This window comes from Schistocerca piceifrons, chromosome 2, assembly GCF_021461385.2.
Source record: "Schistocerca piceifrons isolate TAMUIC-IGC-003096 chromosome 2, iqSchPice1.1, whole genome shotgun sequence".
In the NCBI taxonomy this organism is placed as follows: domain Eukaryota; kingdom Metazoa; phylum Arthropoda; class Insecta; order Orthoptera; family Acrididae; genus Schistocerca; species Schistocerca piceifrons.
Window position 1 is genome coordinate 542,304,241 of NC_060139.1, and position 128,690 is coordinate 542,432,930.

The following is a 128,690-nucleotide window of genomic DNA, read 5'->3' on the forward strand; positions in this document are numbered from 1 at the left end:
CTAGAAGTCTTGTTTAAAAAGTGCAGCCAAAATTCTAATGGAATGTTTTTGCCCAATAATTCAGTTAATGTCTGCAAACTACTTAACATGGTAAGTGCTGTGAGGCCAACACCAGCCACAGCAGAGCCATCTGCCATGCTTGCTGGCATCTTTGTGACATTTCAGGGATAATATACAAAAGTGGGCTGTGGGCTGGTTAAAGCAATTGATATCAAACTTGTGAAGCATATTAAAAATCACATACTCCTCACCATAATTTAAATGTTTACATTGAAATGGTTCTGACATGTGCATAACATATGGAAATGTTATATTTTCTTGAAACCTTAAGAACCAAACCTGTTGGTTGAATTAACATGTGAGTAAAACCATCACAATAGCACTATGTTATACATCAATTAGCTGTAGTTACAGGACAAGTAAACATGTACAGAAAACTTTTCATATAAATTTTATTATAAAGCTTGCAAAAGTTTTAGAAAAGATGGACAATAAGATAAACTTGTGTAGGCATAATTTTAAATACATTTTTACTTTAAGAAAGCTGAATAGGATAATAATCTCAAGATGCCTTAAATTGCATGACACATAACACCAATCAGGTATTTTCTGTTGGAGAAATAGTCTGGTTTTTCAGAATTTTTTTATTTGTTCTTGTGAAAAACCTTGTATCAAACAGCTGTTTTTTTACGATCAGTCCATTATTAGATGCATGTAGTTTCGGTGCCCCAATGGCAGCCATCTTAAGGCTGTATGCAAACCACAAGATAAACATGTCTACATAGTTGGTCTGCATTGTGCAGGTCCCAGCAGGTTTTTTATTAGATTCTGTGAATGTCTCCTTCAGTTCCACGTAGATGACTCTGACATGAAATTATTATGATAATTTTATTAAATGCTTTCTCGCTGTGTTGACCTATATCAATGGAGACACAAGAAAATTTTTACTGGATCGGGATTTGAACCCGTGTCTCTTGCTCTCAAGGCAGTTTGCACTGACTACTTCACTACCCAGACACAGTGCCCATCACGACTATGTGGATTACCTCAGCAAGTCTCCCATCCGATCCAAAATTCCATATGTCACTACTACTGCAGTAGTACCCTCACTACAGCAGTCCACCTCGCTCGTCATATCCATGAGATATTCCTGCACATGGCTCTGAGTGTATGAGTGCATCTGAACTGAAGAAAGTTCCCCAATGCCAAGCTAGGCTATGTATAGATACAATTGTATGCACGGTGATTGTTCTTTCGGATGTCTGAAAGAATGGATACCATGCACATAATTGTAGAAATATAACTAGTTGTCTTATGACTGAGGTGTCAATGTCAGTCAGAAAGAAGTGCGTGGAATCTAGTAAAAAAACTGGTGGCACCTGCACAATGCAGACCAACTATGCTTATACATTTATCTGGTGGTTTATGTATAGCCTTCAGATTAATGGGAAACTAGTTGCATATAGTAAAGGATTTATGAAAAGAAAAACAGCTGTTTGGTACAAGGTTTTTCACAAGAATTTGAAGCCACCTGCAGTGCTATATCCCACCTCTGATGGATTCACAAAAAGAAGAAAATATCATTATTGCCCTAAGATTTTCTCTGAAAATATTACCTGTTACACGGGATGACCAGATGCTGCATTCAGAACAAGAATTTTGGAGACCTATGCAGGACCAATGCCTGATAAGTGCTAGATCAAAATATGACCTCTTCCAACACCTCTTCATTTTCTACCTCGTTTTCATTTTCTTCTTCTTCACCTAACTCTGAATTACTGTCATGGCTGCTATATAATCCGGATAAAGGCCTGACTCGGCATTGTAACTGGTTACTTTCTGTAGAAGAGGGCAAAAGGAAGGCAGAAGTTCTAAATTTCGCATTTGAGAACTCGTTCACACAGGGTGATAATACAGACATACTCGATTTTGCCCATCATACAGACCGGCATGTGATTGAACTTTAACCTGGCATCAGAGCTCACTCCCCAGAATTTACAAGAACTAGGTGATTTGGGTGTGCAGATGTCTTGCCAACTCCCTCCAGCGACCTATTAAGGCTTCGTTGGTTCCGTGCAAAAACGCATCGTCACTATTATCCGTGCTGAAGATAGACATACCGGCTATTAGGTAGGTGGTCAAAATGGCCTGGTTAATCAGTGTGGGTAGCTGTACTTAGTCAAGGATAGACTGTAGCCATTCATGGAGTTGATCACATATTTTCATTTCTGTACGAGAACATAACATTGTGTCAATCTATAGTTCGTTAGAGAAATCCCACAAGCAGTATGGTGGGGTCAGTCTGGCTCCAAACTTACCTGCTCTAAACACAACCACTTGGTTTTACAGTTCAGAGTGCAGAGTATGCAGACCTACAGCACTACAATTATACAACCATTCAATCTAAACATAAACAAAATTCCTTGGCATCCGTGTGACCCACCACACTGGTTATGGGTTAGATAGGCTACGCGTGATGACTTGGCAGACATTTGTAAAAGAATGAAATGAAGGTAGTTAACAGAGGTGATGGAAAAAAAGAGGCAAGTGAAAGTAAAGAGTAAGTATCACTCAAGTAAAGATGCACTTGAAAATTGCATACAGGAAGTAAATTGTGTGAATTAATTGGAATATATTTCAAAATCTTGCAGCGCACAGAAACAACTAACTTTCAGTTTATTTAAATAATATTACTATTTGCTTAAATAAACACTTGCATAATATTGTACATACATTTTCAATAAAAACGTTTTGGTTGCCAGCAGCTTTTCAAGAAGTAATGTACCTTACACAAATTCATCCCACCAAATACGGTAATAAATTGTAAAGTGAAAGAGTTAAAATGATTGTTTCGATAGTATTCTGTAAAGTGATCGGAATAATGGTGTTCACTCATTCTACAGAAATTCTGGAAGTGCTTCTTAGTATTTCAGCAGGCTATATGATTCATGTTTTATGTACTTTCTAGCGTTAAAAGGTTTGGCTTTTCACATTTAACCAAATATAACATTGATGATGATTATTTATGGCAATGTTTGCCGACAAGATAAAGAATGCAACCTTTAACACTATATTGCGTACTCATGGCAGTTCTCCTTGGCCGTTTTTTGGTACGACTTGGAAAGACAGAAAAATTAATGAATGATCGCCGATGCATCGGTTCTCGATTGTGTTCAGGAGACGTACAGATTGATTGCGCGAAAATAGTTTCTCAAATTACGTCTTAACCCGGATTGATTTCACGCAATCAGACTCTTCAATGAAATCAGCTAAGGGACCTATTAGAATAATAAAAAAAATTGGAAATGAATGCAAAACAGTGAAATTTTGTAAAAAAAGTTGTCAGATCGGAAATTGAACACATTAATGGTCTCCCAAATACAATCGAGACACCGCGATAAAGAGCGAACCTGTAACAAAGTTCATTTAAACATAAACATTATTTGTGGTTAATTTAAAGAAAAGAATAAGCATAGATTTTCTGTGCAGTGAAGCATCAATATATCCACAAAGAACAAAGGCGTTGAACTATAAACATTAACAAATTTACAATGAATACAAAACTTACATTTTTATATTTTTCTCATACATGGAGCAGTCCAACAATCGCTGCTTTTGTATGTGTGATATTTTGTAAAAATTAAATGTCCTGGCGTGCGCGTAAGTATTTTTTATCGTCACAAGGTTTACAAAAGCGTTTTTTTTTCTTTGGTGATAACGTGGTTTTTCACACTAAATGAAATATAACTTGTAGCGGTGCTACACAACACGTCTTAACAAGTCGGCGACCAAACATCAAAGGTAATGAAGTGTATGTTAACATATCGGCGACCAGAAGTACAACTGACTATAAAGACTCTAGAATTTTCCTAACAAATGATAAATTGTTCTTTCTTATGTTTCGTAGCTTCTTGCTATCAAGCGCTGCGGCAATGATTTTAAATATCTGCGCCCAGCGAGTCATAGTGTTTAAAAGTACCTTTTAAACGCTGGCCGCGCGTCTTGGTATAGGCACAGTCTAACATAACAGTCGCGACACTCACTGCTGTAAAAGTTGTTGCCGTTTGACAGATGGAGCGACACTAGCGCTCCAAGCGGCAGGTAGGTGAACGTCAGACGCGTTGTAAGCATAATGTTTGTTTACATCCATTTCCTACGTAATTTCCGAATTATTCGAGTTATTTTCTTGCCTCCAAGAGTTTGTTTAGTATCGGAAGGCATATATGTTTCTATTAATGATTCTAAAATAAGCGCAAGTATGGACAAAAACCATTAATAGAGTGGCAAGCTACAACACATTCGTGAAGAAACACTTGTGACATTGGACAGAATTGCAGCTTACCACGTTGATATCAAAAGAATATAAACACACAGATTCACATGTAAGAAGCACAGACATGTAGCTCTACATGCAAAAGCGATCGACAGCTCGTTTATCGTTCTGTAGGCCTACTGTGTTTGTCATTGTCGCCTGTTGCCACAAGTACGACCTTCATCTTTATATTATTCTAAGTGCGACAAGCAACTGCCAAATAGTGGGAGAAATGTACTGAAAACATTATAATGAGCTGATTACATTACATTTCACGAAAAACCAAATATTTTAATAATTTTCAAACAATCTGTCTGTAGGCATTTTCCTTGTCCCATAATAGTTTCACTCGAAGTCTAGCGATCTGCACATTCTGACACTTCACACGCTTTTGTAAGACACGAACAGCTGCACTTAATCTAACCACTTCATCGTCAAAGCAGGTCTGTGTTGATGATTCACACGAATCTGGCACTGATACATGGAGAGTTGAACTGGCTGCTTCTGTGTCATAGGACGGTTTTACAGCTTTAGATTGACTGTAGAATTTTTGTGGCAGTTTCCTCTTCATCGTCAGCTGAGGTGGCTTATTTGGAATGTCAAACTCTGTGGGTACTGCATTCCACACGAGTTCGTTATTGTCTGCGTTCATGAACTGGTTTTGTTCGAAATTATTATACAGGTAAACTGGGTCTTCCTTCATAAGGTCTTCTCGTCTGCTATTAACTAGCCATTTTCTGCTCCTAAAACGATACATTCATCATTTATACACATATAGTTTGCAAGTGAATCCTGACGATACAGTGTAGTAACATGATGGTATATACCTCTCAGGATCCTTAGGAAACCTAAAAAGAGACAGCTGTGGTGTCTTCTTCCTGTTGTTGCTGCAATTTATTGGGCTACAAACGCTCCCGATGGTATAAACCATTGTATAAATCAAAATAATCAATCACTATTCGCTTTCACGATCGCGCCGAACTCACAGTTCAACCTACCAGCCGCTTGGGGCGCTGCTGGCGCTGTAGGCAACAAAATCAAGGCGAAGTGTCGCGACTGTTATGTTAGACTGTGGTATAGGCGCACGTTATAAGCAGATTTCTTTATTTATTTATTTATTTATTTGTCCAAATAAATCTCTTTTTAAGTACATATATTGTACACAGGATATTGGACAGAAAACATTTTTTGGCTATTGGATTTTCAAATATCAAACATAAATTTTATAAATTTATATGACAAATTGGATCTATACAGTTAATAATTACAAATTTTTGAAATACTGTATATTTATAATTTATTTCTACAATTAAAGATACAAATTACATTTTTTCTTGCATAAGATACTGTGAGACTGAATAGTAGCAGTTTTTCAGAAGGTAGGATGTCACAGACTTTTTAAAGCTTTGTAGTTCAGTAAGAGATTTTATATGTCTTGGTAATCTGTTGTAAAGTTTTGTTCCTGCATGATATACACCTTTTTGGCATAATGTGGTGTTACAATGATTGACGTGTATGTCACTGTCTGACCTGGTACTGTAATCATGGACACTTTTGTTTTGAGGAAAAAGGTTTTCTGTTCTCAGTATGCTTTTTTTGACATGCGTGACTATTTCCAGTATATAAATGCAGGGAAGGGGTAGGATCTTTAGATCCTTAAAGAAAGGTTTGCATGATTTTCTGCTGCTCACTTGTTTCATTATTCTTATAATTGCCTTTTGTTTCCTGAAAACTGTTATGGCCTGATGTACATTTCCCCAGAAAATGATACCGTACTTCAGTATTGAATGTACACGAGCAAAGTATACAGCCCTAACTGTTTCTGCACTAGTACTGTTGCAGAGAATTGTTACCACATAGCTCATTTTTGCTAGTTTTGAATTTAGGGCTGTGATATGAGTGTTCCATTTAAGATTTCCCTGGATATGAATCCCAAGAAATTTAGTTTCATTGACAGAACTAATGTTTTGGTTATCTATACATATTACAGGTTGTGCCGGATTTTTATTTTGATCAGTGTGGAAATTCATTAGTACAGTTTTTTGGGGATTAACTATTAGCCTGTTTCTGGTAAACCATTCAGACACTCCTTTTGTAATATCTTTTGCAGATGCAGTAAGATTTTCTTCATTATTCCCTTCAATCAATAGACTGGTGTCATCTGCAAACAGTACTGGTTCAGAATCCCTAACGTGTGATGGGAAATCATTAATGTAGACCAAAAAAAGAAAGGGATCTAAAATGGAGCCCTGTGGAACACCATGAGTTAGTCCACATGGTTCTGAAACGTGTACCTGGAGTTCATTTCCTTCTGTGTACTTAATTTCAGTTACCTGAGAACGATATTCCAAATATGATTTGATCCACTGATTTGGCACACCTCTTACACCATACCAAGGTCCAAGAATAAACCTGAGATATTTCTGTGGTTGTCCACTGCATTTACGACATGGTTTATCAGATTGAAAGTGGCAGTTTCAATTGATCTCTGTGGTCTGAAGCCATGTTGACACCCAGAAATAATATTATTCTTGTGGAAGAATGTAATTAGTTTTGAAAGGAACACTTTTTCAATAATTTTCGAAAACCCTGACAATAGAGACACAGGCCTATAGTTACCCATACATTGATGATCACCTTTTTTTATATAGGGGTATTACTTTTGCCATTTTCAGTTGCTGAGGGAAGACACTACATGATAAGGATGAATTGCATATGTCCAATAAAGGTGAAAGTATTTGTCTTGCTGTTATTTTTATAATATAATCTGGAATATCATCAATACCAGCTGAGTACTTACTCTTCAGTGAATTAATGGTATTTAGGAGCTCTGTTGGGCTTACTGGACTGAGGAACATGGATATATTATTTATTTCAATAGATGAAAGTTCTTTCCATGTTGTATTAGGTGGATTTCCAAATTTTTCCTTCACTAATTTCCCAGCAGCAATTGCATAGTAAGAATTGAAACTATTTGCAACTTCCCTAGGGTCAGTGACATTCTTGCCATCATGTGATATCACAATATTTTTGTGAGTTGTCTTCTTCCCAGTAAGATCCTGCACAGCTTTCCACATGGACTTAGTTTTATTGGATGACTTCATAATATATTTGTCATTTTCCTTAATTTTTGCCTCCTTTATGATGTGTTTCAAAACTAGCTTGTATTTTTTGAAATAATTAATAAATTCTGGACTGCTGTTAGTTTTTGACTGCAGAAAAAGTTCCCGCTTCCTTTTACAAGATACTCTGATGCCTGATGTAATCCAGTTTCTGAATCTATCTGTGCTCTTGGAAATAACTTTCCTTTGTGGAAAAGCTATGTCAAAGTTATGCTTGAATATGTTCAAAAAATGTTCCATCTTTTCGTTAGTATTAGAGGTATCATATACTTCTCTCCAAGATTGTTCACTGATTAGGTACTGGAAGCATTCAATATTTTTCCCACTATAAATCCTTTTATGGATAACATTTTCTATACTGGTCGAAGTGTGATTTACAGGTATGGTCAGTAATTGTGAAAGGTGGTCACTATAGCCGGTATCAAAGTTTTCTGATGCACACTTGTCCGTGTTTACACATACCTGATCAAGGAGAGTGACACTAGTTTTAGTTACATGTGTTGGAGAGCTAACAGTAAGACAAAGATTGTAGGCTTTTATAATATTTAAAAACGTTTCCCTGTGAGGGCTATGGCTCAGAAAGTCAATATTAAAGTCACCACATAGTACCACTGTTTTCCCAGTTGTCTTAAGTTTGCCTAAAGCAAGGTCCAATTTTTTGAAAAAAACACTTATGTTGCTAACAGGAGATCTATACACACATAAAATAATAGTGTTTTCAGACATTAACTCTACAGCTGAGATTTCAAAGTCTCTTTCACAACCAAGTTTGCAAACAGATGTTATACTCTTATAATCTACATTTTCTTTTACATATATACAAGTTCCCCCATGTTTTGATTCCATTCTACAAAAGCAGTTTGTAAGGTTAAAATGTAATATTTTTAAGTACTGAAAATACTCATTTTGTAACCAATGCTCACAAAAACATAACACTGAAACATCTTTCCATTCACTATTGGGGAGTATATTTATTTCATCAACTTTGTTTGTTAATGACTGTACATTCTGGTGTACAATCTTCAGTCTATATTTGCAATTTAATTCTGCATCACATTTATTTGTGATACAGTCTACTTCCTAAAAAATGCCTTTCGCCCTTTTTATAAGACATTGCATCTTTCTTTATGACCCATTTGTCCAAAGTACTTTGGACTGCTTCTATATTAGGCCTACTGTGATTCCAATTTGCTAGACGACAGATTTCTTCAACCAAAAATTGTTTCCCAATGTGATTTAAATGAAGGCCATGGCTGGTGTGCATGGACCTGTCTAACGTGCTTACATTTATGAAGTTCACGTACAGAAACTTTTTGCATACAGTATCTCTCTCATTGTTTACTCTTTCTATTAACTTATTTACACATGACCAAGGAGGAAGGTCGTATCTGTGTGGTTGATTTATAACAGCTACATTTGTGTTGCCTAATTTGGGTAGCACACTTTCAAGAACAGTGATGAGTTCACTACCTTTATCTCTGGCAACATCATTCGCACCTGCAAAAATTACGACACAGTCTTTTGGGTTAAGGTTTTCACACGATTTTACCACTGCTTTTGTCACTTCTGCAATGCCTGCTCCTGGTTTGACAAAGGCTTGGACACTTGCGTTAGTTTGTGTATCTGCTACCTTTTCTGCTATCTGACGTCCATGATTATCGGCAAAAATCAACACTTTTTGTTCTTTTTTGCACACTTGAGGCCAGTCGACTGATTTTTTAATCACATTTCTTTGTTTAGGATGCAACATACGCGAAAAATTTACAGTGCACGGCTGTTGTTGTTTGTAATTATTATCTGGACTCATATGTTCCTGATTGACATTGTTTGTGGAATCACGTTTGTCATTATAACTATTTGATGCAGTTACTTTATTATTTCCAAGTTTTGTACTGGTTTCCACAGTAGTTCTTCCTTTGATTACATCACTCGTAGCTGATATTTCTTCCAGGTTCAGACCATGCTCTGTTTGTTGAGTTTTACAGCCAAGATGTTGCAGCTGTTTCTCCAATAAGGCTACAGTCCTTTTAAGTTCTCTGATTTCACTGTTTTTTGCAGTTAAAACGAGACGAAAATCATCGCAATGTTTACATGTCGGTGTCACTGAATTTGCATTTGCTACGGTTTTTTCACTTGATTTTGATCTTGTAATGATTTCGTTTGCGTTTTTTGCTTTAACTTCGCAGCAGTAACATTTTCCAGGTCGAACAACGATACTTTTTTTGCACTGAATACATAAAGACTCATTCTTTTTTACGTTTTTCGCGGAACTCGATTTTCGTGAACCTTTTTTCACCGCCATCTTTGCTTTAACTCTCGCGTTGTCATGCTTAGTATCATTACGAACTACAACTCGATGGCTGTCCTTTTCTCATATGCAAAATGTCTGAAATCCAATAATATGACATAGCTTCCCGCGTGAGGAGCGATGACTCCGTCAGGATCATCGCGACTCACACGTAGTCGGGGTATTATTGCTTTCGTGAAACAAGTTAGTATTACTTGCAAAAATTCTTTACAATAGATTTTACACACTACATCAGGCAAAGTGGTTAACATACAGAGTATCAGGTAAGTATATTCGTACGACTGAAATTGATAGTAATTTGTCCATAGGGTAACTACATGACAATTGAACTGTGCTCTTTCTAATGTATTGTACAAGGATAACAAATGTTCATTTCTCGGTAAAAGATGATAAAGATACACATACATAGATACATTATACAGCGCTGTTGTCCCGATGTTCCTGTTCTTCTTGCTTCCTCTTTAGATGAGAGGGTGATTTCATTAACCCCTTTTTCACGGCGCGTGCGGTCTGAAACTGGGCATAGCCATCTATTTACAACCACTGTTTTTCCCCTGATAATACCTACTTGCCAACTTCCTGATTTAGATGGGAGACGCCTGATTTTCAGCTTTTTCCCCCGCTTCCCGATTATTCCATTATTTATCCCGATTCTTAACTAATATCCGTCTCGCAGGAGAGTTTCTGTAAAGTTTGAATGTAGGAGACGAGGTACTGGCAGAAGTAAAGCTGTGAGGACGGGGCGTGAGTCGTGCTTGGCTGCCTCAGTTGGTAGAGCACTTGCCCGCGAAAGGCAAAGGTCCCGAGTTCGAGTCTCGGTCCGGCACACAGTTTTAATCTGCCAGAAAGTTTCATATCAGCGCACACTCCGCTGTAGAGTGAAAATTTCATTCTTAAAATATTTCTGCATTCAGAAGAGAAAGTTGGTGATCGAAATTTTGTAAGTAGCTCTTGTCGCAACAAAAAACGACGTTGTTCTAATGATTACCACATCAAAACGAAAAACGCCGTTGTTCTAATGATTGCCACATCAACTCATGTATCATTTCACTGACAGACTGACCCCCCCCCCCCCGCCACGCCGCTATATCGCGACAGTACAAAACGAGCTGCCATTCTTTGGACTTTTTCGATTTTCTCTGTCAATCCCATGTCATGCATCATAATTCTAGCAGAGGGCGGGCAAGTGTAGTGTAGGCAGTCTCTCTAATGGATTTGCAGCATTTTTAAGTGTTCTGCCAACAAAGCGCAGTCTTTCGTTTGCCTTCCCCACATGTTATTTATATGGTCTTTCCAATTAAAGTTGTTCTTTATTGTAATTCCTGCATTTGTAGTTGAATTGACAGCCTTGAAATCCGCGCGACTTATCTTCTAACCGAAATTTGACGCATTTCTTTTAGTACTCAAGTGAATGACCTCACACTTTTGTTTATTTACGGTCAGTTGCCACTTTTCGCATCTTAGATATTTTGTCTTTGCGGATGTAACATTTGTATATCACATGGTGGAAAACGCGATATTTCAAATCACCGAGGAAATGTTAAGTTTGTGACTGGGAATTCGGTGTTAGAATTATTTGCATCCTTATTTACATCATTTACAATTTGCCAAATATTTGCACTGACCATGCATGTGACCTGTCCAGGAAAATGTTACCGGACAGCAATACAGCAAAAAAATATAGCTCTACAAGAACAAAAAACGCCTCAACCTAGTAACGCAGTTGTACTGTGTTACAGATAACGAGTAAGGAATTGACACTTCGGTTAGTTCTAGTGTTTGTATTTGTATTGCCATTATATAGTTTTTTGGCATCACATGCAAAGACTCTCATCATTTGTCTCGGGACTACATTGAAAATGAGCTGCGATTTTTGATCATTTCTGCTTTCTGGTTTTTATAAACTGAATCTTCAGATTTTTGAATCTTAAAGGTTGGCAGTATGTAGTATCACAACTTTCACAAGGATCATGTCATCGCCTTATGTGGATGTTTGATTGTGCTCAGGATCACGCTGCTTGTCGTCTGACAAGATAACTGGGCGTAATGAAGATGCTCCGTTGACGCTTGATAGGATGGTAGTGACTGGTGAATCGGGAAGCATACAGTTGACGGCCGGTTCGTTGACCTCCGAGCTATTGCAGCCTGGCGTCACCTCCACCACTGCCACTAAAGCTGCATCAACTAACAGTCGTATTTCAAATTACCTGATTCAGGATTATGTTAAAAGGGTGGAAATATTATGGACTTAGCAGGCTGTCGAAAATCATGGGTCCTTTTCTACTAGAGGAAAGCAGACTGCTTTGTTTTCGATTGTGTTCCCTAACGATAATGTAGCTAGTAAAATCCAGTCCGTGTAGACCAAGTATTGTTCATGGGTAGCTGCGTGCTTTAGGAAAAATATTCTCGAAGAACTTGAAGGAGACGTACCTTTTATAGTCTTATTTGATGAGAACATGATCAAGGAGGCTGAGTTCCAGCAAATGGATATTCTTCTCAGATATTGGCATAAAGTTAACAGACAAGTTGAAATGCACTATTTTTCATCTGCATTTTTAGGCTACACCACTGCTGTCGATATGGTGGATGTTTTTAAGATAGAAACTTCTGATGAATCTTAACAACATGCTTCGAGTACCAAGGAATGTGCCTAATGTCAACTGGGCATTATTGAAGGGTTTGCGTCTTCATCTGAAGAGTATTCATGGGGACAGCGCATAAACTTATGATAGGGGATCTTGTGGCCTTCATACGATTTATCAGGGTTGAAAGAATGCAGCTTTAAAGACTTAACTGTGGCGTTGTGACTTTTTTGAGATCGATGTATAATTTGTTGACGAATGTAGGTCTACCTGCAAGAAGAGCTGATTGTAAAAGGTTTAATAAGCCCGAAAACCCACGCTTCTCCAAAATATTTTTTCCCGTGCGCTGGCTGGAAAACGAGAATGAGGCCGACTGGGGTATAAAAATCATCCCCTTTCTTAAGACTTCAAACTAAAGGAGCAAAAGATACTTAAAGCAGGCAAACAATGTTGAAGTGCGTCGAAGATCATCTGCTGCTGGCGAAAATATCTTTTTTTTTTAGCTATGTTTCGGGGCAGGTCACGCCATTTTTGGAGGAATTCCAATTATTCCAGCGTGTAGCTCCCTTTACACCTTTCCTGTTTAGTGCTTTGTCATCTCTACTTGCCGATATGATGACCTAATTTGTTAAGGCTGAAGTATTGTCTGCCGCAAAAACAGCATGTGATAAAAATTGATAATAGAGCTGGTCTTATTCCTGCAATAAACATGAACTTAGGTCATCCTGTAGAGTCTGAGCTCGGAAAAGTAAAATTGCCTGCAAAAGGGCTTTTTGATCGAGATGTGCTCAAACCTCCTTCTAAAGTCACATGTGAACTACAACATTTGTAGATACATAAGCTTTTGTGATCCAGTTGTGATAAATAGCAGCTCAAGAACAAGCAAGGCTAGAATCTTGAATGCCTTGCAGAAATTCTCTTCACAGAATTGGATTAATACTTAAGGACTGTGATAAAGTTAAGAAAGAATTCGCGCAACTTTGTGGTATGGAGCTATTTTTGTATCTCTGTGCAGACTACAGGTGGTTTGAGACGAGAATCGATCACTTTTGGAGAGGCTTATTGGATGGTGATGCCACCTGTCAGCATTTGTACAGCTTTCTTCAAAAGGTTCTCATTCTGAGCCATGGTCAAGCCGTTGTAGAGAAAGGTTTATCCATTAATAAAGAATTTATTATAGTAAACCAAATCATTGGTAGCCTTACGACAAGTATATGGTGACCTGAAATCAGCTGGCGGTGTCCTAAAGATTGATGCTAACAAGAGAATGATTCTGGACTATTGCAATAGTTGAGATCGGTATGTTGAGACCTTAAAGCAGAAGCAATGTGAAGAAGAAGAAGGAGCTGAGAGAGCTAGAGGGAAGAGGTCCATTGTCCAACAAGTTAAAGAGCTGGAGTCTAAAAAGTCATGGATACTGGCCGAAAGGGCCGCTGAACTGAGTGGAATTGATGAAAAGATCGCTTCTCTCACAAAGGTTTTTGACTGGTTTTCATTGATTGATTGGGATTGTTTGACAAAATACATACTGTAGTATTATTATTTGGCAGAGAAAAGTCAATAAATGTACCCCAGTGCTGTTCTTATTTTTTAAATTAATGTTATATATTTCTTTTGTAGTTGTCTGGCCTGATGCATTTTCTTGCCTGGAAGTTCACAAATCCTACATGGTAAGATGAAGGTGTTACCAGATATGAAACCTAATGAAAAAGGTGGCTGAAAAGATGTCTATTTTACAATTTGATGTTCAGTGTGCCAGGCTTGTCATGATATGAATATGTTTTTTATACATTCTAATTTGTGTCAATTTTTTCCAAACTCCCATGTAATATTTGGTGCCAGAATCTTGAGCATGACAGACAGCCCATAACAATCCATGGTAATTTAGTGAAATAATGTCCACGCAGCTTATGTGTCAGGTGTAGACTGCACATGAAGAAAAAAAGATTAATAAGAAATTAGTTACACAATGTGTGTGACAAACTGATGCTAAAAAGTATTTCGAGCCATGTCTCTTACAACATTTGTTACTACATTCCGATCAGTTGTGAAGGAGCCTCACAACCATTTAGTGGATGAACATGTTATTTCACAGTCTGTCAGTACCTACCTCAAAGTTCCAAACTCAATAAGAGTTCTAAGCAAGAGTGTCGGTTTGTGTCCTAACTAACAGACACTTTTAATCTGTCAGGTGACTGCATGACAACTGATAATCCTCTGTGGAAAGAAATATGTACTCTACAGAATAGTTTTTGATGTCATCTCTGCTGCAATATTTGTCCTCAGCCCATCATTTGAAAAATGACTTTTATGGTATAAGAGAAAACTTAAAAATGAGATAGTAATAAATCAATATTGTTAATGCATAGGTGAATTGCCATTTCCAACAATGTGGTACAAGGATGTGTACTATAATTATGATGTGAATTGTTGTTAAAAATTCTTATTTTCGCCCTTAACAACTTTTCAGATACATTGTGTATGATGTTGGGCAGGTAAACATTCAGTATTTGTTGAAAGTTAATTTCAAGTACAAATTTTAAATTTGCTATGCATGCACCTTACAAAAAGTGTGGTAACACTTGTACACAAAGTATAAAGAAATGTACTGTTATTATTTTTATAAGTATGTCTTGTTACATTACAGTAGCACTTTTAGTGTCCTGGGCGACTGGAAAAAAGCGTGGATGACGCCTGTATATAAGAAGGGTAGAAGGACGGATCCTCAAAATTACAGACCAATATCCCTAATGTTGGTTTGTTGCAGGATTCTTGAACATATTCTCAGTTCAAATATAATGAATTTCCTTGAGACAGAGAAGTTGCTGTCCATGCATCAGCATGGCTTTAGAAAGCATCGCTCCTGCGAAACACAACTCGCCCTTTTTTCACATGATATCTTACGAACCATGGATGAAGGGTATCAGACGGATGCCATATTCCTTGACTTCCGGAAAGCGTTTGACTCGGTGCCCCACTGCAGACTCCTAACTAAGGTACGAGCATATGGGACTGGTTCCCAAATATGTGAGTGGCTCGAAGACTTCTTAAGTAATAGAACCCAGTACGTTGTCCTCGATGGTGAGTGTTCATCAGAGGTGAGGATATCATCTGGAGTGCTCCAGCAAAGTGTGGTAGGTCCGCTGTTGTTTTCTATCTACATAAATGATCTTTTGGATAGGGTGGATAGCAATGTGCAGCTGTTTGCTGATGATGCTGTGGTGTATGGGAAGGTGTTGTTGTTGAGTGACTGTAGGAGGATACAAGATGATTTGGACAGGATTTGTGATTGGTGTAAAGAATGGCAGCCAACTCTAAATATAAATAAATGTAAATTAATGCAGATGAATAGGGAAAAGAGTCCCATAATGTTTGAATACTCCATTAGTAATGTAGCGCTTGACACAGCCATGCCGATTAAATATTTGGGCATAACATTGCAGAGCGATATGAAGTGGGACAAGCATGTAATGGCAGTTGTGGGAAAGGCAGATAGTGATTGTCGGTACATTGTTAGATTTTTGGGAAGATGTGGTTCATCTGTAAAGGAGACCGCTTATAAAACACTAATACGACCTATTCTTGAGTACTGCTCTAGCATTTGGGATCCCTATCAGGTCAGATTGAGGGAGGACACAGAAGCAGTTCAGAGGCGGGTTGCTAGATTCGTTACTGGTAGGTTTGATCATCACGCGAGTGTTACAGAAATGCTTCAGGAACTCGGGTGGGAGTCTCTGGAGGAAAGGAGGCGTTCTTTTCGTGAATCGCTACACAGGAAATTTACAGAACCAGCATTTGAGGCTGACTGCAGTACAATTTTAGTGCCACCAACTTATATTTTGCGGAAAGACCACAAAGATAAGAGAAGACAGATTAGGGCTCGTACAGAGGCATATAGGCAGTCATTTTTCCCTCGTTCTGTTTGGGAGTGGAACAGGGAGAGAAGATGCTAGTTGTGGTACGAGGTACCCTCTGCCACGCACCGTATGGTGGATTGCAGAGTATGTATGTAGATGTAGATGTAGAATACAATTGTTACATCACATAGTTCTCCAGTCCCAGATGGTAATTATTGGGACTGCTGGTAATTGTGACTGAAGCTATATAAAAATACACTATCTATCATTTAAGACTGAATGTAATGCCTGAATGCTTTGATGGCTCATTTTATACATGCAGTGCATTTTCTGGCAGCTTAAAATTTGTTTGAATTTTACATGGAAGGATTGAATGTGACACCTAATTTGCTGAAAATTATTGAATGTTCACATATTGTAACATCTAATGAAAAGGTAAGACTTCTGTTTAGTTTTCATTGAAGCATAAAATTGTCAGCTCTTTGAATATAAAAGTAGCTTTGACAAACTTAAAATTTGTTACCAATTTTAACTTCGTGAACAGTTTTTGTTCATATTACATTCTTGCACTGTGATTCAAACAATTTGTATGATGATTTGATGCCATCACATATGTTTGATTTCATGAAAAATATTATCTTTAAAAGCATTGATGGAAACTATGATACTTCTTAGTATACACACCTTAAAATTGAAGTAGTCAACATGATGTATGACATTTTGGAGTGATGAAATGCAATTAAATATTGGATTGTGCCATAAAAGTTTCTTTTAAATTATGATTTCACAATATGTCACTATCACAGCTATTAGATGAAAAACAATTTTAACCAAGTAAAATTTTCTGTATTCACTTTAATTCTTTGCTGTCTGCCCCCGGTAGTTTAGTGGTCAGCATGACAGAATGTCAATCCTAGGGACCCGGTTCGATTCCCGGCTGGGTTGGAGATTTTTCTCTGCTCAGGGACAGGGTGTTGTGTTTTTCTGATCATCATCATTTCATCCCCATCAACGCGCAAGTCGCCGAAGTGGCATCAAATCAAAAGACTTGCACTCGGCGAATGGTCTACCCAACAGGAGGCCCTAGTCACACAACATCTATCTAATTCTTTGCTTTGATAAATTTGTGTTTTTAAAGATACACCATAAAATACAGATGCATGTCAATATTTGTTCTGCATTTGAAGAGGACTGATATTTTTGTAGCATTGCTACCTGAGTGTTTTAATATGTAATGTTCACCATTTGTGTATTTAAAAATTGAATAAAGTGACTAAAAAGTAAGCTAATAGGAACAGAAGAAAAGCTCTAGAATAAAATGTTTTTGCCTCAGTTTTTTCTGATTTGGTGTTAGAAATTCTGGGATTGCTGTCAATTCAAAGTTAGAGTTAACTCAGTAAAAACAGAAATTCTTCATCTAAAAATGGCTTTCACTTACACAATTTACTTACCCTTGAGATCATAAATCCTGTAAAGGAGACAGCTTGCTGTTCATTCATAATTAGAGGATTAATAACACATTTGGAAATACAGAAGTCCTTACATTTTTTTGTCAACTTACATCTTTATTTAACCTTGAGATCTCAAAGACTGTCAGGAAAAAATGCTAAAACTTGGCTGGAAATCAAGGAAATATCAGGGAATTTCACCTTGGGAAACTTGTGGCAACCCTGCATATTTAAATAAAGTCCATGGAATCACAGATGTGACGAGTGCATTTACCCACGTAAGGGCTGAATATGTCTGTAAGTGTTTTACCAGCAAATATTTAACAGTCCTGATGTCACTGACAATAGGGCATAGTGGCATCCCATCTTTATGAACCTTGGAGAATCTGTAAAGTCTTGGCAGTACAGGTCCTTGTGCTAATAATTACTTCATAACCTCTTTGGGTAAATCCTGCTCTTTGAGAAGTGTCTTGGCCTTGTTCTCTACCATGTTGGTAGGGTCATTGTTGACCTTCTGGTAAGAGTCATCGTCTAGCACATCTTGCATCTTCTCAGAGTCCTGTTGGGTAAGCACAGCTGTTGCCCTAACTTTGTCAGCTGCTGCTAAAACAACAGTATCATGACATTTTCTCAGGTCCCAAATGGATGGCTTCTCTGTTTAATAGATGTTCAACATCACAGATTTAGTTCTTTTTAGAGATGATGAGAAGACACTTAGCAAACACTACAAGCTTTGGGCTGAAGTAGATGGAGCACCTATATCCACACTGTCGCATCCATGGCATCACTGGCCACAGTCACTGATCCAACAACTTCTTTGGCTGTTTGGCTGATGGCATGTGTGCCCTCAGGTGTGGACAGTGTAAGGAGCAGCCCACGGGTGGCGGGGGAGGGGGGGGGGCAGTCACCCAGGCGCTCCTAGGAAGGCAGTTTGAGAGCGCACCTGATGATTGCGTCATTTGTGATCACTGAAATATTGTTCCCACTGGACAGTATTAACTGGCAGTATACCCACGGGCTGTTCAATCTGTTTGTTTCAGTATTCACTTCTTGTGTTAGTGTCTGAAGAAATAGGATATTTCAGTTTATTGAATCTAATCAACAGAACTTGTACCATCTGTTTATTCTGCACATGAAATGCTTCTTCAGAATGTTGTATTGTATTCTCCAATTAAGTGGTCTGTTTTTTTAACCTGTTCAGCAGAAATTTAGGGAGGATTTTGTAGCTGCTGTAGTTGATTATATGATGTATTGGCTTTTTTGTGAAGCAGGTGAATTACTGTCGTCACCTATTCTTTTGAAGTAGTCTCAGTGTACCAGATATCCTCTAATTTTTATTGAAAAGTCTGGACTTGTTTTTTGGCAGCAATATTTTTGCAATTACTCTTCATCTCCCAGCATGGGCAGTGTTGAGGCCTGGTTTAGGATAGGTTTCAGTAACTGGCTGTGTGCTATGGAGGACAGTCCTCAGAGCAATTGATGACATTGCTGATCACTGAAATATTGTACCTATCCCACACTATGAACTGGAAGTACATCTGTAGACTGTTCGATCATCTAATACAACTGGAGAAATTCAGGACTTTCTTATACTTACCTTATAAGAGTTCAATGCTGTAGATATTTAGTATCCTACGTGTCACCAGTTATCAGTAGTGTGAAGACTTAATAGAGAATGATGTGTGAAATAAAAGCTTAAGTTACCTGCAAACTGAAGAGTCTACTACTTACTGCTGAAAGTTGTTTGCCAGTGTCCACACACACATTTGTCAGTTTACAAAATAGACACATAAATCATATTTCTTTCATATATCTGAGACTTTTATTGCATTTGTTGGCAATACAGAGAAATTTGTTAACATTGAGTATAGATTAAAGTGCCAGGAAGTGCTCTCTGAAAGTATCTGTGTGGAGTGTAGCCATATAAGGAAGTGAAACAAGGACGATAAATAGTTCAGACTAGAAGAGAATAGAAGCTTTTGAAATGTGGTGCTACAGAAGAATGCTGAAGATTAGATGGGTAGATCACGTAACTAATGATAAGGTACTGAACAGAATTGGGGAGAAGAGGAATTTGTGGCACAACTTGACAATAAGAAGGTATAGGTTAGTAGGACACACTCTGAGACATCAAGGCATCACCAATTTAGTATTGGAGGGAAACACGGAGGGTAAAAATCGCAGAGGGAGACCAAGCGATGAATACACTAAGCAGATTCAGAAGGATGTAGGTTGCAGTAGTTAGTCAGAGATGAAGAACCTTGCACAGGATAGGGTAGCATGGAGAGCTGCATCAAACCAGTCCCTGGACTGAAGACCATAACAACAAAAACAACAACAACATGCAATACAGCAACCCAGTTTGACTAGTGTTAGTATAGGCCCTTTACTAGTATTTATTATTATCATTCATCAAAATTTACTAGTTGGACTGACTGACTAGTAGCCGGGCTCACATCCATTGACCATATTCATCTACATCTACATACAAGTCCTTGTACGATGCTTGGTGGAAGTACTTTGGACCATTACTAGCCATTTCCTTTCCAGTTCCACTTGCAAGAGTGAGGAAAAAACAACTGTATATCTCCATACAGACCCTAAGTTCTCTTATCTTATCTTACCTTTGGGCGGCCCATAAGAAATTATTTGGCAGCAGCAGAATCGTTATGCAGTCAGCTTCAAATGCTGGTTCTCAAAATTTTCTCAGTAGTATTTTACAAAAAGAATGCCTAGTCTTCGCTTTAGGGATTCTCATTTGAGTTCACGAAGCATCTCCATAACACCCACATGTTGATGGAACTTACTTCTAGCAAATCTAGGAGTCTCTTTCTGAATAGCTTCATTTTCTTCCTTTAATCTAACCTGGTGGGGATCCCAAACACTTGAGCAGTACTCAAGAATGAGTGACACTAGTGTTCTATATGTGGTCTCCGGTACAGATAAACTAAACTTTCCTAAAAGTCTCCCAATAAACTAAAGTCAACCACTTGCCTTCCCTACCACTGTTTTTATGTGCCATTCCATTTCATATTGCTATGCAACATCACATCTAGATATTTAATCGATGTAACTCTGTCAACCATTAATCAATGTAACTCCGTCAACCAGCACAACGCTAAAGCTGTTGTTTAAACATTACTGGATTGCTTTTCCTACTTGTCTGCATTAATTTACTTTTTTAAATTTAGAAAAGCTGCCAATCATTGAACCCACTAGAAATCTTGTCTAAGTCATCTAGTACTCTCCAACAGTCACTGAGCGATGACAGCCTCCCTAACACCTCAGCATCATTAGCAAATAACTGCAGATTGCTACTCAGCTTGTCCACCAAATCATTTGTTTATATAGAGAATAAGAGTGGCTCTATCACATTTCCCCTTGGGCACTCCTGACGATACCCTTGTCTCTGAAAAACACTCACTGTCAAGGACAACATGCTGGGTTATATTACTTAAGATGCCTTTGAGACACTCACATATCTGGGAACCTGTCCCATATTGTTTGTTAACAGTCTGCAGTTAGGCACTGTGTCATATGTTTTCCAGAAATCTGGGAATATGGAATCTACCTGTTGCCCTTCAATCAAGGTTAGCAGGATGTTGAGTGAGAAAAGCAGACTGTGAGTTTTTTTCACAAGTGATGCTTTCTAAATCCATGCAGGTTTGCTGACAGAAGCTGTCTCATCTCCAAGATATTTCTTATACTCAGACGGAGAATATGTTCAATAATTCTGCAGTAAACTGATTTTTATCTTGTGGGTCCCTTGTGTTATTCTTATATACAGGAATCACCTGCATTTTTCTTGTCCCTTGGGACTTCCCACTGGGAGAGAAATTCACAATAAACACAAGCTAAAGGCCCAATGCTGTAGAGTACTCTCTATAAAACCAAACTGGGATCTCGTCTGGATATGACAACTTATTTGTTTATAACACTTCCACATGCTTCTTCTACTGTAGGGAAGCCTATCACTACTCACTCCACATGGGAGTCTGTGCAATGGTTGAATGGCGGTATCCTGGCAATGAATATGTGCCATAACAAATTCAACCACAGTTAAGTTTTCAAATTATATAGTATTAGTGAGAGAAAAATTTGAAATTCAAACTGTTTCAGAGTTAAGTTTCAGTATCCTGTTGAATTTATTGGATAACACCAGATAACTGTTCCTAACAAAGTCACACACACATTCATTTTAGAAATCAGAATCCTGTGTTTTCGTGTGGTTAAATCCACTTTCAGTTACATGAGATTATTAGCTCTGTCAACAGCTAAAATAAAGGTGAAACTATAGCCATTATTTTTCCCAAGGGCATACAGCTTTACCATATGGTTAACAATGATGGCATCATCTTGGGTAAAGTATTGTGGAGGTAAAATAGTCCTCATTCCAGTCCTCAGTGAACAAAAGTGTATGAGACATTTTCTTAAGAGAAAATTGATATGTATCATTCAAGTCCCAGTTATGTATTTTCCTTAAAGCCCCCTGAAATTGGCACTCAACCATGCACCAGAGTAGAGAGCAGTAATACAGTGTACTGTGACCGTGGGTCCCACAGCGGTCCTGATACTAATGATGGCAGTGGCAGAGAGTGTTGCATTTAGAACGAATCCCTGAGGGCCCCAGTTTCCCATAGATATTGGTAGCTGCGGGTCAGACCTATCAAGACCCAGAATCATTGGAGGGATAGGAAATTCTGGATAAAAATGGATAAAATAGCCCCTGTAAGCCCCATTAGCACAATATAGGCAGGATGTGATGCTGCGGGGCAACTGGTATTATACACCATCTGTAGGTCAGAGAACATAGCAATCAGATGTTGGCAATGCAGGAAAGCAATGTGGACTGTAGATGCCAGAAGAATCAGTTGGTCTGTGGTGGACCAGAATGTCTGAAAGTCACTTTACTGTATCCTTTTCCTTGGTGCAGTGCTGATGTTTTAATCAGTTTTGCATAGAGGTTTTGGCAGGAAGGGCTTACAGCTGCGTGGGTCAATATCCAAGGAAGGTAAAACGACTTTAATCTGTGGACTCCAGGGTTGATTCTTACTGTTCTGTTTGTTTTCATTTTATGATTTGTTAAGCTGAAACTTTAATTTACTAAACTTAGACAATTAAAGTCTGTAATTCGTGTATCTACAATAGCATTTGTGATTCCTTTTTGATTATGCTTGCTGACTGTCAAATGATCAATTTTGAATTTAACATTTTCTGCATTGACAATAATTTTAGTGTAAAGGTTTGCCCATAGTCAATTAATCTTTCATTATCCTTGTATGTTCTTTCATTTGCTCAGTGCAAACCAACTGTTCTAAATTTCTTCTTTGTGCCAATTTGTGCATTAAAGTTTGACATGGTCTGCTGGAATTTGAATTCTCTGAGTCATCAGCTGTTTGTGGCTGTTTTCAGTTATTGTTCTTTGTGGAGATGAGTGAAATAATTAATGAGTATGTCTTATTTATTTATTTGATCAGTGGAAATGAAATCCATTCAGAATGACATGTGAAATTTAGCACTTAATTGACAATATATTTACTAACTGCAAGTGCTATGCCAAATTGGTGGTGATTCATTGCAATCTGTTATTTAACCTACATTATTTGATCAAAAGTATTCAGACACCCTACATAATGCATAATTGACCACTGTGCGGCACAAGAAGCATACCCACCGATATAAAAGGAGGCAGGGAGTAATTGTGTTGCCAGTGGACAAACAGTAACAGCATAATGGGTCAGACAGAAGAGCTCAGTGACTTTGAATGAGAGCTGGTCATTGGATGTAAGAAACCTGTCAGGGAAATTTTAGCAGAGATGACATCCTCATAAACACATACCCAATATTAATGTTCACTAATATGTTTCTGGATACTTTAGTGTATAATTTCCATACCCAAAATAAATTGTACCTCTATATTGGGTTTTTGGCAGGGCTAGAATTTGATTATTAAATTTATCATTGTATCTACATCTAGATATAAATACATGCACACTTTGCAAGCCACCACATGCTGCCTTCTACCATGGCTAGTCATTCCTTTTTCTGCTACACTCACAAATGGAGGGACAAAAAACTACTGTGTATATTCCTCTGGATCAGTTCTAATTTCCTTACCTTGTCTTTGCAGTCGTTATGTGAGATATACGAGGGGGCATTCTATAATTAGAGAGACAGACTTATGTATAAATGAAACAATTTGTAAGAGGAGTTTTGTACTTTCATGACTAATTTGGAACGATTGGGATGAGTTGAGAACAGTTGCAGATGAAAGAAAATTGTTTTGTTTACAACCTCAAGCTGCATTTAATGACAGTGTGCCTGCTTGAAGTTTACACAACATTAAGTGATCCATTTTTTTTTTTTGCTTTCTGAAGCTGAAAAACTGGCTTAAATCTATTCTTGAATGTTTGTACAGTTTGGTGAAAGTTGTATGAACCACAGAAATTTTTATAAGTGGTTAGAATAGTTCAAAAATTGTCAAACCTCAGTGAATGGTGAGCAGCATCCTGGCTGTCCAGTTGAAGTGTCAATTACTTTGCATGCAACCTGCATTTGGCAAGATTGAAATGTTACAGTTGAATATATAGCAAAAGCAGTTGCAGTAAGTTTTAGCACAGTTCATAATACTATCAGTAACAAGCTCAAGTTCGGTAAAACAAATGGAAGGTGAATCCTGAAAGAGTTAACGCAACAGCACAATGAAACAAGACTGCAGACTTGAAAGAAGACTATGAAAGGAAAGGTGACACTTTTCTAAACAAGAATTTAATATGTGACAATAATTTGGTTAATCATTTTGAATAAGAATCCAAGCGACAAAGCATGAAATGAAAGTGGCTCAAACAACAAGACAATGACTTCTTTTGCCCCAGAACAAGTGTATTAATATTGATGGTGATTATGTTGAAATATAGTAAAAGTATACTTTTGTAAAAATACACAGTTTTTTTTCTAAATCAATTTGTCTCTTTATTTATTAAATTCCTCTCATACACTGGTGGCAGAAGAATTGCTCTGTAGCCAGTTGCAAAAGCTGATCCTCTAAACTTTCTGAAAACAATGTCACCTTCACTCCAGGTGTTATCATTTGAGTCCATGGACCATTTCCTTAATATTAGCATATTGATTCACCTTATCAGTAACAAATTTATCAACACACCTCTGAATTGCTTCAATGTTTTCCTTTAACCTGATCTTTTGGGGGTCTCAAACACTTAGAAGTATTCAGTGATGGATCACACTACTGTTCTATATGCAGTCTTCTTTACACTCAATCTATACTTTTGTAGAATGCTTCCGATACACTAAAGATGGCCACTATCCCTACAACCAATCTTATGTGTTTGTTACATTTCATATTGTTTTGCAAACTTGCACATAGATATTTGATCTCATTGTGTTAAACAGCACACGACTAACATTGTATTCAAATGTTACAGGATTGTTTTTCCCACTAATCTGCATTAACTTATGGTTTTCTACATTCACAGCAAGCTGCTATTCATGACACCAAATAAAAATTCTGCAGTGTACTACAATCACTCAGTGACAACACATTCCCATACACTAGCAAACAGTTGCAGGCTGCTGATTACCCTATTTATCAGATTGTATCTGTGTATAGAGAACAAGAGCTGTGTATAGAGAACAAGAGTCGTCTTGTCACACTCCCCGGGGACACTCCTGATGACACCCTGGTCACTGATGAAAACTTGCCTTCCAAGGCAACATGTTGGGTTCTGTTAATTAAAAAGTCTTTGGGCCACTCATGTATCTGAGAACCTATCCCGTATGCTTGTACCCTCATTAAGACTCTGAAAATCTAGAAATACTAAATCTGACTGTTGCCCTTTGTTCGTGGCTTGCAGAATGTCATACAAGAAAGGGCAATCTGAGTTTTGCGCAAGTGATGCTTTCTAGATCAGTACTGATTTGTGGACAGAATCTTTTCTGTCCCAAGAAAATTTATTATATTTGAACTTAAAATATGCTCAAGAATTCTGAAGCAAACAAACATTAAAGATATTGTTCTGTAATTTTTCAGGTCTGTTCTTCTGCCCTTCTCATATACAGGTGTCGCCTAATATTTTATCCAGTCATTTGGGACTTTGAACTAAGCAAGAGATCCATGATCAATGCAAGCTAAGTAAGGGGCCTATGCCTAAGAATATTCTCTATAAAACTGAATTGGTGATCAATCCAGATCTGGCAACTTACTTGCTTTCAACTTTTACAGTTGGTTCTCAGTGCCAATGATGTCTGTTTCTGTGTGCTTTACATTCGAGTAGTGTGGCAATCAGATGATTGTATATCTTTATGATCTGCCTGCATAAATGATTTTTTAAACATGGATTTTAAAACTTCAGCTTATCTTTTGTGTTTTCTATTGCCATACCAGACTGATTGATGAGTGACTCAATAGAAGCCTCCAACATGCTTAGCGATTTGAAGTAGGAGTACGATGTTTCATAGATTCTCATCCAGATCTTTCACTAATGTCTTTCACTAATGTATGATGGTGGAAGTAGTTGTATGCTTCACCCATTAACGTTTTTATAGATGGCCAATTTTCTACTAACTTTTGCTGTTGATATTTCTCCATTCTTTTATGAATTGAGAATACAACAGTTTTCTTTCCTCAGCATTTTCTCAGTTTCCTTATTAAACCAGTGTGAGTCATTTATGTCCTTAATCCACTCACTGGGTACATACTCCTCCAGAGTGTGATTTACAATCACTTTAAACTTTGCCCATAATTCCTCTATGTCCATCATACTGGAACTAAATTATGTACATTTATTGTATAATCAGCATGTTAACAATTGCATATCTACTCTTTCTAAAACTCTCCTTGCATTCTCAGTGGATTCATTAATGTTAGTACCCATAATTTCTACGACAACATCATGACCCTATTCTTGTCTCTGCAGTAAGACTGTCAGTAAGGTAAAGCCTGTTTGTAATTACAAGTTCTAAAATATTTCCATTGTGTCTTTGAACTACCTGTTCATAGAAGCTTTTAGAGAATATGTTCAGAACTGCTTCATGAGACTATCTATTCATACCACCTGCAATGAATCCATAGATGTTTTAGTCTATGCTTGGTAGGTTAAAGCTGCTTGGTAGGTTAAAGCTGTCTCCAATTAGTATTGCATGATTGACATACTTCTGCACTATTGAGCATAGACTTTCTTTGAATGGTTCTACTACTACTGTTACAGTGGAATTGGGTGGCTGGTAAAAAACCTCATGATTAACTTGAGGCCAGGTAAGCCAGTTACTCATATCCAGACAACTTTCCACTCATACTTAATTTTGACATCAGCAGACACAATATTTTTATTGATAGCAATGAACACCTCCATCCCTATGATGTCTCTCTTCTCAGTAAGCGTTCCATGTCTCTTCTTTATAATGCGTCCAGTTCTTTGTTCCTACTACCTTAAGAGGGTGGCAGATTTCCAGGAAGGTGGTAAATTCAGGGACTTTGTTATGAATACTTCAGCAATTAGTGTTAAAATATTAACATCTGAAATGTCTTTACTTTGTACACAGTCTGATTTTGTTCTCTTCATATCAACGGGAAAGCATTCCTCAAAAGGCCTCAGACTATCGCTTAGCCTAAAAACATTTGCACTCTACATGAACTTTGCCTGCCAATGTTGTTTAGTGTTTTGATATTTAAATTTCCTTTGAAGTCTTTGCATTTTGCTTGGAGAGCTTCAGGGAACACTGATACATTCTCACATGATGCTCTTGATCACCCAAATTCTGATGATCAAGGTAACCTAGCATACTTATTAGGCCCTGGGGTAACTGTATTTTGTAGACATTGCTGTCTTGCTAATAAGTCACAGGTAATGAGAAGAGCTAACTTAATCTTACTATCCTAACTTAAGTACTGAGCCTTAGAGATTGCCTTCCACCTTTCTCCTGATTTGGAATAGAAAACAGCAACTACTGAGCTACTCAGTTCACCCAGACTGATTTAGAAGATTACTTTATTTTCTTACAAACTCAATACAATATTTCAGACAATGGTCTACATAAAGTAGTTGAAAATTTCCTCTGAACATGTTTTTGATAAACATAAAAAATTCAAATATCTATCATATCTTAAACTTTTTCTGTCTGCATGGGTGTAGGTTCATTATCATTTATTTTGTCTGCAACCACCACAGTTTCAGTGACCTAAAAGAACAAAATAAATGTAAATTCTAATAAGGCTACTGCAAATGAAAAATACAGGTATGTAAATATCAGTATGCAGCTTACAGTCACTACCCAAAGAAACCAAAGCAAGAGGGGTGTGACCAACACAGCTACTAATTGTTTACTACTTAACTAGTTCTAGGTTATTATATTTATTTTGCTGGCCTTTGCATAGCTGTTGCCAAATTCCATTGTTATCTTCTATATTTCATGTAATTGATTAATAATATCTTCTTTGTGTTGCTGCTACATCTACTATCACTTTCTCACCTGCACCTGGTGAGGAAATTCTCTCTCTCTCTCTCTCTCTCTCTCTCTCTCTCTCTCTCTCTCACACACACACACACACACACACACACACACACACACACACACACACTCACAAGGGGTCCATAACTATTAAAGTTCTAGTGTAGGAAGAGAATCACTGCTCAGATTGATATCAAATTTGAGCAGCATGCTATTGATGCAGGGTGAAACATCATGGAATGAAAAAACAATTAACAAAAATTTGACCAATATGTGACACTGAATGTGTCAAAATATGCATATCAAGAGATGTGTGGCACATGGCTGTTCACCAGTTTGTGTCTGAGATGCCCAACATAACTGTCTCCATGAAGGAATCCTACACTGTTGGTAAAGCTCTTTTACGAGAAAGGTGACTGTTGGCCATTGGCCCTCCAGAAGCTCCAGGTGCTCAAGGGTATGAAAAAAAAAGGCATTGATCCAATGTCTGCTAAGGGTTTGGGGAAAATGATTACAAAATTTGAGAAGACAGGTTCCTTTGAAGTGCAATGTGGCAGAGGGAGGAAGCCAATTGATCCAACACTTGTCAAAGATGTTGCCACATCATTACAGGAGGGGCTGAGCGATGATGTGCAAACATGCAATGCACAGGACATTGCCTGAACTTTAGACATACCTGCGAGCACAGTATATAAAGTGCTGTGAAACATGCCGCTTTGCTATCCATACAAAATCACCCATGTTCAGGGATTGCTTCCTGCTGACCTGCCACCAAGACAAACATTCACTGTGGAATATCTTTTTTGGGTGGCAGTGGACGATGAATGGCCATTGAACATTCTGTGGAAATAGCCCATTTCCATCTCCAAGGACACATCAGTACACAGAATTGCAGAATATGGGCAACCGAAAATTTCCGCACACATTAACCAGTTTCATTACACTCTGCAAAGGTGACTATGTGGTGTGAGTTGATGGCATCATTTATAATAGGGCTCGATTTTTTTTTTGAGGAGATAAGTCCTGTGGGTCCTCTTACCCATGCCATCACTGGTAAATGTTATGAGAGACTTTTGCATTCGACTGTCATTCCAACACTGAATGTGTGTGTAGGATCATTTTTATGCAAGATGGCACTTCTCTGCTCATTGCACAGCCATTGAAGTGGCTGCTGCATTTCAGAAATGCAGCTATCATTTCCCTGTAGCCTCACTGTCCAGATTCCTGATCTTAATCCACGTGACTTCTGACTGTGGGGTTACCTGAAAGATATTGTGTTCAGTGTTCCAATTACAAACATATCTGAACTGAAGGCATGCAGTCTGACATGCATTCTAAACATGGCCCGCTCAAGACTCATAAATGTTTGCAGTTTCTTGATCTCAACTTAGTGGCAGAAAACGGTGGACAGCATATTGGATATGTCTTGCACTAGTCTCATGACAATTAGAAAGCAATGGCATTTTGGCCCCAGTATAATTAAAAACTACTGTCACTTTGCTTTTTATGTGGTTTTCAGCCTCAGGACAATTAAAAACCAATTTTTCCCGTCCCATGTGGATCAGTCTTAGTGTGGTGGACAGGCTTACCTAACTAACACTGTCACAACTGTTGACTGCTGAACTTGTGCAGTCATGCTCATTGGACAGTGCAGATGGTGTAATGTGCAAACTCAACCCATAATCATCACGTTGCATTTCATGACATTTCCCACCTGCATCAATAATATGCTGTTCCAGTTTGACATCATTCTGAGCACCGTTTCTCTTGAAACTTTAACTATAATTCTACTGCATTGTCTCAAGAACCCTAAATGCTTTAGTTGTACCATGTGTAACACAAATATCTGCATATAATACCATAACTATGTAATTAGTTCAATAGGAATGCTGTACTTCATGATTACAGTAAATTAGACTTCTGAAATTAACATACTTCCTCTGTACAGGTATTTTTGGGTGTTTGATCTTCATTAGGAAAGACATTGCTGCAGTTTTCTGGATAAAATACTACTCGTTCAATGTTTTTGTTTTTTTTTCCCAACATGATTTTGAATGTGTACTGTTAATGCCAGAGCTGGAAAACATAGGAAAACTGAGGTTTAATGTCCCATCAACAACTAGGTCATTAGAGATAAAGCACAAGCTCAAAATTTTTGAAGTATGGGGAAGGAAATTAGCCCTGTCTTTCCTGAGGAACCATTCTAGCATTTGCCTGGAGTGATTTAGGCAAAAAGTGCAAAACCTAAATCTGGCTGGATGCAGATTGGAACTGCCATCCTCCCAAATGTGAGTCCAGTGGTTAACCACTGCACCACTCACTCAATCCATACTGGAGAAGTAGCTTGGATGAAGAAGTGTACTGCAACTTGTTTCTTCTTTTTCTTCTTCTTCTTCTTCTTCTGTAGCACTATGGGCCTTGGTGAACCACGGCTTCTTCAATATTCCTCCACATGTTGTGGTTGTTTGCTGTTCTTTTCCATGCCTAGACTCCCATACTGGTGAGATTCATTATTAGGTCATCAATCCATCTTCTTCTAGGTCTCCCTTTTTGCCTAGCTGAATGGATGACACCTTTCATCATTTTCTTTGGAATTCTGTTCTCTGCTATTCTGTCCTAGCCATCATATTCACTGTTCTTTCACAAATTTTACTGTGTTCCTACCTTGTATTAATACTTGTAATTTGGCATTGTAGTGTATCTTCTGTTCAAAGGTTCTTAGTGCATTTTTACCATGTTCTGTCAACATCCATACCTCTGACCTGTATGTGATAACTGGGCAAAGTAAGGAGTTATATATCAGTAGTTTTGTATTTCTTTTAACAAGGCTATTTCTGAAAAGTAACATATTTATAAAGTAAGCTCTGTTTCCTGCTTTTATTCTTTAACTTTTATAGTTTTCCTGTACTTTTATCACTTGTTATTAGAGCTCCCAAGTAGTTAAAAGAGGACACTCCTTCAAAGAATTTCCCATTGATGTTTAGTTTTTCAGGGGTTCTTCCAGCTTCATATTGTGGCATTACTACCCATTTTGTTTTGGTATCATTTACTACGAGGCCAGTTTTTAATGCTTCTGTTTCTATTGCCTGGTATATTTCTTGGAGTGTATAGATATTTCTTCCTACAGTAGCTATGTCATTGGTGTATGCACATATGTGGATAGTTTTCATAAACATGGTGCCTCTTTTGTGAATTTTATTTACTACGCTATGCAGGTTTGTATTTAATAGGACAGTGGGGTGACTATCACATTGCTTCATGTCTTCATCAAAGTCAAAGCTTTCACTTGTTCTGCTAAAACTCTTTACATTTGCTCTTGTCTCTGTCATTGTCATTCTGGTTGGATACCAGGGTTAGGTGGAGACAAGGGACTTATAGAGAAAAGTAGATATTATAAATTGATTTTTTCTGCTATAATGGCTTCTGGCTAGCAGTAATGATAGACTGTTCATGGGATACTGACTCTGATGTTCTGGCCAAAGGTACAGGGTGTAGAAGACTTGAAAATATTGAAGTGGATGTCTTGCCACCTTGAGGGTACAGCCTAACTTTCTTCCACTAGGCAAACTTGCTGATCGACATATGCACTGCAGTGAACACTGTGAGCTGCTTCTACTTTGTTCCTGCTCAGGCACGGCTCATGGTTTCTATACTGGGGAAGGGTGCAGCATTTGTCGATCGGAGCCAACATAGACCTCGGGTTATGCTACAGATTAGTCTGACATAAACTACTAAGAATTCAGGGGGAGGGGGTGGGCAGATCACTCTCTACCCATAATTTTACGTACTGTATCTTCTATAATCAGGTATTAAATATCATTAGAAGCTAACTTCGAGTTAAAATCTTTGGTTAGTGTTTTTATACGTCATCATTACATTTTCTGACACTTTGCAGCAAATCATATGAAAAGACGCGTTTCGGAGAGCTCTTTAATGTGGGTCTGGATGCACTAAGTTCATTCACTTTCATCCTATGGCCGTGTTCCAAGTTTTTACCTATTAAATTGCACACTGAATTCATATTGCGCTTGTTTCACACTCGCGGTATGTCGCAGATATTCACCAGCAAGTAAAACTCACTAAAATCTTGCAAAATATACTCCGAAAAAGAAACTTGTTAATATCACACGGTATCAACCAAAGCAGTCAGCATCAGCAAGCAAGGAAAGTAAAGTAACGGGACAAACTTCGCGCACTTTGTCCTCTACCCACTTATGAAACTCTCGCTAGATGGCAGTACGGGTATGTTACTGTAGTGTAGTGCACTCTGGCGGGATATTTCCAAACTTATTCTAAATGTGGATAAAATAGCCAATGGCAGAAACAAAACTACTATGTAAAACATTATCAAAACAATAATACTAAACGTCGATTAATGACGCATCGAAGCGTAGTAGAGATGTGCAGAGACAGAGATTGGATAGCGAAGTTTCGGCCACTCTACATTCCTTTATTACATAGATAGTGGAACCTGAAAAATGTGTGGTGGTTGGTATGACACCCTTAGGCTGCAAGCTCTGAGCCTTCGGGTCGCCCATAAAGAGCAGTACTATGTAGATGCCACGCCCCCAAACCGCTACTACATGCAGCTTACGGACGTTCCAAGACGCAGCCTAAACACTACTAACCGTTCAGAAAACATCTATCGATACAAAAAGTTCCAAAAACGTTGACCGTCCTTATTTTAATCGGAATGGGAAATATGCGAAATTCGTCCTGATAATTTAAATTATGTAATACGTTCTTGCGAAATTTACTTTAACATATATTTTGGGGCGGCTCCGCCTCAGAGCCTTTAATTACGAGCCGCGCCTCTTCCTGCTGAACTATTGTGAGATAGAAGGGCTATCTGGAAAGTTATCTCCGTTAAGCAATAAATATAAGAGGCAGTCAAATGAAAATGATACAGTTGGAAAAAAATATAAGTATACTGTTTATTATTTCAAAATTAAGTTAACACACTTGACCCACTGTGAGACAAGATGCTCAATGCCTTCATGGAAAAATGTTTTCAATTATCTGTGGAACCGTGATTGTACCCAGGCATGCATCTCTTCTTCTGAGGCAAATTGACATCCACAAATGTCTTTCTTCAGGACAAAAAAAAATGTTGCCAAGGTTGTTTCATGTACACTGCAGAAATTTTACTGGAAAGCCCTTTTCACAGCCTCCCACAGTTCCAATCTCTCCCAATGTGATTTCCATATTTGTGGAGTCCTGAAGAAAGACATTTGTGGATGTCAATTTGCTTTGGAAGAAGATGTGCTTGCCTGGGTACAGTCATGGTTCCCTAGGGCAGCTTCACACATTTCTCCATGAAGGCATCACCATCTTGTCTCACAGTGGGATAAAAATATTGTCAGTTATAGCTTTTACTTTTGAAATAGTGAACAGTATACTTACTTCTTTCCATCTGTCCCATTTTCATTTGACTGCTCATTATAAAATACAGGAATAATTTAAGCAAATTTATTAGAAAAAATCTAGAAATTATACCTTTTTACTACTTTTCTACTTGCTCACCATTCAAATTTAACAATATGGCAGATTCCCCCTGTTTGAAATTCTGCTGTCTGAGTTTGCAGCCAGCCCAACAATCACAGAACTAGTAGATCCTAGTTTTTATAGTCATGAGCTCATGCAAAACACTCCAAGAAATATATGAAATGTTGTCTGACAGCTAAGATATTGTGAAATGTTGTCCTTCATGGACTGTTTGTCAGTTTTGTGTTCCAGTTCATTGTTGACTATAGATAAATGACCACATGTGTCCCATAATTAACATTCATCCTATTTGATACTAAAAGCTATGTTACATAATGGAATTGGCAGAATTTTCAGTTATAACATTCATTTTGCAACACTAAAAAAAGACAAGACTAAACTCCTCCCAAACAGGCCTTGAAGGCCCAACAGTACCGACCGGCTGCTGTGTCATCCTCAGCCCATAGGCGTCACTGGATGCGGATACGGAGGGGCATGTGGTCAGCACACCGCTCTCCCGGCCGTATGTCAGTTTCCGAGACCGGAGCCGCTACGTCTCAATCAAGTAGCTCCTCAGTTTGCCTCACAAGGGCTGAGTGCACCTCGCTTGCCAACAGCGCTAGGCAGACCGGATGGTCACCCATCCAAGTGCTAGCCCAGCCCGACAGTGCTTAACTTCGGTGATCTGACGGGAACCGGTGTTACCACTGCGGCAAGGCCGTTGGCTTTTGCAACACCACTGTAGGTAAATGAGAAGCAATGTGGTGGGTTACTTGCTATCAGAGCTCTAAGCACACTGACCTACTGCATGAGCCAGTCTGTTCCATCATTCCCCTTACTTTTTGTGCTCCATGAAAATGATGGGGAATTTCCAGAAAATCCTTGTACATATAACTCAACTTTCTATTGGTACATCCCTAATGGATATTGTTGGGCATGACATTATTACTGTTGATTACTACCATCATGTGACAGAACTTGACTGGTGTTACATTTAGTTATAGCACATTAACTTCTTATTAATTATGCTATTTGTATTTTCCTTTCTAGTTTTTACTACACTAATTTTACTCATCTCCATCATAATGCGTATTTCTGCATGGTCATGTTCTACTGAGCTGTTGCAGTGCGCTTATTACTGTGTGTTTCTGTGATCATTATTTGCAACAATGAAGACTAGATTGGTTACTAGCAAAACAGTGGCAGAGGTTCAAACTTTTAACATGTGCCCCATGTCAGCATCCAGTACAGCATTTCAGAATATTCAAACAGTAGTGACATTTACTTCAGGAACTGACATACCAAGAAAAGCAGAACAATTAGACCTCAACATAAACAATTTGACTGCGAATCGCAAATCACAGACTGAATCAACATTTTACTGCCTTGCAGGATTAGAAAACATCATAAATTGCAAGCAGTGAAAGTAAATACAGTAAAAAATCAGATTAGATGTAAAAAAATCAAACACAATCAGTTAAAAATGATAAACTTATAAATGTAGGCTCTTAGTTCCAGCATTCCTTTCCTGCTGACAAACAATAGTTCACAAAGCTATGGATCAGAGGAGGTAAGTTAAGAGCAATTACTTTCTTCTCTATGGCTTGAAGGAGCTACACATCTAAAATAAATACAGACAAAAAATGCAAAACAAATTAATATTAAAACAGTAAAAGCAAAAAATTGTTAAAAATCTGCATAAATGTACAGAAAATAACCAGTTAAAAATGGAAGAAATTATGTTAGAGCCTACCAGAGTATTTAACTAAGTCTTCCTATCTAAGACTTAAAGAAGTTGTTAGTTAGGAAAACAGTATTTGATAGGGCAATTGATTCCCTTAGGCTCACGTTCCAAAATAAAGGGAAATTTCACAGTAAGGCTGTGGACTGATGATTCACTAGATACTCTTCCAATATGTGGCATGTGGACAGTTGTACACCAGAAGCACCATAGGCTGGTGGCTCCTTTTGGGGACACCTGTTTGCACATTCCAAGAAGACTCTCGGATGAACAAAAGCCTTAAAAAACGAGATGTGCTTTAAAAAATTTGCTTACCAGAGCTGTGTCTAAGGTATTTAAACATATTTAGTATCTAAGTAATTTTGTTTTAAATCCCTTATGTGCCTAATAATGTCAATTTATAATCAAATATGAGACCCAGAACAGTGTTCCTCATTATCATTGTAGGTGGACTTAAAAGGTTGTAAATGGGGAAATGAAGTCCATGTACTAAGATGAAAATGCTTAATGTGTTTCCTTGTGGTACACCATTCACATTTTCAAACCAGTATGACAGGATTTTCCTGACTTTGTATCTTAAACAGTGTACACCAGGAAGAACCATATGAAGATGAATGGACATCCCCAGAAATCCAAATTGTGGAGCTGTCTGGGGATGTTACTTCTCCAGGTAGTGTCACTGACTTCTCAAGATTGACAAAGTTACCTATGAGGTGTTATTACAGAAATGCCTGTTGTACACCATCCTCCAGCTAGGTCAGGCTATCAGTGGTGCAGTGATATATCCTGAACTCAGGCTGGAAACAGCTAAGAAACTACTTGAATTTGAGAAACTAAGCGAGACATCAGATCAGCACCTATTCCAAGGTCTTCCCATAATTTCATAGGAGGGATTAGGATGACTTCTCACCATGGATTAAGCCTACAATCTGTCTCTTAAATCCAGGTGAACAGGGTAATGAAAATTTCATTTGCTTTCCCTGTAAAATGCTGCAGCAAGGTGCGGTGCTGTTTGTCATGCCCAAGTGGTACATCACAAGCTGCAGACAATGTCAAATCCAATTCCCACATGCAGAAGGAGTTATGAAATTATTCATGGCTGGAACTGTAGCCCCAACTTACCCTCTCTGTAATAGCTGTATGGTGAGAAGATGGTGGAAGATCCTAGTTAACATCCCTCAGGGGCTCGGCATTGATTTGCTGAGTACAGACCCAGTGACCCCAGGGTAAACGCTGCCAGTCCCCTGTCACTGTAAGCTCTGGACATGCTTCAGCAACCACCATGCAGCGTGATGGTGGAATGTTGTGTGTCACAGGCTGTGTGATGGTGGAATGTTGTGTGTCACGGGGAATGGGGATCTTGACTTAATGGCCTGGATCACAAGGATGGTAAAACCTCTATAAAAAAAAAAAAACCTGAAACTCAAGGCGTGCTGCACGCTGATGAGATTCATGGCTGTTGAGGCGGAACAGTCATTAGCAGACAACCTCTGGTGAACTGGCCACACCTCAGTTGTATAAGGTGTACTCAGGCCCATGGAGCTCTGTCTGAGTGGATGCTTATTTCCCTAGCCACTCATGGGACTGAGATGGAACCCTTAAAACCTTCTTCTTCTCCTCCCAATGGGAATGGTGTACTGCATGGAAGTACTCACACCCATTCATCCAAAAGAATGTGGGAGGCTAGCCCTCATGATAGTAAGAACCAGCAACAGGGCTCATGTGGTTAACAATGAAAATGTGATAAAGAGTTTCTGGTGATAAAGAGGAAGGAAGGTACATTTGAAGAAATTTCCCCCTTCTATACCCATAAGGGTTCGGAAGGACATGCTGTTAAAATAATTGCTTAATGGTTACTTGTGGGTCAAAACTAACAGGTCAAAGCAGTGTAACTTTTAAAGAAATTGCACAGACTGGGTGAATATAGCATCATTGTTGAGATGCACAACTTTCTCAACTCGAGCAAGGGTGCGGTAACGTGCCATGATATCATGAATCTGGACATAGCATAGATGAAACAAGAATGCGCATCCCAGTGGATGGACTGTGCAGAGCAACAAATATGAAGGAATAACAGAGAAACTGGAAAGACGGTCACTTGAGTTGCCACATTCAATTCTCCATCCCTGCCTGAACATATTATGGCAGGGATCCTTCAATTTACAGTTGCCTTCACATACCAAACCCTACATGGTGCTATAAATGCTAGTGATCTGGCAATACAATCATGAGTTGTGGAGGTGAAGCGAACTGTGGGAAGCATGGGAAAGCAGCCCTTGACGACAGGACTGACTGACCATCTCCAGCGAGCTGCATCAACTGCTCTGGGAGCCATCAAATTTGGAGCTGAGACTGCCCTGTTTTCACCAAGGAAAGTGAAATACAGAAAATAAAAGTGGCCAAGCAGATCCTCTGTGCTGAAGCCAAAAAAGAAAAAAATATAAGGTGATGAAACTCCTGTCTTTGCCACTTCATATTCTTCCATGATGCAGAAACCTGTTCCCAAGTTGGACATGTTGACGCAGATGACGTCCAGCATGCCTGTATCCACCACAAGCACCTGTACTTGCAAGTTTGCATGCCATGGAAGAAAGTGTAAGGACAAAGCAATACAGGCACTGCAACAGGGAAGACCAACAACAGTTCTACAGTGAGCATCCAGAAGGTACATGAAAAGCAATGTTCATCCTTGAAGGGACAGGTTGCAGGGAAAGGATCCCAATGTTCAGGTCAAAAGCTGTCCCCAGCACCATCAGACGTCATTCTGACATGTCTGACTGATAAGGAGGACATCATTGAGTTAGATGCCTCAGATCCAGGCAGTCTCTGCACTCTCCCTCACTGTACAAGTGCTTCACCTTCCTGATGCAAAGATAGGGGTAAACTAAAACTATGCTGGTGAAATGGCTCTCATACTGTAGTGGAACTTGAGTGAATTCAGGACTCATCCTGAAATTCTTGCACAAGTATTACCCTTGTGTCAACAAGAAACACATTTTAAAGATACAGATGTCCCTGTGCTACAAGCCAAGGGAGGGGTCACAGTGTTTGTCACTAATGCACATCAGTCCTCCGCTCTGCCCATGAGTACTGATGTGCAGGCAGTTACTGCTGAAATTCAAGTGTATAAGAGGATCACTGTTTGCTCACTGTATTTAATAATCAACAAGGTGCAGTAGTCCCAGATCTTATAGAAAAACTCTCCTGACCATTTCTCCTCCTGGGATATTTCAATTCCCATCAAGTTTTGTGGGGTTTTACCTCTACTTGCCCTCAGGGTTAGGCTTTGGTGAGCCTCATGACATCTCATGAGCTGTGTATCCTCAACATATACATCTACGTGATTACTCTGCTAGTTACAATTAAGTGTCTGTGGCAGGTGGTTCAATGAATCACCTTCAAGTTGTCTCTACCGTTCCACTCTCAAACGGCACACGGGAAACATGAGCACTTAAATTTTTCTGTGCGAGCCCTGATTTCTCCCATTTTTTCGTGATGATCATTTCTTCCTATGTAGGTAGGTGTGAACAGGATGTTTTCGCAATCGGAGGAGAAAACTAGTGATTAAAATTTCATGAGAAGATCCCATCGCAATGAAAAATGCCTTTCTTTTAATGATTGCCACTCCAATCCACATATAATGTCTGTCACACTATCTCCCCTATTTCATGATAATACACAACAAGCCACCCTTCTTTGAACTTTTTCGATGTCATCCGTCAGTCCCACCTGATGGAGATCCCACACCGCACAGCAATACTCCAGAATAGGGTGGACAAGTGTGGTGTAAGCAGTATCTTTAGTAGATCTAATGCACCTTCTAAGTATTCTGCCAATGAATCACAGTCTCTGATTTGCTCTACCCACAACATTATCTATTTGATCGTTGCTATTTAGCTTACTTGTAGTTGTAATCCCTAAGTATTTAGTTGAATTTATAATCTTCAGATTTGTGTGACTTATCACATAATTGTCATTTAGTGGATTTCTTTTAGGACTCACGTGAATAACTTCACACTTTTCTTTTTTCAGGGTCAATTGTCACTTTTTGCACCACACAGATATCTTATCTAAATCATATGGCAGTCGTTTTGGTCATCTGATGGCTTTACAAGACAGTAAATGACAGCATCATCTGCAAATAATCTAAGAGGGCTACTCAGATTGTCTCCTGTCATTAACATAGATCAGGAACAATAGAGGTCCTGTAACACTTCCTATGGGAACGCCGGATATTACTTCTGTTTTACTCGATGACTTTCTGTCTACTACTATGAACTGTGATTTTTCTGACAGGAAATCATGAATCCAGTCACGCAACTGAGGTGATATTCCATAGGCACACAGTTTGGTTAGAAGATGCTTGTGAGGAATGGTGTTGAAAGCCTTCTGGAAATCAAAAAAATGTGGAATCAATTTGATAACCCCTGTCGATAGCATTCATTGCTTCATGCGTATAAAGAGCTAGTTGTGTTTCACAAGAATGATGTTTTCTGAATCCGTGCTGACTAAGTGTCAATAAATCCTTTTCTTCAAGGTAATTCATAATGTTCGAATACAGTATATGTTCCAAAACCCTACTGCAAATCGAATTAGTAATATGGGCCCATAATTCAGCACATTACTCCTATTTCCCTTTTTGGGTATTGGTGTGACTTGAGCAATTCTCCAGTCTTTAGGTACGGAACTTTCTGTGAGCAAGCAGTTGTATATAATTGCTAAATATGGAGCTATTGCATCAGCATACTCTGAAAGGAACCTGATTGGTATACAATCTGGACCGGAGGCCTTGCCTTTATCAAGTGATTTAAGCTGCTTTGCTACACTGAGGATATCTACTTCTATGTTTCTCATCTTTGCAGTTGTTCTTGATTGGAATTCAGGAATATTTGCTTTGTCTTCTTTGGTGAAGGAGTTTTGGAAAACCGTGTTTAATAACTCTGCTTTAGTGGCAGTGTCATAAGTGACTTCACTGTTGTTATCATGCAGTGAAGGTACTGATTTGCATCTTGCCACTGGTGTGCTTTATGTATGACCAGAATCTCTTTGGGTTTTCTGCCAGATTCCAAGACAGAGTTTCATTCTGGAAATTATTAAAAGCATCTCACATTGAAGTATGCACTATATTTCGAACTTCTGCAAAACTTTGCCAGTCTTGGGGATTTTGTGTTCTTTTAAATTTGGCATGCTTTTTTCATTGCTTCTGCAACAGCGATCTGACCCGTTTTGTGTACAATGAGGGGATCAGTACCATCACTTATTAATTTATGTGGTATATATCTCTCAATTGCTGTCAATACTATCTCTTTGAAATCATTCCACAACTTTTTTATGCTTACATCATCAGGTCAGAAGTAGTGGAGAGTCTCTCTTAAAAAGGCATTAATAGCATTTTTATCAGCTTTTTTTAAATAGATATACTTTGTGTTTCTTTTAGATGGTTGTGGGTGTTACAGTATTCAGCCTAGCAGTAACTGCCTTGTGGTCACTAATCCATATATTAATCATTATACTCACTATTTGTCCAAGATTATTTGTTGCTAAGAAGTCAAGTATGCTTTTGCAACCATTTGCGCTTCGAGTGCGCTCATGAACTAATTGTTCAAAATAATTTTCTGAGAAAGCTTTCAGTACAATTTTGGATGACATTTTATGCCTGCCACCGGCTTTAAATGTATAATTTTTCTAGCTTGTCAAGGGTAGATTGAAGTCGCCACCAACTATAATTGTATGAGTGGGGTACCTATTTGAGATAAGACTCAAGTTTTCTTTGCACTGCTCAGCAACTATATCTTCTGAGTGGGGGGGAGGGGGGCAGTAAAATGATCCACTTATTAATTTAGTCCATTTGTCAAGTATAATCTCCACCCATACTATTTCGCAGGAACTATCTAATTCAGTTTCACTACAAGGTAAACTACTTCTGACAGCAATAAATACTCCATCACCTACTGTATTTAATATATCCTTTCTGAATACTGTTAGGTCATTTGAAAAAAATTCAGATGAACTTATTTCTGGCTTTAGCCAGCTTTCTGTACCTATAACTATTTGAGCTTGCTTTCTATTAGGGCTTGGAGCTCTGGTTCTTTCCCAACACAGCTATGACAATTTACAACTACAATACCGATCATTTCTACAACTACCTTACTGTGTTTTATCTGCCCCCTTTTAGACAGATACCCTTCCTGTGGTTTCCTGAGACCCTCTAACCAAAAAAAAACTGCCCAGTCCCTTCCACACAGCACCTCCTACCTGTGTAGCCATTTCCTGTGTGTAATGGATTCATAACCTATTAAACAGAACCCGGAAACCCACCACCCGATGGCACAGGTCAAGGAATCTGCAGCCTACATGATCACAGAACTGCCTGAGCCTCTGATCCAGCCCCTCCACTCAGTTCTGTACCAAAGGACCACAGTCAGTTCTGGCGACAATGCTGCAGATAGTGAGCTCCGCCTTAATCTTGCAAGAAAGACTGGCAGTCTTTACCATTTCTGGTAGCTGCCTGAAACCAGAGAGAATCTCCTCCGATCCAAAGTGACACACATCATTGGTACTGACATGGGCCACCACCTGCAGTTGGCTGCACCCCATACTCTTCATGGCATCGGTATGCACATGGAGTGCACACTGGCTTCCTTCCCTTCCTTGGCAGCCATTTTACTAAGGGGCCCCATTATGTGCCTAATGTTGGACCTCCCAACTACCAGGAAACCCACCCTCTGTGAATGCCCCAGCCTTGTGGGCCGAGAAGCTTCCTCTGGAACAGGGTGGGTGACTGTTTCCAGCTCAGAGACCTCATCAGCCACAGATAATGCCTGAAACCTGTTTGTCAAACAAACCGGGGAGGCCGTATGATTGGCTCCTCGGAAACTATTTCGCTTCCTGCCAGACCTTGGAATGATCTCTCATTTGACCACATGTGAGAGGCCAACCTCAGTGCAGGCAGTACCCGGGGCAGTCACAGCAGTGGACCGATTGGGGGACATGTGGATCGTGTTCGATGTCCCTTGCATCCCCGCATCTGAACCCTCACAGTGATGCCCCTTGGCAGCAGCCTCAAGCTGTGTAATGGAAGCCAACACTGCCTGGAGCTGTGAGCGAAAGATCACCAACTCAGCTCGCATCTGTACACAGCAATCACAGTGCGTGTCCATTACTGAAGTCACTCCTGTTTGAAACTTGTAAAAAATATGTAATAAACGAATGGTGTACTCACCTTATTAGCAGCAGGAACTCGAGTGGCTCTGTCACTGATGGTCTAAGCGACATTGAGCTGTTCTAAGCAAAACAAACAAAAGACTGTATGATACAAGGGTCAGTACAAGGGTACTCACACTCATTTCTGTACTGCTACTGTGTCATTCTCAGACATTGACCCCTCTTTCACTCTTCTGCCCTCACAGACTCCAGTTCAGTGTGAGATCATTGATGAACTTCATTCCAGTGACCACTTTCCACTCTGCATTCACCTACAGGATGGAGCACTACCTGAAGAGAAGCACCAATATGGATGGTCAGCAGGGCTAACTGGATGCTGTTCAGCCAGTTAGCTGTGTTCAAACATCACAGTAGCCTAAAAGGTGGGTGGACCACATCACATGAGTGATTCAACATGCTGCTGACCTATCCATCCCAAAGTCCTCATGTGACCTGTACCTTGGTGGAGAGATGAGTGCCGTTCAGCAACCCAGGACAGGTGTGCAGCTCTTTGACATTTTAAATGCCGACTGACAGCAGGCAACCTCAGGGTGTTTTGAGTCATGAGGGCAAGGCTCAATGCATCATTAGGCAGAGGAATAAAAGGTCATGGCAAGCGTTCCTGGACTCCATCAACCATTCCACTTCTTCTACAAAAGTATGGGAAAGCAACTGCAGGATTTCTGGTAAACACAGTTGTTTACCAATAGCAGCAGTGTTGAAACACGGGTGGCTCCAAACAACACCCGGAGACTTCGCTCAGACACTGGTCAAGCAGTTTGCAAAAACTACTGCCAATCCAAGTCAGGATCCGGGGTTTCATCACTACCATGCAACTGTAGAGAGGGGCAATTTGGACTTCAGATCAAACAGTTCTGAGGACTGCAACTTCCCTTTCTCCATGAGGGAGCTGGAATCTATCTGAGACTCATGACACTGCACCCGGTCGCAACCAGATCTGTTACTGCATGCTTTGACATTTACCAGCGGTATCAAAGGAAATCCTCCTCGAATGTTTTTATCTCATATGGCAGACAGGCAACTTCTGTTCTCCGCATTCCACCAGGGGCAGGTGGTCTTCATATAAGGTCTAAAGATTTTAGATTGGAGGCATCAGATGCGCAGTGGGTCATGTTTGTAAAGTGATTAGTTCCTCTTTGGACACGATAGCTAAGGAGCCCATTGAGTACCTGATGATGGAAAGTGACTACAGCAGCACATGTGCTTAAAGACAGAGCTCTTTATTTTTACATGAGGCTCCCAATAGGTTTCTGTTGGTGGGGCATGTGATGGCAAAGTTCCATTGTACATTATGTGCATTAAGAAGGTCTCCACCGAAGAGAAAATGTCAGTAGTGTCAGGTTGCATGATGTGATTTTTGTGAGCCTTGTTCTCCAGGGCTTCATTATCAGCACATATAGTAAACTCATGGCCACTCTATGTCGTATGTCCACTATTACAGCAGCTCCTTATGATGTGGTGTTAATTGGCAAGTGGAAAGGATTCATGTTTTGTACTTCACAAGAAGGGTCACGTCGCAATTCTTTCTTTACCTGACAGGTTGTTTGTTGTGTGGTAGCCATATCCCCTTAGTACAGGTAGGGAATGTACTTTTCATTGGTAATGTGCTTTTCTCTCCCTCTGTTTTTCTGTCACAGCAAAGTGCCTACATTGGATAGTGATGTAAGTTTAGAGCTACAAAGGGATATTCATATTCAGTGTCTACAGTATATTCACATTCAGTGTCTACGGTAACACGATTTTTCGTTCAATGACTATAACAGAGACTTTCACACAGATCATTATAGGCTTTGCCACTTTTTTTTATTTTTTGTATGGACTGTGACTGTGACTGTGACTGGTGCCATTGCTGTTTCAGAGTTGAGACAAAGTTGCTGACTATAATGCATTATATGCCTATCTCATGTCCACATAGGATAAATGTCCTGTGTTACTGTTTCATGCATGAACAATGTGCAATTATGACTCCAGACAGTTGACAACTGACCCATTTTAATGGCCCTATACATTCAGTTTCAGCTTCGTGCGTATCCAAAGTCCATTTCTCATATGCTGCCCACACTTTGCATCCAAGGAAACTGTGGACAGATTTCTGGAGTTTATAGCATATCACTGGTGGGGTGATTAAATATCTGATACTGAAGGGGATGAAGCCAACCAGCTTTCACATGGTCTGGTTGCTTACATACAGTGAACAGGATAATTAAGGATGAAGTTGCCTGGGGTTCAACATTAACTCTCATAATACTACTTCATACCTCAGTCACTCCTTCATTTTCACCCTATTTCTGGAATTCATGTATCTGTAAAGATTTTATGTTGTTGCATGATACACTAATGTAATTAAATTAAGAGAGCTATTCATTTCAGTTCCTACAAGAAACTCACAAAGGTATTTTGAATTCAGTAAGTTATTTGGTTGATAACACTGTTGAACTCTCTTCTAAAACTGTTCCTATAAAGATTTTTAAAACTGTTCCATTGCAAAGGCATACCAGATAGATTCCAGCCCTGAACTGAGGCACTGGAAGGGGTACAGAATACCCATCTATGGCAGATATGAGGGTTTAATGTCCCATCAATGATAAGGTCATCACAGAGGAAAAAATAACCTCTTATCAGGGAAAGATGAGACAGAAATCAGTTTTATCATTTTCAATTAAACTGCCCTGCAATTTTCCTTAAACAATGTAGGGAAACCACAGAAAACCTAACTCTGAGAATGGCCTGATGGGGATTTGAACTCGGACCCTCCTAAGTTGAAGTGTGCTAACTACTTTGGACGTGGTAGTATATGTAAATCAGAGGGTGTAAGCTCTAGGTCATTATGACAGTGAACATTAAATACATAGAGCCACAGTAGCCTGTTATAGAACTGCACAGTAATGCTCAGTTTAGGCAGAGGCAGGTTCTTTGTGTAATCAAACTCTGGTACTAAGGTATCTGTGTAGTCAAGTTTTGCGGACATCAGATACTTGCCCTTGAGCTTACTGCACTCCGCAACCTTTAGTTTGTGTTCTTTATGTATTTTTATGAAGATCATTTGCATTGACACTCAGTATAATTTCACACTCCTGTCAGAAATCACAGCTATGAATTCTTAGTTTTTGAAACGAATACAGACTATTCTCCCTAAAGAACTTAAGTTTTATACTTCATCTGGCGTACCGTATTCATTTCATCGTGAAAATTATCTCTGAATGATGTTAATAATTTTGCAACACTAAGGTCAGGGATGTCAAAATATTTCCTTGCAGACTTGCTTTGACAATAATGCAACAGTTTGGAAGGAAAGGAAACTGGTCCCAGTGAGAGCAGACCATGTCCCAGATTTCCGTTGCGATTTTATAGTCAGTTGCTGTGTTTCCATCTCTTACCTTCTACTGAAAGAGAAGTAGCATTAAGTGCCTTTGAAACTGTTTTCAAACGACTCTCAGTAATGTGCAAGATATTTTGGAATAGGGATTTACAGACTACTGTCTTATTATTGTTGCATTTTAGGTGGTATATATAGGTGGAGCTCCAATTCCAACCATACCTAGGTGCATTAGATGTTATAAATGTTTTTTTATTTTTGATTAGACTTAATATCAATGTATCTTGTGTGTTCTTGTCGCTTAAAGCCCAAAATCATTCATTGATCCTGTTTTTGATCTGTTGGGCATATTTTTCTAAAGCATTCCTTTGTCCAACATTTATTACTAACTGCAAATTTCTTAGAATAGACTTTCTTACTGGCTTTTGGGGAAACATAAAACTATCCTGAATGTTTCTTCGTCTTCGCAACCTATTTCTTCCACTTCCCTTTCTGAATTTTACGTTTCCTTCCAATTAGGTGGTTCTCATAATCACACTCCATACTGGATCTACTATCACAATCACTTCCCATATTTTATTTACAGTCACTGGCTACAGCGGTCAGTGGAACAATGACTTGGAGCAGCATGGCCATCAAATGTTTCTAGAGGGCATTGCATTTGTTGGAGAGTAATAATAATTTGTGAGAACAAAGAGTGGCTGCAGGAAATGAAAAAAAAAAAACAACTTCCCAGGGAACACCTCAATTCTGTCTCTTCGCTTATGTTCTTTATTAGGCATATTTTGTACCACAGTACTCTGAAAGCATTTCAACCACCATGCACTAAACATCAAGAACAGCCAGAATAAGTTGAGAACCCCCACAAGAATGATTTTTCTACCTTATGTTGGTGATGTGTCCTTTAAAATCAGCAAGCTATTTGCGAAACATCAAATTAAGTGTGACTTCTGCCTCCAGAGTGAGTGAAAATGAAGCTGGGTTCTGTTAAAGACAACCTATGCCTTAGGAGACCAGGAATATATAAAATCCAGAGCTGGTGTGGGAAATAATATATTGGTCTGGTATGCTGCACTGTTAAAGATCGATGCAATGAACACAGAATTCACATCAGATTAGGTCAATCATAAAAGTTGCTGTTGTTGAACACTGTCTGGATGCTGGACATAGCATAAACAACAGAAAGACAGAGATCCTTTCATCCACCTCCATGTACTGGTACTCCATTATTAAAGAAGCAGTCAAAATACATATAACTAAAGACCTGATCAATTGAGATATAGGATTTCAACTTGGAAAGGCATGGTGACCCGTACTAAGGCCTCGTCTGCTGCAGATGAACAAATCCAACAAGTCAAACAGATTGGGAATCAAAGTCAGGATACTTAAACTGGGCACCAACACTCTGCATGCACATGCGCTGGGCCGCAGTTTACAGCTACACTTTTTTCACAATGCACGTGCTAAGATCATGTCACCACCTCTTGGTGCCTACACTTTTCTAACAAGCCACTGCAGCAACTTGTCAAAAAGCTCCTGAGGATGATGAGCAGCTGTCTCATTGGAATACTGTCGAATACTGTCCAGCTCTCACAGCTAAGGTGTGTATGATAACTCTTTGACTGTTGTGTTGTTGTTGTGGTCTTCAGTCCTGAGACTGGCTTGATGCAGCTCTCCATGCTACTCTATCCTGTGCAAGCTTCATCATCTCCCAGTACTTACTGCAACCTAAATCCTTCTGAATCTGCTTAGTGTATTCATCTCTTGGTCTCCCTCTACGATTTTTACCCTCCACGCTGCCCTCCAATACTAAATTGGTGATCCCTTGATGCCTCAACACATGTCCTACCAACCGATCCCTTCTTCTAGTCAAGTTGTGCCACAAACTTCTCTTCTCCCCAATCCTATTCAATAGCTCCTCATTAGTTATGTGATCTACCCATCTAATCTGCAGCATTCTTCTGTAGCACCACATTTCAAAAGCTTCTATTCTCTTCTTGTCTAAACTATTTATCATCCATGTTTCACTTCCATACATGGCTACACTCCATACAAATACTTTCAGAAACAACTTCGTGACACTTAAATCTATACTCGATGTTAACAAATTTCTCTTCTTCAGAAATGCTTTCCTTGCCATTGCCAGTCTACATTTTACATCCTCTCTACTTCGACCATCATCAGTTATTTTGTTCCTCAAATAGCAAAACTCCTTTACTACTTTAAGCGTCTCATTTCCTAATCTGATTCCCTCACCATCACCCAACTTAATTCAACTACATTCCATTATCCTCGTTTTGCTTTTGTTGATGTTCATCTTATATCCTCCCTTCAAGACACTATCTATTCCGTTCAACTGCTCTTCCAAGTCCTTTGCTGTCTCTGACAGAATTACAATGTCATCGGCGAACCTCAAAGTTTTTATTTCTTCTCCATGGATTTTAATTCCTAATCCAAATTTTTCTTTTGTTTCCTTCACTGCTTGCTCAATATACAGATTGAATAACATCGGGGAGAGGCTACAACCCTATCTCACTCCCTTCCCAACCACTGCTTCCCTTTCATGTCCCACGACTCTTATAACTGCCATCTGGTTTCTGCACAAATTGTAAATAGCCTTTCGCTCCCTGTATTTTACCCCTGCCACCTTTAGAATTTGAAAGAGAGTATTCCAGTCAACATTGTCAAGAGTTTTCTCTAAGTCTACAAATGCTATAAACATAGGTTTGCCTTTCCTTAATCTACCTTCTAAGATAAGTCGTAGGGTCAGTATTGCCGCACGTATTCCAATATTTCTACAGAATCCAAACTGATCTTCCTCGAGGTCGGCTTCTACTAGTTTTTCCATTCGTCTGTAAAGAATTCGCATTACTATTTTGCAGCAGTGACTTATTAAACTGATAGTTCGGTAATTTTCACATCTGTCAACACCTGCTTTCTTTGGGATTGGAATTATTACATTCTTCTTGAAGTCTGAGGGTATTTTGCCTGTCTCATACATCTTGCTCACCAGATGGTACAGTTTTGTCAGGACTGGCTCTCCCAAGGCTGTCAGTAGTTCTAAGGGAATGTTGTCTACTCCCGGGGACTTGTTTCGACTCAGGTCTTTCAGTGCTCTGTCAGACTCTTCATGCAGAATCATATCTCCCATTTAATCTTCATCTACATCCTCTTCCATTTCCATAATATTGTCCTCAAGTACATCGCCCTTGTATAGACCCTCTATATACTCCTTCCACCTTTCTGCTTTCCTTTCTTTGCTTAGAACTGGGTTTCCATCTGAGCTCTTGATATTCATACAAGTCGTTCTCTTTTCTCCAAAGGTCTCTTTAATTTTCCTGTAGGCAGTATCTATCTTACCCCCAGTGAGATCAGCCTCTACATCCTTACATTTGTCCTCTAGCCATTCCTGCTTAACCATTTTGCACTTCCTGTCGATCTCATTTTTGAGACATTTGTATTCATTTTTGACTGCTTCATTTACTGCATTTTTATATTTTCTCCTTTCATCAATTAAATTTAATATTTCTTCTGTTACCCAAGGATTTCTACTAGCCCTCGTCTTTTTACCTACTTGATCCTCTGCTGCCTTCACTACTTCATCCCTCAAAGCTACCCATTCTTCTTCTACTGTATTTCTTTCCCCCATTCCTGTCAATTGTTCCCTTATGCTCTCCCTGAACCTCTGTACAACCTCTGGTTTAGTCAGTTTATCCAGGTCCCATCTCCTTAAATTCCCACCTTTTTGCAGTTTCTTCAGTTTTAATCTACAGTTCATAACCAATAGATTGTGGTCAGAGTCCATATCTGCCCCTGGAAATGTCTTACAAATTAAAACCTGGTTCCTAAATCTCTGTCTTACCATTATATTATCTATCTGAAACCTGTCAGTATCTCCAGGCTTCTTCCACGTATACAACCTTCGTTCATGATTCTTGAACCAAGTGTTAGCTATGATTAAGTTATGCTCTGTGCAAAATTCTACCAGACGGCTTCCTCTTTCATTTCTTAGCCCCAATCCATATTCACCTACTATGTTTCCTTCTCTCCCTTTTCCTACTACTGAACTCCAGTCACCCATGACTATTAAATTTTCGTCTCCCTTCACTATCTGAATAATTTCTTTTATTTCATCATACATTTCTTCAATTTCTTCATCATCAGCAGAGCTAGTTGGCATATAAACTTGTACTGCTGTGGTAGGCGTGGGCTTCGTGTCTATCTTGGCCACAATAATGCATTCACTATGCTGTTTGTAGTAGCTTAACCGCATTCCTATTTTCTTATTCATTACTAAACCAACTCCTGCATTACCCCTATTTCATTTTGTATTTATAACCCTGTATTCACCTGACCAAAAGTCTTGTTCCTCCCGCCACCGAACTTCAATAATTTCCACTATATATAACTTTAACCTATCCATTTCCCTTTTTAAATTTTCTAACCTACCTGCCCGATTAAGGGATCTGACATTCCACGCTCCGATCCGTAGAACGCCAGTTTTCTTTCTCCTGATAATGACGTCCTCCTGAGTAGTCCGCGCCTGGAGATCCAAATGGGGGACTGTTTTACGTCCGGAATATTTTACCCAAGAGGACGCCATCATCATGTAACCATACAGTGAAATCTATATACTTTTAATTACTTGATGCATGGCTATCATATCTTTTATGTTTCAAAGTGAACAATCTATATAATTTAAACTTCACTTTTTCACCCTGTTGACTACAATTTCTCGTTTGTTTCCACAAAATTTATGTAAAGCAAATTTAACTTTGCAACACCTATACATATGTTACCACCAATTTACCATTTATTTTATTTAACTCATTTTTGCAATATATGCCTCACTTTATGTATGTGATTGGTGCTCACTTTATGTATGTAGTTGGTGCTTGCCTGATTAAACCTATTTTAGATGCTGGTGCTGTTATTAGAGCATACAGGTAGCAGTGTACAACCCACACCTAGACAGTATATATTCTGCCGTCAGGGTCATTCACTAGTCAATCCCCAACAAAGCTTTATAATCTATTTAAAAACATTTATGCCACACATATTTGTATTTCTAAAGAGGGTATACCTATCCTGGGTGACATATGTCACCCTAATTAAAGCTGATATTGTTTTCTTTTGCAATCCTGTCCTCTTCTCACTTTTTTCTCATATAAATGGTTATAAACAATTGAATTATGTTTGCCAGTTATTGTTTTACCATTTGTGGAGCAAGCAATACACAAAAGCCTATTTTCATCCCAGAAATGCGGGCCATAACCTTTCTGCTAGATGAAAATAACTTAGATATCTTTTGGCGTAGTGGATTCATGTCATCAGCAGCAATTGATTTGACATGAAATCAGCAGGATTCTTTTTAAAATTGTTCAAAAATTGCTGAGAAAATAATTTTGACATTCGCTTTTGAGCCTCATCAAACAAATGTGACATCTATCTTGCACACAGCCTTCTAATTCTTCATGTAAAATGTACTGTACTAATCTCTTTTATATGCAGCCATTTCATAGGACTTTATCTAATATTTATTTATTTCTTTCTGAAAACTCACCTCTCATGTGTGTAAAGCAGGTCATACAGTAGTTCATTCTGAGCAAGCTATTTTGCCCCATAATAGTGGTCTTTTTTTCCACTCGCATTGGAATCAGAAGTGCTTCATGAACCCAAACTGAATGATGTGAAAAATTAAAATTACCTCAAAATCACCACATATATGCTGTTTGTGTCCTCATATTGGATAAGTGTGAGTAGCAGTTTAAAGTTCAGATTAACTGCATGAACAATTGGCACAATAGGACATTTTATCCCTTTGTGAAGTATTGATGTTTTCAGATTAACTTTGCTGGAATCTATAAACAAATGCTATTCATTTACACTAAAATCATGGCCAAGAGTCTCCAGAATTGGCTTAGTATCATTATAAAGCTGTCATTTCCTTGGAGAAATATTCAAGAGAATCAGTATGGCAGTCATTACAAACACCCACTTTTGCACTGGAAATAAGAAGGTTTCATCCTTTTAATCATGAAGATAAAAGCTCAGCCTGTATCTTTAACAAATTTGAATCATGAATGTGATCATTGAGACCGCAAGACATGAGAAATGTATCTGATTTGATACACAGTGACCTTGAAATTTTAGGTCAACATACATATCTCATTTGCTGTCTCTCCACTCATGTCCCACACTACTCCTGCCAATATCTTTAATTCCAGACTTCAAATTGATCACTCTCCCTGCAGCACTCTCACATATTTCTGTGTGTTATTTTCTGTATCTTCCATGAACTTGTACCTCATCCTACCAACCTCTCCCCAGCCCCACTCTTTCTTCTCTGTTATTCCCGTTTGCTAATACTAATCTGAACTAATCTGGTCACATCTGCTATCCACCTTCCCTACACATATCTGGCCGCAGACCTACAACCCAATTTATACATTTTTATTTATTTTTATCTTTGATCTCATTGCATTTTCATGTCAATTTCAGTTTGATTTAGACTTTCACTATTGGGCTACTCCCTCAGGTTTCATCGTGTTTCCCCATCCTTCATCCGTTCCATCTTTCTTGTGATTTTCCCATGTAAGAAAGGACAGTAACATTTAGAATGCAGTAGGAATTCCACTGGTAAATGCAGAGGAGAGAGAGCAGATGGAAATAATACAATGAAGACCTATCTGAAATCATGATAGAAGAAGAAACAGGAGTTAATATAGAAGAGATAGGGGATCTAGTGTTAGAATCAGAATTTAAAAGAGCCCTGGAAGGCTTAAAATCAAACAGGGCAGAAGGGATAGATAACATTCCATCAGAATTTTTAAAATCATTGGGGGAAGTAGCAACAAAATGACTATTCACCTTGGTATGTAGAATGCATGAATCTGGTGATACACCATCTTACTTTCGGAAAAACATTGTCCACAAAATTCTGAGGATTGCGAGAGTCAACAAGAGCAAGAATCATTGCACTATCAGCTTAACAGCTTATAAATCCAAGTTGCTGATAAGAAAAATATACAGAAGAATGGAAAAGAGAATTGAGGATGTGTCTGATGACAGTTTGGCTTTAGGAAAGGTAGAGGTGCCAGAGAGGCAATTATGATGTTGCAGTTGATAATGGAAGCAAGATTAAAGACAAATCAAGACATGTTCATAGGATTTGTCAACTTAGAAAAAGCATCTGACAATGTCAAATGGTACAAAAGTCTGAAATTCTAACGAAAAATAGGGGTATGGTATAGGGAAACACAGGTAATATAAATATGTACCAGAACCAAGAGGGGACAATAAGAGTGGAAGACAAAGAGCGAAGTGCTCATATCAGAAAGCTTGTAAGACAGGGATGTAGTCTTTCACCCCTATGTCTTTCACTCCTACTGTTCAATCTATACATCAAAGAAGCAATGACTAAAATAAAATGGAGTTTCAAGAGTGGGATTAATGTTGCAGGTGAAAGGCTATCAATGATAAGATTTGTTGATGTCATTGCTATCCTCAATGAAAATGAAGAAGAATTACAGGATGTGCCAAATGGAATGAACCATCTAATGAGTACAGTATATGAATTGAGAGTAAATCAAAGAAAGATGAAAGCAATGAGAACAGCAAAAAACTAAACATCAGGATTGGTGATCATGAAGTAGATGAAGTTAAGGAATTCTGCTTCCTAGGCAGCAAAATAACCCATGACAGATGGAGTAAGGAGAATATGAAAAGCAGACCAGCACTGGCAAAAAATGCATTTCTGGCCAAGAGAAGTCTATAAGTATCAAACATAGACCTTAATTTGAGGAAGAACTTTCTGAGACTATAAGTTGGAGAACAGAATTGTATAGTAGTGGAACGTGGACTGTCAGAAAACTGAAACAGAAGGGAATCGAAACAGTTGAGATGTGGTGCTACAGAAGAATGTTGAAAACTATGTGTACTGGTAAGGTAAGAAATGTAGAGGTTCTCTGCAGAATCAGTGAGGAAAGGAATATGTGAAAAACATTGACAAGGAAAAATGACAGGATGGTAGGACATCAGTTAAGACATCAGTGAATAACTTCAATGGTACTAGAGGGAGCTGTAGAGGGCAAAAATTGTAGAGGAAGACAGAGATTGGAATATATCCAGCAAATAATTGAGGACATGAGTTGCAAGTGCTACTCTGAGATGAAGAGGATGGCAGAAGAGAGAAATTCATGGCCGGCTGCATCAAACCACTTAGAAGACCAATGAGTCAAAAACTTTTTTTTCCAGATTTCTTTCCACATTACTTATATTTACATATTTTTACACATTTTTATCCTCTGCTGTGGATCCTTGCTCCTTGTACCGGTATAGAACCCTAGCCAGATCCCAATCCCACATACTGCTCCTGCAGTTGCTTGGCTCATGGAATCCCCACAAATGGCCTTACCAGCTGCAACCTCTCCTTTCACAATGACCTGCATCTGTTTGGAAGTCTCCAGTCCTTAACCCTCACCAACATAGCCCTGCAAAACCATATCAATCAGACCCAAACCTCCTCGAAAAAACCTCCACCCCATCCATAAAACTCTCCTGTTGTTCAATCTCAAAGTCCTGGAACCTCTATATCAGAGGATAAAACAATTGCCCTACAGGAACTAGAGCAGCATGTACAATGCCATCCAAAAAAATTCTCCAACCTGTTCAGTTCCTATACTCACCTCAGACTACTGGTACCTCTACTACAACCTCCAAACCTCCCCCACATCCCTCATAGATGACAAATGTACTACATTTACCCCATCTTCAAAAACTCTCTCCTACTGCCGTACAGAATCCAGAACATAAAATTACCTGAAGCAAAGTCATGAACCTTTCCTCCAGAAGCCTTAGCTGCGCAGTAGTATCACTACTTTCTAAAGGCCTCACCTTTTGCCCCACTCCCAAATTCAATCATGCTGGACCTTCTCTTCTTCTCACTGTCCCTGCAGGGAAACACTTTTTTGCAAGCAACCCTATCAATCAAACTTGACCAAAGACCAATGTAGAACCCTGCCTGATTCAGTCTCCTTCTCCATCCAACTGTAATCCACCCCCATTGCCCACAGTCACCCCATGTTTACTTTCCAGAATTTCTTAATCTCAAACACTGCCTCACCATCATTCTCCGAATCCCTCAACATGCAAACTAACCTTACATCTGCAGAAAGAACCACAATACGCCACCTAAAAACAGATTCCAACCTAATAATCCTACCTGCTGACAAAGGCTCTACTACTGTTGTTTTGAACTGCAAGAATTACCTGGCAAAAGCACTCTGCCAGCCATCAGATTCTTCCACCTACAAACCGTGCCACAATGACCCCATTCCAGAAATCCAGCAGGATCTCCAGTCACTACTCAAATCCTTAGGCCCATCCCAAAATCTTTCCTCCGGAATCTCTCTCTTTCCTCACCCCTACCACTCCCCACACTCCTACCTTCTACATGCTTCCTAAAGCCCATAAACCCAACTATACAGGACACCCCATTGTGGCCAGTTACTGTGACCCCTTTGAGAGAATCTCTGCTCTCATAAATCAACACCTTCAGCCAGTTACCTGCAACCTACCCTCCTATATAAAAGAAACCAACCATTCACTTCACCAACCCGCCACAGTTCCTATTCCTTTCCTAGACGGACCCTGCTCGTCACTATTGATGCCAAGTCCCTTTACACCAACATCCCTAATGCCCATGGCCTTACTGCTGTTGAACACTACCTTTACCAGTGCCTGACAGATTTCAAACCTACAACCACCTTCCTGGTCATGATGACCAACTATATCCTCATCGACAATTTCTTCTCCTTTGAAGGCCTCACCTACAAACAGATCCTGGGGAATGGCAATGGGCACCCACATGGCACCATCCTATGCCAACCTATTCATGGGCTATCTAGAGATATCATTCCTAATCATCCAAAATTCCAAACCCTTCACCTGTCCAGATTCACTGATGACATCATTGTGATATGGATTGAGGGTGAGGACACCCTATCCACATTCCTCCAGAACCTCAACATCTTCCCTCCCATTCACTACACTTGGTCTTCCTCAACCCAACAAGCCACTTTTCTTGATGTTGACCAAGACCTCAAAGCTGGCAACATCAGTACCTCTGTCCATATGAAAACTACCAACCACAATACCTCCACTTTGACAGCTGTCACCCATTCTATATCCTTCCATACAGCCTAGCTGCCCATGGCCATTGCATTTGTAGTGACGAGCAGTCCCTCTCAAAACATACCAATGGTCTCACTGAAACCTTCACAGACTGTAATTACCCTCTCAACCTTGTACAGAATCAAAAATCCTGTGCCTTACCTCTCCAATCATCCACAACGTCCCAAAGTCCCATCATCCAGCCACCGAGGTGCATTCCTTCGTGGATCACTGCCACCCAGGCCTGGAGCAACTGAGTCACATTCTATGCCAAGATTCTGACCATTTCTGGTCATGCCCTGAAATGAAGGCTGTCCTACCTACTATCTACCCCACCTCTCCCATAGAGGTGTCTCACTGCCCACCAAACCTACAAAGTATCATTGTCCATCCGTGTACAACCCCTGCTCCCAACCCCTTGCCTAATGGCTCATATGCCTGTAATAGACCTAGATGCAAGACCTGTCCCATGCATCCTCCCACCACCACCTACTCCAGTCCTAAGCATCACTTATCCCATCAAAGACAGCGCTACCTGTGAAACCAATCATGTGATCTACAAACTAAGCTGCAACCAATGGCTGCATTCTATGTGAGCATGACAACCAACAAGCTGTCTGTCTGCATGAATGGCCACTGACAAACTGAGGCCAAGAAACAGCTGGACCATTGATTACGGTTAAATAATTGGTAGCTCCTGCACGTTGTTTTGGAAGAGATCTCAAGAGTCATGTACCTATGGTACCAGTCATGTACCTATGGTACCAGGTACCCAGGTACCTCAAGTAGTATCTGCTCCTGTGAGTCCTGTCTCCTCTGCAGAAAGTACAGGAGCTGTCATTACTCATCCACTTGACTGCAAGTGGCGTTTCAATGGTAGAGTAACACTCCTGTACAGGCTGCTCAGGGAGCAGGCACAGCATATTGCATTGATCCCCCCAACCAAAAAGTTTGAAGTGCTGTCTTTCACTGAAACTGCAGTTGAGCCAGTGGAGCTCACATCACATGTTTTGAAAAATCTGTTTTGTCCAATGTCAGGAGGAGACAAACATAAAAGGGTAGGGGTCTATTAATGGTCGGCAGTTCAGACATATGGTGAATCGTGGTATCTCTTAGGGAAATGGCAGCAAGGGACAGGAAAGGACACCAGGGGCACTCAGTGTGAATGCCTATGGACCTCATTCAACATGCTGAAGAGGCTATTCCGGCAGCCATTGAGGGAATAGGAATCAACCAACTGCAGATGGTGGCACATGGTGGAACAAATGATGCCTGATGTCTGGGCTCCAAGCTCATACTTGAGTGTTTCCAGCAGGTGACAGAGAAGGTTTGAGAACACCAGCCTTGTGCATAGAGTTTCAATGAGGCTCACAATTTTCAACATTTTCCTGAGAATTGATCATTGCCCTTTAGTTGTGAGTCGAGAGGAAGGACTGAACCATAGCTTTCAAAGTTTCCATGATAACTAGGCTGTGACATCCTGGCCTTGTGTGATAAGGTTAGATTAGATTAGATTTACTTTCGTTCCAATTGATCCATAGAGAGGAGGTCCTCCAGGATGTAGAACATGTCAGAGACAACCAGGGTCCCCCTAAACGGGTCAGGTGTGCACTACACATCAGAGGCTGCTACTTAGGTGACTGACTACGTGTGGAGTGCAGACAAGGGTTTTTTTTTGGATCAAGTGACTCTCCATCAAATCCAGATAATGATACTTGTAGGAAACCCAGAAGTATCAGTGTAAATCAAAAGACATGCCTCCCACTTGTGAGAGTGTTAAAATCCTAATGGTTAACTGCCCAAGCATACACAACAAAGCCCCTGAGTTTGGCAAGCTCCTGAAAGGAAGTGAAGCTCACAGAATACTAGGTACAGAAAGCAGACTGAAACCTGAAATTGATAGCAGTGAGATTTTTGAGGATAACATAAGTGTATATCAAATGGATAAGCAAAAGAGAAATGGAGGTGGTGTATTTGTCACAGTAGACAAGAAAACCACATCCACCAAGATAGAAACTGAAGTTGCATGTGTGATTGTTTGGGCAAGACTCATTATCAAGGGTGGGGATAAAATGATAATTGGCTCCTTCTGTTGCCCGCCAGACTCATCTCCTGATGTAACAAGAATTTTAGAGAAAACCTCAGCTCACTTGTATGAAAGTTCCTTAGTCTTACTGTGAACATTGGTGGAGGCTTAAACCATCCAACAATTAATTAGGAAAATTACTGTTTTGCTAGTGGTGGGTGTGATAAAAAAATTCTGTCAAACATTAATAAATGCATTCTCTGAGAAATATCTAGAACATATAGTCAGGAACACCACTCATGTTGGAAATATATTGGATCTAATGCTAACAAATAGATTTGACATCTTTGAGGATGTCCACTCTGCAACTGATATAAGTGTCCAAGGTGTGGTTGCAGCAGAAATGATTACCAAAGAACAAAGGACAACTAAAACAAGCAGAAAGGTATATATGTTCAGTGAACTGGATAAAAAATCGGTAGTGTCATATCTCTATGAGTAAGCTGAAATTTTTAGCACAGGGCAGGAGCCTGTACTGGAACTATGGCTCAAGTCTAAAAGAATCGTCAACTATGCACTGAATAAACATGTACCCAGTAAATCAGTTCACTATGGGAGGGTCCGTCAATGGTACACAGTCACTGTAAAGAAACTTCTATAGAAACAGAGATTACTGCATAATAGGTTTTAAACAAAGCATAGGGCTGTAGATAGAGAGATGCTGAATGAAACACATTTGGCTGTCGAGAGAGCAATGTCTGATGCCTTCAATGACTACTGTACCAGAATGTTGTCAAATGATCTTTCACAAAACTCAAAGAAATTCTGGTTGTATGTAAACGCTGTTAGTGGCACCAAAGTTTGTGTGGATATCCCTAGCAAATGAGACAGGAACTGAAATTTAGGGTAACTGTGTTTTCAAATGTTCCTGTACAAAGGAAAACCCAGTTGAATTACTCACTTTAAGCTTTGTACCACTAAAAAGATGAATGAAATAAGTATTAGTGTCAGTGAAATAAGTATTAGTGTCAGTGGTACTAAGAAACAGCAGCTGAGATCATTAAAATTGAACAAACTCCAGGGCCTGATGGAATCCAGCAGATTCTATACTGAATTTGTGGCGAGTTCTACACTCTTCTAACTGTAATCTATTATAGAAACAACTATATCTAGTTATTGGAAAAAAAGCACAGGTCACACCCACCTACAAGAAGAGCAGTAAAAGTGATCCATAAAATTACATCCAATATCCTTGACATTGATTTGTTATAGAATGTTAGAACATATTCTGAGCTCAAACATGATGAGATATCTCAAACAGAATGACCTCCTCCATGCCTACCAGCATGGATTCCAGAAACATCGGTCGTGTGATACTCAAATCACACTCTTCTCACATGACACTGAAAGCTTTGTATCAAGGCACACTCGGATAGATGTTGTATATCTTTCTTCCAAAAGCATTTGATTCAGTACCACACCTACACAAATTATCAAAAGTATGTTCATATGGGGTATCAAGTGAAATTTGTGCTTGTATTTAGGACTTTTTAGCAGGAAGGACACAGCATGTTATCTTGGATGGAGAGCTATCACCAGATGCAGAAGTAACTTCGGGTGTGTCCAAGAGAGGGGTATTCGGATCCTTGCTGTTCATGCTTTATATTAATGAACTTGCAGACAATATGAACAATAACCTCAGACTTTTTGCAGTTATCTATAATGATGTAATGCCTGAAAGAAGCTTCATGGATATTCATTCTGATCTCAATAAGATTTCAAAGAGATGCAAAGATTGGCAAGTTGCTTTAAATGTTAAAAAATGTAAAATTGTGCGATTCACAAAAAAAAAAAAAAAAACCCCTGAACCCTACCAGTGATTTGTTATTGTAATTGGCCAGCTCATATAAATACCTCAATGTAATACTTTGTAGGGATGCAAAATGGGTAAATGGGTAAAGCAGGTGGTAGACTTCAGTTTATTGCTAGAATACTGGGGAAATGCAATCAGTCTACAAAGGAGATTGCTTAAAAATCACTCATGTGACTGCTTCTAGAACACTGCTCATGTTTGTGGGTCTGTATCAAATGGGACTAACGGGGATATTGAGCATACACAGAGAAGGGCACCATGAATGGTCACAGGTTTGTCTGATCCACGGGTGAGTGTCACAGAGATACTGCAGAAACTGAACTGGCAGTTTCTTGAAGACAGATGTAAACTATCCTAAGTAAGTCAACTAACAAATTTTCAAGAACCAGATTCAAAAGATGATTCTAGGAACATACTACAACTCCAAATGTATTGCTCACACGGGTAAGACTAGAATAATTACAGCACACACACATGCATTCAAACAACCACTCTTCCCAAGCTCCATACATGAATGGAATGGGCAGATACCCTAATAACTGTTACAATGGGATATACCCTCTGCCATGTGCTTCACAGTGGTTTGCAGAGTATAGATGTAGATGTAGGGAAAATGGGGTAGACAGTGTCAAAGCTATAAGGTACCAGCAAGAGAAGTAAGAGACGCCCTTCCTGGGGTGAACAATAGCACTCATGAATTGAAAACAAAGAGCGAAGCACTCTTGCTTGCTGCAAGTGACTTAGAAAACTTTGAGTTTATTGTAGGGATGATCTTCTCTTTGCTATTAAAACATCAAGCAGAAAATGTGGATGTCAAAGTAGCAACAAAATCCCCAGAAGTTTAGTGAAATTTATTGAAAATTTCCATGAAGAAGGTTTTGTTAATATTCAGATAACTGCAGAAGAGATAGCTGAAAGTTCACTGATTGAGCCAAAATTTCAAGAAAAGAGAATTGGCAAGAAGATGCAATTTGATTATGAAAATGATGACATGGTTTTCAGGGTACAACTTCCAGAGGAGACATACAAAACTGATTTTTGCTGCCCTGCCATTCACACAGTATTAAAAAGTTTGAAAGAAAGGTTTAGGCAAATGGCTAAGTACTCCAAAACATTGGCTTTTTGTTTGCTCCAGAAAGTTTAAAGAGACATAGAGGACGAAGAACTGAAAACACTAAGTACAAAACTTGAGAAAGAACTAAGTGTAAACATAAATGGTGAATATTCAAAAGATATTATCACATCAGAGCTTTTGGTGGAAATCAAAGCGTTCATAGAAATGTTGCTGAAGGATATGAAAACTCAAGTGTTAATATTGAAATACGTAAATGAAACGGGAACCATCTCACAAGATGCCTTTCTGTTCTCATTGTTAGAGGAACACTGAATTTTGATGATATTGTTGATGAATTTGCTTTTCAAAAAGCAAGGGAATCATGTTTTGTTTAAACTGTGAAAAGCAGAAAACCCTTAGTGTCCATAACTTACAAATCATTTAATGTCATCTGAAAAAAAGCTCAGTGAAGTGATGAATACATTTAAGAGTGTATCCTAATCTGTGAACCTGACTTGCATTTAAATTTAATTAAATCTGGGAGATTCCCATAGGTCAGTCAGTTTTTATTATTAATATATTATTACTATACCTCTAATGACAGAAAAAACTGCAACACCAAAAAATAATTAATGTAGAGTAATGAAATTTCAAGAATACATTTGTCTAGGAACCGTATTTAACTGATTAACACTGCAAAATCACAGGTTAATGCAAGCATGAGATAAGCCATTGCAAATGTGAAGTGTTAGTACTTTAACAACTGGTGTAACAGCCAGAATTACGAATGCAAGCATGGAAATGTGCGTGCATTGTGTTGTACAGGTGCTGGATGTTAGTTTGTGGGATTTAGTTCCATGCCAGTTGCACTTGTTCGATCAATAGAGGGATGGTTAATGCTGTATGTGGATGACACTGGAGTTGTCCAATGATGTCCTATACATGCTCGATTGGAGATAGAATCGGTAATTGAACAGTTCTAGGCAACATGTCGACATTGTAGAGCATGATGGGTTACAATAGTGGTATATAGGTGAGTGTTATTCTATTGGAAAAATTAATTTGTTAAGAAAAATAGTAAACCCTTTGGAATATGGTTATTTCCACAGAGTGAGAGAGTCATAAGCATGCCTGTGATGTGATCGGAAATATTGTTTTTATTTTCTGTGAACAATGTAATTAATGTAAAAAATCAAAAGACTGTATGATATACTAAAATGTGAGGAGATATATTAATGTAAAAATAAAAATTCTGCAACAACAATTTTCAAATTTATTTAGATCAATCCAACTGTGAGGACCTCAAATGTGACATTTTCAGCGTCAAGAATCAGACCAATAGACAAGGAGAACTGGAGCCAACTCTACATAAAAAGCTAAGTAAACTAGAAAGTTTTATTGTAATCTTCACTCCTCTCAAATCTTCATAAAAGACTAATGTGGACAATAGAAGGAATCAGGAAGGAGGGGGGAGATTACAAAGGCCTGAAGCTCTTTCATGGACCAGGAGAGAGACATAGATGTAAAAGCAGAGGTGCAGTTGGTTAGAGGATGACCCCCAGCCCACGAGACCTCGAACCCCAAATAAACAATAGAAGGTTGAAAAAAAACTGAGATTTTATGATGTTACCCTGTAAGCCTGTGGACTGCAAGTCAGAAAACAAAGTGCACAAATTTTTCAGTGACAACAATACCATCCACATAATTAATACAACGTGGGACAGACATATTCAAGGGCTCTAAATTTGTTCAAAAGTAATAGGGGTGCTAGCCACACAAAAAAGAAGGTGCAAATATTGATAGAGCCCAAAAGGAGTATTCAAAACCAGAACTCACAGAGATTCTTCATCCACAGGAACTTGCAGATATGCTTCAGACAAGCCAATATTAGAAAAGTACTGGCCATCCGATATTTTTGCCAACAGTTCCTCCTGGCATACCAGAAGATATGTATCCACAATCGACTGTACGGAGACAGTAGTACTAAAGTCACCACAGAGACAAAGTTTCCCCGACAGCTTCCGAACTATAGCCAGTGGAGATGGTCATTCACTAGCAGTAACAGGTTGCACCACTCCTGGAGATTGAAGCCTGCCCAATTCTGCTTTCACTTGATCCTTCATGGTGACAGGAATAGGTTGCACATGACAAAAATGAGACTGAGCTGTGGATTTCAAAGAAATATGAGCAGAAATATTTGTATCACACCCTATACCTTCCAAAAACAAGTCCAGAACTCCTCACACAGTGTTTCCAATTGAGAGTATGGTATCTGATCAGATACAAGGTGAAATGCAAGGGTGATAGAAAAACCAAATGCCTGAAATGCATCCACCCTGAACAAGTTCTCAGTACCGGCATCAGTAACCACCAAAAATACAATGGACTGAACCACTGACTTGTAAGCGGCAGATGCCATAAATTGTCCCAACAGCACAATGTTCTATTTGCTGTAACTGAGCAGCTTGTGTGTGACCAGTGTCAACAGTGGTGAGACTAAACTCGCATAGGTTTGAGAATTTAATAGTGTCACTGCAGCACCTGTGTCAACCAGTAACCAGAGCACTTGACAAAATACACTTTACTCAATAAACAACTAGGGAGAAGTCACATGCATTGGGCTCACACAGGTTATGTCCATGTCCGTAACCTGAGTAACCTATGGTGAATGATACACAGAGGCGATGTGGCCTTTCTTCCGGCAAGCATTACAAGTAGCCAAAGCACCTGGGGTATGAACGGTCATGCTGGGCAAAACAGAAATGGTAAGACGGAAAAAAAGAACGCTGATGCTAGCATTGTGGCTGCTGGGGCTGGCCTTGGTCTACTCGGTGCTTGGCCTGCATGTTTACTGCCGCTTCCTCGTGCAAGCTGTCTGTCATTCTAGTGGGCAAATATAACATTACTGCCACATTGTCCCCCACTTCAATTTGGTCATCCACTGCCTGAGAAACTTCAAAAGATTGTGTTATTTTCAGAACTTCTGCCAACCACAGAATAAAGCTTTCTGACACACTTCCTTGTCTGGAGCTAAACAGATAATTGTGCTTCACAGCACAGAGTCTGCATTAGAGTCATTACGGTATGGGCATCAGTAATGAATTGGCACATGTCATTCTCAATCGAGCAAAGTCTTCTGAAGTAAGAGTGATTTCAGGTGTGCCGCAGGGGAGTGTCATAGGACCGTTGCTATTCACAGTATACATAAATGACCTTGTGGATGACGTTGGAAGTTCACTGAGGCTTTTTGCAGATGATGCTGTGGTGTATCGAGAGGTTGTAACAATGGAAAATTGTACTGAAATGCAGGAGGATGTGCAGCGAATTGACGCATGGTGCAGGGAATGGCAGTTGAATCTCAATGTAGACAAGTGTAATGTGCTGCGAATACATAGAAAGATAGTTCCCTTATCATTTAGCTACAAAATAGCAGGTCAGCAACTGGAAGCAGTTAATTCCATAAATTATCTGGGAGTACACATTAGGAGTGATTTAAAATGGAATGATCATATAAAGTTGATCGTCGGTAAAGCAGATGCCAGACTGAGATTCATTGGAAGAATCCTAAGGAAATGCAATCCGAAAACAAAGGAAGTAGGTTACAGTACGCTTGTTCGCCCACTGCTTGAATACTGCTCAACAGTGTGGGATCCGTACCAGATAGGGTTGATAGAAGAGATAGAGAAGGTCCAACGGAGAGCAGTGCGCTTCGTTACAGGATCATTTAGTAATTGCGAAAGCGTTACGGAGATGATAGATAAACTCCAGTGGAAGACTCTGCAGGAGAGATGCTCAGTAGCTCGGTACGGGCTTTTGTTAAAGTTTCGAGAACATACTTTCACCGAAGAGTCAAGCAGTATATTGCTCCCTCCTACGTATATCTCGCGAAGAGACCATGAGGATAAAATCAGAGAGATTAGAGCCCACACGGAAGCATACCGATAATCCTTCTTTCCACGAACAATACAAGACTGGAATAGAAGGGAGAACCGATATAGGTACTCGGGGTACCCTCTGCCGCACACCGTCAGGTGGCTTGCGGAGTGTGGATGTAGATGTAGACACTTATAGTTAATGCCGAGATGTTTGGCAGCCATGCCCTGTGTGACTGGTTTGGTTTCTTGTGACATCAGTATAATTCAGTTCATGCCACTATGTCATGCATTTGTTTGTGATGGTAGCTGGACAATAAACCACGCACGTGATCGAAAGTAAGAGCTGCTTGTTTTTATAATGGGGCAAGCTGACACAGTAATTGATGCACTTTAGATGGAATCAATGAGAGGAATAAGGCTTTGCACAAATTCGAGTCTGTCACACTGAAAGCCAAAAAATGCTGTCATGAGTCTTTTTTTGTAAGCTTCAAAATCCTCAGCTGAATCATTATACAGAGGAAAAGTGGGTGGATAGACTGATGGAATGGTACCCTGTCTGTCAATGGAAGCTGAATAAGTGGTCACTGCTTAAGTAAGCTGTTCCATCATGGCCAGTAGCATGGCATCAATGATGACTAAACCTGATGAAACCACACTTAAAGACTATCGTCAAACGGGGTGATTTTTGGACACCGGGGCGAATTCGGACAGTATAGATTATTTGCTCTTTGCCACTGCATAGAAGCAAAGAGTTACTTATTTTAATGTTGCTGCGCCAGTTATTTTAAGCGCAAGATTGCATTTGTCGCTATCCACAACTTTTATTTTGTGTCAATTGTTTCCCTAGGTGAATAATTGACGAACAGTCTCAGTGTTAAAAATCATGCATTATCATAAAGTGGAAACTTTCTATTGTTGCGCCAAGTGGGAAGTTAATTGTAACCGTAATTGTTGATGCACACAGTAGCTAACAGCATTGAGACGACTTCTGTACAAGTTTGTCGAGTTTCTCGAGCAAGGTTATAAAATAACGACGGTTTTTGTAAAACTGTGTACTGTGTGGGGTGATTTTGGACAATGCAAAGAACCTATAAGAGCAGGAGAGGTGCTACAGTATGGTGTAATTGTGACTTGGAACTTTTAGATTAAGCTTTTCGTGATATTCAGAGTGGTAAATTATCGTACAGAAAAGTGTGTGATTCGTATGGTATACCTAAATCAACCCTACAAAATAAAGTGCAGGAAGCACATCTGAAAAAAATGGGAGGACAGCCAGTGCCAAATAAAGAAGAAAAAGAAATGTTGAAGCAAAGTATCTTGAGGGCTAAACATTGGGGATTTCCCTTCACTAAATTGGGTATTAGATATTTAGTTAAAGGCTACCTTGATAAATCGGCCGAAAAGAGAAGAAATTTCGTAATAATTTGCCAGGAGAAGAATGGGTGCATTTATTCCTCAAACGACAGTCAGAAGATCTTTCCATTCACTTAACTGAAAATATTAAACGAGCTTGTGCAGAAGTGAACAAAGAGACTGTTAAGATGTTTTCCTCTAATATCAAGGCAAAGCTGGAAAATCTCCCACCTAGCAACATGATCAACTATGATGAAGCCAACATGTCAGATGATCCAGGCAAGTAGCAGACAATTACGAAACGAGGGAGTAAGCATGCTGAAAAAGTGATGGACTCATCAGAATCTAGTGTCTCAAAAATGATGGCAGCTAGTGCTGACGGTAAACTGCTTCCTCCGTATGTCCTTTGCAAATCAGAGCATTTGTGGGACACGTGGCAAGAAGGTGGACCACAAGGAACCCGTTTCAATAGGAACAAAAGTGGATGGTTTGACCTGCCAGTATTTGAGGACTGGTTCTTTACAATCGCTTTGCCCTATTTGAAGAGGCAAAATGGACCAACAGTCATGATTGGAGACAATTTATTCAGTCATGTGTCTTTACGTGTTATTGAAGAGTGTGAGCAGAACAATATTTCATTCATTCTCCTTCCCTCCAATGATGCGCACCTCCTCCAACTGCTCGATGTAAGCTTCTTCAGGCCAATGAAAGCAGCGTGGCGAGCTGTATTAACTGTTTGGAAGAAACACACTCGTGGGACCATTTCCAAGGATGCCTTCCCATCTCTTCTGAAGCAGACACTGGCTAAGATTTCAGCAAACTCCAAGAAAAACATGTTGTTGTTGTTGTCTTCATTCTAGAGACTGGTTTGATACAGCTCTCCATGCTACTCTATCCTGTGCAAGCTTCTTCATCTCGCAGTACCTGCTGCAACCTACATCCTTATGAATCTGCTTGGTGTATTCATCTCTTGGTCTCCCTCTATGATTTTTACCATCCACACTGCCCTCCAATTCCAAATTGGTAATCCCTTGATGCCTCAGAATATGCCCTACCAACCGATCACTTCTTCTACTCAAGTTGTGCCACAAATTTTTCTTCTCTCCAATTCTATTCAATACCTCCTCATTAGTTACGTGATCTACCCATCTAATCTTCAGCATTCTCCTGTAGCACCACATTTCGAAAGCTTCTATTCTCTTCTTGTCTAAACTATTTATCGTCCACATTTCACTTCCATACATGGCTAATCTCCTTACAAATACTTTCAAAAATGGCTTCCTGACACTTAAATCTATACTCGATGTTAACAAATTTCTCTTCTTCAGAAACGCTTTCCTTGCCGTTACCAGTCTACATTTTATATCCTCTCTACTTCGACCATCATCAATTATTTTGCTCCCCAAATAGCAAAACTCCTTTACTACTTTAAGTGTCTCATTTCCTAATCTAATTCCCTCAGCATCACCTAAGTTAACTCGACTACATTCCATTATCCTCGTTTTGCTTTTGTTGATGTTCATCTTATATCCTCCTTTCAAGACACTGTCCATTCCATTCAACTGCTCTTCCAGGTCCTTTGCTGCCTCTGACAGAATTACAATGTCATCGGCGAACCTCAAAGTTTTTATTTCTTCTCCATGGATTTTAATTCCACCTCCAAATTTTTCTTTTGTTTCCTTTACTGCTTGCTCAATATACAGATTGAATAACATCAGAGATAGGCTACGACCCTTCCCAATCACTGCTTCCCTTTCATGCCCCTCGACTCTTATAACTGCCATCTGGTTTCTGTACAAATTGTAAATAGCCTTTTGCTCCCTGTGTTATACCCCTGCCACCTTCAGAATTTGAAAGAGAGTATTCCAGTCAACATTGTCATAAGCTTTCTCTAAGTCTACAAATGCTAGAAATGTAGGTTTGCCTTTCCTTAATCTATTTTCTAAGATAAGTCAGTATTGCCTCATGTGTTCCAACGTTTCTACAGAATCCAAACTCATCTTCCCCAAGGTCAGCTTCTACTAGTTTTTCCATTTGTCTGTAAACAATATGTGTTAGTATTTTGCAGCTGTGGCTTATTAAACTCATAGTTCAGTAATTTTCAAATCTGTCAACACCTGCTTTCTTTGGGATTGGAATTATTATATTCTTCTTGAAGTCTGAGGGTATTTCACCTGTCTCATACATCTTGCTCACTAGATGGTAGAGTTTTGTCAGGCCTGGCTCTCCCAAGGCTATCATTAATTCTAATGGGATGTTGTCTACTCCCGGGGCCTTGTTTCGACTTAGGTCTTTAGTGCTCTGTCAATCTCTTCACGCAGTATCATATCTTCCATTTCATCTTCATCTACATCCTCTTCCATTTCCATAATATTGTCCTCAAGTACATCGCCCTAGTATAGACCCTCTATATACTCCTGCCACCTTTCTGCTTTCCCTTCTTTCCTTAGAACTGGGTTTCCATCTTAACTCTTGATATTCATGCAAGTCGTTCTCTTTTCTCCAAAGGTCTCTCTAATTTTCCTGTAGGCAGTACCTATCTTACCCCTAGTGAGATAAGCCTCTACATCCTTACATTTGCCCTCTAGGCATTCCTGCTTAGCCATTTTGCACTTCCTGTCGATCTCATTTTTGAGACATTTGTATTCCTTTTTGCCTGCTTCATTTACTACAATTTTATATTTTCTTCTTTCCTAAAGGGTGGATTTGGCGCCCCGGGCCTAATCCCTTTTGATCCAGATAATGTCTTATGGAAATTGCTTGATAATGAGGAGAGCCAGCAAAGCAACACAGACGCATGGTCTTCCACTTTTGAAGAAATGCCCATCGAAATTTGTTATTCTCCAAATATGCTTGGTAGCTCTCGCCGCCACTGCAAACTAGACGTTCAACCTGGAAAATCAATCACTGGCCGAGATTTTCAAGGAAATGAAAACAGTGCTGAAACTGTGACAGTGCTTCTAGCAATAGTGAAAGTGAAAATGACACATCATCCAATGAAGTTTTACTGCTGAAAGAAGAGGCTTCTCTTGTTGAAGAGTACAAATATAAACGTGGAAACAAGGAGCAAACAAGCAATATGTTGGAGTGGCCACAAATGTTGGTACTATAGAAGTAAGTGTGAAATTCTTGCGTCCACACGAGAACAGTAAAAACATATTTGTGTTTTCTAATGTCCCCAATGAAGATACAGTACAAAAATTGCAAATTTCAAGAATACTTCCCACACCAGTTGAGAAGAGAGGAATGTTCATTTTTCGAGAAGATGTGCTTTAGACTCAAAGACAATCATTTAAATAAATTAAAACATTAAATTAAGTGTTTGCAAGTTAATTTAGAATGATGAGTGAGAAAAATTATTTTGACCTTTTAGTTAAATTACTTTGTTTGTTTCTGTCTGTTTATAATATTTCAGTTAAGAACTGTAAATTTTAGTATTTAAATTCGTGCAAAATAAAAACTTACCTGTAATATATAAGATTCATTATATCATTCCATATCACTTATTCATAACAAAGGGCTACCTTAAAATGTGTAAAATGTCACCAAAATTAAATAAAAAGCATGTAGAATTTAGAAGAAGGCAGTAACTGTCTGAATTCGCCCTCTATATACTGTAACTTCGGACAGAGCCTTAAAAAACACTAGTTTCTGAAAGCACCCCAATCCATGGGGTGACTTCAGTCACTTTATTTAACTGCCTCAGATGAATATACTTACACATACACTTTCTGGTTCTGGGATATTTTATTAATTACACATATACCCTACCACTTCCATAACAATCAATTTAATCTAACAATATATACGAAAGTTACAATCAAAATAACGAGAAAACTCTCCGAAATCACCCGGTTTGACGATACACTTGTGGAAACCATCCCAATCTCATCACCAGTCATGTGGTAAAAAAGTAATACATGAAATCAATCCAGGTAACACTAATATGGATTCATTCGTAACCTTTGAACAATAATGGAAATAAGCTTCTTTTGACTCCACACATAACAAGACATAAGCATCATACAGAAGGTGCACCATAAGTGATATACAGAACAAATGATGTGCTCTAAAAGGACATAGGGAGTCAGAGCTGCTCCGCACAAATATAGGCACGAGTCCCCAGTAGACAGTATGGTGGAGACCATGCTGTGTTCACACTTCCTAAAGGCAGCCTCTAGTGGCTGGCTCACACTGATAACAGTTGGTGATTGATATAAGTACACATCTTCATCTTCAGTGACACTACACTCTGTGCACTCACACTCATACACACTAGTAGCAGGGTGCAACAGTTAACAATTTCAAGTCCACATAAATAGTAATTACTATTTTCATCCATTACTAAGACAACCAATGATAGTGTTTAATCTCTTTCACCAGTTAGAAGTGGAAGTTCATTAACAAATGACATCGCCCACCATAACATAACCATGTCAAGGCTCAATGCTAATGGGCAATACTGAATTCTCAAGTTGACCCCAGTTTCAACTTGTACCAAGTATGCTTTCATGAGTTCATATCAGCAGATACTGCAGGCTGTTTCATCCAGATGATTCCTGTCTCCTGTAAGAAGAGGGTATTCGTGAGGTAAGTGTGGTGCACTTGTGTAATATGGTCATTAAAGAAGACCTGTCACCAAAATATTGACTCTGGGGCTGGACCATGTATTGGAGGATCCTGTCCTGATACTGCACAGCCATCAAATTACATTCAAAAGTGATGAGAGATATGAGATCTATACATGATACCAGCCCAAAAATATGATAAACCCATCTCAATGTTGAAACTGTTGGGCTGCATTCCTGTGATGTGCATTGGAACGTGACTACCTCCGCAATCAGGCAACAGAAAAATAATGAACTTGTTGGTGAAGAAGACCTGACATCACTGGTTCAGGTTCCACTATGAGTGTTCCCCTGCCCTCCTCTGTCACACATCAAAATTCTGGAGGAATTGTGCTGTTCGTAATAGAAATCTATAGGCCAAACTGACTATATGGAGATGGCTGCATATTATCCTGTTCAGCAAGTCCTCCCAGTAGCCTCTATAAAGGCAGCTGCAGTTCTGTTACATTCTTGTCAGGTACTGTTTGTAGGTGGTGGTCATCAGCTGGTGTTGCTAGCTGCAGGTGACCACTATGAGGAAAACTACCAGTGTTTTGTGTCTCTTGATAGTGACTGAATATTCAAATGATGCTGCTGTGGTGCACACTATGGATGTATGAGGAGGAGTCAAATGAAAACTTAAGTGTAATTAAAAATGGATATTTCAGGCCGTTCTTCTGTTACTGATGATATAAGGAAGGCCCTACAAGTAGCAGCGTACTACAGACAAGTGAAATGCGGCCACATAGCAGTTTAAATTATCTGCCCCCCTTAGGATATACAGCAAAGAAGAACAACATTCTGTCATTCCTTTTCTGCGCAGCGATGGTATGAGTCCTACCGCAATCCATCAGTGAATGAAGGTCCAGCATGGTGATTCACATCTATCACTGCAGAGTGTGAGTGGAATAGAAAGTTGAGAAATGGCATGATGTTTGAGGCAGTTCCTCAACACCAAAGTCATGCACAGCACATTATGACGCCAGAGTCTACTGCAGCAGGTGAAGCCATTATGATGTAAAATCACCATTCGATGATGGATGAAAGAGCTGCAAATTTCAACATTAGTCATGGCTCAGCACATATTGTCATTCATGAAGTACTTCTGTTTAACAGTGTCTGCGAGATGAGTACCACAGCAGCTCACTCCAGAGCTGAAAGAGTGATGTGTTTACAGTTGTGAGGAACTTTTGTGGCACTTTTAAGGTGATACCTTCTTTGTGAGAATTTTTACAGGAGGAGAAACCTGGGTCACTATAACCAACCTGAAACAAAGACAGTAAGCAAGAAAGGGTGCCATTCTTCATCAGCAAAATCCAAAAAGTTTTGGACATAGCCATCTACAGGGAATGGATGAATGTCATTGTCTTGGGACACTACACAACTATGGCAAACACTATCACCAGTGTGTCATATTCCATTATGTTAAAAAATAAGCTCCAGCCTGTAGTAAGATCAAAGTGATGTTGACCCTGACTACAAGTGCCATCTTACAGCATGACAGTGCTCATCCTCATACTGCCCATGCAACATTTTCAACTGTTGATGACCTTTACTTTGATACTGTGGCACATCACCAGACCTCACGCTGAATGTTTACCACATGTCTGAACCACTCAAAGAGGCAATGGGAGGAAAGAAATTTCATTCTGATGAAGAGGTGCACCGATGGCTGTGCATACAACCAAAAGACTTTTTGCTTTTTTTTTCAGTGGAGTCCATGCACTTCCCATGCACTGGAGGAAGCATTTTGAACAACAGGCAAACTGTGTCAACAAATGGTGTGTTTGTAAACAACTTTTGTTCAATAACAAAAGTTTTAAACAATATTTAAGATTTTTAGTAGGCTCATCTCATAATAACGTTTGCATATTATGATGCTCAATAGTGCAACTGTGAGTTACAATACTGACAGCAATTCTGGAATGCAAATAACATCTCCAAATTCCCACTCTCCTGGTGTACCAGGGGCCAACTTTGATTGACACAAGTGGAGGACATTTTTCGATTACATGGAACTGTATCTGATATGGAACAGTTTATGTTGATTATATACTCATGTTCAGAAAAAACAGAACACTTTGAATGAGTAGAGATAGGAGATTCATATTCACAGGACATGTACAATGGTATGTTCTGCAGAAATTATTAGCATTTGAACCATATTGGCCTGCTGGTTCAAGGTCAATATTGATATCATGGCGCAACACTACCCATCAGTAAAATGTGCCTGCAGCTCTCATTGTTGCTATAAACCAAAGATCATGGATCAGTGTGACTTGAGCAGACATGCAGGATGCCTCGCAGATGTATGTGCGAACTGTACCACCAAATCAGTAAGTTACAAAAGAGTGTGCATTGCTGGCACGAGAGAATGTGTTCATGTAAGACCAAGTGTTATGGCAGTGCAACGGGTGTGTGCAGAATGGTTCACAGAAGGCCATAGAACACAAGAAAATGAGTCTGGTTGAACCACACAGACACCCCCCCCCCCCCCCCCTCTCAAGAAGATCAACACCTTGTTCTAATGGCATTTCAGGACAGTTCTGCATCCTTCTCAGCTCTGGCGCAACAGTGGAACACATCATACATTATCAAGGGTGACATTCGGTCACTGTTTATTAAAAATGGTTCAAATGGCTCTGAGCACTATGGGACTTAACATCTATGGTCATCAGTCCCCTAGAACTTAGAACTACTTAAACCTAACTAACCTAAGGACAGCACACAACACCCAGCCATCACGAGGCAGAGAAAATCCCTGACCCCGCCGGGAATCGAACCCGGGAACCCGGGGGTGGGAAGCGAGAACGCTACCGCACGACCACGAGATGCGGGCACTGTTTATTATGGTAGGGTTTACATGTGCATTGTCCACTTCTCCGTGTAGCTTTGACAAATGTGCAGAAACATGGTAGACAGCAATGGTATATGCAGCAACATCACTGCAGACAGGAAGGGCACCACACAGTGTTTACAAATGAATCCAGGTACTGTTTGTTTCAAAATGATGGCCGCATTTTGTTTCGCCATAGTGACTGCATTCACACAAGGCATACAACACCAACTTGAGACCGTATGATGTGGGGTGCTTTTGGTTAGAGCAACAGATCACAGCTGGTGTGTGTACAGAGCACTGTGACCAGAGTGATGAACATGAATGACATCCTGCAATCCATAGCCATATCCTTTCTGCACAACACCCCAGACGCCATTTTTCAGCAAACCAAAGCATGGCCACATGTTGCACAATGAATAAATGTCTTCTTGGTGTCACAGGATGTCAACCTTTTGCCCTGGCCTGCCAGATCACCAAACTTGTCACCAGTCAGAAATGTGTGAAATATGGTGAAGTGACAAGTGCTGCTCTGTGACCCAATGCCAACCACCACAGATGTACTTTGGAACCAAGTGAATGCAGCGTGGATGGCTATACCACAAGATGCCATTTGCACCTTATACATGTTGATGCCATCACAATGGATCAAGTTATCAGGACCCATGGCAAAACCTCTACTTACTAAGCAATGGGACACATGCTGAATTGAGGCAACTGAAATGCTAATCATTTCTGCAGAACATACTAATGTGGGGATGTAGAACCACTAGATCAACCGCCCTCCCCCTCCCCAATAATACTGCTGCCCTACTACAGCAAGAACAACTGTATCTTTGCCAGATCAATTCTCTGTAGTATGCATTCTATGCTAAACGCATTGTGTATACGCTGTGAGAATAAAAGCATTCATAGTAAGTGGCAGGAATGTGAGTGATTATTTATCATCATAATTACCATGCCTGCTCCCCACTACCTACACTAATATATATGTCCTTTGAATATGAATGTCTTATCTCTTGTTGTTCAAGTGTTCTAGTTTTTTCTGAATATGAGTCTATTGCTGCAGTTAAACGTGATCAAACAACTGGATGATCTTTTACATCAGCAGTATTATGCCGTGTTTAAGAAAGCTGTACTCCAGCATTCTGTGCTACAACCAGACTCAAGGTTATTAAAAAATTTTAGGTGTAAAGCATGTGCCAGTGACTCCCTATCCCAAGTGCTTTGCTCATAACATGTAATGACAGGTAATGAACTGCTATCAGAATAGTCTTAAAATTTTCTGGCACTGAAGACTCTCACAGAATGTGAGGGCCTCTCTTTATGTTTTTATGAATCTCTCCCTTGACAAACTGGCACACAAACCAGATGCAGTTGTGATTGCATCCATGAATAATACAACCTGTGCCGTTGTGAATCAGATTACAGCAGGAGGCCCCAGACCGCTCATTGGGACCACAGCTACTAAAGGGAGCCTCAACATGCGCATTGTGGCAGCACAGACAAGGCCCACTGGCAAAGTCACCTATGGGATAGTTGATGAAGGAGCTAGCCAGAATAAATGCTTGGCTGAATACTGTAGGCATTTTGACAATGATGAAATTCAAGACAATAGCAACCAGTGACATGAAAAGTGGTATTGATACTACAGGCATTTTGCTGATGCAGTGAGGCAGTGCACATGCCCCTGCACATTCCAAAATGGGAGCAATGGGTGCCAGTAGGTGTGCATACTCATCTGAATTTTTCACAGCACCTAAAATGCAGAACAAATGCTATGGTGCGAGCTGTTACAGACTTGACTCGATTACTTTCAAAGACAGAAATCTGATGCATTTTTCCTAGTGGCCACTGGTTCAGAAATCAGTGTTGATCCAATGATCATTGCAAAAATGAAGATGTTCCTTTTCTCTCCCAAACTCATTGCCTTATCAGACTATGTACTGTTCAGGTCAGCTGCTTTTGATCACACAAATATTTGTGGGCTACACACATTGGCTAAACAAGAGTTGAGATTGCTACCACCTCAATGCAGAGTGCACATGTGTGCATTATGCAAGAGGACACTGGACTCTTATCTGCATGCAACAGTCGATCATTCGGAATTGAGGGAAACCTGCAAGGTGCCTGAATCGTAAATTTTTGAGAAACAAGGACTGTGTTCTGTGGAAAGATCAACCATCCGTGAATTAAAAAGAAGAAATTGCTAAAGTACAAAGAAAAATTTCCACATCACAAAAAGAGTTGGAATGCAGATTTGAAGATCTTTAGTGTCTGCATTGCACTACTGTGGTGTCAGACAAATTTAGCCAACACCTGCTGCTTGAGTTCCCTGTGCTGATGGATCCAGTATTGGCCAAGAGCAACAGAAGTCATACCACTCAACATTTTATTGGGACAACTCTGGGTCAGCTGATGGCTCTCAGACTGCAGCACTTGCCTCCTGATAAATTATCTGCAGCAAAACTGGAGTTCAATAAAGCGATCACTGATGGAGCTGTATCATGATCACATAGTTCATGGGCAGCTACATTGAAAATGGTAAATAAGAAAAATGGATCATAAAAAAAGGAGAGAGAGGGAGAAAAGACAGCTGCAACTACACCCTTTGGTCTTTTTGAGCACAATACTAGGCTTTTTGGCGTGCGAAACATTGCACAAACTTAGCAGCATTCCATGCTTGAGATCCTGTGTGGACTCCAGTTTATGTTCTGCTACATGGATGATGTGTTAGTATTTTCAAAAACCAAAGAGCAGCACATCGAGTACCTGTGTACTTTGCTCAAAAGACTAGAGTACAATGGTGTTATGATTAATAAGGATGACTAAAGAAGTAGTAAAATTTCTTGGTTATGCCGTATCACACTATAGTATCTACATCTACACCTATACACTGCAACCCACTGTGAGGATTATGGCAGAAGGTGAATCCCACTGTACCAGTTATAAGGATTTCTGTCCATTCCAGTCAAGAATGGATCATGGGAAGAATGATTGATTGTATGTCTCTGTGCATGCAGTAATTATTCTAATCTTATCCTTGTGATCCCTGTGTGAGTGACACATAGGAGACTGAAGTATGAGGGTAAGTCAATTATTATCCACAATTTAGTTATATTTTTGTTTATTTTGGGAGTACTGTCATTTTACATTGATGACACGTTTTGTTTAATTGTTGTTATATCTATGCAATTTTCAAGCTGCTGGGTTAGTTGTGTTGTTAATCATGGCTGCTCCGCTGTCTATTTGCACCAAAGAAGAGCAATGTTCAGTGATCTGTTTTTTGTGGTCAGAAGGTCATATCAGGGGGCCCAAATTCATCAAAGATGCATGGTACAGTACAGGAACAGTGTTTTGCCACAACAGAGTGTATACAAATGGATTGAAAAATTCCCAAATGGTCGCACGAGTGTTATGCACGATGAAGGAGCAGGACGACCGCTTACCGCCGCAAATGAAGAATCCACTGAGTGTTCATGTGAAATGATTCTCTTAGACAGACAATTAACGACTGAAAAAGTGGCACATCGTCTGCAAATTAGTCATGGTTCTGCCTACGAAATCATCCACAACAGACTTGGGTTTCATAAAGTTTGTACAAGATGGGTCCCAAAACAACTCACACAGCTGCATAAACAAACGTGCTTGGACATCTACAAAAAACATTTGGATCACTACGGTAACAAAGGGGACAACTTCTTACACAGGATCATTACTGGTGACGAAACATGTATCCATCATTATGAGCCGGAGAGTAAATGGCAGAGTATGGAATGGAAACATCCAAATTCGCTGTGCAAGAAAAAGTTCAAGACCTAACCATCTGCAGGAAAACTGATGCTTACAGTTTTGTGGGACGCACAAGGTCCAGTACTGGAACATTATGGGGAAAGGGGCACAACAGTAAATGGTGTATGTTAACAGTGAGATGCTTACTGCCAGGCTAAAGCCTGCAATTCAAAGCAAACACTGAGGATTGCTGTCAAAAAGCATTGTGTTGTTGCACAACAATGCCCATCTGCATACTGCTGCCCACACTGTTGAAACGCTCCAGAAACTCAAATTTGAAGTACTGGATCATCCTCCATATAGTCCCAATCTTGCCCCTTCTGACTATCACTTGTTTGGTCCACTCAAACAGGCATTAAGGATCTGTTGATTTGCCGTGGACAAAGCAATGAAAGAAGTGGTGCATTCCTGGCTTGCAGCATAGCTTCTTTTATGAGGGCATCAGGAAGCTTGTACAATGATGGACCAAGTGCATTGAAACACAAGGAGACTATGTCAAAAAATGATGGTCATGTAAGTTTCCTATTTGATTACAATAAAATGTTATAACTACTTTGCAGATAATAATTGACTTACCCTCGTATATTCCTAGAGTCATCATTTGAAGCTGGTTCTTGAAACTTGTCAACAGGCTTTCTCGGAACAGTTTACAACTGTCTTCAAGAGTCTTCCAGTTCATTTTCCTTAGTATCTCTGTAACACTTTCCCATGGATTAAACAAATCTGTGGCCATTCATACTGTCCTTTTCTGTACACATTCAATATACCCTGTTAGTTATTAGTCCTATTTGGTATGGGTCCCACACACTTGAACAATATTCTAGAAGCAGTTGCATAATTGATTTGTAAGCAATCTCCTTTATAGACTGATTGCACTTTGCCAGTATTCTACCAATGAAATGAAGTCTACCACCTGCTTTACCATGGCTGACCCTATGTAATCATCCAATTTCATATCTCTATAAAGTATTACACCCTGGTATATGCACGTGTTGGCTAATTCCAACAGTGGCTTGCTGATATTATAGTTATAGGATAATACATTTTTTCAGTTTGTGAAGTGTACAACCTCACATTTCTGAACATTTAAAGCAAGTCGTCAATCTTTGCACCACATTGAAATCTTATCAAGATTTGGCTGAATATTTATATAGCTTCTTTCAGATAGCACTTCCTTATGGATAGCTGCATCAGCCATAAAAAGCCTGATGTTACTATTAATATCATCTGACAAGGTCATTAATACACAACAAGAAAAGCAATGCCCCCAACACATTTCCCTGTGGTACATCTGAAATTACTTTTACATTACATCTGATGACTCTCCACCCAAGATAACATGCTCGTCCTCCCTACCAAAAAGTTTGCAATTCAGTCACAAATTTCACATGATACCCCATATGGTCATGCTTTTGACAATAAGTGTAAGTGTGGTACTGAATCAAGTGCTTTTTGGAAATCAGGGATACTGCATTACCTGATTGCCTTGGTACAAAGCTCTCAGCATCAATACCAGAGAAGGAAAGCTGCTACTCACAATATAGCGGAGATTCTGAGTTGACTCAGGATCTCCGCTATATGGTAAGTAGCAACTTTCCTTCTGTGGTATTGTTACATTCGATCCTGGATTTTTGATTGTTTGAAAGCTTTCAGTATGTTATGTGATAAAAGTTTTTTTGAATCCACAATGATTGGCATGGAGGAGGTCATTCTGTTCAACATACCTCAGTATGCTTGAGCTCAAAACATGTTCTAAGATTCTAATAAAAATTAATGTCAAGCATATTGGGCAGTTGTTTTGTGGATCACTTCTACTACCCTTCTAGTACACAGGTGTGACCTGCACTTTTTTCTGAGAACTGGGCACAGATATTTGTCTGAGGGATCTACCAATAGATTATAGTTAGAAGAGGGGCCAACTCATCTATGAGTTCATTATAGAACCTGATGAATTCAATCAGGCCCTGGAGCTTTGTTCAATTTTAATAATTTCAGCTGCTTCTCAACACCTCGATACTAATATTTATTTCATTCATATTTTTAGTGGTACAAAGCTTAAAGTGGGGCAATTCTTCTGAGTTTTTCTTTGTAAAGGAACATTTGAAAACAGAGTTATCCTAAATTTCAGTTCCTGTATCATTCACTAGGGACTGGACATTAACTTTGGTGCCACTAATGACAACATTCTGGTACAGTAGTCATTGCTCTCTTGACAGCTAAATGTGTTTCATTCAGCATCTCTCTAGCTACAGCCCTACGCTTTGTTTAACACCTATTATGCAGTAATCTCTGTTTCTTTAGAAGTTTCTTTACAGTGACTCTATCCATGCAGGTTCCCTCCCATTATGAACTGTTCTACTGGGTATATATCTATTCAGTGCATGGTCAATTATTCTTTTAAACTTGAGCCATAGTTCCAGTACATGCTCCTGCCCTGTCGTGAAAACTTTAGGTTACTCATAGAGATATGACACTACCGATTTTTTATCCAGTTCACTGAACATATATGTCTTTCTGTTTGTTTTAGTTGCCCTTTGTATTTTGGTAATCATTGTTGCTGCAACCACATCATGGACACTTATACCAGTTTTGGAGTGGATGTCCTCAAAGATGTCATGTCTATTTGTTGCCATTAGATCCAATATATTTCCATCATGAGTGGCGTTCCTGACTATCTGTTCTAGGTAGTTTTCAGAGAACGCATTTATTAATGCTTGACAGAATGTCTTATCAAACCCACCACTAACAGAACAGTAATTTTCCTAATTAATTGTTGGATGGTTCAAGCCTCCACAAATGTTTACAGAAAGACCTAGGTATGTTCAAGTGAACCAGGTTTTCTCTAATTTTTTTGGTTAAATTACGAGATGAGTCTGGTGGGTGAGAGAAGGATCCAACTATCACATTATGTCCACCCCTGATTGCCCAGTCAATCTCTGTGGGAGGTATGTCTTTGATCTTACACTGATACTTCTGAATTTCCTACAGCTGTTGTTATCTGGATTGGATGGAGAGTCACCTAATCTAAAAAACCCTTGTGTGCAATCCAAACTCAGTCAGCTACTGAGTAGCAGCCTATGATGTGTAGTGCACACTTGATGTATTTAGGGGGACCACAGAATTCTCAACCCTATGGAACAGGTCCAGGGAATGGCAATCTAGCTTGTCACAGAACCTCTGAAGGCTCTGATTCAGTCCTTCCATGACTCAGAACCAAAGGGCCATGATCAGTTTGGGAGAACAATGCTGCAAAATGTGAGCTTCATTGAAACACCATGCACAAGTTTGGTCTTCTCAACCATCTTTGCTAATCGGTGGCATGATCCGAGTATGATCTCAGAACACAGATGAGAGACATCATTTGTTCCATTGTGTGCTACAATCTACAGTTGGTTGCACCCTGTTCCCTAAATGGCCACTGGAATAGCCTCTTTAATATGTTTGAAGTGCCAACAATTAATAGACCTCTACCCTTTTGCATTTGCTGCCTCCTGACACCAGACAAAACAGGTTTCTCCAAAACAGGTGAAGTGAGTCAAGCTGGCTCAGTTTCAGTGAGAGACAGCACTTCAAACTCGCTGGTTAGGGGGAACAGTACAATACCCTGAGTCCTCTCTGGTCCCCATCCACTCTATACAGGATGCCTAAACTACCACTGACATGCCACATGCAGGCAAGTGGACAAGTAATGACAGATCCTTTACTTTTTGCAGAGGAGACCAGATCCACAAGAGAGGACACTACTTGAGGTACCTCTGGTACTGGTACCACAGGTACATGACTCTCGGGAGCTCTTCCAACACACTGATTCGCAACAGTGCCAATCATTTGACAGTAGTTGGGGCATTTTCCAGCTGCTTATGAACATCAACAAATTCATCCTGTGTTCTAGAACAGCATTCACATTGGGCTCCATTTTGGTTGAGGCAATGTATTACAAGGAATGAAAAAATAAGTTTAAATTAAGCTGGCTGATTGTCTTTTAATCTGTTGAGCTAAAAAGTAGCTAATTCCCCATAAGACATGAAGCAAATACATAAAACAAGATTTCTATTTAGGCAACACAAAAACCTGAGGTAAAAATTACTAGTTTTCTAAAACTTTTCATGGTAAATTATAATTGTTAGCAAACTCAAAAACAGAGGTTATTTGTGGTAAATGTAGATAGTATGGGGGACTACTTTTTAAGGGAAAACTAGACATAACACAATACTTTACAATATTTACTACAGTAACTAAATTACAAACTCCCATTTACTATAAATTAGATTATGCACATGACAGTTGTAGCTACCAAAAACTCAAAAATGCACATTTATCAGTATTGATATACAATGAAGTTCAAGGATGATGTATTCTTTGGCAGAACTATGACCCACAAATTGTGATTTGCTATGATATAAATTACGTATCCAAAGCACTCGTATTGGTAACTTATGAAAATATAGTTTCGTAATCATCCAAAAATTTTTAAAAATAACCTGTTTCTCATATAATTGTACAATGAAATTAGAGAAAGATTGTTTCAAACAAGAATAGGCCTACTGTTCTCAAAAATTTAAAAGAGCATCATTAAGTTTATAATTGACAATAACAGTAAGAGTTTATTACAACACTCACGAATGTTGGAAATTTCTCAGTATATCAGAATACAAATGGGTATTGATACAATCAATTAAATATTATGCAGAAGCAAAGCGAACTGTAAAATAAGGGGTCTAGAACTTCAAATTGATACATGAATCTTGTGCACGCAGTCTCAACAAAGGAAAATTCTGAAGTTGATTTTTATGCATAAAGAAAAGGACGTATTGCATAGATTTTTCACTTAGTTGGTTCTGTTCACACTTCTACACGGGCAGGCCAAAGAAGAACACTGCCCCATGAGTTTATCATGGTCAAAATGACTAAATTGTGCAGCACCAACAAAGTACATTTTCTGCCTGTTGCAGCTAACAATGCATCATTCCATGTCACACCATTTCCTGAAAAAGTGACAGATTTTGTAAACATGCCCACTGCTTCTACATTTAAAGGCCTTAGACATTTCCTGGAGACCTTAAATTATTACAGAACACATTTGGCAGAGCTACAGGAGCGACTTAACAAACTGCTCACTCTTAAAAACACATCCGGTAGCAGGAAGGTACCATGGACTCCTGAAGGTACATCTGCATACAGACCTAAAAATTGCAATGGTGAGTGCTACATGTTGGCATATCCTGTTCAGAATGTGCCAATCACCTTGTGGGGTGACAAGTCAGACAGTGCTGGGCCCAGTGTCACAATACATTGCAGTGAAATAGCAACATGTGGCTTTTTTTCCAAAAATCTGCCAGTGAAGCAGAAACAATGGAGTGCATTTGACAGGGAATTCCTGGCCGTACATCTGGCTGCCAAACATTTCCAACCATTCCTAGAGGGACAGATATTTATGATTCTCACACATTATAAGCCTCTGACAAACATATTCCAATATATTACTGGTCTCAAATCACCACATCAAATTCACCAAGCAGAGTGCAATGCCCAATATTCCACAGGTGTGCAATGCATCACAGGACAGGATAACATCATGGCTGACTGCTTGTTATGCAACTGTGCAGCATTTTCCATCGTTAACAGGACTGACATTGCAGCAGAGCCAGATACAGTTTCCTTCAGTAGTGTCAGACTGATCTTGCATCAACAGGCCTATACCTTGAGCCCCTGGCACTGCACAATACAAATCAAGGGATTTGGTGAAACACTTCAGGGAACAAGTGACGTCCATTTATCCCAGAAAAGTGGCAAGTCTGTGTTTGACACATTTCACAACCTAGCACACCCAGTGATAAGAGTTACTGCTAAGATAGTATCAGATGGGGTTGTTTGGTAGAGAATGCAGAAATACTGCTGTTGATGGGCTCAATGTTGGATGCAATCTCACCATAACTTTTCTGCAGTGGATGGCTTCTCCTCTTTTTCAGGGAGGTTCTGATACTTGCAATTGGATATTGTAGGCCCTCTTCCCCCTTCAGAATGGTTTTGTATCCTATTTACCATGGGAGGCTGTCCCAGTACCATATATTTCAGCAGTGTCTGTTGCCCGTGCCTTGATCTCTATTTGATTCTCCAGGTTTGGCATTTCTTGACAGGGACAGAGAGTTTGAATGCCAACTGTCTGAGGAACTTTTGAGATTATGGAGGTACAAATACAGATTAACTACAAGCTAACATCCCACCAGCACCTACTGTGCAGAATCCTGGATGGCTTCACTACCATTAGTACCTCTATGGGTTTGCACCATAATTGAAGAAGATGTATTGTGTTCCTCTGCCCATTTAGTCTATGGTGAGCAACTGAAAATACTAAGCTAACTTTTCTCACTCTTGACCCCTTCCACTCTATTGGTTATGGAGGATGGCATATTTTTAAACAATCTAAAAACTCATAAGCAACTGCTCAAATCTCTCAATGCATCGCGACATGGAGATAAACAAATTTTCTTCAAGAAAGATTTGTTCAAATGCAAGTTTGTACAGATAAGAGATGCCACTGCTACACCTCCTCTTCCCCTCCATATAAATCTCTATAAGGCCCTTTCCATAAGTGTCAAAATGTTTATAGTTGAAAAAAATGGTAAACAAGACACAGTGTCAGTTGAGCCCCTTTGGCCAGCATACTCTAAAACATGTCAGGATGAATCACGCAATGAAAGAGCCCATTGTTATATTCTTGGCATGACATGTTGGACAGGGATAGACAAATTTACCTCCCTGAACAGACTGAAAATCCAAATGTGTTCACACAGTCTGGCAGACAAATATTTTGCTGACACACCATGGTCCAGGGGCCCAGCATTTTGAAGTTCAGTCCAGTTGATGGACCAACAAATCATGTTAGTAAATATGATACACACATTAATTGCTGAGCTACAAATCTCCCAAAAGATGGGGAAGGGTCTGATGTGTTGGAATAAAATGGAAAATCAATATGGAGTGAATGCAGGCATGATCATGAGTTAGCTGTGATATGAAAATGGGATTTATCTTTGTATTGGACGATATTATTTATGTTTACATAATCTTTTGTAACTATTATGGTGTGAGTTTCTATTGTGTGCATTGTATCATTATTCTACCTATAGTGAGTAAATGCAATAAAATGTTGGCTACTATCATAATTGTGTGTATAAAAAGTGAAAGAAGAATACCCTAAACTATGCCTCACTGGTGAAAAATTACAATACACAATGACATTCATCCTCAAGGCATCAATCATAAATGACTGATAACTATCCCAAAACTCTACCTTATAGTCGGAAAATGACACTCCACCTCATGAGACATCAATCTGGCAGATTTATAGCTGGAGGTGTCAGTCACAGTTGCATTGCCACTAGCACATTTGAGATTTTGTACATAGTTTGATATCTACTGTTGTTTTCAAACACATGCCTGAATTTATTTTGTAACATTTGTGCTGTAGATCCACTGAAACTATAAGGTTTCTTTTGGTGTCATGAACATGCTGAACTGTTTCAGACAGGAGGATCTCTTTCTTTTCAAGTTTGTCAATTTGTGCTGATAAGGAAACACAAGTTGGCAGATATATATATATGCCAAGTCATTTTTAACACTGTGTCACTCAATGTTTCCTGAAGGATTCCAAGTGAAGCTGCATCATCTGTGTATAGTACAATTGCTACTAAGGCAAAATCATCAAAATCTTCTGCATAATACTGGACTTCAGTGAGACAAGTTCCCACCAAGTTATTACTTGGATGGGTGGCAGTGATATGTTGGGAATTTTGGTCCTGAATATGGGAATTCTTCTCAGTAACATAACAAACACTCTTGTCCGAATAGAAATCAATTTATCCATATTAGGATACATTACTCCAATTTCTCCACATAGTTCGTGCAAACCATGCACAATGCATGTAACAATGATCATTTTAGGATAACTAACAACAAGACCTGTAGACTTTTCTTCATTAAATAATCTTACCACCATATCACGGTATGCAGTAGTCATTTCTTGGCTTGTTGACAGAAAACATTTCTTCAAAATCACTAAAACATTTTTAATACCCCTCAATGGTATTTCCAACTTTCCTACCAGTTGAGTGAGGGTTCATCTAATGTAACCCAGATTTTCTCATTTTCATACACAGATTGGGTTTGCTGTGGAGTAGATTGGTAACGCTTGGGAAGATAATTTTTTCTCAACATTGACTCTTCAGAAGTGTGAAGATTTGCATATTTGTAGTGCAACTTCCTTAGTACTGAACTATTCACCTTAGAAAGAGGTTTCCTGACAGGCACAAATGCCATACATAAATCTTCACAGTAAACTGAAAATGTGTCAGGTCTTGCAGAAGAATCTGGAACTGCGTCACTAATTAGGGGCCATTTTTTTCATCAGGCGTGAACTGCGGCAAGATATTGCTTGCCCTCCATGTGTTGTGTTAACTTGGTTTTGCTGTTCAGTCTTCACTGCTTTCCACATGGTTAGTAGAACAGAATGTGTCCATCTGAACTAAAATTATCCTTAAATTTTGCAACACACTACTGCAGACTATAACATGTTGTCATTTTTATTTTAGGCATTGTAGTATTGCCTTGCATTTCCAACTACAAAAATGAACTATCCATGTGTGAGTTAGGGGGAAGGTGAGGCATATGGTGCAATAAAGCTCTGGACAAGGTAGTCCATGGCTTCTACTGTGAGTGTGACTGATAGGATGATAGACAAATCACTGCAAGCTGATATGCAGAAACAGAATAACACACACTGCATTTAGGGGAGCAGATGTTTATGTTAATATTAAATAGCTCACAGGTTCTTCCTCAGCTGAATAACACAAAATAGAAATGAAATGACCATAAAGAACTAGCATATTGATAAAAAAAACTGTAAATATTATGTGCTAATAATTGAAAAACAGGAATTAATGTAATTGTAGGAAAAATGTTTAAAATATGTATTTGCATTAAAAATGTTTATTTATCTAAATATCTGAGCTTCATTTATAATACATGCTGAAAGCAGAAAATTACCAAGACACTGGAAAAAGGCCAAAGTAATATCAATTTACAACAGTCAGGGTATATTTCAATTGAGCACAATTTGTAATTAGGTCATTCTCTATGTGGAGACAGCAGTCCTTATGGGATTACATTGTAATGAAAAATCAATGACCTCATATCCTGAAGTTGTGCTAATGTAGAGAAGTTCAAGCAGATAAAAACAAAAATTTACAGCAGTGGGTAAAAAGTTAGGTTTGCAACATGAGACACAGACATATGAACTAGATGAGAATAGAAGTTGATAATAGAACCAGCTATATTGATAAAATAATTTCATGTGCTCCCCCCATGAACCATGGACCTTGCTGTTGCTGGGGAGGCTTGCGTGCCTCAATGATACAGATAGACTTACCGTAGGTGCAACCACAACGGAGGGGTATCTGTTGAGAGGCCAGACAAACATGTGGTTCCGGAAGAGGGGCAGCAGCCTTTTCAGTAGCTGCAGGGGCAACAGTCTGGATGATTGACTGATCTGGCCTTGTAACACTAACCAAAATGGCCTTGCTGTTCTGGTACTGCGAACGGCTGAAAGCAAGGGGAAACTACAGCCGTAATTTTTCCCGAGGGCATGCAGCTTTACTGTATGATTAAATGATGATGGCGTCCTCTTGGGTAAAATATTCCAGAGGTAAAATAGTCCCCCATTCGGATCTCCGGGCGGGGACTACTCAAGAGGACGTCGTTATCAGGAGAAAGAAAACTGGTGTTCTACGGATCGGAGCATAGTGGGAATTAGTGAAGTTTGTTGACAGCAGGAACAAGACTTTTGGACAGGTGAATACAGGGTTATAAATACAAAATCAAATAGGGGTAATGCAGGAGTAGGTTTAATAATGAATAAAAAAAATAGGAGTATGGGTAAGCTACTGCAAACAACATAGTGAACGTATTATTGCGGCCAAGATAGACACGAAGCCCATGCCTACTACAGTATTACAAGTTTATATGCCAACTAGCTCTGCAGATGACAAAGAAATTGATGAAATGTATGATGAGATAAAAGAAATTTTTCAGATAGTGAAGGGAGATGGAAATTTAATAGTCATGGGTGACTGGAATGTGAGAGTAGGAAAAGGAAGAGAAGGAAACATAGTAGGTCAATATGGATTGGGGCTAAGAAATTAAAGAGGAAGCCGCCTTGTAGAATTTTGCGCAGAGCATAACTTAATTATAGCTAACACTTGGTTCAAGAATCATAAAAGAAGATTGTATACATGGAAGAATCTTGGAGATACTAAAAGGTATCAGGTAGATTATATAATGGTAAGACAGAGATTTAGGAACCAGGTTTTAAATTGTAAGACATTTCCAGGGCCAAATGTGGACTATGACCACAATCTGTTGGTTATGAACTGTAGATTAAAACTGAAGAAACTACAAAAACCTGGTAATTTAAGGAGATGGGACATGGATAAACTGAAAGAACCAGAGGATGTACAGAGTTTCAGGGAGAGCATAAGGGCACAATTGACAGGAATGGGGGAAAGAAATACAGTAGAAGAAGAATGGGTAGCTTTGAGGGATGAAGTAGTAAAGGCAGCAGAAGATCAAATACGTAAAGAGACAAGGGCTAGTAGAAACCCTTGGGTAACAAAAAAATATTGAATTTAATTGATGAAAGAAGAAAATATAAAAATGCAGTAAATGATTCAGGCAAAAAGGAATACAAACGTCTCAAAAATGAGATCGACAGGAAGTGCAAAATGGCTAAGCAGGGATGGCTAGAGGACAAATGTAAGGATGTAGAGGCTTATCTCACTAGGGGTAAGATGGATACTGCCTACAGGAAAATTAAAGAGACCTTTGGAGGAATGAGAACCACTTGCATGAATATCAAGAGCTTTGATGGAAACCCAGTTCTAAGCAAAGAAGAGAAAGCAGAAAGGTGGAAGGAGTATATAGAGGGTCTGTACTAGGGCGATGTACTTGAGGACAATATTATGGAAATGGAAGAGGATGTAGATGAAGATGAAATGGGAGATATGATACTGCGTGAAGAGTTTGATAGAGCTCTGAAGGACCTGAGTCAAAACAAGGGCCCCGGAGTAGACAACATTCCATTAGAACTACTGACAGCCTTGGGAGAGCCAGTCCTGACAAAACTCTACCATCTGGTGAGCAAGATTTATGAGACAGGTGAAATACCACCAGACTTCAAGAAGAATATAATAATTCCAATCCCAAAGAAAGCAGGTGTTGACAGATGTGAAAATTACCGAACTATCAGTTTAGTAAGTCACAGCTGCAAAATACTAACGCAAATTCTTTACAGACGAATGGAAAAACTGATAGAAGCCGACCTCGGGGAAGATCAGTTTGGATTCCGTACAAATGTTGGAACATGTGAGGCAATACTGACCCTACGACTTATCTTAGAAGCTAGATTAAGGAAAGGCAAACCTACGTTTCTAGCATTTGTAGACTTAGAAAGCTTTTTACAATGTTGACTGGAATACTCTCTTTCAAATTCTGAAGGTGGCAGGTGGCAGGGGTAAAATACAGGGAGCGAAAGGCTATTTACAAATTGTACAGAAACCAGATTGCAGTTATAAGAGTCAAGGGGCATGAAAGGGAAGCAGTGGTTGGGAAGGGAGTGAGCAACCAATAAAGGAAACAAAAGAAAAGTTCAGAGTAGGTATTACAATCCATGGAGAAGAAAAAAAATTTGAGGTTCGCCGATGACATTGTAATTCTGTCAGAGACAGCAAAGGAAGTGTAGTTGAACGGAATGGACAGTGTCTTGAAAGGAGGGTATAAAATGAACATCAACAAAAGCAAAACATGGATAATGGAATGTAGTCGAATTAAGTTGGGTGATGCTGAGGGAATTAGATTAGGAAATGAGACACTTAAAGTAGTAAAGGAGTTTTGCTATTTGGTGAGCAAAATAACTGATGATGGTCAAAGTAGACTGGCAATGGCAAGGAAAGCGTTTCTGAAGAAGAGAAATTTGTTAACATCGAGTATAGATTTAAATGTCAGGAAGTCGTTTCTGAAAGTATTTGTATGGAGTGTAGCCATGTATGGAACTGAAATGTGGACGATAAATAGAGAATAGAAGCTTTTGAAATGTGGTGCTACAGAAGAATGCTGAAGATTAGATGGGTAGATCATATAACTAATGAGGAGGTATTGAATAGAATTGGGGAGAAGAGGAGCTTGTGGCACAACTTGACTAGAAGAATGGTTCGGTTGGTAGGACATGTTCTGAGACATCAAGGGATCACCAATTTAGTATTGGAGGGCAGCGTGGAAGGTAAAAATCGTAGAGGGAGACCAAGAGATGAATACACTAAGTAGATTCAGAAGGATGTAGGCTGCAGTAGGTACTGGGAGATGAAGAAGCTTGCACAGGATAGAGTAGCATGGAAAGCTGCATCAAACCAGTCTCAGGACTGAATATGACAACAACAACAACAACAATTTCATGTGTACAAAATACTTGAATTACAAATGTATTTTGTCAAGATTTGACATTCTTCAAACTGACAACTGGAAAAATAGGGATAAAAAGTTAAAAATATATCAATAACAACACAAATGTACACTTTAACAAAGAGTAATCATGCATCTGAAATACACTCCTGGAAATGGAAAAAAGAACACATTGACACCGGTGTGTCAGACCCACCATACTTGCTCCGGACACTGCGAGAGGGCTGTACAAGCAATGATCACACGCACGGCACAGCGGACACACCAGGAACCGCGGTGTTGGCCGTCGAATGGCGCTAGCTGCGCAGCATTTGTGCACCGCCGCCGTCAGTGTCAGCCAGTTTGCCGTGGCATACGGAGCTCCATCGCAGTCTTTAACACTGGTAGCATGCCGCGACAGCGTGGACGTGAACCATATGTGCAGTTGACGGACTTTGAGCGAGGGCGTATAGTGGGCATGCGGGAGGCCGGGTGGACGTACCGCCGAATTGCTCAACACGTGGGGCGTGAGGCCTCCACAGTACATCGATGTTGTCGCCAGTGGTCGGCGGAAGGTGCACGTGCCCGTCGACCTGGGACCGGACCGCAGCGACGCACGGATGCACGCCAAGACCGTAGGATCCTACGCAGTGCCGTAGCGGACCGCACCGCCACTTCCCAGCAAATTAGGGACACTGTTGCTCCTGGGGTATCGGCGAGGACCATTCGCAACCGTCTCCATGAAGCTGGGCTACGGTCCCGCACACCGTTAGGCCGTCTTCCGCTCATGCCCCAACATCGTGCAGCCCGCCTCCAGTGGTGTCGCGACAGGCGTGAATGGAGGGACGAATGGAGACGTGTCGTCTTCAGCGATGAGAGTCGCTTCTGCCTTGGTGCCAATGATGGTCGTATGCGTGTTTGGCGCCGTGCAGGTGAGCGCCACAATCAGGACTGCATACGACTGAGGCACACAGGGCCAACACCCGGCATCATGGTGTGGGGAGCGATCTCCTACACTGGCCGTACACCACTGGTGATCGTCGAGGGGACACTGAATAGTGCACGGTACATCCAAACCGTCATCGAACCCATCGTTCTACCATTCCTAGACTGGCAAGGGAACTTGCTGTTCCAACAGGACAATGCACGTCCGCATGTATCCCGTGCCACCCAAAGTGCTCTAGAAGGTGTAAGTCAACTACCCTGGCCAGCAAGATCTCCGGATCTGTCCCCCATTGAGCATGTTTGGGACTGGATGAAGCGTCGTCTCACGCGGTCTGCACGTCCAGCACGAATGCTGGTCCAACTGAGGCGCCAGGTGGAAATGGCATGGCAAGCCGTTCCACAGGACTACATCCAGCTTCTCTATGATCGTCTCCATGGGAGAATAGCAGCCTGTATTGCTGCGAAAGGTGGATATACACTGTACTAGTGCCGACATTGTGCATGCTGTGTTGCCTGTGTCTATGTGCCTGTGGTTCTGTCAGTGTGATCATGTGATGTATCTGACCGCAGGAATGTGTCAATAAAGTTTCCCCTTCCTGGGACAATGAATTCACGGTGTTCTTATTTCAATTTCCAGGAGTGTATGTATTACAGTCAGAATTCATAGGAAATCCACAAGTAATGATCCATTCACAATTCATTGAGAATCCACAGATAATGAAACAAATTATCTGTGATACAAACTTTCACAAAGGTATGCTATGTATAACACATTAATTTACACAGAATCAATGAAAATTAACAGGAGGAACAATCAAATAATGTGTAAGTTTCCATGTAAATTTTTGATTTAGAGTGATTTTCTCTGGCACATGTTGTCTGACTTGCACACAAAGGAGAAGATGAAAGCCAGCAGAAGTCCTTAAGAATTAAGAAACATGGATAGATATCCACTCATTTTCACACTCAATATGTATAGTGACACTTTTTGCACTAGCATGCCAAACCTGATCAGTACAATATCAATTTATGTGGCTGAGAACTTGAATAATAAGCAGCACATTCACAGCACATCTTTCTCACTTGAAGTACATAACCTTAAATTTTCCTTTTCCTACATATACAACAGGTCTAGGTAAGTAGTGGCCCATGGTCCGCATGTGGTCTGCTAATGATTTTTTTCTGGGCTACCAGGACAGTCAGAATTTTTATGTAACAATTTATACCTTTTCTGAAATGCAAAGTTAACTGATGCATGCAATCATTTTAAAAGGTACAGCCCTCTGCTAACCTCTTCTTCCACAAAGTGGCCCCCGAGCCAAGACTGTACTTTCTCTGTAACAGTAACACTTGCTGAGGAATCCCACTTTCTCTTTCTTACATTTTGAGTAGTTGATAATCTATCATTCTCCGGTTACTAATTTGTTTCACAGTCTCAGAATGTTAAGATATGGAAAAAAGATGTCTTGCATGTTTGCTGGTTCTGTTCAATGAAACTTGGACTAAAATACAGTCGGAGTTGACAGCAATCATCCTAGTGAATTATAAACCATAGGTTCCATTAAGATACTACACTCCTGGAAATTGAAATAAGAACACCGTGAAGGGGAAACTTTATTGACACATTCCTGGGGTCAGATACATCACATGATCACACTGACAGAACCACAGGCACATAGACACAGGCAACAGAGCATGCACAATGTCGGCACTAGTACAGTGTATATCCACCTTTCGCAGCAATGCAGGCTGCTATTCTCCCATGGAGACGATCGTAGAGATGCTGGATGTAGTCCTGTGGAACGGCTTGCCATGCCATTTCCACCTGGCGCCTCTGTTGGACCAGCGTTCGTGCTGGACGTGCAGACCGCGTGAGACGACGCTTCATCCAGTCCCAAACATGCTCAATGGGGGACAGATCCGGAGATCTTGCTGGCCAGGGTAGTTGACTTACACCTTCTAGAGCACGTTGGGTGGCACGGGATACATGCGGACGTGCATTGTCCTATTGGAACAGCACGTTCCCTTGCCGGTCTAGGAATGGTAGAACAATGGGTTCGATGACGGTTTGGATGTACCGTGCACTATTCAGTGTCCCCTCGACGATCACCAGTGGTGTACGGCCAGTGTAGGAGATCGCTCCCCACACCATGATGCCGGGTGTTGGCCCTGTGTGCCTCAGTCGTATGCAGTCCTGATTGTGGCGCCCACCTGCACGGCGCCAAACACGCATACGACCATCATTGGCACCAAGGCAGAAGCGACTCTCATCGCTGAAGATGACACGTCTCCATTCGTCCCTCCATTCACGCCTGTCGCGACACCACTGGAGGCGGGCTGTACGATGTTGGGGCGTGAGCGGAAGACGTCCTAACGGTGTGCGGGACCGTAGCCCAGCTTCATGGAGACGGTTGCGAATGGTCCTCGCCGATACCCCAGGAGCAACAGTGTCCCTAATTTGCTGGGAAGTGGCGGTGCGGTCCCCTACGGCACTGCGTAGGATCCTACGGTCTTGGCGTGCATCCGTGCGTCGCTGCGGTCCAGTCCCAGGTCGACGGGCACGTGCACCTTCCGCCGACCACTGGCGACAACATCGATGTACTGTGGAGACCTCACGCCTCACGTGTTGAGCAATTCGGCGGTACGTCCACCCGGCCTCCCGCATGCCCACTATACGCCCTCGCTCAAAGTCCGTCAACTGCACATACGGTTCACGTCCACACTGTTGCGGCATGCTACCAGTGTTAAAGACTGCGATGGAGCTCCGTATGCCACGGCAAACTGGCTGACACTGACGGCGGCGGTGCACAAATGCTGCTCAGCTAGCGCCATTCGACGGCCAACACCACGGTTCCTGGTGTGTCCGCTGTGCCGTGCGTGTGATCATTGCTTGTACAGCCCTCTCGCAGTGTCCGGAGCAAGTATGGTGGGTCTGACACACCCGTGTCAATGTGTTCTTTTTTCCATTTCCAGGAGTGTATTACTATTGCTGCTGCTGCTACTACTACTACTACTACTACTACTACTAAAATACTGTTACTATTGCTGCTGCTGACCTCTCTCTCTCTCTCTCTCTCTCTCTCTCTCTCTCTTATACTTATTTTACATGTCATTCCAGCTCATCAGCGTCCTCACTCCTAAGGATGCAAGATTTGTCTCATCATCCACAGTATTATTTTCTAGATGGGAAGATATGTGTGACCTAGTTATGGTAGAATGCTCCAGATGTTCTAGAATGAGCATTCCTTGTGCTAAGCATTCTAGAGTTATACTGGAACACCGGCCGGAGTGGCCGAGCGGTTAAAGGCGCTACAGTCTGAAACCGCACGACCGCTGCGGTCGCAAGTTCGAATCCTGCCTCGGGCATGGATGTGTGTGATGTCCTTAGGTTAGTTATGTTTAAGTAGTTCTAAGTTCTAGGGGACTTATGACCACAGCAGTTGAGTCCCATAGTGCTCAGAGCCATTTTTATACTGGAACATACACACAGGTGTACATCCATTTTATACATATATATGAATGAGTTATGGACACCGCGAAAGGTAAATTAACGAGTTGTTTTGTGGCAAGGATAATGTTTTGATCCATCATTAAATATCTGTATAAAACAAAGTGAGAAACACGCTTTTCAATTTAGTAATTCACGTATCTTCGTCCTTTTGTTTTGGGACGTGGTAGCGTACAGACATATGCTTGGATCAGTCATACCAGCCTTGTTAAAAATGTGTATTCTAATCATTCATTAAAAGTATCATAAAAAGTTATTGAAAAAGGAATATTTATTTATATGGTTATAAGGTCAACTCCTATCTATTCACCATTTCATTCACAGCCGAGATCCTGCAACAAGAGGTTCAATGGAGACAAGAATAATTTACACAGTATCCAGAGGAGTGTTTCTGCATCAACATTGTTACAGTCAAGACTAAACATAATGGAATTACTATGAAGGTAATGACTCAGACTTGATAGACACCAATTGATCTTGGTTTAATTATACTAAAAATACTGTGCTTCATGTGGCAGATCGACAATTTCAATGGTTGAAGTGATTATTCTGCACCGCACACTACTGGAAGCAGCAGTACATAATGCAAATTGTGTATTGACCTTGAATTCCATAAATTACCTTCAAAATTTTTTTCAACTGTTCTTTGCAATCAATTTTCCCAATTACTCTAGCAATTATTCATTTACTTCCACATCCCTATTCAAAAGTGAAAGAGGATACTAACGATGGACAGAGAATGAAAACTAGAGGTGCAGCAGTATGCATGTATGGGTCGTGGAGCATGTACACAATCAAATAAAATAAAAGACAGGGGATCAGTAACACACATAATTTCATGGCAGCGATGTGCTGGAAAGTGTCTCAACAGTCCAGGAAGAAAAATAATCAATTAGACTTCAGTTAGTGCACTGTATAGATAGTCTTTAGATATTAATGCAGTCTTCTGGCAGTACAACCATTCATGTACTAACAGTAATACCACACATATTCATAGAACCATGAACAAGAGAAAAATGAAACTAGCATTATGTTTAATGAAAAAACTTCAATAATATGGAATTATGAGGAATAGTCTTACCTTCTTGTCTGGACTATATTGCTTTAGATCTGTGTGATAAACACAAGCTGTATTTGGGAATACAGTGAGGACAGGTATTCTGCATTCAACCTCACCACTAACAGAACCACAGGCTTGAAATAAAATCTGCTTAGAATCAGAGAGTATGTGTTTAATACAGTGCTTTGCCAAGGGAAGTACTTGTTCTGTGCATCTGACACCTCCCTCAGTAAACATACACTTCCGAAATCTCTGTTTACGGATAGCCATTCCTGCCTCTGTTCTTTGATCGTGCAATTTACGCATTTCTTTGGCAAGACCTGAATGTTGATGGTACCTTGTAGTGGCCTTGGAATATTCAAAATTTGGGTGTCCATGTTTCATTAGTGTGGGAAATATTTGTGAGCCCCACATTTCTTTCTCCTGTTTCTTCTGAGATAAGTATTTCCTGTAACCTTCCTTCAGATGATATTCAAGTGTTCCAAGTTGTTTTTTATACAGATATTTTAGTCTTATTAATTTACTAGAAGTTATTCTTAAAACTTCTTCCAATGTGTAAATACCTGCATTTTTTAGACAATCGTTTGAGTAATTAGGAGGATGTTCTGTATCAAGGATTCCATTTGACATAATTGAATCTGTATCACTATCATATTCACTCTGAGAACTAGATGTTATATCATACCTCTTGTAAATATTATCTCTCACTTCAGAATGAATTTCCTGGTTTTCATGATACTTGGAAGTCGTCGTTTTTATGTCACATGAGTTACGATTTCCAACCAATAAATTAAAACTTGGAAAAAATGATTCAGGAATCGTTTCAGCTGTAAATAGTTGATGATCCTTTTCTTCATAGATGTGAGCTTCCACAGAATTCCTCTCAGAGAAAGACTCTTCTGACAAGTCAGTTTTATCACTCTGACTAACAGGCATATCACATGTCTTTACATATTCATTATGATCACAGCAGCGACATTTGACTGGCGTGTTTGTTTCTTCCTTCATGTCTTGCAAGTAGTAATCAAAAATGTGTTCTATGGATTTCAGACTCTCATAAACCCTATGCTGTTCCGTATGTGGCTGCATTGTGTACACAAATTGTATTACAAGCCCATATCACCTGAAATGAAAGTAAGTGAATGTTGATGAATCACAGTGTGAGAAAGTCTATAATAAATGTCTTAACCCCCCCTCCCAAACACACACATCAAATAAAATTTAAAAAGCTCAAGTGAAACTAAAATACACTGCACTCATCCTCTGAAACTATGCAAATTATTATTTCTCTTGAGAATAAATGTTACAATGGAGTGAGAGAGTTTTCAACAGAACAAAGAAGTTTCATTCTAGAGGGGGTCAACTTACCCATCATCATGCACCAGGTTTCCTTAAACAGTATCTCATTAAACATCACTCTTTAAGATGCTGCAGTTGTTAAGTCACTAGAGTCGCATTTGTGAGAAACAAGATTCTAATCCCTGTCCCGACATCCATATTTAGGATTTTCTCAGTTTCCGTAAATCATTTTAGACAAATATTAGGATATTTCATTTGAAAAAGACAATCAATTTATTTTCCCAATTTTCCCCAGTCTGAAGATCTCTAATGGCCTTATAATCAACAGAATATTAAACCTCGAGTCTTTTATCATTTTAAGAAACATCAAGATTCATAAACAGGGCTGAAGTGGTGAATACTTATTTATTCTAAATTGAATAACCTGGGACTGAAATGCTGAAGTGAAGTTTAAGGTTCCAAATAGGTAGTTTGCATTCTTTTACCCTCCATTAGCTGTTAAATTTGTCTAGTGTAGAATAAAAGCAGAAATGTGGGTGATCTATGAAACATTTTCATTTGAAAATCTAATGATGATCTTACTAGATATTTGAAAAAAAGGGTCAGAATTTTTTGAGAAGAGGGTTGTTTTCTTTCTCCCCCCTCATTTCCTTTATTTTCCATGCAGATACATTTTTCTAGCTTGGCAATTATGTGCCAATGGCCATGAAATATATTCTTTGTATGAGTAAACTGCTGTTAACTTCCCACATTAGAAGCTATAGTTAGTTGGCTATAGATAAAAACATCAAAGTTTTGGTAATGATCAGTATAAAAATGATGAAATCTACAAATATGCTAACAGCAGCTTCTCACTAGCATATGTTTTTGACACCTGCAAGAAATAATAAAAAATGAAATCATATTGTTGTTAATAATCCAACCCAGTTCAAAAGTAATAGCAGTGTGCATAGCTATAGCACCAGGAGAAAGGATGATCTTCACTATGCACGTTAATGAGGGTTATAAGCTTTTCTTCATAGACTTAAAATGAGTAACTTTAACATTTAAAAAATACTTGCAGTGAACCTTAGCAGCCAAAATTTTGACAGTCATTCATGCAGGGTTAAATCTGACTTTGGCATAGAAAGGGGTACTTTGAAAGGGTGACAGTTCATACCACTTACTTTGTTTATTGAGTTCAGAAGTAACACACTTCACAAATTTCATAAGTGAATATATATATTGTGAGGTTACTGTGAGGATCCCTAGATCCTTAAATAGATGTCTGCAGGATGACCGAGGGTGGGCTCCAGCAATTATTCTGATTACACATTTTTGAGCAATGAATACTTTTCTACTCAATGATGAATTACCCCAGAATATGATGCCATACGAAAGCAGTGAATGAAAGTAGGCATAGTAAGATAATTTACTGAGATTCTTATCACCAAAATTTGCAATAACCCTAATAGCATACGTAGCTGAATTCAGATATTTCAGCAGACCACCAATGTGTTGCTTCCAGTTTAACCTCTCATCAATGGACACACCTAAAAATGTTGAAAATTCTGCCTTAGCTACAGACTTCTGTTCAGAGTCTATATTTATTACTGGAGTTGTGTCATTTACTGTACAGAACTGTATACACTGTGTTTTATCAAAATTTAAAGAGAGTCCGTTTGCTGAGAACCACTTAATAATTTTGTGAAAAATATCATTTACAATTACATCACTTATCATCAGCAAAAAGAACTAACTTTGCATCTTCATCAATGTGGAATGGTTAAGTCATTAATGTATATCAAGAACAGTAAAGGACCTAAGACCGAACCCTGTGGGACCCCATACTTGATAGCCCCCCGGTTTGAGAAATCTGCTGTCACAGAACTCAAAGAAATTCTGTCATATGTAAAGGCTGTCAGTGACCTCAAAGTTGGCGTCCAGTCCCTAGAGAATGAGACAGGAACTGAAATTGAGGGTAGAAAAGCAGATGCTGAAATGCTTAACTCCATTTACACATGCTTCTTTACAAATAAAAACAAAAGAGAACTGTCCCAATTTAATCATCATACCACTGATAACATGAATGAAATAAATATTAGTATAAGTCGTGTTGAGAAACAGTTGCAATCATTAAAACTGAAATTCCATGGAATCCCTGTCAATCTCTACACTGAATCTGAGGCTGAGTTAGGCACTCTGTTAACTATAAACTATCGTAGATCCCTGTAATAAAAGACCACGCCCAGTTCTTGGAAAAATACTGCTCCTATTACTATAATTAGGACCATTCAAAAATTCACTTTTGATTCTCCGCTGTTCAGCTTCTGACCAAAATTTACTTAAAAAACTTTTCTCGAATTCTGATATGTTTCCCACTGACTTAAATTCAAATTTACCCATGGCAGAGCTCCACCTTCAAGATATCTTTTGACAAATTTAATTTTTTGATTGTATTCATGCCTGACACAAAACTGTCTCTGCAGTGTTGCAAAAATACACTGTATGTAAATTGTCTGATGGAAAATTTATGATAGGAGTGTTGGACTACGCAATACCATTGTCTGCACACACACTTTGGGTCACATAAATTTCCTGAACTACTGAAATTTTTTGACTTAAGACAGTTACATTAGTTTGCATATTGTTTTCAACATTTAAAATTTTTTGGTTTACGCTATCAATGCTTTGTTCCACTTTTTTCCCTACGGCCTTCTGTTTGACTCTGACATCATTAACGTTCTTCGACTGTCTTGCCGAATCAGTTATCAACTCATTTTCCAAAACAATAAATTTATTTTGTAAGAAATCAAATTTTTCATTCACACTTTTGAACCCCTATGACAACCTGTCACTGAGCACTGAAACTTGGTTACTAAGTTGGTCCATTCAATCTTGCACCCTATCCAATTTACTACTGTTATCTGTCTTCATTTCCTCCATCTTTGGTGAAATTAACGGCAAACTAGCTGTTTTTACTGTTTCTTTGCTGACGTCAATTCACTCAGTTCAAACATGTCCTGACTGGGTCCTACAGCTTTCACTTCCACATTTCACCTGCCTGCTTCTCTATTCATTTTGTTAACAAGCACATGAGTCCACAAACATATTAATCTCCCAGATAGTTTCTACTTATCTTTCCTTTTTGGTGTTCCTGGCTGAAGTTGCAAATTCCTCTTTCATTTGATCTGGTGTGTCATTCTTGGTAGTATACTATATTGTCACTGTTGTAATTTACTTTGTTGGACAGCTCTTGGTCTTCTTTCTTCACGTGATCGGAAATCCATTCATACATAAACTGCAAATGACACAAATCAGTCTCCCTTCTGCAACAAACATAACTTCATTATTAGTCAACTTATCCCGGATGACGCCACCACTTGTAATCTACTCCTCCCTCTCATCATTTGTAGATTGCCACTGCCTTTATAGCTGACTCTTTTAATAAGCTTTAAGACGAGTAAGATCTGCAATAAACTTTTTACTTATCTTCTTTTCTCATAGTTGGCTCTAGTTCTTCATTTCTAGGGGCTGATTGTTGAAACTAATTTTTTTGACCTTATAGCTTCTCATGATTCCAATTGATGTAATAACTTCTGCAGAATTGTCTGAGCAGTAATTTCTGTTTTCATGTTAATTTTATTCTCTTCAATTTTTTTTATACCACACTGTCATTAGAATTTACACTTCAACAAAACCGAAAATTACATTGTTACTGCCAAAAATAAAAACATGCCCAGTCACATCTGAGGAATGCCCACCACTAATTCATTCTGCGGTACTAACAAAATTCCCATGAATTTATAAATTTTCTTGATAAATTACTTTCTAGTAGTTTCTATTATTGTTTTATAAATGAATCCAGAAATAAATTTAATAATGAGCATCAGATTTCGTAATTAAAAACAGAAATTTTAAGTGTGGCTAATATTTCGTAATTTCAATTGTTTCGAAAAGAAAAGTAATTTTAACTGTACATTCCAAGCTAGCACGTATCGATTGTAACAACAAAAATAAAGTAATTTCTTTTTATACATTTTAGCCTGAAACATAATACATCACGCACAAAATCATATGCAATTCTTTTAGAAAAAGTTGAGATAATATCAACCTGTGTAAAAATTCGTAATTATTTTTGGTATCGACTACTTCTGTTGAGGAAAACTAATGCTAGAGGAGGGTGCCCCTTTACAACATACAGAGGCATTAAAACAATGATGCTTATGTCTGTGCTCTATATGTGAATGGAATAGGAAGAAACCCTAATAACTGATACAATGGGATGCATCCTCTGCTATGCACCTCACATTGGTTTGCAGAGTACCGGTATAGATGCAGATGTAGAACGGCTGCGCTTGGACGTTCTTGAACAAAACAGTATCGCAATGCTTCCTCCCTGAAAAGGTGTGTTCTGGGTCGAATGTTCCAGGGAACCAGCAATGCTAACGTGATTCACCTATTTCATTCCACCTCTCTTAATACTACCCCTTACTATGTATGTGAATATCATAACCACACATTCTGAATTAATTCACAAACAGCAAACGTGTCCAACTGGGTCACCACAGAGGAAATCATTGGAAAAGTCCATGATATGGGAATACAAGACCATGGAATAAAAATTCATTACATTGCTGTAAAGGCCTATTCACATTGGGTGTCACAGCACCATCACGTCGCAACACCATCACACCAAAGTGTAGTCACACTATCCTTCACATCATGATATGTCAAGTCAATTCAAGTCATGTGATTTCAATTCGCATCACTATCCTCCCCTGTCTTTTTTTAATGGAAATTGCGCTCTTCACAAAAGAGTTTCAGTTGTTTTTACCACGAATTGCACATGCACAATATGGTAGCTCAACAGCCAAAGAAACTGGTACACCTGCCTAATATCATGTAGGGCCCCCGGGAGCTCACAGAAGTGCCACAACACAACATAGGATGGACTCGACTAATGTCTGAAGAAATACTGGAGGGAATTGACACCACGAATCGTGCATGCTGTCCGTAAATCCGCAAGAGTACGAGTGGGTAGAGATCTCTTCTGAACAGCACGTTGCAAGGTGTCCCAGATATGCTATGGAGGGACTTGACACCATGAATCCTGCAGCGCTGTCCATAAATCCGTAAGAGTACGAGTGGGTGGAGATCTCTTCTGAATAGCACACTGCAAGACATCCCAGATATGCTCAATAATTTTCATGTCTGGGGAGTTTGATGGCCAACAGGAGTGTTTAAACTCAGAAGAGTGTTCCTGGAGTCACTCTGTAACAATTCTGGACGTGTGGTGTGTCGCGTTGACCTGCTGGAATTGCCCAAGTCCGTCGAAGTGTACAATGGACATGAATGGATGCAGGTGATGAGACAAGATGCTTACACACGTGTCACCTGTTGGACTCATATCTAGATGTATCAGGGGTCTCGTATCACTCCAACTGCACGCGCCCCACATTATTACAGAGCCTCCACCAGCTTGAACAGTCCCCTGCTGACGTGCAGGTTCCATGGACTCATGAGGTTGTCTCCATATCTATACACGTCCATCCGCTCCATACAGTCTCAAACGAGACTCGTCCGACCAGGCAACATGTTTCAAGTCATCAACAGTCCAATGTTGGTGTTGACAGGCCCAAGCGAAGTGTAAAGCTTTGTGTTGTGCAGTCATCAAGTGTACATGAAAGGGCCTTTGGTTCTGGAAGCCCATATCAATGATGTTCGTTCCATGCTGTCACTTGTTAATGGGCCAGCATTGAAATCTGCAGCAATTTGCGGAAGGATTGCACTTCTGTCACGTTGAATGATTCTGTTGTCGTTGGTCCTGTTCTTCCAAGATCATTTTCTGACCGCAGCAGTCGGATATTTCATGTTTTACCGGATTCCTGATATTCACGGTACACTCGTGAAATGCTCGTACAGGAAAATCCCCACTAAATTGACACCTTGGAGATGCTGTGTCTCATCTCTCGTGCGCCGACTGTAACACCACGTTCAAACTCACTTAAATCTTGATAACCTGCCACTGTAACAGTATTGACCAGTCTAACAACTGGGCCAGACAATTGTTAATTTCTATAGGCGTTGCCGACCGCAGCACTGTATTCTGCCTGTTTACATATCTCTTTATTTGAACAGGAATGCCTATACCAGTTCTTTGGCCCTTCAGTGTGTAAAGTGATGCTGGAATCAACATTTGTATGAAAATGACATTTATTGGACTCAGTTGTTTTTCAACTTACAGGGATCGCTTGTATATGTGAGAAGGAAGTCATAAGTGCAAAATAACATAAAAAAGTTTGAGTCCAAAACATGTGTGTGATATGGAAGGGAAATTTCGCACACTGCACAAGGAGCTCATGGAAGAGGAATGTTAAGTTTGTATTTCAGAAAGTAGAAGTATCAGCGTTTTCATTTTTTACATCAATTGCACCCAGAATTACTAAAAGCAACACAGTGTTCAAGCTGCCATCACGTCCCTTGAAATACTGATTTGTTTAAGGTTAAGTGTAGTTGCTTGTCCAGAGCAAATTTTTGTGCGACATTCACATCTCCATCAATACCTCTCTCTTCAAGATTTATAGGCTTCCGTCCTTATATTTTGTATTTGGCTTTTAATAGTTCAAGTGCCTTAATTGTATTGGGGGTTAGGTAGTAAAACTGTTTCACACTCAATCCAGAGAGGTACTTAATAAATATGCCTGCCACAAGCACATATTTAAACAAACAACTTGCAGTGTCTGAAGGTTTCAGTCTATTTCTTTATGAAACGCTGCAGATGTATGACAATGTACTAATAAATTCCATCTATTAATCAATATGATTTTACCCACACTTCAAGTAACAGTCACATTGTAATGCATTTCATTGTAAAATATTACATACCGAACTGTGTGTGTAAAAACCCACTTCATAAATGCAACAGAGGACAAGTTCGCTCATGTAGTGCAATTCAGACTACTGCCTCACTGCTTCAGTTAATCTTTAGCCATTTATTCCAAATTTTAATAAAAGAAATAACCAATTAAAGCAATTTGCAACAAATAACGAACAAAAAAATAACGGACAGTAGCCACAAAGACCACAAACGAAATATGGAGATCTGTGGGTGGCTGTGTATCTGGAGGAAATGAGCTTGGTGGTCATGTGATATCCAATGGAGAATGACATCAGGTGTCAAAACTCGGCAGCTCCGTGATGGGACTGGACGGCCACTGTGGATGCCGCCATTGAAATGCATTGTAGAATGTTTTGACAGGACGAGACGTGACGTGAATGCAGTGTGAACTGGCCTTAAGCATCTCAACTGAGCGAGTACATAATATCCCGCAGAAAGAACTCAATGTAAAGAAGTTGTATGCGAGTTGGGTACTACAACTGCTCACAGTCAACCAAAAGTGCATCTGGCACAAAATTTTCAGCACAGTGTCTAATGATGTTAAATCGCAATCCGCAAGACCTCTTGCAGCAATTTGTGACTGTCGATGAAACGTGGATCCATTATTACTCACCAGTTTGAAAATGGTAGCCAAAACAATGGACAAAGACTGGTAAAAGTGCAGTGAAGACGGCAAATACCATTTTGTTACTTGTTAATGTGATAGCCGCTACTTTTTTTTGAAATTTCTGAGGAAAAATCCTCATAGATTACTTGGAAAAAGGCAGAACCATAACTGAACCCTCTTATGATTTATTGTTGGATCGTTTGAAACTTGTGTTGCCGGGAAAAAAAAACAAGGTTGGCATGCAAAAAAGTGCTGTTTCATCAAATCATGCACCATCCCACTCATCAGTGATAACACTAGCGAAAGTCCATGAATTAGACTTTTAACTGGTTCCTCGTCTGCTCAGTTCACCAGACTTAGCACCAAGTAACTTCTTCCCATTCCCTAACTTGGAACGTCAGTCTGCTGGAAAGAAATTATCATCAAATGAGAAAGTGATAGTTGCAGTCAACGAATGTTTTGCAGAGTTTGACAGAATCTATTTTTCTGATGGGATAAAACAGTCAGAGGATCACTCGACCAGATGTATATCCCTCAAAGCAGACTATGTCAAGAATGTAACTCGTTTAGGAGACAAACATTTTTCTTGCTTTTTTTTACCAGACTTATCAAACTGACCTCATACGAGTGACGTATTTCCATTGTGTGATTTGTCTTGTAGGGGAAGTGCATCTGGCACAAAATTTTCAGCACAATGTCTAACGATGTTTAATTGCAGTCCACACATCCTGAGCAACAGCAGAAAGGAAGGAACGTTTGAAATAAACGTGACATCCATAGAAGAAGCACAGAGACTTAATCAAAGCTTTCACCATGGAAGAAGTGCATTGATAAATCTACATTTACAGATGAAGCTGTTTGTAATGATTGAGGTAAAGACAGCTTACTGAATTCTATAGAGGTATTACAGAGGAGAAATGCTCATATGAAAAACAAATGCATGAAATTGTGGCCATGTAATAAAGGCCTTCTAGTCAGAAGAAATGAAAATACCCTTGGGGTCTCGTCGAATTAATCAAATACTGGGAAAAATATTTTCACCCATTCAAATTAGAAGTGTATTACTTAGGTTAAAACTGGTTCGATGAGGCAGAGAGATCATCTGCAATTTGACTACTTTGCGCGCCGTTTCGCAGAATGGTTACAATTTTGTCAGCAAAAAACTACATACTTGTTTATATGACGAAAAGGTTGATCTCCAAAGTGAAGTGAATGCAAAAGAAATGTTAGTCAAATGCTGCAATAAGAAATTGAATCCCTCAAAGAAGACTAGTTAGCGTAATAAAACGAAAACAGCGAACTTGTGCGCCAAAAAGACTGTGATTATGGGGACTACATCGCCAGAAACGATGACAATCTGTGGATGCAGAGTGATACAAGCTGTTTTTCAGAAAAAGGTAATGACACATACTGTGAAGCAATACAATGACAATAAGAATGATTGACGCCTAGAAATGCATTTGTGGAACTTATTCACGAAGAAAACTGACTCTAATGAACCCCAAAAAATGATCGATGCAAACAAGGAAGTACACCACTTACGGAGGGATAAGAATACGAGCTCCCTGCAAAACGAGCGTTTCACGTCAAGCGAATTGAAACAAAGTGCAGACTCAATACATATGTAAGCATCCTGTCTGATCGCCTGCATCCATTCATGTCTGTCCTGCATTGCAATGGACTTGGGCAATTCCAGCAGGACCATGCGACACCCCACACGTCTAAAATAGCTACAGGGTGGCTCCAGGAACACTCTTCTGAGTTGAAACACATCCGCTGGTCGTCAACCTCCCCAGATATATACATTATTGGGCACATCTGGGATGCCTTGCAACATTCGTTTCAGAAGAAATACCCACCCACGTGCTCTCTCACGGATTCATGGACAGCGCTGCAGGATTCATGGTGTCAGTTCCCTGCAGCACTACTTCAGACATAGTCGAGTCCAAGCCACGTCGTGTTGTGGCACTTCTGCATGGTCATGGAGGCCCTACACGATATTAGGCTGGTACACCAGGTTTTTTGGCTCTTCAGTGTAGATCTGCTGCTTCCTTAAAATAGCAAACGTGGTGCACTATTATAACATGAAAAACATCAACGACAGACCTACAAGAACAACGAATTATAGCTCCTCTGCGACTGATGGTATTTTTATTAGCACCGATGTATCAACTTCTTGTATACTAGATAAAATTTCTAATGAAGTTTCGGATGATAACCGCCTGGTGCTGATTATGGCCATGCCAGATGCAAATAAGCAGATAGAAGCTTTCCAGAACATTTACAAAAGATCAACAGGCAACTAAAACAATGTAGTATTACTACACAATAGCTTCATAAAGCTGACTGTAAGGACGTCTGTTTTGCTAGCAATGCTGGCTGTGAGGTTTATGAATTTATCAGTATCCTGTGTTGCACCATGGCCCTGCCTGACGCACCGTAGGACCCTGTGACTGACCTGATGTGGTTATAACAAGATTTACACAAAAAACTTCAGTAACAAGAGCATATAGGCGGTCTTGTATAATAAGCTATATTCATACCATGCTGATATTGCAGCAGTAACAGCCCAGGGCTTCTGAAAGGCGAAATTATACCATTAAAGCACACCGAGGCAGTGACGTCACGATTTCCCTATGGCCACACTTTGCACCTTGATTTTGTGGCAGCTTAGGAGAGAGAAACACTACTGTTTCAGAAACAATGATGGATTGAGTTCTTTTAAATATTACCCATTTTAAATAGCCATGAATTTATCAAACTTAAGCCATTTCCTAGAGTATTCTGTAGAAGAGTGGGCTGGTGTCACATGTATTATCTCTAATAGTGTGAGAGGGTGTACTCGAGATATGTGGTGTTAGGAAGAAATTGTTATATTATCCTACACATGAGCCAAACTAGCTAACATCAGACCAAGACTTCTTTGTGCAAAAGGAGAGCTACCAGAGCTGTTGTGATGCTACTGTAAACGTCAATAAGACTGCTACATATCTTTGGCTACTGATTATGGTGCTTACTCAGTTGTAAGAAATTGCTGCTTCTTCGTGAGCATTTTCGTGCAGTAGGAAGTGGGTGGTACGTCAATCCATCAGCTATCGAAAATATTCATGTCCGTTTTTCTTTGCTCTATTTCCTAGTGAGACAAAGCCACATCTGTGGAAACCAATACTACTACTAATGATACGTACGACAGATTCCGGAAGTGTGATTGAGATTATGTACGTTTCCAACTTAAAAAGACGTATGGAATCCATTAATTTCCTAAGAGACAGAACAGCAGTCTCCGGACTCTGCTCTAGTTGGTTTCTCCTCTGCTCAGTTCACCAGACTTAGCACCAAGTAACTTCCTCCCATTCCCTAACTTGGAACGTTCGTCTGCTGGAAATAAATTATCATCAAATGAGAAAGTGATAGTTGCAGCTTGATCGGTGGATATACCCTGATGAAGACATCCTAGGACACCAGAATGGTGTCGAAGGAAGTAGTTTTATCATTTTAATGTTTATGACAGTAGTAATTGGGGTACGAAACTTGTGTGGTGATTGTATGTCTGTTGTTGGACAAATACACTCCTGGAAATAAGAACACCGTGAATTCATTGTCCCAGGAAGGGGAAACTTTATTGACACATTCCTGGGGTCAGATACATCACATGATCACACTGACAGAACCACAGGCACATAGACACAGGCAACAGAGCATGCAAAATGTCGGCACTAGTACAGTGTATATCCACCTTTCGCAGCAATGCAGGCTGCTATTCTCCCATGGAGACGAACGTAGAGATGCTGGATGTAGTCCTGTGGAACGGCTTGCCATGCCATTTCCACCTGGCGCCTCAGTTGGACCAGCGTTCGTGCTGGATGTGCAGACTGCGTGAGACGACGCTTCATCCAGTCCCAAATATGCTCAATGGGGGACAGATCCGGAGATCTTGTTGGCCAGGGTAGTTGACTTACACCTTCTAGAGCACGTTGGGTGGCACGGGATACATGCGGAAGTGCATTGTCCTGTTGGAACAGCAAGTTCCCTTGCCGGTCTAGGAATGGTAGAACGATGGGTTCGATGACGGTTTGGATGTACCGTGCACTATTCAGTGTCCCCTCGACGATCACCAGTGGTGTACGGCCAGTGTAGGAGATCGCTCCCCACACCATGATGCCGGGTGTTGGCCCTGTGTGCCTCGGTCGTATGCAGTCCTGATTGTGGCGCTCACCTGCACGGCGCCAAACACGCATACGACCATCATTGGCACCAAGGCAGAAGCGACTCTCATCGCTGAAGACGACACGTCTCCATTCGTCCCTCCATTCACGCCTGTCGCGACACCACTGGAGGCGGGCTGCACGATGTTGGGGCGTGAGCGGAAGACGGCCTAACGGTGTGCGGGACCGTAGCCCAGCTTCATGGAGACGGTTGCGAATGGTCCTCGCCGATAACCCAGGAGCAACAGTGTCCCTAATTTGCTTGGAAGTGGCGGTGCGGTCCCCTACGGCACTGCGTAGGATCCTACGGTCTTGGCGTGCATCCGTGCGTCGCTGCGGTCCAGTCCCAGGTCGACGGGCACGTGCACCTTCCGCCGACCACTGGCGACAACATCGATGTACTGTGGAGACCTCACGCCCCACGTGTTGAGCAATTCGGCGGTACGTCCACCCGGCCTCCCACATGCCCACTATACGCCTTCGCTCAAAGTCCGTCAACTGCACATACGGTTCACGTCCACGCTGTTGCGGCATGCTACCAGTGTTAAAGACTGCGATGGAGCTCCGTATGCCACGGCAAACTGGCTGACACTGACGGCGGCGGTGCACAAATGCTGCTCAGCTAGCGCCATTCGACGGCCAACACCGCGGTTCCTGGTGTGTCCGCTGTGCCGTGCGTGTGATCATTGTTTGTACAGCCCTCTCGCAGTGTCCGGAGCAAGTATGGTGGGTCTGACACACCGGTGTCAATGTGTTCTTTTTTCCATTTCCAGGAGTGTATATCCTCCATTACAGTATTAAGAGCGTTGCATTCTGCATGACTAATACTTCAGAAACCGTGTGGCATTAACAATACAGCAATTTTTAGGTGCATAAATGTGTAACGATCAGAGTGTGTGTTCATGCTCTATGATCATTTCTATCACGCCAATACCTTCCTAGTACTGACTCTGGACAGTGGAATAACGCTTCAGAATTGATAGCATGGTTGATGTACATTAAATGTTTCAAACTCCATCCATCTGGAGCTCCATCATGTTTAAACCATACATTTCTTCTTAATCGTGTATCGCCTCAACACTCTCATGTCTACTGTACACCGATGAGAGGCGCTACCCTCCTCAACACAAACGCACCTGGAGAGATCTTGTGCATTTGGATCGGTGCTATGGGTAAGATTGGTGTTGCAGGGAGGATCGGTCAAGGAAAACGTGGGAGGGATCTGTCAAACTCCGTCTTTATCCCACAAATGTGAGAATACTCTGTGACACCCATCCACACAGGGAAAGATGGCCAGTCGTAATCGTAAATTCTGCATTATGATCAATGCACTGGAAATACATAGATAACCTAATTGCATCAGTATAGGACACTGTCTGGTATACTTTGGTGTATATTGTCGAATGGACATACTGCACAGTCATCTAGCTGCCTTCGCAATCTAGTATATTGTAGCTGAAAAGTAGTAAAGGGGTAATTTAGTGATGGTACAGAAAATGGGAAGCAGTCTGCTGTGTTGTTGTTTGGCGCTGAAATTGTGGAACAATTGGTATACTTTGATGTATATCACCAAATGGATTGACTGCACAGTCATCTATCAGCATTCACAGTCTAGTATATGGTACTTACAAAGTAGTGGAGAGTCGATTTAGCGATGATGCAGAAATTGGGAAGCATTCTGCTGTCATTGGCTGACATTGAAATTACAGAACAACTGGTATACTTTGATGTAAATGACCGAATGGATGTACTGCACAGTCATCCGTCTGCATTCGCAATCTAGTATATGGTACTTGCAAAGTAGTGGAGGAGTGATTTAGCAGAAATTGGGAAGCATTCTGCTGTGTTATTGCCTGGCGCTGTAATTACAGAAGAAATGGTAAAATTGCTAAATTTGATCACATTATTAACTATGGTTTGTACATTGCCCCACATCAACAGTGTTGTTCCCATCCTGTTCATCCACTGGTACACTGCTGATTACGGCATGATGATTGAATGACACCACTTGGTTGAGATGGAGGGAGCCTTGGCGAAACACTGGGTATCTGCTACTTGTCACTGTGGAGCACAGAATGAAATGTAGATGTCATCACCTTTAGACAGTTGTTTGGAAGCGTTCCTCAATGCTGCAGAGTCGTCCTATTACATATGCTGCGAAGCTAACCTTATTTTTTTTTTATCAGCAATAAGATAATAGTAGCTCTTTTTATTTCTACTACCTAGTACGTGTTGGGAAAGGTACCTTCTGGCGATGGTCAACACCAGACAGTATTCATGAACATGGCAGCAAAATGAAGAAACAATGCTCATCGAAACAGAACACCGAGACATCCGCTACCTCATTGCTGTAGAAGATGAGATTAACTGTATAGGTCATGACCTTGAGATAGCTATTGGAAGCCCTCTACACAGCCGCAAACTCTTCCAGTTTTCACATGTTGCGATGTTGTCCACATTTTTGGCAATGAGAAACATCGCCTTTGTGTTTCATTTCTACCAACCTGTATGTTGTGGGAGCTGTATAGTTTACACACCGCAAGTCCTGTGTCATTTCGTACTTCATAACTTCTAATTATAAAGTAGATACCACTTGAATTATAGCTCATTGTGGAACCTAGAAATGATAAAGGTTTTGTTCCCAACATGTGAGTAGATTGTATGAATCAGGCTGTGATGATCAAATTGCTTACAAAACTAGAACGTGAGAATCTGATGTATGATTAGAAACTTTACAGACATGGTGGTAGATGGAAGTTATGGACCAAAAATGTCAAATGTAAGTATGCAGACAGTAACTGGTTTCGATGTAATGGAAGAAAGAGAGAGAGACGCCGTAAAATCTTATAGGAGGTTCTGTTACAAGGCAGGCTCTCATGATTTGTTTCGTAAACATAGATGTGACATTGCTTCACACTTGCCAGAGTGTAAAAACCAACAACGTCCTGTTGAATTAGCATGTTGTTGTCCAATGTAATATGATTGTGTTTTTTCCGACATGTGAGCCAGTGGCGTGAAAGATTGTATTCTCTAATATTATTTCACATGTCTGAAATATTTGTAATGCAAACGTGCATGACAGTTTATTTTTAGACATACGAGAGATGCTCTCTGGTCGTGTAATTTGCCCATCAGGCTGAAAGAAGTTGCTTAACGTAGATTTTATTTTTTTTTTTTTTTTTTTTTTTTACTCCGATGACATTCTGTGGTGCTCGCTAGTTTTTACAGCAAAATAGTGGAAGTTTACACATGGTGGACGTATATAGGGAGCATATAGCCTGATCATTTATAATTGGTGGTGGTGCACTTCATTAGACGTCGCAAAATAATGAGACGCAAATTGTATCTTGTAGTCTAACGTAAATACTGTATCGATTTTGCTCAAAAACTAAAAGAAAATGGACTGTGCCTATTTCTGTGGAAAGAGGACACTGATTATCGTCGCGGTTGTGATTTCCTTCTTAAAAGATGCTTGATTATAAGAGATGCATAAACGTTAAATATAGTTGTTCTCCATCACAGAACTGCAATCGCTTGCGGTGGGGTGGTGTGGAGAACGATCCATGTGTGTGAGACCGCTGATGCAGCTCCACTCGAGCGGGTGATCGACATGTGGGAGCAGGACTGTTTCCCTATATTTTAGACGAGCAGGTTGCACTTGGAGTGGCCCTCATTTATCTCCTATTGTTCAGTTGACTATACATGCTTCTGTGTTGGCGAAGGACCGCCGCCTCAAGCGACTGCGTCAAGCTCGTCTGCCATGAAAGCAAGGTAGACAGCAGAAAAATCGCAAAGCGCTGAGTGGTAGCAGTTAACTGTTTGAACAAGTCTTTGTCCATCCTTAGGTGGTGGGAGGGAGGGGGAGGTCTGAGGGGATGCTAAAGGGAGCTCTAATTTTCGACAGCGTGTGATCGCATGTTCAACTACCGTCCCCTCTGCAATCTTTTAGGATGACGATTTTCCCCAGTACGTGTGTTGCATTATGACCCGTTCACTATGAGTGCTTGTTTTTTTCACAGCAATTTGTGATGGTGTGTATTGGCCTCGATTACGTCGCTTGCAGGGTGATCGTTGAGCAGGCATCTGAAGCGAATTCTGATGTCAAACAGCAATAGATACGTCCTCAGCTGTATGTGTACAGGTAATATTAAATTCCTCTCTGTTCAACACCAGCATCTCGTCAGCTGAACATATTTCACAACAAAAATAATAAAAATAATACCTTAAATCCCAGCCTTTTTCCTGCCACCTTGTACATGAAAAGTAGAGTTTGAGTGCATCTGTTACTAGTTTTGAGTGGTATTGCGAAATGTTTCTCCAGCAGGGCCGCGCGGGGTAGTCGAGCGGTCAGAGGTGCATTGTCACGGTCCGCGCGGCTTCCCCCGTCAGAGGTTCGAGTCCTCCCTTGGGCATGGGTGCGTGTATTGTCCTTAGTGGAAGTTAGTTTAAGTTAGATTAAGTAGTGCATAAGCTTAGGGACCGATGACCTCAGCAGTTTGGTCCCATAAAACCTTATGACAAATTTTACAATTTTTCCAGCAGGATGACAACAGTTGTATGGCATCGTCGATTTTTGTGGTGTATTGCGATTTTAGGCAGTCTTTGTGTAGCATTGTGCATATACACTGAAGAGGCAGGGAAACTGGTATACCTGCCTAATATCGTGTAGGGCCCCTACGAGCACGCAGAAGTGCTGCAACATCGATGTGGCATGGACTTGAGTAATGTCTGAAGTAGTGTCAGAGGGAATTGACACCATCAATCCTGCAGAGCTGTCCACAAATCCATAAGAGTCCGCGTGGGTGGATATCTCTTCTGAACAGCACATTGCAAGGCATCCCAGATATGCTCAATAATATTCATGTCTGGAGAGTTTGGTGGACAGTGGAAATGTTTAAACTCAGAAGAGTGTTCCTGGAGCCGCTCTGTAGCAGTTATGGACGTGTGGTGTGTCGCATTGTCCTGCTGGAATTGCCCAAGTCTGTCGGAATGCAGAGTGGACATGAATGATGCAGGTGATCAGACAAGATGCTTATGTATGTGTCACCTGTCAGAGTCGTATCTAGACGTATGAGGGGTCCCATATCACTCCAACTGCACACGCCCCTCACCATTACAGTGTCTCCCACAGCTCGAACAGTCTCCTGCTGACATGCAGGGTTCATGGATTGATGATGCTGTCTTCATACCCAGACAAGCCCATTTACTCAATATAATTTGAAAAGAGACTCGTCTGACCAGGCAACATGTTTACACTCATCAACAGCCCAATGTCGGTGTTAACAGGTCAAGGCGAGGCGTAAAGCTTTGTGTCGTGCAGCCATTAAGGGTACACCTGTGGGCATTTGGCTCCGAAAGCCCATGATGTTTCGTTGAATGGTTTGCATACTGACATTTGTTGATGGCCTAGCATTGAAATCTGCAGCAATTTGCAGAAGGTTTGCACTTCTGTCACATTGAACGATTCTGTTCAGTTGTTCGTCCTGTACTTGTAGGATCTTTTTGCGGCTGCAGTGATGTAGGAGATTTTATGTTTTACTGGTTTCCTGATACAGCACACTCATGAAATGGTCATTTGGGAAAATCACCGCTTCATCACTACCTCAGAGATGCTGTGTCCCATCGTTCATGTGCCGACTATAACACCACGTTCAAAATCACTTAAATCTTGATAAACTGCCACTGTTGCAACTGTAACCAATCTAACAACTGCGCCAGACACTTGTTGTCTTCTATAGGCGTAGCTGATCACAGTGCCGTATTCTGCCTGTCTACATATCTCTGTATTGAATATGCATTCGTATACCAGTTTATTTAGCACTTCAGTGTAGTTGTGTAATTAGGACCGATCTGTATGATTAACTACGTAATTAAGACTGATCTTTACTTCAGTAAATAAATAAATAATATTAACCTAGCCTTCCTCTTCTACATTAGGGCAGTTCCCATTTGTTGAGGGGCACACTTGTGCTTTCTGTCCAGAAGGACCACGGTTCGAGTCCTCGAAAGGGCACCACCATTTTAATTTTCCACCAAGTTCAAGCACCCCCTGGTGGTATAATTGTGTTAGGGGGGCGCACTTGGAGTTCTGTCCACGAGGACCGGGGTTTGAGTCCTGGAAATGGCACCACCATTCTTAATTTCATGCCATTTCTGGACAGGGGCTGGCTTGGGACATCAGCACAGCCTTAGGACAAAAATTCCCACCAAAATTATAAATTTCCGCCAAAATTCGAAATTCCTTCCAAAATTTTAAATTAATGCCAATACGGTAGGTGGGGGAGGGAGAGGGGGAAGGTGGGGAGGGGGAAGTGGACTGGGACCTATGAGCAGGCTGAGAAAAACACATGATGTTATCTAGGGGTGGGTGTGGTTGGGGGGGGGGTTATTAGTTGGTCAATTTAATTAATTTGCATATGAATTTGATATAAAAATTGCACCCATGGCCCCATCTCCATACTAATTAGATGAAGGGTACTAAACGATCCTAGGGTTGGATTTTCTGTATGAACACCTATGGAAAAAATTGATCTTTGGCAACACACAATGGAACTTGGTGGAGAGTTGTCCCAACTGGGGGAAGTTGTCGCCTATGGCACACAGTATCAAGATTCACCTGCCATGAAGGACAAACAAACTAAACTGAGTACAAGGTCATTAAATCCTGATACACGTCATAAAGTTCTGCTATGCATAAGGAAATTACTCTGCAACACATTTAAAGGGGGAGAGTGTGCTATACTGAAATCCACGTGAATGAAATGGCAAAGTGTCCGTCTAAGACCCTCAGTTCGGCAACACCATTGGTGGCTTTTGAGCACCTTTGCTGGGAACATTAAAAATGCTCCTGTACAGAGACACTCATTCACCGATCACTACCCGCTGGTGGCACATGCAACCAACTTCACTTTTGAGCCTGATGGCCGCATACATCATCACAGCGGCGTCAGAAATAGTGCCTATCCGGATGGCGTGTACAGATCAGTAGATAGGTGTCTAAGCACAAAGACATTCGTAAAATGGCCAACAAAGATTTGCAGGTGGCAAGATGGTGTTATCGAACAGGGGGATCCTTAGAGGTACCTGTTGTCGTTTTATTCACGTTTGTTTCAATGTCGCACCCCTCTGCCTCCACCCTGGCCCAAGCACATGTCACAGGAGGGTATGAAAAATGAGGTATGAAAAAGCAAAAATACTCTTATCTGCTTTGGATCACATTCAAATTCCGTGGTTCCACCATGTACACCAGAGCAAAAATTGCAGTTACACTACACTCCAATTACGTGAGATCACATTCAGTGGGGGTCACAGCCCCACTATCTCCTTAGAAGAGGGTTGAATCGTCCAGGGGATGTCTGCAGTGGCAAAATTTCTGAAGAACGTTGTCCTGTTGTATGTTTCACTGCAAAGTGTCGTTTTCGATCGCGAAATGTGTGAAATTAACACCACTAGGGAAGGGGTGGTTGCACTGACACTCTTTATGTCACCTCCTGAGAGGTTGTGTCTGAAATGTTTTCCTCAGCCACCCATAATAAAACCGTGTGATTTAAACACTGTGATCAGGGCTCTGACCTCCAGCACATAGCCGTCAAACAAAGGGTGAAATGTGGGTGAGGGGAGGTGGGAGTGGGACGACCTTCCCATTTTGTGCCACATCTACTGTGGCGTTGGGCAGCATTTTAGTGAAACCTGGTGCCAATGTGACATCATTAACCCACCTCACACTTCACATGAACATTTGAGCTCTGACCTTTCTCTTGCGTGTGTGACACCCTGCTGTTCAAAGTCTCCCTGAGCCCGAGTGTGACATAGCAGGACGCCACGCTTTTGCACCATTACATAGGTCATAGGCACCTTTGACCCAAATTTAAAACTTCCACATCACAATGGGAGAGAATTATTGGCTTTAAAAAACTTGATCCTTTAATTGTGTTGTGCAGTGTACTTCGGGTGAATGTGGGACTGGAACAATCTGTAAACGTTTCGTCTGTGGAATAACCACTGGAGCACAAAGTTGAACTGCATGCATCATGAAGTTTTGTATGCAGGACTGTTGAACAGGTACATACATGAAGTTGACAGTGAATGAGTGGTTCCTGGCACTGTGGATAATTTCAGCACTGATATGAGTTTTTCAAAAGGATTGATAGGAGCCAATTTAGAAGTTATAGACGAGAATAATCTAGACCACGCAATTTCAAAAGTATGCTCTAAGCAAACAGCTGGTGTGATAGTATTATATGTAAAAGTGGGACATTTGGAAGGAGCAGAGACAGTAGCAGTGGGGAAGCTATTGTTAGAATTCGGGGTCCACTATCGGCAAACCAAGTGATGCAGTGCAAGATTCCAGATGAAGATAAACCACCTATGTATAATCAGCAATATACAGGGTGAGTCACTAACTGTTGCCACCTCGAATAACTCCGAAATTATGATAGTAGCTGAAAAGTTTATCGGACAAATGTTGCATGGGACAACGGCGGCCATAGTATGATATTGGTTTTTTGTTGCCAGGTGGGGTCGCATCAGAGATATGAAGGTCAACTGTGTTTCTTTTTTTTTAATGGGATGCTATAGTTTGGTACTTATTTTCTGATAACGGCTATAGAGACGAATCCAATAACTTGTAACAGTAAGGTCTTTGAAGGTCAACAAAGGTCACAAAGGTGGCATGAACGTCCATTTACCGAAAGTGTTCGAAGTGATGACCATTGGTATGAATGCAGTGCTGCCATGTTCTTATAATGGATTGCGTGGTATTCCTTATCATTCCGGCACTTATCGAAGCACATCCTGTGACAATTCTCCCTCATATATCGTGCAGATAGTAAATATTCGCCGAATACAGCGTATCTATCTTATATGCCATTGGCATGTAAATACCATTCGACGGTTCCGCAATACAACACTAATAGGAACGGTAAGAGAAGTATCGTCGAATCAAGCGAATGTGAATAATGTATTCCTTTGAAGAACAAGCCGATGTGCTTCTCATTTACAGAGAATGCCAATGAAACTCAGTGAGAGCTATAGACATATGTGCCGAAAGATATCCTAAATGTACTCACCATGCACGTCGTACATTTAAATATGTGTATGATAAACTGAGAACAACTGGATCTTTAGCGGATCGGAAACATATCTGGCAAAGGAAAGTTACTAAGGAGGAAACGGAAATTGGTACTCTTGCCACTGTAGTTCGCGATCCTTGTGTTAGTTTGCGTCAGATCGCAAGGGAATCTGGCATGAGCCAGAGTAGTGTTGTTCATGTTCTGCATCGCCATAAATATCATCCTTGCCATATCGTCTCCACCAAAAATTAACTGGTACGGACTGTATGTGTCGCACTGAATTCTGCCGATGTGGTCAACTTCAGATTCAGAGGGATGACACAAACATTAATTTTATTTTATTTACTGACGGGGCTACATTCACGAACAATGGAAATGTTAATTTGCATAACATGCACTATTGGGCAAATGAAAATCCATGTTGGCTGCTGCATGTTGCACACCAAAAACCGTGGTCAGTGAGTGTATGGTGGTATGGGATTCTGGAGGACACAATTATAGATCCCTATTTCATTGAAGGAAATCTTAATGGTAGGAAGTACACTGCATTCCTGCAAGAAACATTAGGTCTGTTATTGGAAGAAATACCATTAGGAACAAGGAACAGCATGTGGTATCAACACAATGGGTGTCTGATACATTTTTCGCTGATGGCTAGAAAAGAGTTGCAGAGACACTTCCCTAATCATTGGATTGGACATGGAGGAGATGTGTCATGGCCAGCCCATTCACCAGACCTAACGCCTCTAGATTTTTTCTTGTGGGGATCGTAAAAGACATTGTTTATAAAGACATTCCAACTACACCTGAAGATATGCGAGAGAAAATTGTCAGAGCATGTGCTTCAATAAGTGCCGACATGATATGGAATACCACACAATCCATGGTAACAAGATTGCAGCACTGCATTGATATCAATGGTGATCACTTCGAACGCCTTCTGTAAATGGACGTTCTTGCCACCTTTGTGACCTTCGTTGACCTTCAAAGATCTTACAGTTACGCATCATTGGATTCGTCTCAATAGCCACTATGAGAAATGAGAAAGTAAGTACCAAACTATAGTATCCCATTTAAAAAAACAAGTTGACTCTCATATCTCTGATGCAACCCCACCTAGCAACAAAAAACCAACGTCATACTATGGCCGTCGTTGTCCCATGCAACTTTTGTCCCACGAACTTTTCTCCTCCTCTCATACTTTCGGAGTTGTTATTGGTGGCAATAGTTAGTGATTCACCCTTTAGATTATCCTATTATTTGCAACTAATTACTGATTAATTCGTCAAACAGAACTGAACAATGGCATTATTGAGAGAAGTATTAATCTGTGTGGAGCACTACTTGTAACAGTGCCAAAAAGGTCAGGTTTGACCCTGTTGAGACTATCAGTACTTGAATAGCAGACTGATTAAGGATGTGTATCTACCGCTAAATATAACAAAATTTTTGGATAACTTGTGACTCTGCAGATACTTCTCCACAATAAAAGGTAAGAGTGGTTATCATCAGTTGGAAAAAGCGCCAGATGACCAACCAAAGAGTGCATTTACAGTGACTTGGGGTCATTACCAACAATAGCAAGAGCCATCTGATTTAAAAAATGCACCAGCCACGTTTCAAATGTTACTAGATGGAGTGTTAATTGTTTGAAGCCAAGACAATGAAAGAAGTACCTGGATGGTCACTTCAGATCCAAATTGAAGTCATACTTGGTTGATCACTACTTTCACACAGTAAATGAATATCTACAAAAATAAATTTTTCTATGTTAACCCAGTGTAGTCTCATACAGAAGAACATTTGTATATTATCTTTCTGTATATAGCATAACAAAATTTCTTTAAGTATTCATCATACATGGATATATTAATGTGTGTTATTATCTACAAAGGTATATTATATGTAAAATTCTTAATATTAATATAAAAATCCAAATATCTCTTGCACAGTGTGCAGCAGTAGATGAAAATGGATCAATAAATCAATCAATAAATCGATGATATCACTGTATTTACATAAGATGTGGTGCAACATGTGTGACAGTTTAAAAAAGTTTTTGAGATGCTGTGTTCTACATCAAACAATGCCATTTTGCATCAAGAGAAGTGAACTACTTACTACACATGATTAGCCAAGATGGTGTGAAAATGGATCCCTGATTGATACATACAGTAGCTAATTACTATAGAAAGTTTGTAATGAGATTTGCAAACTTTGCACGACCATTCACACATTTTTGAAGAAAGGTGTCAGTTTACAGTTGACAGAGAATATCAAGCCATATTTGCAAAAGTGTAGGAGGCATTAACAATCAGCTTTGTGTTTGTCTTTCCAGATTATGAAAAGGAGTTTATGTTTTTGTGTGATGCTAGCAACCATGCAAAGCGACTGAGAAGGTGACGTTAAACTTAAGATATAGCGTGATATACTTCTGATGTTATCTGTATGAAACGAGGTTTAAACTACTGACAGATATGACAGCAGTAGTTGTTAGGTTTAAAAGATGTGGCAAGTAGACTGACAAGGTGGGCAGTAAAACTAAGTAAATTTGATTTTGAAGTGGTTCACAAATTGAATAAGAAACATAGTAACATGAGTGGACTTAGGAGAAAGATTAACCCTCCAGAATGGCAGAGAGCACAAGCTGCTGATGCAATTTTTTTGCGATGAAACCGCACTTTATGGTTCACATTAGTATGTTATGTAAAACATTGGCTTGTACCACACATGGTTGTACCTACTGCTCTGTGAGAAGGAGCAGTAAAAGAAGGACATGATAATGTGTTAAAAACTAAACCAAACGTAACTCTGTTCAAACAGACCTTGAACGCCCAATGATACTGACTTGCCGCCATGTCAGCCTCAGCCCACAAGTGTCACTGGATTTGGATATGGAGGGGCATGTGGTCAGCATGCTGCTCTTCCGGCCATATGTCGGTTTACGAGACTGGAGCCGCTACTTCTCAATCAAGTAGCTGCATAGTTTGCCTCACAAGGGCTGAGTGCATCACACAGTGCTTGGCAGACAGGATGACCACACATCTAAGTGCTAGCCCAGCCCAACTGTGCTTAACTTCGGTGATCTGACAGGAACCGGTGTTACCACTGTGGCTAAGCTGTTAGCATGACCATGTGTTAGTCTGCTAAATTTCCATGAAACAATGGAACATTTTTGTTGCACCTTCATAGTTGATTGACAGCTGTCTGAATTGATCAGCCTGTCAACTGCAATTGAAATTGGAGAAAACTGAATTTCGTTCTGTTATCAAACATTTTAATTTGAAGGGTTGGACTGTCACATAGTTCAAGACGGAACTGGATAACGTTCACGCAGACTCTGCACCATCACTGAAGATCCTTTACTTTGGATTAGTGAATTTTACTGTGGTTGGACAAGCACAAGGATGAAGTGCACCCCGGTCATCCAGTTGAGGTCACCCCAAAGGAAACCACTGACTAAGTCCATATTATGATAATGCAAGACCATGGAATAAAAATTATTGAACTTGCCAAGCAAGTGCATGGGGTGCTGGCCATCAAGAAACTGTGCATGGTGTGTACCGCAACTGCTAACTGTCGACCAAAATTGCACATGACATAATGTTTCAACACAATGTCTAGTGGTGTTGAATTGCAATTAGCAAGACTTTTTGCATCGATATGTTATTGTTAATGAGACCTGGATCCCTCATTACATACTAGAGTCGAAATGGTAGTCAAAATAATGGACTAAGGCTGATGAAATTGCACCAATGAAGACAAAGACCATTTTGTCTTTCAGTAAGCTCAAGGCCACTATTATTTGGGAGTCTCAAGGAATAATTCTCATAGATTACTTGGAAAAAGGCAGAACCATATCTGGACCCTATTATGCTTCATTGTTGGATCATTTGAAACTTGCCTTGACCGAAAAAAGATAGAGGTTGGCATGCAAAAAGGTTTCTTTCACGTCATAATGCATCATCCTGTACATCAGCGATAACAAAGGCAAACGTGCATGAATCAGGCTTTTAATCAATCAATCTCTTTATTCATCCATTAACAATATACATTGCATGGATGTAGTCAATTACAATATTGTTCTTATATTTAATTTCTTTAAAAATTTTGGAATATTTTATATCAGTGTATATAAATAATATTACTTTTCCAAATTCAGATATTCTTCAGTGTTATAAAAACTATGTGTTAGTAAAAATTGTTTAAGATCTACCTTGACTTTATGAAATTCTTTAATTTTCTTTATTGTAGAAGACAATGCACTAAAAAGTATTTTGGGCTGGTAGTTTACGCTTTTTTGGTAGCATGCTCCTTTGTGGGTGTCTCTGTGAAAATCATCCCTGTTCCTTGTTTCATGGTTATGAACCTGATTATTTAATGTTGAAAATTCCTGGTTAGTTTTCAGGAAGCATACACATTCATAGATGTATAAGCTAGGAAGCGTCATTATTTTAAATTCTTTAAATATTTTCCTGCATGACACTCTGCAGGGAACCCCTTTCATTATTCTAATAGCCCTTTTTAGACGTTTGAAAGCTAGTTTTGCCATACCTGTATTTCCCCAGAAGATCACACCATATCTAAGCAAACTGTTCATGTAAGCATAATAGGCATACAGCATTGATCCAGTGTTGCAACATCCCCAAAGCATTCTTAGCAGATAGCAGAATTTACTTAATTTTATACTAAAAACTTCTAGATGCTTTTACCCATTTCAAGTGCTCATCCACCCATATACCGAGGAATTTTGTGTATGCAGCTTGTGCAATAACATAGTTCCCTAACTCAGCTTTTACTCTTCTTCTAGCTTTACTTTTAATACTACTGAAATTCATCAATACTGTTTTATCCTTATTTACGATCAAAGCATTATCACTAAACCATTTTCCTGTCTCATTTATTGTCCTAGAGACACTCTACTGTAGATCATCCTTATGTATCCTTTTATAAAAATGCTAATGTCATCAGCGAACATCACCGTTTCTGCAACTGTCAGATGGTTTGGCAAATCGTTTATGTACACCAAGAACAACAGAGAGCCTAACAGGGAACCCTTTGCCACTCCATAGCTAGTTTGGTTCCTCGTCCGCTTAGTTCACCAGAATTAGCACCAAGTGACTTCTTCCTGGTCCCTAACTCAGAGCTTAGTCATGCTGGGAAGACGTTTTCATCAAATGAGGAAGTGATAGCTGCAGTCAAAGAATATTTTACAGAGTTTGACAGACCCAATTTTCTGATGGGATGAAAAAACTGGAGGATCGCTGGGCCAAGTGCATGTCACTCAAAGGAGATTACATTGAGTAGTAAGGTGAGTTGTTTATGAAACAAAGATCTTCCTTACTTTTTTATCAGACTTATCAAACCACCTTAAGAAAGAAACTGTGTGCCATGTGCATAATGTACTAAGTAATCATTGTGTGCCGCTATAGAGGTTCTGAGATGCAGTTAAGCATATTAAGATGATTGGGGTGGATATTTTAGGGCATTTTAGCCAGGCACCAGCAGGAAACCGCTGTGTGCTGATATTATAAATCGTTTTCCTCACTGTGTTGCAATGATCACTGTTCCCAATCAATTGGCAGACAAAGTAGTGGACACAATGGTAAAGTTCAGTGTTCCAAAGCTGAAAACCATGAATTAAAGCAACAACTTTATGTCACAGCTGATGAGGCAGTTATGTCATTTGTTATACTCATAAGGTGAGAAGTAGCCTGGTACATTCACAGATTACGGGAAGGACAGAACAAATTCATCGATTCATCATACAATCATTAAGATGCTGAGTTATTATGTCAACAGGCGTCATAATGTGCAGGATGTATTCGTATAGTATGTGATGACAGTGTGTACTTTGAAAACCCATGATGACATGTCTGTCACCATAAAAGGTGATGTATGGTAGGAAAATTTCTTCAACATTTGACAGTCAAGCCAAATATGAGGAAGACTAGAGAACTAGGCTGGAACTTCACTAGGACATTAAAAGATGTGTGGAAGTGGGCGGAAAAAGTTAACAGAAAGGCCCTTGAACATCACGAAAAAATGAAGTATCATAATAATAAATTACTGGAGGAAATTATGAATGAAAGTTTTGATGGAAGGAGAGGAGTGTGAATAGGAGGTCGGAGAGTGGAGTGTATAAGATTTGCAGACGACATGGTTGTGATGGCAGAGAGTGCAAGAGAGATGGAACAAATGTTAGATGATCTAAAAACAATATGGAATGATGTACCTCTTTAATTGCACATTACTTAATGTGTTGCGTACATGGAAATATTTCAATACAGACCACAAGAAGAAAACGAAAAGCATGGTAACTTGAGGAAAGGGGAGAAAATTTCATATGAAAATAGGGGGAGAGGAAACAGAGCAAGTGAATAACTTCATTACTTTGGAAGTGTAATAATAGAGGATGTGTATTGCTCAACAGAAATTAGGAACTGCAATGGCAAAATAAGGATTTAGAAGGAAACAGAAATTACTTTGCGGATCACCAAACAAAGATATGAGGAAAAGACTTGCTAGTGTTACATCTGGAGCGTTGCACTGTATGGTGCGGAGACCTGGACATTGAGGAAGGAAGATGAAAGAAGATTGGAGGCACTAGAGATGTGGATACGGAGAAGAATGGAAAAAGTGAAATGGGAAGACTGAGTAAGGAATGAAAGAGTATTAAGAAGAGTTGGAGAAGAGAGAAACATGCTGAAAGTCCTTAGAAAGAGAAAACGGAACTGGATTGGACACTGTCTGAGGAGGAAGAAATAGAAAGAATTATGGAGGGAAAAAGGGGGAGTGGAAAAAGAGGATATCAAATGCTCGACAATATCCAAGGGGACAACTATTCAGAAATGAAAAAAAAAACTGGCTATGGACAGACAAAAGTGGAAGAGGTTTAACCCATAACACGACCTGCCATAGGGCAGAATACCTACTACTACTACTACTACTACTACTACCACTACTAGAGTATCATGTAGGGGAAATCTTGTGATGATGAGCCCATATAGCCTGCAGGGTAAGACAAAGAGGTTCATGACTTGGTACCAGGGTCAGTGCTAAACTGTTGTCGTGATGCTAGTGAATTTCAGTTCACAGCTGTCTAAGTGTACAACTATTGCATGTAGATGTCACCTTTGTTCTTTTAAAGACACACTAGATTTATTAGCACAAGTAATGGCACTGCTCCCTAAGAAGAACATAAGGGATAGAAGGAGCAGAGGACTAGAATCACTCATGTAGGCCACATGCAGAATTTCATATTCATTACAGTCACGAAAATTGAGGGGTTATGCTAGAGTATTTTAAATGTATTTATAGGTCTAGACTGCAGACAATGAGTCTTCCAAGATGTGAGGGTCATAGTTATGGAAGTGCTGCACCTCTACAGTGAAAAATGTGTAGGTACATTGCAAGATCAGTGACTGAAAGAAGGGGTAATATTCTCCAGACAGAAAGACGTTATCCTAAACGGCCACTGATGGATGCTAAAATTAACATACAATACTTTGGAAGTGAGGAATAAATGCGCAGGCTGTTGGAGCATCTGTAGAGCTGTACCCAAAAGCGGAGGAGAAGGAGGTGTTGGAAGAATCCTACGAACGTCTGCGGGAATAGTTACGACAAGTGGTGGATTTAATACCCCATGTGCACAGCAATGTAAGAGAGTACGGTTGGACGTGGGTGCTAGGTTGCTGAAAATGACATTCAGAACCTCAACTACTGATGAGATACAGGACTGTTAATACGCTGGTGAAGCTGAGAGGAACTGTGAATAGGAATAAAACTATAACTAAGTGGTTCACTATACACGTTTCAAATTTGGAACACGGCATAATAAACAACATTCAAATGCTACAGTAGGCAACAGTGGAACTGACAGGTTATGTGAAAGTAGCTATAGCTCACTGAAAGTATCTGAATGTCATACAGTCCTGATTAGTTTAGTTGAACACCAAGACTCTTGCCAACACTGGTCGATAACACAGGGGATACCCAAGTAGAGGTCCTGGAGACAATATACCATGCAGCGCAGGGGTAGTTCAGTCCTACACTGTTGCCTTCTGGACAATTCCTGGTTGACATACAGAGGCTCAAAAGGAACTACCAAGTGCATTAGAGCTTAATCCCACATCAAACAAAGAAATCCTATCACTGATTTACCATGTTGAAAAGGTAGGAATCGGCACAAACGAGGCCAAACTATATGTGATGGTCTAGTGACCCAGTAGAAAGCACCAACACCTGGTGTGAATATATCATCCACACCAATCCAGTAAGGCGGGAGGCCTTGGGGAAGTACGTACAACTTGGAACGAAAGCGGTTAAGCTCATTCCTAAAGGAGGGAAGAATTATGCACTGATGTCAGTCGATGAACTCCATCATTGTTAGGGAGAGCAGGTGACAATACGCCTGACACAAGTGGTGCAGACTGATGCAGGAAGGTGCAAGGTGCATTTATTCCCACAGAGAGCAGGAGTGAAGCTTGCAGCATATCCTGGTACCAAACCCTATTTTCAGAGGGCAGAGGTACATTGGATATATTTCACCTATGAACCCAAAGTGGTTACACCGAGTTGCTATGAGCAAGGTCAATCTAGGAGCGTAATCTGATTACAGGTGCGTAGCAGTAATTTGCTAATCAGTGGCGTAACTCTTAACAAGTCAGGATCAACTTTTCGTCTTCTGGCTGCCATAACTGGAACTATCAGTGTGAATGCGATTTTTTCTATTGACCAGACAAACCACTGAAAGTATTCCTGGCCCAGAACCTATTCTACCTCAATGACTCCTTGGAACCTGACCTGCTCCTCTCATTGGACAAGCTAATCACAACCTAAAAGGGGTGCATAATAAGTGTTTCAGTTTCAGATTGCATTATGGTGAGCTGCAAAATTGTCATGCCCCCTTTTTTTATTTTAAAAAAAAAGTTTGTGTAATGTTAAAATCTGCCCACTTTTTAGTATGTTTGGAAACTTGATTTGAAAAGTTAGTCATATGATTTAAACAAATGTAGCCATAAAATCATTAAATAAACGATTTGAATTTATGGTTACTCTAAAAGAACACTTTTTATGTTTGTGTACCAACAATGTATTACGTGTAACAAAAAATGTAACTACAACAGAATTTAAAATTTACATATTAGTTGGTTTGAACAATAATGTGTACGATAACTGTTTCTTTTTCTTTGAAAAAAATAAAAAACAACACAGGAAGGAACTAAGCAACTGAACATTTAAAGAAAACTAGACAAATCAAAGCTTCCTGGCTTTCGCTTGCAGAAAAAATTTCACTCGATCCACATAATTTAAGTCCTCTGCAAGTTCGTGCTTCTCAGGTATTGTTACAAGTTCACTTAAATGAGTTTGGTTCATTGTTCATCTGACATGTTTTTACTAGTTTTTATTTTGAGAAACTTCTCCATCCACTCGCAGGTGTCGCCAGGAATGTCAAGAGAGTTCTTAGAGCAAAGTTAATATTAGAACAAAAAGTATGTCTTCCTATAAACTTCAAAGTCTTCGTTGGACCTCTGGATTTCACAACGTTGAAAGCATTTTAAATTCTTTCCTCAACTCCAGCACATAGACGTGCCTAATTCTCCAAAACCGCTGTGAGGTTTCTATACTTTACCTCCAGGGTATCAGAAGGAGTATTCTTCAGCTTGCCAATATCGTATAGAAAATCAAAATGATCACAATAACACTTCAGCTGAGTGAATCTCTCATCCAAAGACGTGGTTACAGCGTTTAAAAGATAACACACTGATGGAAAAGAAATCGCAACACAAAGAAGTGGTGTGACTAAACGAAAGTTGGTGGGCATATTTATGCATCTGAAAGATGATGTCTACTCAGATTTCGCGCCAGTCGCACAACAGTGACGCTAGCAGCGCCACTATTCACATGCAAATCAGGTTTCCTTCAAATACTCACTGTAACGGTTGAGAACATTAGTCGCTTTAGAGATTGGACGTGGTGAGTTGATGTTAGTCAAGGATGGCTTTATGGCGACAAGTTGGCGGGAATATAGCCACTGTACATGATTAAAGTTATCATGAGAATTTACAGTCGCAAGAAGAGCTGGCTCCAGACAGCCACTCAACACTAACAAGGTGTAAGATCACTGTGTGTGACGTATTGCTGTGACACATCGTATTGCATCTGCCCCAGCAATGTGAGCAGCACTTGACACCACAGTAATTAACGAACAGTAACAAACTGGTTACTTCAAGGTCAGGTCCGAGCCAGACCCCCCAGCAATACGCATTCCACTGATCCCAAAACACCGCCGTCTGCAATTTCACTGATGTCAAGGTAGACCTCATTGGAAGACGGATTGGACGTCTGTTAAAGCTGGTTCTGCCTTGATGCCCTTGATGGCTGTGTGTTAGTTGAAAGGAAGCCAGTTGAGGGCCTGCAACCAACCTGTTTTCGTGCAAGACACACTGAAATTACACCTGGAGTTATGGTCTGGGGTGCGATTTCGTATTTCAGCAGGAGCACTCTCTTGGTTATCCAACGCACCCTGATTTCAAATTTGTATGTCAATCTCGAGGTTCTACCTGTAGTGCTGCCATTCATGAAGAGCATTGCAGAAGGTGTTTTCCAACAGCATAATGCTCGCCCACATACCGCTGTTGTAACCCGACATGCTCTATAAGTGTCGCCATGTTGCCTTGTCCTGCTAATCATCAGATCTGTCTCCAATCGAACACATATGGGTCATCATCGGACGACACCTCCATTGTCATCCTCAAGCAATGTTAATTGTCCCTGTATTGACTGACCAAGTGCAACAGGCATGGAACTCCATCCCACAAACTAACATTCAACTCCTGTACTCAGGCCTGAAGAGAGGGTGGGGAAGGGGGGGGGGGCAAAATACCCATGCCACAAGTGGGGCCCAAATCTCTCAGGATTCGGATTACCCAGGGTCCTCAGATCGCAAATATCAGACAGGACTGCTATTCTATTCGTAAAATAAATTTTGTATCATACAGTAAATAAAAGAATATTAACCCAGCACCAGCACAATCAATCCACTCTCCCTTTCCATTTCGTTTCTTGAGTTTTATGAGTCATACAGGCCAATTGCATACAATTCTATGTCATGTTTGATCTTGAATGTACCGTACACTATTTTCTTTAGATATCGCGTACTAAAACCACCTTGTGA

General features: G+C 40.0%; 1 protein-coding gene and 1 pseudogene across 1 annotated transcript; both read right to left on the reverse strand.

Annotated features, from left to right (window-relative positions):
- Positions 1 to 27,748: 27,748 nt before the first annotated feature.
- Positions 27,749 to 96,538, reverse strand: LOC124775567 (KAT8 regulatory NSL complex subunit 2-like). Its single transcript, XM_047250396.1, has 2 exons — positions 95,471 to 96,538; positions 27,749 to 27,823 (listed from the first exon to the last, which is right to left on the reverse strand). The coding sequence occupies exons 1-2, from the start codon at positions 96,536 to 96,538 to the stop codon at positions 27,749 to 27,751; spliced, it is 1,143 nt and encodes a 380-aa protein (XP_047106352.1).
- Positions 34,186 to 34,303, reverse strand: LOC124778087 (annotated as a pseudogene).
- Positions 96,539 to 128,690: the final 32,152 nt, after the last annotated feature.

Bases quoted from the DNA above. Each gene is read 5' to 3' on its own strand.
- LOC124775567 (XM_047250396.1), bottom strand. From the start codon at position 96,538: ATGCAGCCACATACGGAACAGCATAGGGTTTATGAGAGTCTGAAATCC. The intron at 27,824-95,470 runs GTAAGACTATTC...TTGTTCTTTTAG, and splicing joins AATATAGTCCAGACAAGAAG to GTCACTGAAACTGTGGTGGT.